At 44.6% G+C, this 144179-nt stretch overlaps 1 protein-coding gene and 1 long non-coding RNA gene across 2 annotated transcripts; one reads left to right on the top strand and one right to left on the bottom strand.

Moving 5' to 3' along the window:
* Nucleotides 1-46041: 46041 nt before the first annotated feature.
* LOC115477951 lies at nucleotides 46042-59220 on the bottom strand. The gene is made up of 3 exons (XR_003943405.1): nucleotides 59139-59220; nucleotides 46760-46763; nucleotides 46042-46054 (listed from the first exon to the last, which is right to left on the bottom strand). It is a non-coding gene; the product is annotated as an uncharacterized LOC115477951 (long non-coding RNA).
* On the top strand, nucleotides 54118-109817 carry LOC115477950 (steroid hormone receptor ERR2-like). The gene is given in 7 exon segments (XM_030215104.1): nucleotides 54118-54235; nucleotides 73026-73142; nucleotides 83177-83261; nucleotides 87510-87535; nucleotides 89667-89828; nucleotides 108307-108576; nucleotides 109573-109817. Coding segments are annotated over 7 exon segments (1023 nt in total).
* The last annotated feature ends 34362 nt before the right edge of the window (nucleotides 109818-144179 follow it).

Raw genomic sequence — 144179 nt, 5'->3', positions numbered from 1 at the left:
TCTTGTTCGAAACAGTACTTTAGAAAAAAAGAGATAGTTGTTTTTCTTTTTCAAAAATGACCTTCTTTCCTTTCAGGTTTTGGACGTTTTGTGCAAAACATCCATAGTTGGACCTTAGACGTCATATCGAAAATGCCCTTCCACTTATCTTTAATCTGTGCTCTCAATTACAAGAATCAACAATCACTGCCAAATATTTTAACTCAGAGACAATAGGAATCTTAATATCATCTAGAAATATTTCAGAAGGTAAGACCTCATTAGAAGACTCATCAGATCTGAAGAGCATTGTGAACCTGGGACCACTTGAGAAGGGACGGCCATTGGTAGCTGTAGAAACCGTATCACATTTACAGATGGCTTGAGACAAGCACTGAGGAAAAGAAGTGATGGGGAAGTCAAGGATCACTACCAGCTCACATTACTGGCTCTTAGGAGCACGAGTGTACCCACAACAGTCTCTGGACCTACAAAATTATTCAGGGTCGTCAAGTCGCAGGAGGAATGTGAACAATTACAGGAGGACCTTGCGAGACTGGGAGAATGGGCGTGCAAGTGGCAGATGAAGTTCAATGTTGACAAGTGCAAAGTGATGCATGTGGGTAAGAGGAACCCGAATTATAGTTACGTCTTGCAAGGTTCCGCGTTAGGAGTTACGGATCAAGAAAGGGATCTGGGTGTCGTCATCGATGATACGCTGAAACCTTCTGCTCAGTGTGCTGCTGCGGCTAGGAAAGCGAATAGAATGTTGGGTGTTATTAGGAAGGGTATGGAGTCCAGGTGTGCGGATGTTATAATGCCGTTGTATCGCTCCATGGTGCGACCGCACCTGGAGTATTGTGTTCAGTACTGGTCTCCGTATCTCAAAAAAGATATAGTAGAATTGGAAAAGGTACAGCGAAGGGCGACGAAAATGATAGTGGGGATGGGACGACTTTCCTATGAAGAGAGGCTGAGAAGGCTAGGGCTTTTCAGCTTGGAGAAGAGACGGCTGAGGGGAGATATGATAGAAGTGTATAAATAATGAGTGGAATGGATCGGGTGGATGTGAAGCGACTGTTCACGCTATCCAAAAATACTAGGACTAGAGGGCATGAGTTGAAGCTACAGTGTGGTAAATTTAAAACGAATCGGAGAAAATTTTTCTTCACCCAACGTGTAATTAGACTCTGGAATTCATTGCTGGAGAACGTGGTACGGGCGGTTAGCTTGACGGAGTTTAAAAAGGGGTTAGATAGATTCCTAAAGGACAAGTCCATAGACCGCTATTAAATGGACTTGGAAAAATTCCGCATTTTTAGGTATAACTTGTCTGGAATGTTTTTACGTTTGGGGAGCGTGCCAGGTGCCCTTGACCTGGATTGGCCACTGTCGGTGACAGGATGCTGGGCTAGATGGACCTTTGGTCTTTCCCAGTATGGCACTACTTATGTACTTATGTACTTATTTACTGCTGTCTCAAGAACCACTGGTATACATGCAATGCACACTGAGACCTCATACCGCTGTCTCTGAGAGCCAGTGAAGTTACAGTGTGGTCTGGTTTTTGTATGAAGGGTACAGTGGCGTAGCCAAGGGTGGGCCCGGGTGGGCCCAGGCTCACCCACTTTGGGCTCAGGCCTGCCCAGTAGCAGCACACTTATGATGTGACTGGCAGGGATTCCCAAACCCCACCAGCCAAAAACTCCCAACAACGGCCCCTCCTGCATACCTTGTAAATAGCAGATCTTCGCCTGCAGCGAGCAGCGACTGATACATGCTGTGAGGCCAACGTGAGCAGTGTGTATTAGTTGCTGCTCGCTGCCAGTGAAAATCTGCTATTTAATAGGTATGCGGGGGGGGGGGGGGGGGGGGGTTTGAGAGACCATATGATATGCAGGTGAGAGAGAGAGACCAAATCACTTGTGGGACAAGATGGAGTTCTTCTGCCCACCCAAAATTGGGTGTCTGGCTACGCCCCTGGTACAGGTGTGGACTGGAAGTGGTCTGGGTTTTGAACGAAGGGTACAAGCATGCTTTGGGGAAAGTTCCTTGAGGGAAGAAAAGCAGCGGGCCATCAATACGCCAGTCTCCTTGCCTGGCTGGCAGTGCTTTGCTGAGCTCTGTGGGAGTTTGACAGTGCTGTGCTACAGCAGGAGAGGGAGAGGATGGATGGTCAGAGGGAATTGGTATCTGTCACACTAAATTCTGTCATTCATCTGTTAAAGCCCCAGAACTGCATTGTGCTTTAGTCTGACTCTGAGTCCTGTGAGAATTTGAAGGGGAAATGAGACGTCACTAGAGATAAGCATCACCTGTAAAAATGGCTTATAATGGACACACAGACCAGTGGAAACTGCTCATTCTCTCTCTGGTTCCCAGTTTAAAGAACATTTCTCAGCCTGATGGTTTGTGTTTGTCTTATGGGGAGAAATTTGAAGGAGCAGATATTACTTTGGTAAATTCCCTCAGTGCCTCAAAGCATATTTGCTTTCACATGTGCAGTTCCAGTCACACTTAAGGTAATATATGTATGCGGATTTCATTTTCAGTCCCCTGTGCGTGCTTTGCATCAGGGGAAGAAAGAGGGAGCAGGCACAAAGGTGATGGGCAGAGTTCGCAACAAGTGTATATATAAAATACACTAATCATGCAATGCATGGGAAAAATCGAGAGCAGCTGTGTCTGTGCCTGCAAGGTAAGTGCAATTTCTGGCCATAGTATTTTATAAAGACACTGTGAGGGAGTCATAGGACATTGCCCTCTTATTCAATTGCACTCCCTCACAGTGCCAGAGCCACCTTAAAACTCATAGTCCCACCCAAGGAGGAAGTGGCATAGGAGGAGTGGAGCCAGAAGAGCATGGTCCAGGAAGCATATAAGCTGAGGCCAAGGGAGGTTTAATAACAGGAAGTGGAATGATGAAGCCAGTGGGTGGAGCTTGCGGCCATATTGGTTTGTCCAAAACAACAGCAAATGCTATTGGAAGCAATAGCAAACTCGTAAATTGTATATTGTTTTGCATTCTCTCTGTTATGAGAGGATCGGGGAGGGGGGATGTAAGGGGAGTTGGGGTTTTTTGAGGGGTCTGTGAAGGGGGAGGGTTATATTCAAAATGTTTTTCACATTGCTCCAGAGCTTGCTTTGTTGTTTGCAATGCTGTTTTGTGGATTTCAGTGCGGCCCTATTTGCCTTTATTTTTGCTTATGATGAGAATAAAGATCTTTCTTGTCACCATAAGCAAATGAACTTCTGCCCACACCACCGCTCCTTTGGGTAGACAGAAAGACAAAGTCATATATGCTCTCAAAAGGACAATTAAAAGATGAAGTTGGAATCTTGCTCCAATCCCCAAGAACGCAACTAACAAGATCAGCGATCTCACAGACCAGTGGTCTCAATACCACTGTTGACCAAAACAATGGAGGGCCTGGGAGCACAATATTCTCAATCCTTCATAAATCCCAATCAGGATTCAGACCACAGCACAGTATCGAAACGGTCATAACAACCCTGATAATGAAGTTAAGGAGCTTGATGAGCTAAGGTCAGAGTATTCTATTGCTACAATTTGATATGTCAAGGGCATATCAAGGGTGGTGGACTTTGGTCCTGGGGAACTGAGGAACTGAGTTCGATTCCCACTTCAGGCACAGGCAGCTCCTTGTGACTCTGGGCAAGTCACTTAACCCTCCATTGCCCCATGTAAGCCGCATTGAGCCTGCCATGAGTGGGAAAGCGCAGGGTACAAATGTAACAAAAATAAAATAGATACTATTGGAGATTCTATATGGAATGTTGCTACTATTGGAGATTCTACATGGAATGTTGCTACTATTGGAGATTCTACATGGAATGTTGCTATTCCACTAGCAACATTCCAAGTAGAAGGCTGCGCAGGCTTCTGTTTCTGTGAGTCTGCGTGCAGGACGTCAGACTCACAGAAGCAGAAGCCTGCGCGGCCACATTGGTGATCTGCAAGGGCCGACTTCTACATGGAATAGCAACATTCCATGTAGAATCTGAAATAGTAGCAACAGTGGAGGAGTGGCCTAGTGGTTAGGGTGGTGGACCTTGGTCCTGAGGAACTGAGTTCAATTCCCACTTCAGGCACAGGCAGCTCCTTGTGACTCTGGGCAAGTCACTTAACCCTCCATTGCCCCATGTAAGCCGCATTGAGCCTGCCATGAGTGGGAAAGCGCGGGGTATAAATGTTACAAAAACAAAAAACATTTGACCTAGTAGCTTGATGACATGGGAATCGTCGGGCCAGTGGCCGCATGGTTTGATGGCTTCTTAAAGACCAGATCCTACACAGTGAAGATGTCCAACCAGTTATCAGCCTCCTGGACCTCTGAGTGTGGGGTACCACAGGGCTTCCCAATATCTCCTAGATTGTTCAATGTAGTGATGGCTCCACTCAGAAAAAAGCTGGAACTGATGGGTTTCAACTCATTCATATACGTAGATGATGTCACGATTTACATACCATTCAAAAGCAGTGTCACAGAAATACTGGACAAAGCTAAAACAGGTCTTGATCTCATGGAAAACTGGGCAGCAACATTCAAATTCAAACTAAAAAGGGACAATAAATTCCTGGTTTTATCAAGTCCACACAACCCCGTATCAGACCAAAACATCACAATCAACAATCAAACATACAAAATCGAAACACAGCTAAAAATACTGGGAATTATCCTTGACAAACATCTATCACTGGACAGTCAAATACCAACAGTAACAAAATGGTTAGATAGAAGCTGAAGGAGTTGGCTGGAAAGCTTAGGACTTTAAATCAAGTGTGGACGTTGTTTAAAAATTCCATCATGGAAGCCCAGACCAGATGTATTCTACATAATAATATAGGTGGAAAGAAGAGCAAATGATAGCCAGTGTGGTTAAAAGGTGAAGTGAAAGAGGCTATTAGAGTCAAAAGAACATCGTTCAAAAAATGGAAAAAGCATCCGAATGAAGAAAATAAGGAGCAACATAAGCAGTGTCGAGCTTGATGCAAAGCACTGATAAAGAATGCTAAAAGAGAAGATGAAGAAAAATTTGCCATGGAGACAAAAACTCATAGTAACACCTTTTCAGGTACATCAGAAGGAGAAAGCCTGTGAGGGAATCTGTGGGACTGTTAGATCATGCAGGAGGAAAAGGGGTACTCAGGGAGGACAAGGCCATAATGGAAAGATTGAATGAATTCTTTGCTTTGGCCTTTACAGAAGGAGAGGTAAGAGATTAACCTGTACTGGAAATGGTTTTCAAGGCTGATGATGCGGAGGAACTGAAAGAAATCTCGGTGAACCTGGAAGATGTATTGAGCCAAATTGATAAGTTAAAGAGTGATAAATCACTTGGACCAGATGGCATACACCTCAGGATACTGAAGGAACTCAAACATGAAATTGCTGATTTGTTGTTAGTGATATTTATTTATTTGTTATATTTTCCCACCTATTTGCAGGCTCAATGTATGTAACAAGAACAACAAACTTATACCACGAGAGGCAAGATAGACTCACTAACATTTTGGCAACAATTCTACAATGATGACTGGACAACACCAACAGACTCACCCCTATTTCTTAGTGAATGGGACAACAGATGTAGAACAGTTCTAGACAACATTGCACCGCTTAAAACCAGAACCTCATGTAGAAATAGCTCTATACCATGGTTTAACAAAGAACTGAAAGAACTAAAAACACAAGTCAGAAGATTAGAACGAACGTGGAACAAGAAAAAAGATGAATCCACATTCAAAGACTGGAAACAATTACAAAGAAAATACAAATATACCATCAGAAAAACTAAAAGAACATTTTACAAAACCAAAATTGGACCAAACTACAAGGACACACATAAACTCTTCTCACTTGTAAATAAACTACTAAACACTACACTGGTCACTTCCAACAATATAGATACCCCATCTGCTACTAATCTTGCAAATTACTTCAAAGAAAGAATTATAAAATTGCGACAAATGATACCTAGTAACACAATTGATTATACAGACCTCCTTGAATGCTTAGACCCAACACCTGGGGAGTACCCAGCAGACCGATCATGGTCCAACTTCGACACACTCTCACCCAACGACATTGCACGAATGCTTGGAAAATATGCCAAATCCCAATGCAAATTGGACATCTGCCCTACCAGCCTCATTAGATCGGCCCCTCAACAACTCACAACAGACCTCACGAAACACTTAAACTACATGCTACAAAATGGCATATTCCCCATGGATAAAGGAAACATTCTACTTACCCCTTTACCTAAAGATTCCAAGAAAAATACAATGGACTTAACCAACTATTGCCCAGTAGCATCTATTCCGCTTATAACCAAACTAATGGAGGGTATAGTGACGAAACAACTCACCGACTACCTAGATAAATACTCAATCCTGCACAAGTCTCAATCAGGATTCCAGTCGAATCACAGCACGGAAACTGTACTGGTGTCTGTAATGAACATATTCAAACAAACAATAGCAATTGGCAATAACATACTCCTCCTACAATTCGACATGTCCAGTGCTTTCGAACACTACTACATATACTAGAATACTTCGGAGTTGGAGGTAAAGTTCTTAGTTGGTTCAAAGGATTCCTGACCACGAGATCATACCAAGTAACAACAAGCACGGATATATCAGACCCATGGACACCCGAATGCGGAGTCCCCCAAGGATCTCCCCTCTCACCAACCCTCTTCAACCTGATGATGATACCCCTAGCTAAATTACTAGCTAACCAAAACCTCAACCCCTACATTTATGCAGATGATGTCACGATCTACATCCCGTTTAAACATGATCTAAATGAAATCACCAACGAGATCAACCAAAGCCTCCAAATCATTCACTCCTGGGCGGACACATTCCAGCTAAAACGTAACGCACAAAAAACACAATGTCTTGTACTCACCTCACAGTACAATACAAGCAACTTCACCACTATAACCACATCAAACTTTTCTCTTCCCATCTCAAACAATTTGAAAATTCTTGGAGTCATCATTGACCGAAACTTCACACTTGAAACCCACGCGAAGAATACTACGAAAAAGATGTTCCAATCCATGTGGAAACTCAAAAGAGTAAAACCCTTCTTCCTGAGATCTATGTTCCAGATACTGGTACAATCTATGGTACTAAGTCACCTGGATTACTGCAATGCACTCTGCGCTGGCTGCAAAGAACAGATCATCAAAAAACTTCAAATAGCCCAGAATACTGCCGCGAGACTCATATTTGGAAAACCAAAATATGAAAGTGCAAAACCCTTAAGAGAGAAACTTCACTGGCTCCCACTTAAGTAACGAACCACATTCAAGATCTGCACAATTGTACACAAAATCATACACGGAGACGCTCGACATACATGTTAAACCTTGTGGACCTGCCCCCCAGAAATGCCAAAAGATCATCCCGAAAATTTCTTAATCTACACTACCCCAGCTGTAAAGGTCTAAAATACAAACTTACACATGCGACCTCCTTCTCTTACATGAGCACACAGATGTGGAATGCATTACCAGCTGACCTGAAGTCAATCGATGAAATATCCAACCTTCGTAAAGCTCTGAAGACGTATCTCTTCAACAAGGTCTACAAAGAAGACCCTTAACTTAAATATACCACCTCACCAACCCAACCCAGTCTAAAAGTCTATTTTCCTAAACATTCTTTCTTATCCTTAATCTCTTTATATCACCAATTGTATCTGATAACCTTGATTGGCAATGCCAAAACAAATCTCTGTACCAGCTCATTGTATCATACTTATCTCTTTGTATTACCAATTGTATCTGATAACTTGGAATGGCAACGCCATAACAAATCTCTGTAAGCCACATTGAGCCTGCAAATAGGTGGGAAAACGTGGGATACAAATGCAATAAATAAATAAATAAATAACTGTATATGTAACCTGTTGTTAAAATTGTCCATATTACCTGAAGATTGGAGGGTGGCCAATGTAACATTGATTTTTAAAAAGGATTTCAGGGATGATCCGGTAAATTACAGACTAGTAAGCCTGACTTCAGTGCTGGGGAAAATAGTGGAAACTATTATAAAGAATAAAATTATAGAACACGTAGACAAACATGGTTTATTGCGACACAGTCACCATGGGTTCAACCAAGGGAAGTTTTGCCTCACCAATTTGCTTCATTTCTTCAAAGGTGTGAATAAACATGTAGATAATGGTGAGCCGGGTGATGTAGTGTATCTAAATTTTCAGAAAGCTTTCGACAAAGTTCCTCATGACAGACTCCTGAGAAAATTAAAAAGTTATGGAATAGGAGGCAATGTCATTGACGTTGTGTGGATTGGGAATTGGTTATTGGACAGAAAACAGAGAGTAGGGAGGAGGGTGAATAGTGGAGTACCGCAGGGAACTGTACTTGGAGCAATGCTATTTAACATATTTATAAATGATCTGGAAAACAGAACAATGAGTGAGGTGATTGAGTTTGCAGTTGACACAAAGACTTTAGGAAATTGGAAGACTGGGAAGCCAAATGGCAGATGAAATTTAATGTGGACAAATGCAAAGTGATGCGTATTGGGAAGAATAATCTGAATCATAGTTACCTGATACTAGGATCCACCTTGGGGGTCAGCATTCAAGAAAAAGATCTAGGTGTCATAGATAATATGCTGAAATCTTCTGCTCAGTGTGTGGTGGCGGCCAAAAAAACAAAACAGGATGCTAGGAATTATTAGTAAAGGGATGCAAAATAAGATGAAGAATACTATAATTGCTCTGCATTTGCTCTATGGTGCGACTTCACCTTGAGTATTGTATTCAATTCTGGTCAGCGTATCTCAAAAAAGATACAGTAGAATTAGAAAAGGTTCCAAAAAGGGGGACCAAAATGATAAAGGAGATGGAACTCCTCCCGTATGAAAAAAAGCTAAAGAGGTTAGGGATCTTCGGCTTGGAAAAGAGACAGCTGAGAGGAGCCATGAGTAGTGTAGAACTGGTAGAAGAGAACTGATTTTTCACTCTTTTAAAAAGTATGAAAATACTTGAAAACAAATAGGAGGAAATATTTTTTCACTGAAAGAATAGTTAAGCTCTGGAGCTGGTGCCAGAGGGTGTGGTAACAGTAGTTAGCATATCTGGTTACCAACTGTCAGGATTTTGATAGTGAGCCCTTGTGCTCCGACTGAGCATGGTGGAATGTGGAGACGCCGCACTCGGTCGGGCAGCTGAACAACCCCGGGCTTCATCTGGGAGTGATCACCGTTCTCCAGGAGTTGAGCTCCCAGGTGCAGGTGGCCACCAGGACTTCTGGATACGATTGGGGTCACACGACCACCGGCCGTGGCAGGCGGAAGCGGAAAGAGCAGTGAGGGATGAAACACTCCACAGGACCAGGGTGACAGCGAACAAGGAATGGACCAGGTCAATCCGAGGGTCTGGGCAGGCAGCAAACAGAGAACAGTCAGGGTCAATCCGAGGATCTTGGCAGGCAGCAAACAGAGAATAGTCAGGTTCAATCCGAGGTTCTAGGCAAGTAGAAAAGTCAGTCACTGGAATGCACGTACGAGAGCACCAACCTCTACCAAGATAGAAGCTGAAGCAAAGATGGTGGCACCAGCCAGCTCTTAAATAGGCCTCCAGAGGATCCCGGTTTCAGCTGAGAGGCAAGAGATCTCATAGGGCACGCCCTAAAGATGCTCAGGATGGCTGCCCTACGAGCTACCTAAGATGGCTGCTCTCAGATGATCCTGCCAAGATGGCCGCCTCTCAGATGATCTTCCAAAGATGGTTGCTGCCCAGATGATCCTTCCAATATGGCCGGTGTCAGAAGAACAAGGTAGGGTTGCAACACCGCCTAAACAGGTGGTAGTAAAGGCTTCCTCGGGGAATGGCTGTGTGGCAAGTGTTTCACTTACCGTTTGCCCATTTCCCCCCACTCAGAATTCCCTTTTTCTGGGTGGTGGTAAAAGGGAGACTGTGTACTAATGTATTGAGCCAAATCGACAAGTTAAAGAGTGATAAACCAGGGCAGGGCCCCTCAGCTAGATTGGTTTACATATGCACAGCTTTAAAAGGCTATTTTTAAGTCATGTAATATTTTTAACTAGTTTAGAAAATGTTTTAATTAGAATAATACAAATTATTTAAACACCTTATATTGGTCATCTTTTATTTAATGTATACAAATTTAACAGTTTTATCTTAAATATATATATAACAGGTTTTAACGAGCAATAATGAGCACTAATTGGCAATAATTAGAACTTATGCGCACTCTGTAATGCACTGTGAATAAATTCTAATATGCGCAGTTAAAAAGGGGTGTGGTTATGGGTGGAGGAAATGGGTGTTTCGTGGGCGTTCAAAAATGTACTCGCACTGTTAGAGAATATGCCCCGTGTGCCGGCATTTATAGCATGTTTCCCTTGGTGTACACGGACGCACATCATTTTAAGTGCTGTGATATCAACTAAGCGTATTCTACATAGCACGTCTAAATATAGGCGTCACTTATAGAACACTCTTAGGTAGAAATTTAAGGACCAGTATCTAGAATCTGGCCTTAATCCAGATTGATCATTGACTCATTAATTCTAATTGTTATTACGTTCCTGTTAAATCTTGATTTCACACTAAGTGCAAAAAGTAGTTTGGACGACGGAGTTTCTGGAAAGTTCAGATGAAATCATTTCCCCTAGGGCTACCTTAATAGTGACTTTGGCATTTGACAAAGATACGATTTGTGTTAAAAGAATATGTTAAGACAAAAGGACCTTTTCTTTTGTGATAATATGGTCCAAGTTTTTCTGGGTGTGTCTCAGGGCCACTCAGGTCCTGATGCACAGAACTCCGGTGCTGTAGGAAGCAGAGCCAGAAAAACACCAGCTCAACATTGAGTTGAAATTACTGACCAATGCACTGTTGGAATGTAATTGTATTTTACATGCATTGCCTGTCACCTATTATTTCTCTGTGATTACTCTGTGACCTCTGATGTGAATTACTTAGAGAGGTCACACAGCTATGTAACTTCCTGTGGGGGTTAGATGCAGCACATGCAGCACATGGAGCACATGGAGCTCATGATCTCTCCTAACCTGAGAGGATCTATGGTGGTGTGAGCATCCATTACCATCTAAGCACATGGAAGGAGCTGATAATACAAATGTATAGTAATATGTATATATAAGCCTGTTTGATTATAATCTAACTGCAAACTGTGAGTAAACAGATGTTTTGTTACTTCAACTTTAAAGTGACTCAGCAGTGAATTATTCAGGGGTGAATGAGAGAGAGATGAAGAAAGAAATTAACATTTCTAAAGCTGAAGCTGTGTGTACTAAAATCTGCTAATTATTTACTACAAATAATCCAACAAAAGGGTTATGGGCCCAGGGCCAGGAATTGAAAAAGAAGAGAAATATTACCAGGCAGAAAAAAAGGCCACATTTTTCTCTTAAGTTTTAAAGGAAAGATTCAGTCTGTCTCTCTCTCCCCCCACACAGCAGACAGAAGGCTAAGAAAATGGCTGAGGGAAGAAATTCACCATTTTTCTATTCTCTCAAGGTGCCTAGATTAACTGAGTTTAATTATCAGCAGTGGGAACTAAGATTCATATGTCTCCTTCGAGCAAAAAGATTAAATATATGCTTAGACAAAGACAGAACAGCTGAAAATATGGCTGAATGGGACAATGCAAACTATTATGTGAAGTGCATGCTTTTGGAAGCTCTCTCAGAGAAACAAGCCATATTAGTGGAGGGAAAAGATACACCAAAGGACATTTTATATAAACTGAGAACTATGTATGCAACTACATATGCAAAGCAGCAACCAATTTGGTTGGCAGAGTTGAATGAAACCAAATTAAGGGATAAAAGTAAATGTAATGATCACATTATGCATCTTATGTCTTCATTTCAAAAGTTAGAACTTTCTGGAATTCCCATGTGTGATGCATTGAAAAGAGCATTTCTTTTTACCTCACTATCAAAGAAGTTTGATGTTTTTAGGTCTGTAAATGAGGCCATTGAAGGGCAATCTTTTGAACAGGCAACATCAAAACTAAGGCAGGAATGCATAATAAATGATTCTGAGGAGATGTGTTCTCAAAGTCAGTCAGAGAGAAATGAAACAAATTTCTTGGCAAAGAACAGAGGAAGGCGGAGCTATGGGAAAACTCCACCCAAGGGCAAGCTGATTTGCTACTCATGTGGAAAGGAGGGACATGTATCTAAATGGTGTAAGGAAACACAAAACACTCCCTCTAGCTCACCTAAGCCAATGGAACTAAAGAATTTTCAAACCAGGAAATGTATGAAGGACAAAGATAAACACAAGGGTTTTCTAATGGCAGAAAAATCTTTGACTATGGTAAATAATAATTCAAATGAAAGTACTTGGATTTTGGATTCGGGGAGCACATGCCATTTAACCAATTGTAAAGATTTCTTTCAGGAAATGTGTCCAGAAGAAGGAATTCTTCAAACTGCAAACGCAGGGACTGCTAAGATCCAAGCAAAAGGGATTGGATTCTTAAAATGCAAAGTGTCTAATGAAGTTAAAGAAATTCCTGTAAGTGATGTCTTGTATATTCCCCAAGCAGTTTGTAATATGCTTAGTGTATCTACATTAGATAAGAAGGGATTTGCGATTCATTTTGAAAACAGTAAGTGCACAATCTCTAAAAATGATGAAGTGTATGCTGAAGCTTTTATGCATAATGATGTTTATAAACTGAGCATTTCAGGTGAAGCCTCACATATGGCGCAAGTAAGGAAGAATGATGGTAAATGTAGTCTGGAAATCTGGCATCGCCGCCTGGGACATCGTGATTCTAAGGTGATCCAGGATCTTTACAGTAAGCAACTAGCCACTGGCATTCAGATAAGTGCAGATGCTGGTAAAATGGAGAAATGCATAGACTGTGTTACTCAAAAAGGTGTGAGACCCTCATTTCCTGCATACACAGGAAATAGGAGTAATAAAGTGCTGGACTTAATACACAGTGACTTATGTGGACCGTTTAATATCCCATCATTGGGAAATAACAGATTTGTGCTAATATTCTTGGATGATTTCTCTAGATATTGTGTGGCCTATTTGCTGAAAGAAAAAAGTCAAGTCACAGACATGCTGAAGAAATACGTAGCCATGGTGAGAAATAAATTTGAAAGAAAACCAAAGGTTCTTCAGACTGACAATGGTGGTGAGTTCACTTCACAAAGCATGCGCACATTTCTAGAACAAGAAGGCATTCAGCATATCACAACAGTAGCTTATACACCAGAGCAAAATTCTGTTGCAGAGAGAAAATTTAGGTCACTTGTGGAAATGACCAGATGTATGCTGTCAGATAGCAATCTCCCTAAAAGACTATGGGGGGAAGCCATTCTCACAGCAGTGTACCTACAAAACAGAATGCCAACTAAAGGCGCTGAGCGCACACCACATGAGACATGGCATGGTAGGAAGCCAAACCTGTCACACATAAGGACATTTGGAAGTACAGCATATGCTAATGTACCAAAGCAAAGAAGGCATAAGCTGGATTCCACAACAGAAAGGGGCATTTTAGTTGGCTATGCTCCAGGACACAAAGGATATAGAATTTTGAATCTGAAAACTGGCATTGTTGGCATAAGACATGTTACATATTTTGATGAAAACAAAAGGGTTGATAAAGGCTGGATTATCCCAGATGAGCCTTATCATCCAGAATATGAAACTAGAACCATAATAGACATGCCAGTGTATATAAATGCCATACCAAGGCAGATGTCTGAAAGCAACTCATCTGTATCTAACGAGGAACAGGCAGAGGAAGCAGACACAGAAAGGATCATTGAAGAAGACAGTACAGTTGGAGAAGGGGAATCAATTGGAGAAGGACTCTCAGATTTAGAGGATGCAGAAAGGTCAGACCAACCTGTTGTCAGACGCTCATCCAGGGAAAACAAAGGTGTTCCACCCCCAAGACTGTCTTACCTAACAAAGTCAGCAGAAGCTCAAGAGCCCTTAACATGGGATGAGATTGAGAAAATGCCAGCAGAAGAAGCTGCTGAATGGCGTAAAGCTGCACAAGAAGAAATTGATGCATTGGATAAAAATAATACTTGGATTCTTACAAAATTACCTCCTGGCAAGAAAGCTATAGGATGCAAATGGGTATTCAAGTTAAAAAGGAATGCACAAGGAAAAGTGGAAAGGTATAAAGCCAGATTAGTGGCAAAGGGATATCTTCAAAAATATGGAGAAGATTTTGATGAAGTGTTTGCACCTGTAGTGAAACACACGACAATTAGAACACTTCTGAGCATTGCAGTCTCAAAAGGCATGCAAGTCAACCACATTGATGTGAAAACAGCGTTTCTTCACGGAGATATAACTGAAGACTTGTACATGGAACAGCCAACAGGTTTCATAAATACAAAACAAAGACAGCTAGTGTGTAAATTAAACAAAGGTCTTTATGGATTAAAGCAAAGTGCAAAATGTTGGAATGAAAAATTGCATGAAATATTGACAAATTTAGGATTTAAGCAAGGTGAAGCAGATAAATGTTTGTACACTAGGTGCACAAATGGACAATATGCATACATTTTAGCTTTTGTTGATGATCTGCTCATTGCAAGCAAAAGTGAGCAAGAGTACAAGGACATTGTAAAGTGTTTAAACCAGAATGTTGAGATAAAAGAACTTGGTAATGTGTCATACTATCTTGGTATAGAAATTGAGAAACAAAATGATGGTTCTTATCTTCTAAGCCAGAAGCAGAAAATAAATGAGCTTATTGAAAGTTTAGGTATGCAAGATGCCCAAGTTGTAAGCACTCCCATGATCACTGATTTTCTGAAGGATGAAACAGTAAGAGAACCTTTACCAGATAACATCCAATATAGATCAGCCATAGGTAAGCTTTTATATCTAGCTACCACATACAGGGCTGATATAGCAAATGCAGTAGGAATTTTGAGCAGAAGGGTCAGCTCACCTACCAAATCAGATTGGACTGCAGTTAAAAGGATGGTAAGGTATTTAAAGGGTACCATTGATTGTAAATTAAAGATTTCAGCCAATAGTAATCCAAAACTAATATGTTACTGTGATTCAGATTGGGCAGGGGATCATTCTGATTATAAATCCACAAGTGGATATGTGTTTATGTATGGAAATGTACACATTTCATGGGCCAGTCATAAACAAAGTATTGTGAGTTTGTCTTCTACAGAAGCTGAATATGTGGCAGCATCGGAAGCGTGCAGAGAACTGATGTGGATTGAAAAACTTATGCTGGATTTCGGAATAGCTGAAAAGAGACCAATCCAGATAATGGAAGATAATCAGAGCTGCATCCGACTGTCACAGAATGACAAGGTTCAGTCACGCACCAAGCACATCGCAACGAAATACCACAACGTGCGAGAGTTGGCGAAAGAAGGGGTCATCAGTCTACACTATTGTCACACCAGTGAGATGACAGCTGACATCATGACCAAACCGTTACCCAGAGAACGTTTTGTGAATCTGCGTATAAAGCTTGGACTTTGTATGAATAAATAATTGCATGACAGTTATGCATGAGAAGGGGTTTGTTGGAATGTAATTGTATTTTACATGCATTGCCTGTCACCTATTATTTCTCTGTGATTACTCTGTGACCTCTGATGTGAATTATTCAGGGGTGAATGAGAGAGAGATGAAGAAAGAAATTAACATTTCTAAAGCTGAAGCTGTGTGTACTAAAATCTGCTAATTATTTACTACAAATAATCCAACATGCACAACGATAACAGCTTTGGTTGGTAAAGGGGTCTGAGCATTCCTGGAGCATGTGTTAGGCACAGCTCTTGTATATTCAGAGATGATCAGACCCCACCTGACCCCCCCCCCCCCACAATTCCCCAGTGGTCCAATGGATCCCCCCAAACCCTAAAACTTAAATGCATTCCCGGTGGTCTAGTGGATCCCCCGACAACCCTAAAACTTAAGGCATTACTGGTGATTCGGTAGACTGCCTGACCCCCCCCCCCCCCCCCAAATATACCCTGGTGGTCCAGTGGGTCCACCAATCTTCTACACTTGCCATGGTGGTCTAGTTACTCCCCCTCCCCCCTCTGAACATCCCCCTCCCTCCATATACCTTGGAGTCAGAGGCAGGAGGAAGGCCTACTCCCTCCTGCCCTGTCAAAATGGCAGTGCCCAGTCTCTGTCAGGTACATCCTCAGATGCACTGGGAGGAGCTATGAACCATGTAAGGCAAAAACTCCTTATATGGTACTTAGCCCCTCCCACTGCATCCGAGGATGCACCAGGCAGAGGTGGGGTGCTGCCATTTTAACAGGGCAGGCCCAGAGGCAGGAGGGAGTAGGCCTTCCTCCTGCCTCCGACTTCAAGGTATGTGGAGGGGGAAGAGTGGGATTCCTAGACCACTAGGGTAAGTGTAGGTTGGTGGGCCCGCTGGACCACCAGTGTATTTTTTTGGGGGGGGAGGGGTCAAGTGGTCCACTGGACCATCAGGGATACCTTTAGATTTGGGGGTTGGGGGTCTACTGGACCTCCAGGAATGCATTTAAGTATTTTTAGGGGGGTTGGCGGTCCACCAGACCACCAGGGTTGCTGTAAGATTTGAGGGGTGAGGGTTCAGGGGCTCCAGAAGAACAACTCTGGCTGGGCAATTTAACAGAATTACTCTGCACTGCTCCCCATACGACAGCTGCAGATTTGCTGTAAAAGTTTGAACTTTGCACGTTAAAGGTAGGTGCTCCTTTCTGAGTATCTCTCGGAATGCTCATTTTAGTATAAATGAGCTCTTTGTAATATATTTGAATAGGGTTCTTGGTAGTTGCTATGGTGAACAGTAAAAGAGACACTGAACCCCTTTTTGCATTAGTTGCTAAATACCGTGCGTGCTAGACCGAATGCAACCAGTATAAATCAATGTCTACCAGCAAGGTAAGCTTTGTGCATTGGGCCAACAATGTCATGAATGATTTCCTTCTCTGATGTCCTTCGGGAGGAACCTTTTTTCTTAGGTTACCCTTCAAGTGTCCTCATTACCTTTCAGGTAGAGAAAGTTCTTCAAGAACAGAATAAAAAGTGGCCTATTTTGATGCTTAGAGGATTGGTGATGGTTTGTTTGTATGTTTGGGATTTTTTTTTGGAAATTGATAATTAATGTTAATGATTGAGGATTGTTTTCTTCTCTTACGTCATTCTTTTCTTGGTTTTCTTTCAGGCTTATTTTCGAAAGAGAAGGGCTCCCATCTTTCGACACAAATCGGGAGATGGGTGTCCTTCTCCCAGGGTCGCCCAAATCGGCATAATCGAAAGCTGATTTTGGGCATCCTCAACTGCTTTCTGTTGCAGGGATGACCAAAGTTCATGGGGGCGTGTCGGAAGCATAGCGAAGGTGGGACTGGGGCGTGCTTAACACATGGGCATCCTCGGCCGATAATGGAAAAAAGAAGGGCGTCCCTCATGAGCACTTGGCTGACTTTACTTGGTCAATTTTTTGTTACAACCAAGCCTCAAAAAGCTGCCCGAACTGACCAGATGACTACTGGAGGGAATCGGGGATGACCTCCCCTTACTCCCCCAGTGGTCACCAACCCCCTCCCTCTCTAAATATTTTTTGCCAGCCTCTATGCCAGCCTCAAATGTCATACCCAGCTCTATGACAGCAGTATACAGGTCCGTGGAGCAGTTTTAGTTGGTGCAGTGCACTTCAGGCAGGCAGACCCAGGCCCATCCCCCCCTACCTGTTACACTTGTGATGATAAATGTGAGCCCTTCAAAACCCACCAGAAACCCACTGTACCCACATGTAGGTGACCCCCTTCACCCCTTAGGGCTATGGTAGTGGTGTACAGTTGTGGGGATTGGGTTTTGGGTGGTGGTTTGGGGGGCTCAGCACCCAAGGTAAGGGAGCTATGCACCTGGGAGCAATTTCTGACATCCACTGCAGTGGCCCCTAAGGTGCCCAGTTGGTGTCCTGGAATGTGAGGGGGATCAGTGCATTACGAATGCTGGTTCTTCCTACGACCAAATGGCTTGGATTTGGTCATTTCTGAGATGGGCGTCCTCGGTTTCCATTATCGCTGAAAATCGGGGATGACCATCTCTAAGGTCGATCTAAATTTTGCGATCTGGGCATCCCCGACTGTATTATCGAAACGAAAGATGGACACCCATCTTGTTTCGATAATACGGGTTCCCCCGCCCCTTCGCCGGGACGTCTTGTGAGGACATCCTCAGGAAAACTTGGGCACCCCTTTCATAAGTACAAAAGTATTGCCATACTGGGAAAGACCAAAGGTCCATCGAGCCCAGCATCCTGTTTCCAACAGTGGCCAATCCAGGTCACAAACATCTGGCAAGATCCCAAAAAAGTACAAAACATTTTATGCTGCTTATCCCAGAAATAAGCAGTGGATTTTTCCCAAGTCAATTTTAATAATGGTCTATGCACTTTTCCTTTAGGAATCCATCCAAACCTTTTTAAAACCCTGTTAAGCTAACCGCCTTTACCACATTCTCTGGCAACAAATTCCACAGTTTAATTACACGTTGATTGAAGAAATATTTTCTCTGATTTCATTTTAAATTTACTACTTTGTAGTTTCATTGGGTGCCTCCTAGTCCTAGTATTTTTGGAGAGAGCAAACAAGCAATTCACGTCTACCCGTTTCACGCCACTCATTTTACTACTACTACTACTACTATTTAGCATTTCTATAGCGCTACAAGGCATACGCAGTGCTGCACAAACATAGAAGAAAGACAGTCCCTGCTCAAAGAGCTTACAATCTAATAGACAAAAAATAAATAAAGTAAGCAAATCAAATCAATTAATGTGAACGGGAAGGAAGAGAGGAGGGTAGGTGGAGGCGAGTGGTTACGAGTCAAAAGCAATGTTAAGAGGTGGGCTTTCAGTCTAGATTTAAAGGTGGCCAAGGATGGGGCAAGACGTAGGGGCTCAGGAAGTTTATTCCAGGCGTAGGGTGCAGCGAGACAGAAGGCGCGAAGTCTAGAGTTGACAGTAGTGGAGAAGGGAACAGATAAGAAGGATTTATCCATGGAGCGGAGTGCACGGGAAGGGGTGTAGGGAAGGACGAGTGTGGAGAGATACTGGGGAGCAGCAGAGTGAATACATTTATAGGTTAGTAGAAGAAGTTTGAACAGGATGCGAAAACGGATAGGGAGCCAGTGAAGGGTCTTGAGGAGAGGGGTAGTATGAGTAAAGCGACCCTGGCGGAAGATGAGACGGGCAGCAGAGTTTTGAACAGACTGGAGAGGGGAGAGGTGACTAAGTGGGAGGCCAGCAAGAAGCAGATTGCAGTAGTCTAAACGAGAGGTGACAAGGGTGTGGATGAGGGTTTTGGTAGAGTGCTCGGAAAGAAAGGGGCGGATTTTACGGATGTTGTAAAGAAAGAAACGACAGGTCTTGGCGGTCTGCTGGATATGAGCAGAGAAGGAGAGAGAAGAGTCAAAGATGACCCCAAGGTTTCGAGCTGAGGAGACAGGGAGAATGAGAGAGCCATCAACAGAAATAGAAAACGGGGGGAGTGGGGAGGTGGGTTTTGGGGGGAAAATGAGAAGCTCGGTTTTGGTCATATTTAATTTCAGGTGGCGTTGAGACATCCAGGCAGCAATGTCAGACAAGCACGCTGAAACTTTGGTTTGGATGCAAGGTGAGATATCAGGGGTAGAAAGGTAGATTTGGGAGTCATCAGCATAGAGATGGTAGGAAAAGCCATGGGATGAGATTAATGAACCAAGGGAAGAAGTGTAGATAGAAAAGAGGAGGGGACCAAGAACAGAACCCTGAGGTACGCCGACAGGCAGAGGGATAGAAGTAGAAGAGGATCCACCAGAGTGAACACTAAAGGTGCGGAGGGAGAGGTAGGAAGAGAACCAGGAAAGGACAGAGCCCTGGAATCCAAGTGAGGACAGGGTATTGAGAAGTATGCTGTGATCGACAGTGTCAAAAGCAGCGGAAAGATCAAGAAGAATGAGGATGGAATATTGACCTCTGGATTTAGCCAGTAATAGGTCATAAGCGCAGTTTCGGTTGAGTGGAGAGGGCGAAAACCAGATTATAATGGGTCAAGAATAGCATGTGAGGACAGAAAATCAAGGCAGCGGCGGTGAACAGCACGCTCAAGTAATTTGGAGAGAAAAGGAAGGAGGGAGATGGGTCGGTAATTAGAGGGACAAGTAGGGTCAAGTGAAGGCTTCTTAAGGAGAGGTGTGACCACAGCATGTTTAAAGGTAGCAGGGACAGTCGCAGTGGAAAGTGAGAGGTTGAGAATAGACCTCTATTATACCTCCAAGCTGAAGAGCCCTAGCTGCGTCAGCCTTTTGTCATAGGGAAGTCATCCCATCCCCTTTATCATTTTTGTCGCCCTTCTCTGCACCTTTTCTAATTCCACTACATCTTTTTTTGAGATGCGGTGACCAGAATTGAACACAATATTTGAGGTACGGTCGCACCATGGAGCGATACAAAGGCATTATAACATTTGGGAACAGTATTGAATAAACTTAAGATTCCCTTTTTTATATATGCGGATGAGGTTACCGTATTTCTTCCCATATCCAATGACTGGATTTCCACTTTTAACAAAATATCAGAATGTGTGGAGTTGATTGAGGATTGGATTTCTGCTCATTGGCTCAAATTGAATCGAGATAAAACAAAATTTTTGTGGATAGGTTCTTTTGAAAAGGCTGAATTTTCTCAGCATTTCACCATCAGAACAGATTTTTTTTTGCTTTAGAATTTCTCTCTAAGAGTTTGGGGGTGGAAGTTGATAGTTCATTGACATTCGCATCTCATGTAAAATCTTTAGTAAAAATGTTTTTTTATATGTTGAAAAAACTGAGAACAATTTGAAAGTCTTTTGAATCAGCCAAGTTTAGGCTGTTCGGTCAGACTCTGATTCTGTCTAGAATAGATTATTGCAATGTCACCCTATGTTGGCTATTCACAAGCATTGGTTAAGAGGATACAGAAGCCTGATTAATATATTCAGTCCATAAATGCGATGCTGATGCTCCTTTGTTTGTGGCTCCCAATGGAGACCAAAGTGCAATTTAAGCTTTGCACCATTATTTTTAAAATTATGAAAGGCGATGCTCCGCTGTACTTATGTGATTGGCTTACTTTCTTTTACAATAGTCCTAGAATTTCTAACCAGATGTTCTTACGTTCTCCGTCAGTGAGGCAAATTAAATTACAAAAAATGTTTGATTCGTCACTTTTATATCAAGTGGTTTCAGTGTGAAATTCACTGTCCTCCTAGATTCATTTACTTACAAATTATATGGTATTTAACAACTTTTCTAAGAAGTATGAGCCTTTAAAGTAATAGATTATGTTGGATACTAAGTTTGTCATTTCCTGGATTGTTGTTATTATCCAGTGTTTTTGAGACTTTGTACTACTATTTATCATTTCTATAGCACTACTAGACGTACACAGCGCTGTGCAGTGGACGTGAAGAGGCAGTCCCTGCTTGACAGAGCTTACAATCTAATTAGGACAAATAAAGGATAAAGAGTAGCAAGATTCCAATCAGAATCCCAAAGAGTACCAAGATTCTGGAATCTCATAGTAGCCAAATTCTTTGCAGAACTCCAAAGAGTAGCAAGATTCTGGAATCCCATAGTAGCCAAATTCCATGCAGAATCCCAAAGAGTAGCAAGATTCCATGCAGAATCCCAAAGATTCTGGAATCCCATAGTAGCCAGATTCCACGCAGAATCCCAAAGAGTAGAAGGGTCTTGAATCCCATAGTAGCCAGATTCCACACAGAATCCCAAAGAGTAGCAAGATTCCATGCAGAATCCCAAAGAGTAGCAAGATTCTGGAATCCCATAGTAGTCAGATTCCACGTAGAATCCCAAAGAGTTGCAAGATTCTGGAATCCCATAGTAGCCAAATTGCACGCAGAATCCCAAAGAGTAGCAGGATTCCATGCAGAATCCCAAAGAGTAGCAAGATTCTGGAATCCCATAGTAGTCAGATTCCATGCAGAATCCCAAAGAGTTGCAAGATTCTGGAATCCCATAGTAGCCAGATTCCATGCAGAATCCCAAAGAGTTGCAAGATTCTGGAGTCCCATAGTAGTCAGATTCCACGCAGAATCCCAAAGAGTAGAAGGGTCTGGAATCTCATAGTAGCCAGATTCCATGCAGAATCCCAAAGAGTAGCAAGATTCTGGAATCCCATAGTAGCCAGATTCCACGCAGAATCCCAAAGAGTAGAAGGGTCTTGAATCCCATAGTAGCCAGATTCCACACAGAATCCCAAAGAGTAGCAAGATTCCACGCAGAATCCCAAAGAGTTGCAAGATTCTGGAATCCCATAGTAGTCAGATTCCACGCAGAATCCCAAAGAGTTGCAAGATTCTGGAATCCCATAGTAGCCAAATTGCACGCAGAATCCCAAAGAGTAGCAAGATTCTGTAATCCCATAGTAGCCAAATTCCATGCAGAATCCCAAAGAGTAGCAAGATTCTGGAATCCCATAGTAGTCAGCTTCCACGCAGAATCCCAAAGAGTTGCAAGATTCTGGAGTCCCATAGTAGTCAGATTCCACGCAGAATCCCAAAGAGTAGCAAGATTCTGGAATCCCATAGTAGTCAGATTCCATGCAGAATCCCAAAGAGTTGCAAGATTCTGGAATCCCATAGTAGCCATATTGCACGCAGAATCCCAAAGAGTAGCAAGATTCTGTAATCCCATAGTAGCCAAATTCCATGCAGAATCCCAAGAGTAGCAAGATTCTGGAATCCCATAGTAGTCAGATTCCATGCAGAATCCCAAAGAGTAGCAAGATTCTGGAATCCCATAGTAGTCAGATTCCATGCAGAATCCCAAAGAGTAGCAAGATTCTGGAATCCCATAGTAGTCAGGATCCACGCAGAATCCCAAAGAGTTGCAAGATTCTGGAATCTCATAGTAGTCAGATTCCACGCAGAATCCCAAAGAGTTGCAAGATTCTGGAATCCCATAGTAGCCAAATTGCACGCAGAATCCCAAAGAGTAGCAAGATTCTGTAATCCCATAGTAGCCAAATTCCATGCAGAATCCCAAAGAGTAGCAAGATTCTGGAGTCCCATAGTAGTCAGATTCCACGCAGAATCCCAAAGAGTAGCAAGATTCTGGAATCCCATAGTAGCCAGATTCCACACAGAATCCCAAAGAGTAGAACGGTCTGGAATCCCATAGTAGCCAGATTCCACACAGAATCCCAAAGAGTAGCAAGATTCCATGCAGAATCCCATAGTAGTCAGATTCCACGCAGAATCCCAAAGTGTTGCAAGATTCTGGAATCCCATAGTAGCCAAATTGCACGCAGAATCCCAAAGAGTAGCAAGATTCTGGAATCCCATAGTAGCCAAATTCCATGCAGAATCCCAAAGAGTTGCAAGATTCTGGAATCCCATAGTAGTCAGATTCCACGCAGAATCCCAAAGAGTAGCAAGATTCTGGAATCCCATAGTAGCCAGATTCCACACAGAATCCCAAAGAGTAGAACGGTCTGGAATCCCATAGTAGCCAGATTCCACACAGAATCCCAAAGAGTAGCAAGATTCCATGCAGAATCCCATAGTAGTCAGATTCCACGTAGAATCCCAAAGAGTTGCAAGATTCTGGAATCCCATAGTAGCCAAATTCCATGCAGAATCCCAAAGAGTAGCAATATTCCGGAATCTCATTGATTACTACTATTAGTACTTATCTTTTCTATAGCGCTACTAGACGTACGCAGCGCTGTACACTGGACATGAAGAGACAGTCCCTGCTCGACAGAGCTTACAATCTAATTAGGACAGACAAACAGGACAAATAAGGGATAAGGAAATTACTAAGGTGGGAACGATAAAACATGGGTACTGAACAAGTGAGTAAGGGTTAGGAGTTAAAAGCAGCATAGAACTGTTCAGGTATACACATATATAACATAACGGCAAAATGAATTCTTTCTAGAGCACAAATCAGCCTAAAATCAGCAGATCTACCCTCCTTCCCTGTGAATTTATTCAGTTATATTATATTATATTATATTGCATAATAACATTTATATCCCGCACATACCATTTCTGGTTCAGTGTGGCTCACAAAATTACAACATGGTATTGTTTAAAAAGTCTTTAAAATCAACTACATTCTTAAATACTTCTTAAGCAAATTTTGCAGAAAATTCCATAGTTCATTTCCGTTCTGATCAAACACGGGCGATCATTCCAATAAGTAGCTGCCTGATAGGCAAATGTAGCAGAAAAATGTTTTTCTAAATTAACCTCTTTGGACTGGGAAAGTGAAAAATTAAAATCTCTCTTGATGCAGGACTAGAATTCCTTTATACAGTCTATGACTTCACTGTGGAGGCCATAAATCCACTCATATTGTATTTGTGAGCCCACAGTGGGCATCTTACTTCCTGGCTGCCATTTTGAAAATAACGTGGCGTATGAGAAAAAGCTTGAGGCTCCTTGAGCGAGGTTCTTGGGGCGATCTCCATGGGCGTTACTGGGGGGCTCCTGTGTTTTTGGCTATTTTTATGATCTTATGATTACATTTACAGATGACACAAAACTATTCAAAGTTGTCAAAAAACATGCGGACTGTGAAAAATTGCAGGAAGACCTTAGGACATTGGAAGACTTGGACGTCCAAATGGCAGATCAAATTTAATGCGGACAAATGCAAAGTGATGCACATTGGGAAGAATAATCCGAATCATAGTTAATTGATGCTAAGTTCCACTTTAGGAAAAAAAGTTCTAGGTGTCATTGTAGATAATACATTTGCTTATTTCCGATCTGAGGAAGAAGGGCAACCTTCGAAAGCTAATCAAGAAATGTATTAAGTTATGTCCAATAAAAAAGGTACCATCTTATTTTCTTTTCCATGTTTTATTTTGTTTGATTTCTATTGATAACCTTAAGAGTGGACTAACACGGCTACCACACCTCTCTACTTTACATAATACACTGAAATCTTCTGCCCAGTGTGAGGCAGCAGCCAAAAAAGCAAACAGGATGCTGGGAATTATTAGGAAAGGGATGGTGAACAAGACCAAGAATTCTATAATGTCTCTCTGATGGTCTATGCTGTGACTTCACCTTGAGTATTGCTTTCAGTTCTGGTTGCCGTTTCCGGACTGAATGGGGATATGATTGAGGTCTACAAAATCCTGAGTGGTGTAGAATGGGTAAAAGTGAATCGATGTTTTACTCTTTCAAAAAGTACAACGTCTAGGGGACATTCAAGGAAGTTGCATGGAAATACTTTTAAAATGAACAGGAGGAAATTCTGTAACTCATTGCCGGAGGCTGTGGTGACAGCAGTTAGTGTATCTGGGTTTTAAAAAGTTTGGGACAAGTTCCTGGAGGAAAAGTCCATAGTCTGTTATTGAGATGGACATGGGGGAAGCCACCACCTGCCCTGGGCTTGGTAGCATGGAGTGTTGCTACTATTTGGATTTCTGCCAGGTATTTGTGACCAGGATTGGTCACTGCTGGAAGCAGGATACTGGGCTAGATGGACTCTTAGTCTGACCCAGTATGGCTACTCTTATGTATTTTAATGGATTTGGGGCGGTGCAGTCTCTGGCAGGACTATTTCCCCTGGCTGATCTGTCATGGGAGTGTCAGCTCTCCTCTCTCTCAGCCCCCACTTGCCCCTTGTGTGTCACTGGGAGTGTCACCTCTCTTGGGGGTGCAGTCCACTGTCCTACTCCCCTCCTGTCCCCTGGAGGTGAAGATCTTCCCTCCCAGCCTCCTCCATAAGGTGGGGTTCACTCACTGGGTGTGTTAGAGATGGGCTTGTCTGTGTGCCAGCCCCCCTCCCCCTCCTCCTCCTCTGACCAATAGCTGGCTGCCCGTCTCTTTCAGCATTTGCCTCTTAAGCTGCCGGTCCAGCCTGACTGCCTAAGTCTGGCTCTGTCTCTGCGAGGGACAGCGTGTGACTGCCTCAGTCTCTGCCTGACGATCCCTGCGGGCACTAAAGCTGGACCGATGGACTTGTCTGGACTCTGCCTGTCGGAGCCTCTCAGCTATCACAGCCAGTAAGTGCAGCTTGTGTGTCAGAGGGGGGAGGGGAGGGGGGTCCCGATCCCTTTGATTGCTCTGCTTTGCAGGTGTCCGTCTCTATTTGCACTTTCGGACGTATTCTGACAGCAGAGGGGTTCCATCCCCGGCTCTGGGGGACAGGACTGGCAGTGGGAGCGAATGTTTGAGGGTGTGAGTGTGTTTGGGGGGGGGGGGGTCCTCGGGGAGTGTATCTGGAATCTGTGTGTGGGGAGGGGGTTAAGAGGCTTTTCAGTTAGACCCACCCGAGCACCTGCTGCTCCTTTGCTTCGTCCAAGTGGAGATTCCTCAGGTTCACAGGGGCAAAACTTTCTTTCTGCCTCTCCTTTGGCAGATGGAAAACAGCCCCACATAGGACAGAAAGAACGGAAGAGAGAGAGAGAGAGGGAAGAGCAGAGCAACACAGGGCAGGGTAGAAATGTGCCCCCCCCCCCCCAGGAAAATAGAGAGAGACATCCATGCATGAACACAGTTCCCTCTGCAGCAGCCCAGGAACAGCCTCTGCACCTATAGAGACAGAAACTCTGCATGTGGATAATCTCCATCTGCCCCAAACCAGTATAACGTCTATAGGTAAATTCCTTCCATATACCCCACTAGTAAAAACTCTGCACGTAAATAATCTCCCTATGCACCAGCCCTGTATAAACTCTGCATCTCTATCCCCTCCATAGGCAGCATCCCAAAGCAAAATCTGTATTTACCCTCCATATACACACTCCACCCCAGTATAAACTCTGTATATATTTACCCTCCATATGCACAGCCCATTATAGTTTCTGCATGTATATATACCCTCCATATGCACAGTCCAGTATAATCTCTGCATACATATTATGCCCTCCATACATACAGCCCAGTATAGATTCTGCATGTAAATACCTTCCATATGCACCACCTTGGTTCAACCTATGCATGTATATATCCTCTCTAAGTACCTGGGTATAAATTGTTCTTATAACTTCTCCAGGTGTAAATATACTCTACAGCGCCCTGGGAATACGATGGAATTGCATGTTTAAATTGTGAAAGTGCAAATCCCCAACATAGCAAGTAACGGATATTATAGGAAAAGTGGGTGTATGCAAATCAGTATACTGTGAATACAAATATATTCATCCTGCTTATCGTATGTCTGGATACCCACAGATATGCTCTGAAGATACTGCAATTTAGTACAGATGTAGAAAAGTGTGGATAAACTGCTACATTGATCATGGACTGTGGAATAACAGGGGGAGAGCAGTGAGAAAGAGAGAGAGGGAGCTGGATTTCGGGTCACATATGCAGCAACTGTCTCGTTTGATAGAGAATCCGCAGGAAATAGGGCTGATAATCTTGGAGAGTTGTAGACGGTTTAGGGGACAGCAGGTGAGTCTCACTGGCAGAAAGAGTGTGAGTGACTTCAGGCTGCAGGAGACAGAATCATCAGTTCATCTCATGCATAAATCCATAGGCTTTTTTTTTTATTATTTATTCATTTAGTCAATATGAACAAGAAACCTCTTGTTTAAGAAAGTGTCACTTAACTAGGAACTGTTACAAGGAAAAAACATAGAAAGGGCAAATAATTCTTTACGCTTTCAAAATTATAAGACACTCAAGTCCATAATTGGAGATCCAAGATTAAGGTAATTAAAGGGAGATAATATATCAACGGAAAATCCATAGACTTTAATTCATACAGAAACTCACGTGTGTGTGTGTGTGTGTGTGTGTGTTCTCTGTATAAGAAAGCCCACTTAGGGAGGGAAAATGACTCCTGTTTGGTTTGTTGTAAGCCAGAATCTGTTGGCTGAACCTGTCTCTGCCACTCCACAGTCAGTGTCTGTGGGTGGACATGGTGACAGCGCTGTCCTGGGATCTCTGATCCCCTCTGGCTCAGAGGGATATTTGAACTCCTCTTGCTGCAAACCAGTGGCGAAGCCAAGGGTGGGCCTTGGTGGGCTCAGGCCCACCCAGTAGCAGCACACCTATGATGTGGCTGGCAGGGATCCCTAAGCCCCACCAGCCCAAAACTCCCATCAACTGTCCCTCCTGCATACCTTCTAAATAGCAAATATTCACCTGCAGCGAGCAGCGACTGATTCATACTGCTTTCACCGGCCCCACAGCCTCCCTCTGACGTAGTCCCGCCTATGCGGAAACAGGAAGTTGCTGTGGGGCCAACATGAGCAGTGTTTATTAGTTGCTGCTGGGTGAAAATCTGCTATTTAAAAGGTATGTGGGGGAGGGGGAATGTTTGAGAGACCATATGGCATGCAGGCAAGAGAGGCAGAGACCAAATCACTTGTGGGACAGGGCGGAGTTCTGCCCATCTCAAAGATTGGGTGTCTGGCTACGCCTCTGCTGCAAACATGCTGACCAGATAGAGGGGGACAGAGGCCATTGGCCGGCAGCAGAAGAGAAGGGCAAGTAGCCTATCCACATTATAATTGAAAGAGAAAAACGCCTAGATTTCGACCCAAATCGGGAGATAGACGTTTATCTCACAAAAACGAATAAATCGGTATAATGGAAAGCCGATTTTGGACGTTTTCAACTGCACTCCATCGCGGAAGCGTACAAAGTCATGTGGTGAATGTGCCTCTCTGTCATTGCAGGTTGTGTTTTCTTTCTGTGCGTCCTTTAGTCCACCTTTCTGCCAGTATGTGCCCACTGCATGTATCTCCTATGTGTATGGGATGTCTGTGTGTCTGTGTGTGTGTGTGTGTGTGCCCACACTGCTGCAGGGTTGCTTCTACCCTTTGATCAGTCTCCTTGTGCAGGGTATGGAAAGGCACTTGCTTCCTTTGTCTTTAATGAAGGGCATTTCGTTTCTTAGTTTCTCTGCAGTTTTTTTCCTGTCAGTTCTCCTGCTTTCTGGTTCTGTGATCAGATGTGTAACTGGTTCCCCTTTCTGTGTGACATTTTGTCTTCTGTTTGTTTCCCCTGACCATGCAGTATCCTAAGTTAGAGCATGGGATGTAGATACTCATAAGAACAAAGTGGGACACAACAAAGGTCCATCAAGCCCAATATTCTGTTTCTAACAGTAGCCAATCACAAGTACCTGGCAAGCTCCCCAAAAAGTACAATACATTTTATTCTTCTTATCCTAGAAATAAGCAGTGGATTTTCCATCTAAATAATGGCTTATGGACTTTTTTTTTTTAGGAAGATAGCCAAACCTTTTTTAAACCCTGCTAAGCTAACCACTTTTACCACATTCTCTGGCAAAAAGTTCCAGAGTTTAATTACGCATTGAGTGTAGAAATATTTTCTCCGATTTGTTTTAAATGTACTACTTAATAGCTTCATTACGTGCCCCCTAGTGCTAGTATTTTTGGAAAGAGTAAACAGACGCTTCACATCTACCCTTTCCACTCCACTCATTTTATAGACCTCTATCATATCTCCCCTCAGCCCTCTCTTTTCCAAGCTGAAGAGCCCTAACCACTTTAGCCTTTCCTCATAAGGAACCCATCCCATCCCCTTTATTATTTTCATCACCTTTCTCTGTGCCTTTTCTAATTCCACTTTATCTTTTTTTGAGATGTGATAACCAGGACAGTATTCGAGGTGTGGTGGTGAGTTTACTTTGTAATGTGTTGTCTCTTCTTGGCTTTTGCTGCTTCCCGCATTTTCTGATTTGGCTTTTCTCTTTTTTCTCCCTGTTCCTCTGTCTGCAGGGGTTCCTGCAATTGCTTAAGGGGTTTTATAACTTTGTTTCTGGGAGATTATTATTATTATTAGCTTTTGTGTAGTGCTACCAGACGCACGCAGCGCTGAACAACTGACACAGAGAGACAGTCCCTGCTCAAAAGAGCTTACAATCTAAAAATACAGACAGACAAGACAATTAAGGGCGAGGGAAGTACTGGGTGAGAAGGAACAAGGGAGGGCAATTGAGTAGTGGCTAGGAGCCAAAAGCAGTGGCAAAAAGGTGGATTTTCAGCATAGATTTGAAAACAGGTAGAGATGGAGCTAGACGTACAGGCTCAGGAAGTTTATTCCAGGCATAAGGCACCGCGAGGGAAAAGGAACGTAGCCTGGAGTTAGCAGTGGAGGAGAAGGAGATGGGGTACTTTCTCCTGGGTTCCCAGTTTTTGCTGTAAGTGCAGGTACTTGCTGTAAAATAGGTGAGCGTGAAAGAGAGGGGCAAGTGTGGTTTGTCAGTACAGGTTTGCCAAGTCGCTCCCCGAGAGACAAGTCCCACAGTTCACAGTGCTCTATATTTCAGAGCTCAGAAACGATCTTAATGGGTTAGAGTAAAAGGAACCACAGCAGCAGGCCCAGAGAAAAATGCCATTTTTCCTCTCATAGGACTTAGCCCACCCTGCCTTTTGAGAGTTGGCAGAGTGAAGGGCAGTGGGCTGCTGGGGGATGGCGATGTACTGCCTAGAGCCCACTCGAGACCCCCCCCCCTTTTATGACCGAGGATTTAATTTAGCTAAACCTGAAGGTCTACCGGCCTTTACTGAGCGGTTGTATCAGTGTTTCCTATCAAATACAGTAGACTTAACTGCCTTATTGGTGTATCATTTGGGTTTTATTCCCTTGTAAAACACTCTGTGTTGAACTTTGCTCTGATCGCTTTGTACCTCCAGGTTAGCAGAGGAACCTGGATCTATGCAAATCCCTTTGAGGAGCTGGTAAAAAAGATGTCCATTTACAGTCAGACTGGATGGACGTTCGGTCTTTGTTATTGTGTAATATGTACCTTGTGTAGAGTATATCAGTGCAAAGCATTTTGGAAGTCGTGGGTTAGGGTATAGAAGGGTTGTGACAGGGACAGGTGGATTTTTTAAATTCACTTTATTTTATATGTTGTTATCCACTGTGAAACAGAATAAAAATGCTGTATCTAACCTTACTGATTAGCAGAAAGACAGAACGAGACTTGGCTGGAATATTTGGCACAGGATTTTCAATGCTTTGTATTAATGTTTATTGATGGAGGGAGCGGGGAATAGATTTTGCAATTGATGGAAACATGTAGAAGTCTATCCCTGCTGCAGTTTCGAAGTTTGGCAATGAGTTTCCTGCTTTTCTGATCTCTTTGGTAGTTTGTTCCCAGGTAAAATCCTGACACTTTTGTCCCTGGGTGACTTGAGACGGAATTTGAAATAATGCAGATGTGAAAGCTGGAATGTCTTATACCTTGTGGATCACTTTCGCGGCTAGATTTCTTTAATGTTGGCACAGACATAGGAGTGGGATTTGGGGAGCGTTTGCTGCCTCTTTGCATGCAGTGGTGGGGGTCTGAGTGAAGGTCCTTCTCTGCACTCCCACAGCCACATCAGAGATTTACTCTTTGTGGGACTTTGTATCCCCCCCCCCCCCAGTCGTGATTTGTGAACCTCGATCCTGCCGTGAGAGCTGAGCTCCCGGACATTCCAGATCCAAGGTCTCTTCTCGCCCTCTGTGGTCTGAAGCCAAGCTATGCAGCTCCCCCAGAAAAAGCTGGGTGGCCGATCAGGTGCACATAGGAACTTATCTGGAGACCAAGGCGAGAAATTCTCTTTCACATGGACAAGCTAAGCTGGTGTATGCAGGAGAGAAGAGGCTTTCATTTTCTGTCATGGTCAGTGTGAAGAAACAGTGTTTTAAACCTGTAAAATGTATTGGATATTTTCCTGCATTAATTATGTACTGAAGTGCATTTCTCCTATTTGGCCAGCAGGTGCTGTTTCTTTGCTGTAAAGCTGTTACAGAGAAATGAATGTTCTTTTGTTTAGTTTTAGCATACAAGCAGGAAACAAGAAGTTTGAAATTTTCTTGTTCTGAGCTCTGATTGGCCCAAGAGCTCATTCTTATTTGAGAGTGCTACCTTTTGCTCCAGTCTTAGCCAGGAAGAAAAGAGAGCAGGATCTCTTTGCTGAGGATCAGTAAACAAGCAGTTATACGTCCTGATCTTCCCAGGTACTTTTTAGAAAGTAAGCAAATGTTTAGTTAGTGTTATAATTGATCCATATTTCCGTTACCGGCTATTGTTTGCTGATTGCACATTTTTGTGCACTGTTCAACTTTTCAGACAATAAACATTTCTTTTAGTTTATTGCCTCTGCTTGTCTGGACTGATAAAGAATCCTGATGGTTTGTGTGTTGGGTCTGTGAGAGCTTTCTGGGAACTGTGGGACCACTGGGAGTGTGGCCTCCAGTAACCTAGAAATCATTGAGGATAATTTGAGAGCGGGAGACTCACCCAGAGGTGGTTGTGACCCAGGCGGACCTGGCAGGTGCAGGCGGACCTGAGCTGTACTGGGGTAGACCCTCTAAGTGGCCGTGGGGCAACCCCAGTCAGGTGGCTAGGCATTTCATGACAGTCAGCTTGCAGGAGAAACGTGGCTTTCACTTTCTGGCATGGTCAGCTTGCAGGAGAGAAACGGCTCATGCTGTCTTTCCAAATCTGCAGCTGACACTGAAGGGCTTAGGTTACACCTTTATTACAAATCAGTGTTACAGGCAAACCCATCTTATTATTTTTTGGATTTTTAAATACATATTATCTTAGTTGTTTTCTGCTTCAGTTGTCTCTGTCTCCACCCGTAGTTTCTTTAATATTGCTTTACAAAAACCTTTCATAGGGAGCTTCTGTTTTCGGTTGTTTCCTGAGAATATAAAGCGCTGCAAAGATGAAGTTGGAGTGGGGGGACATGGGGTAGTAGAGACAAGCCCGAGAGGTAATCTCGAAGGGCCCCCTGTTAACCATGGACTAGGCACTTGCCTTGTCTCAGGACTTGAGCAGCTGGAGAGAAAATTCAAGAAGGTGAAGGGGGTCCCACGGGAGGCGGTGACTGGTGTCCTTGGTGGGACATGATTGGCCACTTCAAGTAATGCGCCTATTTCCGCTGGACCCACGATGACCCCATTGGTCAGACTTTCAAATGGGGGAGAGAGTTTGCCTGCAGGAATATTTGCCTGGCTCAGATCTTTTCTCCTTGAAGGTGGCTTACCCTCCCACCTACACTTACGTTGGCTTGGCTTGGAATTGTTTTTCTGTTGTAACTGTGTGACAATGGGAGTTTTATTAGGGTTGTCACAGTGGGCGGACAGCCGAACTGCGGCGGGTGTGACTCATAGGGGATGAGCCATAACAAAAGCAGGGTTCAAGATTTGATTATCATGGTGGGTCTCAGGACTCGGTTAATGGGCATAGAGGTCCCTCCTTGCTCCAATGCCCTAGCTGTCAAGGTGGGGCTGGGGGAGTGGAGATCATCAGAGACAGAACAGTTAGCGGACTTGCTACTTAGCTGATAAGGCAAGGGGGGGAGGTTGCCTCAATATTTATTTATTTATTTGGATTTTGCTCACACTTTTTTCGGTAGTAGCTCAAGGTGAGTTAGATTCAGGTACATTGGGTATTTCTCTGTCCCTGGAGGGCTCACAATGTAATTTAACTATAGCTCAGCTCACAAAGCTAGGGCTTGGTGTGCTGTTAGATTTGTTTAAGGTTTAATATAAGAATGGCATTAAAGGAGAGGCGTGAGGAAAGGGACAGGGATTGATGGGTAAGGCAGTCCTAGCTCCAATGGTTAACTCCTTCCTACCACCAGAAGTGGGCTTGGAGAGCATCGTTCATGAGAACTTCCCGGAAAGAAAGAGCAAACTGGAAGTCAGTTATTTTGAAAGTAATTTATTTCAAGCAGAGAATGGCCAGGGCAGGTAGATCAAATCCCACCCCCTTCCCCTTTTGAGCTTTGCTGTGCTATGTTTATCTTCTGTAGGGTTAGGCAGTTTCTAGGCTCAGAGATCCAGTGGATCCCTGCAGGACGATTCAGGAAACACAAATTCACCGGTCCCAGCTCAGAAACATTTCTTTATCCTTCAGGTGGCGGAAAATGATTTACACTGGCTTAAAGCAAAAAACAACCAACCAACCAATTTAATAGAAATGTGAATTATTTGTATATTTGAATGGAAAGTACCGTACATGCTTTTAACACAAGAAGCACTTCTATGAACTTAATTAAAGCTGCCACTGATTACATGAGTTCACTCAGCAGTTTTGATTAATTTGCATCTTTAGTTTTCTTCAGTGTTTTCTTTGCAGTCTGTTTTTATTATGTTAATTGACTGCAACTGTTTTAGATTTGGGGGGAGGGGGTTTGTAATGTTCACTGTCATATTTCGGACTTTGTTCAGTCTTTCATAGTAACATAGAGGGGCATAATTGAACGAAAACGTCTATCTCCATGGGCGTTTATCTCCGAGAACGGGTCCGTGAAGGGGCGGACCGAACCGTATTTTGGGAAAAAATAGACGTCCATGTTTTATTCGACAATTTGTGAGCTGGGCGTTTTTGTTTTTCAGCGATAATGGAAAATGAAAGCGCCCAGTTCAAAAACAAATAAATCCAAGGCATTTGTTCGTGGGAGGGGCCAGGAGTCGTAGTGCACTGGTCCCCCTCACATGCCAGGACACCAACCGGGCACCCTAGGGGGCACTTTTACAAAAACAAAAAAAAAGGTAAAAGAGCTCCCAGGTGCATAGCACCCTTCCCTTGTGTGTTGAGCCCCCCAAATCCCCCTCAAAACCCACTGCCCACAAGTCTACACCATTACTATAGCCCTAAGGGGTGAAGGGGGGCACCTACATGTGGGTACAGTGGGTTTGGGGGGGTTGGACGACTAATAAGCATTAAGCAGCACAATTGTAACAGGTAGGGGGGATGGGCCTGGGTCCACCTGCCTGAAGTCCACTGCACCCCCTAACAACTGCTCCAGGGACCTGCATACTGCTGCCAGGGAGGTGGGTATGACATTTGAGGGTGAAAATAAAAAGTTGTGAAACATCATGTTTTGTGGTGGGAGGGGGTTAGTGACCACTGGGGGAGTCAGGGGAGGTCATCCCCGATTCCCTCTGGTGGTAATCTGGTCATTTAGGGCACTTTTTGGGGCCTTATTCGTGAAAAACAGGGTCCAGGAAAAGTGTCCTAAATTCTAGCTAAAAACGCATACTTTTTTCCCATTATCGGTGAAATGCGCCCATCTTTGTTCGGCAGATAACCACGCCCCAGTTCCGCCTTCGCCACACCTCTGACACGCCCCCATCAACTTTGTCCGCATCCGCGACGGAGTGCAGTTGAAAACGTCCAAAAATCGGCTTTCGATTATACCGCTTTATTCGTTTTTGTGAGATAAACGTCCATCTCCCGATTTAGGTCGGAACTTGGGCGTTTTTCTCGTTCGATTATAAGCAGGATAGTAACATAGTAGATGACGGCAGAAAAAGACCTGCACGGTCCATCCAGTCTGCCCAACAAGATAAACTCATATGTGTATACCTTACCTTGATTTGTACCTGCCTTTTTCAGGGCACAGACCGTACAAGTCTGCCCAGCAATATTTCCTGCCTCCCAACCACCAGTCCCGCCTCCCATCACCGGCTCTGGCACAGACCGTATAAGTCTGCCCTCCACTATCCTCGCCTCCCAACCACCAACCCCTCTTTCACCCACCTGCTCCGCCACCCAATTTCGGCTAAGCTTCTGAGGATCCATTCCTACTGCACAGGATTGCTTTATGCATATCCCACGCATGTTTGAATTCCGTTACCGTTTTCATCTCCACCACCTCCCGCGGGAGGGCATTCCAAGCATCCACCACCCTCTCCGTGAAAAAATACTTCCTGATATCTTTCCTGAGTCTGCCCCCCTTCAATCTCATTTCATGTCCTCTCGTTCTACCGCCTTCCCATCTCCGGAAAAGATTTGTTTGCGGATTAAAACCTTTCAAGTATTTGAACGTCTGTATCATATCACCCCTGTTCCTCCTTTCCTCCAGGGTATACATGTTCAGGTCAGCAAGTCTCTGCTCATACGTCTTGTAACGCAATTCCCATACCATTCTCGTAGCTTTTCTTTGCACCGCTTCCATTTTTTTAACATCCTTCGCAAGGTACGGCCTCCAAAACTGAACACAATACTCCAGGTGGGGCCTTGTACAGGGGCATCAACACTTCCTTTCTTCTGCTGATCACACCTCTCTCTATACAGCCTAGCAACCTTCTCGCTACAGCCACCACCTTGTCACACTGTTTCATCGCCTTCAGATCCTCGGATATTATCAACCCAAGATCCTGAAGAAGAGATTTCTGAAGAAAACTCAACAAAGGTATTTTCACAGTAAAGCAGGTACTGATGTTTTCCTTATGTTCCACTTCACACAGTTTGCTTTACCAAAATTTGGATCGGACTTAAAAAAAAAAAAACAGCCACAGAAACACAGGTTGGACACAAAATGTTTTAGGATGCCACCTCACTTCCCCCCGAACTATCTGCGTGGTCCAGGATAGGCAATGCCTTAAAAGGTGGAGGACAAAAGTTTTTTTTTACTTATTCGACAACTTTTTAATTTATTTGAAAGCTTCCCATATGTATATATAAATATCATGAAATAATCTGCCTTGGGAAGCCTGGTGTTATAAAGACTGGAAATAAAATTAAACTCTCCTTTCATTGGGGCACGTGGAGGGGCATAATTTAACGAAAACGTCTATATCCATGGGTGTTTATCTCCGAGAACGGGTCCGTGAAGGGGCGGACCGAACTGTATTTTCGAAAAAAATAGACGTCCATGTTTTATTCGACAATTTGTGAGCTGGGCATTTTTGTTTTTCAGCGATAACGGAAAATGAAAGCGCCCAGCTCAAAAACGAATAACTCCAAGACATTTATTCGTGGGAGGGGCCAGGATTCGTAGTGCACTGGTCCCCCTCACATGCCAGGACACCAACCGGGCACCCTAGGGGGCACTTCTACAAAAACAAAAAAAAAGGTAAAAGAGCTCCCAGGTGCATAGCACCCTTCCCTTGTGTGTTGAGCCCCCCAAATCCCCCTCAAAACCCACTGCCCACAAGTCTACACCATTACTATAGCCCTAAGGGGTGAAGGGGGGCACCTACATGTGGGTACAGTGGGTTTGGGGGGGGGCGGTTTGGAGGGCTCCCATTTACCAGCACAAGTGTAACAGGTGGGTGGGGGGGATGGGCCTGGGTCCACCTGCCTGAAGTCCACTGCACCCCCTAATAACTGCTCCAGTGACCTGCATACTGCTGCCAGGGAGGTGGGTATGACATTTGAGGGTGAAAAAAAAAAGTTGTGAAACGGCATATTTTGTGGTGGGAGGGGGTTTGTGACCACTGGGGGAGTCAGGGGAGGTCATCCCCGATTCCCTCCAGTGGTCATTTGGTCATTTAGGGCACTTTTTGGGGCCTTATTCGTGGAAAAACAGGGTCCAGGAAAAGTGCCCTAAATTCTCGCTACAAACGCATATTTTTTTTCCATTATCGGTGAAAGGCGCCCATCTCTGATCGGCCAATAACCACGCCCCAGTTCCGGCTTCACCACGCCTTTGACACGCCCCCATCAACTTTGTCCGCATCCATGACGGAGTGCACTTGAAAACGTCCAAATTCGGCTTTCGATTATACCGCTTTATTCGTTTTTGTGAGATAAACGTCTATCTCCCGATTTGAGTCACAATATAGGCGTTTTTCTATTACGATTATAAGCAGGATAGAGTCACATCTTTACCTCATCTCTTTTGTACAAATGGATTATTCTGTTTTGAGCATGTTTAAGGGACAAGTGATTTCATAAATCAAAATAATAAAAATAAATATTTTCTTTCAGGCAGATCTCTCATTTGATTAAACATAACTAAATGGACTATAAGCCCCCGATGCAGTCCAGTTCTTATATTTTGTCCTTGTGATGACTTATACTGTGCCAAAACTGGAAATACAGTGATACAGAATAATAGAATTTAATAACATCCAAACGACACACTAGCCATTAAGCCTGTAAAAATGGGCGAGATTTCTACCCTCCTCGCCGCCGCTCCCTCCCCCCTCCGTGCCGGGCCCCCTGCACTGACCTGACAGCGCCTCTCACCTCCGTGTGAAAGCGCTGCAGGCAGCAGCAGATCGCTCTGCTGCTGCCTGCAGTGCTTCCACACGGAGGTGAGAGGCGCTGTCAGGTCAGTACAGGGGGCCCGATGCGGAGGAGGGTGGGAGCGGCGGCGGGGATGGGGGGGGAGGGTGGAGGTTGGTACGCGCGATGTTTGTTTCCAGGAGGCAGCGTCCGACAGTGACTCCGACTCCGTTTCCCTCTCTGTTCCGCCCTCTGACATCATCACGTCTTGACGCGAGGGCGGGACAGAGAGGGAAATCTCTACTGCGCATTTGCAGGTGAGTCGGTCACTTGCCGTTTATATGTTTGATTACTACTCTACCTATGAAAAGTTATTCTGGACCACCAGGGTATTTTTGGTCAATATAGGGGGGGGGGGGGGGGGAGGGGGGAAAGCTTGCAGTCCCACTGGACCACCAGTGTTTTTGTGTTTTGGGGGTGAGGGAGAAAATCCCAGATCAGTGAAACGTCTTCTGCTGTTTGACAGGTCTGGGCTTTCGACAGCCCGGACCTGTCAAACAAGTGCAGGATGATTTTGCCCTCAGCGCACGCTCAGTCACAATCCTCCCGCACTTCACCCCTATGATCAGAACTAATACCCTGCCTAAATTTGCATGCCATTAGTTCTGATCATGGGGCTATAGCCCTGTGCTGTCCCAGTGCTATTTTTAGAGTGGAACAGGGCAGGGCTTGTGAGTGAAAGGGAGGGAAATCTCCAAGATCAGAACGGCTCCTCTAGAAACTGATTGTAAACCCCACACTAGCTCAGTTCCACTGGGTTCAGACGACTTCTCCGACCCTCACAATCCCATGACCTGGAGCCACATAGCTAAATACGAGCTCTCTCTCCAGCCTTCGTTCCTCCACTCAGCTCTCCTCCACATGCACCAGCTGAGCTTGGGAGTGGGTTAATGGTCTGGAACAGAGATTCGGGAAGTTAAGTGGGTCTTCTCTATAAGGTATCATCAGCCCGGGGAGCAAGTGTCCTCACCCCCGCTTAAAAAAAAACCCAACACACAGCACTCCAAGGATTTTCTTAAGTGATGCAAACTCAACGTTACTGAACTTTCTGCAACCGGCAGGCAAATTGATTTCTTTATAACGCCATCCACACAGTAGAACTCCTCCTGTTCATTCAAGACTGTGCATTACAGTCTCACCCCTTTTAAAAAACTTGAACTTCTTTGCAACTTTCAGGATTTACACATTTACAAACACCACCTGTCCTTTACTCACCCCAGAGGCTGGTAATAATCTCAGGCAGCTCCTGCTACTCCATGATCACAATACCCCAGCCCTTCCTCCATTGCCACTCATAGCCCACTCTTCCCCCACTCTTTTTGACCTATTTTCTCTCACCTTATAAGAACGTAAGAACATAAGAGTAGCCATATTGGGTCAGACCAGTGGTCCATCTAGCCCAGTTTCCTGTTTTCCAAACAGTGGCCAAGCCAGGTCACAAGTACTTGGCAGAAACCCAAATCGTGGCAACATTCCATGTAGAACCCTGAAGAATAGCAAGATTCTGAAATCCTAAGAGTGACAAGATTCCATGTAGAACCCCAAAGAATAGCAAGATTCTGGAATCCTAAAGAGGGACAAGATTCCATGCAAAATCTCAGAGTAACAACATTCCATGTAAATCCCCAAAGAACAGCAAGATTCTGGAATCCTAAAGAGTAACGAGATTGCATAATCCTGAAGAGTGAAGATTCCATGCAGAATCTCAGAGTAGCAACACTCCCTACTACAATTCCCAGGGCAAGCAGTTGCTTCCCATGTCTGTCTCAACAGCAGACTATGGACTTTTCCTCCAGGAATTTGTCCAAACCTTTTTTAAACCCAGATACACTAATCGCTGTTACCACATCCTCCGGCAAAGAGTTCCAGAGCTTAACTGTTTGCTGAGTGAAAAAATATTTCCTCCTATTTGTTTTAAAAGTATTTCCATGTAACTTTCTCGAGTGTCCCCCAGTCTTTGTACTTTTGGAATGAGTAAAAAATCGATTTACTTCTACTCGTTGTACACCACTCAGGATAATTAGCAGCATAATTAACAGCACGTTTCCAACTTTCCCGCTGCATTTCAGCTCACAGAAAACAGAGCCAGGCAGTACAGACGTTTGGACTCGTCTTTGGGGGGAAGGGGGGGCATTTTTTTTTTTTAAGCATGTGCAAATGTATAAAATCACTGCTCTATCTGGATGTGGAGGGGGTTGCTCTTATTTCACATCTGCAGAGCCTTTTGTAAACAGTATGTTCCATCTTAAGTAGAGAGGTGTGGTAGCCGTGTTAGTCCACTCTTAAAGGTTATCAATAGAAATCAAACAAAATAAAACATGGAAAAGAAAATAAGATGATACCTTTTTTATTGGACATAACTTAATACATTTCTTGATTAGCTTTTGAAGGTTGCCCTTCTTCCTCAGAAGCTAATCAAGAAATGTATTAAGTTATGTCCAATAAAAAAGGTATCATCTTATTTTCTTTTCCATGTTTTATTTTGTTTGATTTCTATTGATAACCGTAAACAGTATGGAAATTCCACACGCTCTGACATGGACCATGTGAATTCCCCACTCCACAGTGTATCTAAATCTGCCTTCGCAACAGAAACCACAGGAGTGGATAGAACACCGATATCCCACGGAGGATCACACGACAAGACAAGGAGTGGGAACAGAGTCAGGCTCTTCAAAAAACACCAGAGATGCTGGATGCAGATAGTAAACTTTAAGAAAGGATGATTCAACAAAGTACAGTGTTTCAGCACACAGGATGGAGGAGTAGCCTAGTGGTTAGTGCAGCGGACTCTGATCCTGGGGAACTGAGTCCGATTCCCACTGCAGCTCCTTGTGACTCTGGGCAAGTCACTTAACCCTCCATTGCCCCTGGTACAAAATAAGTACCTGAATATATGTAAACCACTTTGAATGTAGTTGCAAAAACCTCAGAAAGGCAGTATATCAAGTCCCATTTCCCTTTCCCTTATGACATCACAATATCAGGCAATCAAGCCATTGTGACATCACTGATGAGGTTGGGCTCTTATTGGTGGAATGAGTGGAGGAGTAGCCTAGTGGTTAGTGCAGCGGACTTTGATCGTGGGGAACTGGGTTTGATTCCCACTGCAGCTTCTTGTGACTCTGGGCAAGTTACTTAACCCTCCATTGCCCCTGGTACAAAATAAGTACCTGAATATATGTAAACCGCTTTGAATGTAGTTGTAAAAACCTCAGGTATATCAAGTCCCATTTCTCTTCATCAGGAGTCTTGTTATCTATGTCAAGAAATCTGAATGCTCAATTTGTGAACTCCATAGCAGCGTACAGAATCGTCAGCATTCATCACAACCCCAAAAGCTCTTTTTAAAGACCACTACTTTTTAGAGTTCACAAATTGAGGATTCAGATTTTTTGACATAGATAACAAGACTCCTGATGGAGGCTCCCTGTGTGCCAACCAAACAGTCATGACAAGGGTGACAAAAGAAGGAGCAGCAGCCGATGTCCAAACGAATGTCTTTATTATATCATCCAAGACTCGACACGAATTGTGTTTCGGTCCACAAAGGCCTTCCTCAGGAGGATTGGTGTCGAGTCTTGGATGATACAATAAAGACGTTCATTCGGACATCGTCTGCTGCTCTTTCTTTTGTCACCCTTGTCGTGACTGTTTGGTTTGTGTATCTACAAGGGCTACTGTTCTTCTGTTTTCCTGCCATACTCCATATGCCGAAACATGGTACCTTGTTGAATCATCCTTTATTAAAGTTTACAACCTACATCCATCGTCTGTGGTCTTTTTCGAAGAGCCTGACTCTGTTTCCACTCCTTGTCTTTTCGCCTACATCTGCCTTCACATACACCAAGAATCAAAGGAGGCAGAGAGCTGTGGGGTAGCACCCGTAATTCATCACCAGGTCAGGTTGGACAGACGTAAATATCATTAGCTCGGTGCGGGTAAAAGTCCACACACCCCTTTACTCCCAGGGAGCCTGGTCACTTTTCAAACACTTCATCTACGGCACTGAATAGCCATTGACATGCATAAACAGCTTTTCATAATTGGCCTCAAAGTGGAACTGGAAAAGGTTTATTTATTATTTACTAATTACATTTGAGGACACGCTTCACCCATCGCTTGAAGTGAATTACAGGAAAATAAAACCAGAGAAAGGCAGCCAGAATTGCTTATGAGGAAACGTGAAAGGGGTTGTGCTCTTCAGCTTGGACGGCTGAGCAGAGACACGATAGAGCTGTATAAGATCCTGAGTGGACTGAAAGTTAAGAACAAAGCAGTTCTTTAACTTTTCAGCTCATTTCACGGAGTGTTCCTACATCAAGACGTACCAAGCCAAATCACTCTGTATTTGTAAGCACCGGAGACTTCAAACGCACCTCCGGTACGATGTAAGCCACATTGAGTCTGCAAATAGGTGGGAAAATGTGAGATACAAATGCAACAAATAAATTGACAAGTTAAAGAGTAGTAAATCACCTGGACTGGATGGTATACACCCCAGGGTACTGAACACATAGACAAACAAAAAACAGGTGACATGATATTCAAAGGGATTTAAGTGGCCCAAAAGGACTCCTGGCAGTGGCGTACCAAGGGTGGGGCTGTGGGGGTGGTTTGCCCTGGATGCACACTGCAAGGGGATACAGGGAGCAGCCACACAGCTGTCGGCTCTGCTGGTTTCCTGCTCCCTCTGTTACTTCCTGATCTGGGGCAGGGAACCGGCGGAGCCAACAGCCACGCAAGTGCTCCCTGCACCCCCAGGAGGTAAAAGTGATGCGCTTGGGGTTGATGTGGTGGGGTGTGTGGTCCATCCAGCCCAGGATCCTGCTTCCAACAGTAGCCAAATTCAGTTAGTAGGAACATTTCATGCTACCAATCCCAGGGCAAGCATAAGAGTCAGTCTTATCTTTATGCAGTTCCCCATAGTCGGTTAAATTCTGACTAACTGGCTCTGTAAACCCGGAAATTCAGTGTCAGATCTTAGACATGGCCCTAGCATTGAATTTCCGGGCATAACTGGCAGCAGTCGGGGAAACGCTGAGCCCTGCTGCTGGATATCAGGTCCTCTTTATAGCGCATTGGGACACTGATCAAGTGTTAGCACATGTCATTAGAGTGTTCTGTGAATGTTGCCAGTGACTGTAATACTAATTCTAATTTTTCTATGCAGATAAAAGACACATATGGGGTTTTGATACAGATATTTACAGGGAAAGTTATCAAGCTGCATTGTTTATTTATTTAGCACATTTATACCCCACCTTTTCCCACAGATTTGCAGGCTCAAAGTGGCTTACAATGTACTGACAAGGCTATCGTCAGATCAGTGGTTAAAAAGTTACAATTAAATTAGAGAGGATAGAAGGAACAGGGTAAGAAGGAAAAAGAGAAAGGGTGAAAGAGTCTTAAGTCACATTATTTGCCCCTTGATATGACTTACAGGGTTTTTAGCTTGTGAGCCCACTGGAGACAGAGAAATTACCCGCATATAATAAATTCAAAACTCTTTGATTGAATCACAGAAAGGCGGTTTATCAAATCCCATTAATGCAGTTCTCTCTCTCAGCTGTGGTCCCGCCCTTGCGGAAACAGGAAGTGAGGACGGGACCGCAGCTGGGAGAGAGAGAGGGGCCGAGCCTGCACGCGTTTTGCCGCTGCTGCTGGCCACTGTGGCCCTGACTTGGTGAGTGAAGATGACTTTTAAAAATCGGAGGGAAGGGAGGGACGATGACTCCCTCATGCATGTGACGTGCCCTTCCCTCTTAATGTTCCGCCCTCGATGTCATCACGTTTTGACGCGAGGGTGGAACAGAGAGAGATGGTGACAGCCAGCATGAACCCTACAAACCCTGATACAAATCAAGGTAAGGTATACACAAAAAGTAGCACATATGACTTTATCTTGTTGGGCAGACTAGCTGGATCATGCAGGTCTTTTTCTGCCGTCATCTACTATGTTACTATCCAGCTTATAATTGAAAAAGAAAAACGCCTATATTGCGACCCAAATCGGGAGATAGACGTTTATCTCACAAAAACGAATAAAGCGGTATAATCGAAAGCCGAATTTGGACGTTTTCAACTGCACTCCGTCGCGGATGCGGACAAAGTTTATGGGGGCGTGTTGAAGGTGTGGTGAAGGCGGAACTGGGGCGTGGTTATCGGGCGATCAGAGATGGGCGTCTTTCGCCGATAATGGAAGAAAAATATGCGTTTTTAGCGAGAATTTAGGGCACTTTTCCTGGACCCTGTTTTTCCACGAATAAGGCCCCAAAAAGTGCCCTAAATGACCAGATGACCACTGGAGGGAATCGGGGATGACCTCCCCTGACTCCCCCAGTGGTCACAAACCCCCTCCCACCACAAAATATGCCGTTTCACAACTTTTTATTTTCACCCTCAAATGTCATACCCACCTCCCTGGCAGCAGTATGCAGGTCACTGGAGCAGTTATTAGGGGGTGCAGTGGACTTCAGGCAGGTGGACCCAGGCCCATCCCCCCTCCACCTGTTACACTTGTGCTGGTAAATGGGAGCCCTCCAAACCGCCCCCCCAAACCCACTGTACCCACATGTAGGTGCCCCCCTTCACCCCTTAGGGCTATAGTAATGGTGTAGACTTGTGGGCGGTGGGTTTTGAGGGGGATTTGGGGGGCTCAACACCCAAGGGAAGGGTGCTATGCACCTGGGAGCTCTTTTACCTTTTTTTTTGTTTTTGTAAAAGTGCCCCCTAGGGTGCCCGGCTGGTGTCCTGGCATGTGAGGGGGACCAGTGCACTACGACTCCTGGCCCCTCCCACGAACAAATGCCTTGGATTTATTCGTTTTTGAGCTGGGCGCTTTCATTTTCCATTATCACTGAAAAACAAAAACGCCCAGCTCACAAATTGTCGAATAAAACATGGACGTCTATTTTTTTCGAAAATACGGTTCGGTCCGCCCCTTCACGGACCCGTTCTTGGAGATAAACGCCCATGGAGATAGACGTTTTTGTTCAATTATGCCCCTCCATGTAACATAGTGATGGCAGATAAAGACCTGAACGGTCCATCCAGTCTGCCCAACAGTCACATTCAATCTCAATTCAAGATTAAATCAACAAAGAACGTGATATTATATATTGATCTGGGACATAGACCATAGAAGTCCGCCCGGCTCTGTCTTTATCTTCCAACTACTGGAGTTTCCGTCGAAGCTCTCTCCAGCCCATCCTAAGCTGGACTTGGGCCATACAAACCAGCCCAGCTCCGGCCTTACTTGATAAAGCCGCCACCTAAGCATCACTTGACATGCAAACACATATGCAACCCTTTAAGTTTTGTTTTTTTTACACCGTTCATTGTCTAATTAGAGATCCTCTTTGTTCATCCCACATCATTTTGAATTCCACCACAATGTTTTTCTCCAGGACCACCCTCAGGAGCTCATTCCAGGCATCCACCAACCTCTCCGTGAAAAAGAATTTCCTGACATTACTCCTGAGTCTACCACCCCACAACCTGAATTCATGTCCTCTAGTTATACCACTTTCCCTTCTCTGGAAGAGATTTCTTTCTATATTAGATACCTTTCAAGTATTTAAATGTCTGTATCATACTGAGGTGATATTTAAGTCATTGCAAGTTACATAGTAATGAGATGCAAAACATGCAAATGCATAGAAAGCAGCTCATTACTATGTAAAAATGTTGCGCTCTGCACCAGGTGTACTCTGCACGTTACGTTATGGACATAAAATGACAGCAAAATCTGGGTTTATTTTGCAACCCAGGATCATCAGGCTGCTAAGCCATGGCCCAGTGTTCCTGGCTGTCACTTCCTGCTGCTCTGCAGGGAGGTTTTTATGACCAATGATTGATTCGATGTAAGGTATGCTGTATTTTGTGTTTTCCACTGAGGTCTTTTCCTCCCAAGTTCAATTGTGGTGTCACTGCTGGTGAAGTCACAGATTTTTCGGATTTGGATTTCTAATGTTTATAGAATATTGGATTCAGTAAATGATGATGCTCAAAATTTGGTGCCAGGAAGAAATTGGAAATAAGCCCTTTATAGAAATGCAATTAGCGCCAATTCCTGCCCTAACCTAAGATGCCAGACTTACACCTGCTGAAACCGAGACCATATTCTAGAAACTACACATGCAAATGTTTGGAACGCCCCTGACACGCCTGTGGCCACTCCCCCTTTTGAGTTACACACTATTACACTTAGATGCAAAGCCTTAAAGAATAACATGCAGCCAGAAGGGTGCGCAATTATTTAATACATGCCAATTAATGTCAGTAATTGGTTGTTAACACACCATGATTGACAGTTAAATTTCTGCATGTTAAATCTGGGCGCCATATACAGAATCTGGGGGAAACTGCGTAATTACCAATACACCACTTAAGCACTGTTCAGTCACTGCGTATATACCAAGAAACAACAAGGCAGACAATCCGCAAAATCCAATGTGGAACTAATCTTCTTATTCCAGGTTGCAGCCTGGGTTTGTTATACAGTGACGCCAACTCTCCGTAGCTGCCTAACCCTTCCTGCTTGCAACAGGGTCTTTCACTGGCAACATTAAAAAAAAAAAGAACAGAAAGGCTACGTAGGTTTGTTTTAACTCCTTTTTCTCCTGAAATGACTAGCATATCACACTGTCCAGCTATGCTGAGCTCCTGACGCAGCCCCTTTGGGCGAAACACGGTCTGTGTTGGGCGTATTATTGGGTTTTTACCCTAGAATAAAGATTGATTTGTACTGATCTGCTCCGTTTGTGTCCACTGTGTGTCCACCTTCAGGTGGGTTTACAGAGCACGGGCAGGGCACATGATTATATGCATAACATACTGCCAGGGACTAAGAGACCAGCTCTATAGCTGGCAAAACTAAGCACATCAATGTGTACATATCCTGTTAAGCTGGTATTGCCCAAATGTAGGTCATGACCCCAGTGGGGTTGCAAAACCCCATTGGAGTCGCAACCTTGGTGGGCTGCGAATAGAAACATCATTGATCCATGCCTCTGGGGGGTCACATGTTTTCTGTGGTCATGATAATGGGGTCACGGCCTGTTATAAAGGAAATTAGGGGCCTCTTTGCCTTTATGGAATCTGCACCAGTCAGGCACAGTTTTATAGAATTGTTCCCATGAAGCAGCTGGTGATGCTCTGGCATCTGGATTTTAATTGAGGGTCTCGGAAATTATTTTATAAGTTGCAAGGAATCCGTAACAATGTGGCTAACTTAATTGTCAGCAGTAATGGCTTCAATTGTGATAGAAGTGCAGTGGCAGCCAGTCCACCTCAGGATTCGATTTGTTATTGATCTTCGATATAGGGGGATGAGCCCTTTTTAATTTGAATGGCTAGATTGATGATTACGATCCGATAAGGAATGATGACCTTGAATCCTTTTGGATTCCTGGAAGTGTTTTCAGAGGCAGGACTCTGATGATTCTGAATACATTACGTAAACGGTTGAAATTTCATAGGAAACTTAAACAGTTATTTTAAGAACAACCTTTGGCATGTAAGGTAGGACTTTGCACTACTTCAGAAATGATCGATCTGATTTGTTAGTAACTAAGGGATCTGTTAATTTATAGTTGACAATATGGGTTGTGTTTATTTAATCAATTGATTTATTTTTATTATTATTATTATTATTATAAATTATTTTGGATCCCTAATTTGTTGTGTATGTTTTCATCTGAGTGAAGATATTCGATGGCTCATTTCTGTATTGAAGTCTATTATTGTTATAACTAGTGTTAAAATAGTTTGGGTTATTTCTGGAGAAGACTATTAACAATTATAAGTCAGGAAGACTTGGGAATTCTCACATTTTATTTCTAGAATAAGTAACATGCACTGGATCTTCATAATATTTTATTTATTTATTAACCGCCTTTATGAAGACATTCACCCGAGGCGGTGTACAGCTGGTACAGTTTAACATAAAACTTATAATTTTGTTAACAGCAAAACAATAGTAAAATAACCAAGAATAAACATAAATACAATAAATGAGGTAAACTTGAAAACAGTAAATTGAAACCTAATAATAGAACTACCGTGAAACAATATAAAAAATATAGACATTTAACTGCACTGGAATTCAAATACCAGAGATATAATACAATGTTAGCATAATACTAATGATACACCTAATAAGCAGCATTAGAACATTCAACTAACACAGATATGATACTAAAGAATTTCTACAATACAATACAGCTTACCATATAGCTGAGGGACCAAGATGTGTGGTACAGAGTCAGTTGGGATAATTTGATGGTTAGTTAAATTCAAGGCAAGTTAAGCAAGAGATAAGAAATTGATCCAAGTTACAGTGTGTGTAGCAAGCTAGTCCATGTGCAGAATGAGTGTACAGTCACCCTATTAAAGGTTTGGGAGAAGAGCTAGGCTTTCACCTGCTTGCTGAAGTAGAGGTTGTCTCAAGTTATACGTAGCCCCTCTGGGAGTAAATTCTAGAGCATGGGTCTACTCCTGAGAAGGCTCGCTGGCGGGTATCACATCGTTTGATGAGGAGACAGTGATCTCCTTGAGAGGACCTTAGAGGTCTTAAAGTTGGAATGTGGAAGTACCAGATACTTCCAAGCGACCCAGATTAATCGGTGTGGGAGACCCGATGCTGGGCTTGTGGAGCATGGTTTGCTCAGCATGGCACTTCCTCTCGTCTAATATTCCACTAAATACATTTCCAAGCCTGAATTGTGTTGATGGAATGGACAGATCTGCGGTAAACCTACAGACTATCTCTCAGCCTTGTGCACTTAGAACAGCCCCTGTACTATTTCTTCACAGCCCTGGGATCTGTCACTTCACATCCCTTGAATCTCCTTTCATCATAGGATTAGGGACCCTCACGTCCCAATCCTGGAGACCTTTCACAAATGAAACCAAGCAAGCTTAGCAGTAATTAGATGTCAACACCAGTAATTGAGAAGCAAAGCCAGTGCTGGGCAGACTTCTACGGTCTGTGCCCTTATCCTGGCTGGGCAGATTTGGATGGGCTGGAGTAGGGTCTTCAATGACAACTTCAATGATTGGACGACAAGGCAAGTGAAGGGCAGACTTGTACGGTCTGTGTCCTGAAAGTGGCGGGAGCAAATCAGTATAAAGTATGAGTTTATCCTGTTGGACAGACTGGATGGACTGTGCAGGTCTTTATCTGCCGTCATTTACTATGTTACTTTTAAAACAAATAGGAGGAAATATTTTTTCACTCAAAGAATAGTTAAGCTCTAGAACGTCATGCCAGAGGATGTTGTAAAAGCAGTTAGCGTATCTGGGTTTAAAAAACATTTGAACTGAACCAAACAATTGATGGGTTCATACTATTATGGTGGATCTATCCTCATTTTTGTGATTAAAAAAGGTTTGGATATGTTCTTGGAGGAAAAGTTCATAGTTTGTTATTGCGATGGACATGGGGAAGCCACTGCTTGCTCCGGGATTGGTAGCATGGAATGTTGCTACTATTTGGGTTTCTCCAGATACTTGTGACCTGGATTGGCCACTGTTGGAATCAGGATACTGGCCTAGATGGACCATTGGTCTGACCCAGTATGGCTACTCTTATGTTCTTAAGTCATAGTGACACAGAATCAAAATTTAAAAGGTCACTTCTACAGCGGGAGCTCTCATAAAGTATAACAACAATTGCTCAGCGCTGATCAAAATTTTTAAACAACCTAATATAAAGGTGATGAATTACCACTGAGGTCGGGTTAAACTGTTTCATATGAGCTTCTTCTAATCATGGCTCACCCGCATCTTCATAGGTCAGAATTTAACTAAATTTTAAATACTTTACAAACTTTTATATCTTTCATTATATTCATTACTTTCTAAAAAGGTACCTGCACTTATCTTAATAAAAGCAGTTCTAACACGTCAAGTAGAATCCTTGGCCAACATGGACCACGTTTCGCTAACGCTGCTTCATAAGCTGGTCCTTCATTGCTGCAACAAAATAAAACTTGTGAGAATCAAATATTCCTCCACATACTTTCCATCACAAGCTATCAACCTCTTATCTGTAAACTCAGTATGAGTGGTACCTGTATGGACGATGTGTTCTCCTCTTCTAAATGCATCCAATATGGCACCCCAAACTACACCCATGCCTGTATCCTATCACATGACTCGACGGACCAATCAGCTGTATCTTCAAATTAAAGAGGACCAATCCAACTCGTTGTTTAGTCCCCCTGGGGATAACGTATTTAGCACAAAAGTCCAACGTTGTTCTTTGTAACTAAGATGTGCTTTCAAATCACCGCCCTCCAAACCCATATCCACCGTATATATCACCCGCCAATGTAAGTCCTTTGCCGCATGCTGTTCAATGTAGTGGGTGACCAGTGGGGCTGACATAACGCCATTCTGAATTCTAGATTTGTGCTGTTTAGTCTAACTTTAATAACTCGAGTCAAACGACCCACATATATTAAATTACATGGGCATCTGATTGTATAAATTGCGTTCTTAGTATCGCATGACGTATTAGCTCAAGCTATTATCAAACGTCTATTCTGACCTGCCTCCCACTGACTACCTTCAACGGTGGAAGAAGACCATTGACAATGACCACAACCTTTGTGTTCCAAAAGTGGCTCATTCTGTTGTCTATAATCTATAATATTGATATCGAGAAGGCAGTATGATTCAAACCACATTGTACAGGAAACCCATGTCCCACAATACGTTTGTTTACATTTTTTCAGTTTTCATACCTATAATCTAAAAATAAGTCTACCAGTGAGTCAATTTTTGCGCGTTCAGCATATTTGTTTGGAACAAGGGGAGTTTGAGAGACAGGTGTATGCATTATAGTATAGATTTTTAGATCGTGGTTATCCCCATAAGGTGATCTGAAAGGCGTATTTGAGGGCTATGTTTGCCCAGAGAGATCTCTTGCTACAATATACTAGTCATATATAACAGCAGTGATCCCATATACCATTACTATTGGGAGATAGTAACATACGTGAATGTTTTCTTGAATGCCCAGTCATAGCTTACCAATGGGCAAGACAGTGAGAGGAATGTTAACTTAGAAGCGGTTGGATTATAGACAACAGAATGAGCCACTTTTGGAACACAAAGGCTGTGGTCATTGTCAATGGTCTACTTCCACCGTTGAAGGTAGTCAGTGGGAGGCAGGTCAGAATAGACATTTGACAATAGCTTGAGCTAATACGTCATGCGATACTAAGAACGCAATTTATACAATCAGATGCCCATGTAATTTAATATATGTGGGTCATTTGACTCGAGTTATTAAAGTTAGATTAACAGCACAAATCTAGAATTCAGAATGGCGTTATGTCAGCTCCAACTGGTCACCCACTGCATTGAACAGCATGCAGAGGAGAACTTACGTTGGCGGGTGATACATACGGTGGATATGGGTGCGGAGGGTGGTGTTTGGAAGCACATCTTAATTACAAAGAACAACGTTGGACTTTTGTGCTAAATACGTTATCCCCAGGGGGACTAAACAACGAGTTGGATTGGTCCTCTTTAATTTGAAGATACAGCTGATTGGTCTGTCAAGTCATGTGATAGGATACAGGCATGGGTGTAGTTTGGGGTGCCATATTGAATGCATTTAGAAGAGGAGAACACATCGTCCATACAGGTACCGCTCTTACTGAGTTTACAGATAAGAGGTCGATAGCTTGTGATGGAAAGTATGTGGAGGAATGTTTGATTCTCACAAGTTTTATTTTGTTGCAGCAATGAAGGACCAGCTTATGAAGCAGCGTTAGCGAAACGTGGTCCATGTCGGCCGAGGGTTCTGCTTGCGGTGTTGGAACTGCTTTTATTAAGATAAGTGCAGGTACCTTGTTAAAAGGTTGTGAACATATTGGAAGACATAAAAGTTTGTAAAGTATGAAGATGGGGTGATCCATGAGTAGAAGAAGCTCATATGATACAAGTTACCACTGAGGTCGGGTTAAGCTATCACCTGTATAATTGATTGCTTAAAAATTTGATTAGTGATGATCATTTCTTATTATAGTGACACGAAAGGCAGATACATTGTGCAGTTGCAGGATGAATAGATGGTTTTGCAGGAAACCCTGAAGGAGAGAGTTGCAGTAGTTTAAGGGGGATGTAATGAGTGGATGAGAATTTTGGTAGCATATTCAGAGAGGAACAGAGTCATTTAAAAAGGAAGAACTGACACACTTTAGCAGTGTATATTTTGGATGTATGTAGAGAAGCAGACAGGTATCAAGGATGATCCTGAGGTTATGGGGCAAAGGAACTGTAAGGAGGAGAGAAACAGAGAAGAGGGGAAGTGGATTTTGGAGGAAAGATAAGGAGCTGTGTCTCGGCCATGATGGGACATCAGGTGTTACAGGTTTTCTCTCTCTTTGTCCCTGTCAATATATTAGGACTGTCCTTTCTCTACCTGTGAGTGTGCTTGTACTTACCCTCTTTGTGAATGCTTTATGTCTATCTTCCTTTTCCTCTCCCAGTCAGTGTTTCATAGGATTCCCCTCTCCTAGTCTCTTTGTATGTGCTCCAGGGCTCTTCCCTGGTCCCCCCACCCCCTCTCCCCTCTAGTAGGTATTGGAGGTTAAAGTGCAAAATGACCCATCTAGTCTGCCCAGTAAGGAGCTTTGGATTCTAACTAAATTTGGGTTTCTGCCAGGTCCTTGTGACCTGGATTGGCCACTGTTGGAAACAGGAAGCTGGGATTGATGGACCTTCGGTCTGTCCCAATATAGCTTTTCTTATGTTTTTACTGCCACTCTACACAGGTTAAATGAGGGCAGAGGAAGGGGAGGGGATGGGATTTGATACCCTGTCTTTCCTTGGTTACAATCAAAGCGGTTTGTATATTATATACAGGTACTTAGGAGGGTTAAGGGAGTGGTTTAGTGAGGGCAGAGGAAGGGGTGTCTTAGAGGGAAGGATGGGAAATGATTGCTTGGGGTCTCCCACTTCCCTGTGCCACTCTGAGAATCCCTCTGTGCTCAGAGTTTGCATTAATGAGCAGTAAATGGAATTCAGAATATGCTTTTGATTGTGTGACCAGCTGTTTATGCATCAGATTAATAGGCCTGTGATAATTAGTGTGAACTGTCCAAGGACATATAGAGAAAAGACAGACACTGAACGCAAGAACATGATAGATACCCTGTCCTTTCTGGAACAGAGAGATCTCTGCTTTGCTGCCCCCCCCCCCCCCACATTCAATACCCAGGACACAGATCTCTCTGATTCCCCCCCCCCCCCCCCCCACACAGACACACAGACACACACATGCACAGATTCAATACTCAGGACACAGATCTCTTTGCTTCCCCCCCACTAAGATTCAATACCCAGGACACAGATCTCTTTGGGCCCCCCCCCCCACTAAGATTCAATACCCAGGACACAGATCTCTTTGTTCCCCCCCTAAGATTCAATACCCAGAACACAGATCTCTTTGCTCCCCCCCCCCCCCCCACTAAGATTCAATACCCAGGACACAGATCTCTTTGCTCCCCCCCCCACTAAGATTCAATACCCAGGACACAGATCTCTTTGCTCCCCCCCACTAAGATTCAATACCCAGGACACAGACCTCTTTGCTCCCCCCCTAAGATTCAATACCCAGGACACAGATCTCTCTGCTGTCCACAAAGTCTCATGAGGATTGGCATGGCTGGAATTCTGAGGTAGGAGGTGCTGGTTTGGGTTGTGAAGCATGAAGTTGTAAGTGAGTAATTATAAAATCTACAAGCTATGTATCTTTTCCGTCATGTTGATGTAATGAAGCCTCATCTGGTCTCTTCTTCCCCTCTCTAGGCTATTAAGCAGAGTGTCTACAGATGACCGGCGCTTGTCCTCCCGCTGTGGATCCTTCATCAAGACAGAGCCATCGAGTCCTTCCTCAGTTATCGAGACAGCCAGCCACCACAGCCCCAGTGGTTCCTCAGATGCCAGTGGGGGCTATGGACTTGCCCTAGGAGGCTTGGATTCACCTCCCATGTTCACAAGTATGGGGCTTGGTGTGGGCTCCTGTCACAAGCGCTATGGGGACTGTGGTAGCGCTATCATGGAAGATTCCCCAACAAAGTGTGACTATATGCTAAATGCCATTCCTAAGCGACTCTGCTTGGTATGTGGGGATATTGCGTCCGGATACCACTACGGTGTTGCCTCCTGTGAGGCTTGCAAAGCATTCTTCAAGAGAACCATCCAAGGTAGAGTCCAGCGTGAGTGTTACCATTTCTCAGATTCCTGGGGTCAGCAAACCCTCCACAACCTGGTGTTCTATCAGATTTGCCATTTTCCTGGGGGTGGGAATCACATCCGATACCTGGGTATAGTGTGAGATCTACCATTTGTCTGGTGTAGAGCTTTTCTGGTAGCAAATGTAGTGCGAGGTGACATATGTCGAGGGTGGGTCCCTCTCGTTTATTTAGGTTTCTTTGTTCTACTGTTGCTACTACTCATTTCTATAGCGCTATTAGACGTATGCACCACATTACATGCAGGTACTCTTTCTGTTCCTAGAGGGCTCACAATCTAAGTTTTTGTACCTGGGGCAATGGAGAGTTAAGTGACTTGCCCAGAGTCACAAGGAGCTGCAGTGGGAATTGAAACCAATTCACCAGGATCAGAGTCTGCTGCACTAACCACTAGGCTACTCCTCCACTAGCAACAATCCATGTAGAAGCCTGCCCTTGCAGATCAGCAATGCGGCCGCGCAGGCTTCTGTTTCTGTGAGTCTGACGTCCTGCACGTACGTGCAGGACGTCAGACTCACAGAAACAGAAGCCTGCGCAGCCGCGTTGCTGATCTGCAAGGGCAGGCTTCTACATGAAATGTTGCTAGTGCAATAGCATCATTCCATGTAGAATCTACAAATAGTTTCAACATTCCATCTAGAATCTCCAATAGTAGCAACATTCCATGTAGAACCTTAAATAGTAGCAACAGAATCTCAAATAGTAGCAACATTCCATGTAGAATCTAAAAAATAGTTTCAACATTCCATGTAGAATCTCCAATAGGGAAAGGGAACTGGGACTTGATATACCACCTTTCTGAGGTTTTTGCAACTACATTCAAAGCAGTTTACATATATTCAGGTACTTATTTTCTACCAGGGGCAATGGAGGGTTAAGTGACTTGCCCAGAGTCACAAGGAGCTGCAGTGGGAATTGAACCCAGTTCACCAGGATTAAAGCCCGCTGCATTGACCATTAGGCCAGTCCTTCAAATTCATATCAGAGTGGTTTACAATGTAGTGTAAGACTTCTATTTCTCTGGGTGGGGGCCCCATCAGATACCTGGTATAGTGTGAGACTTAGAATTTCTCTTGGTTGGTACCCCCCTGATATAGTATGAAATTTGACACAAAAAGTAGAGGTAGAGTAATGGGCATAATGGAAGAAATGTACTGTGAAAAGATACTTATTGTATCTGATCTACCGCTCTATATGATTAGGTCAGAGTGGTGAACAATAAAATATAAATAAAAGGAAAGGAACTCCAATTCAAAAGGAAAAGAACACAAAGAAGTAAGCACAGTCATGCATAATTAAAGCCACAGTAGCTGGTCTTGCATCTAGCTCGGTAGCTACTACTACTACTACTAACTAACATTTCTAAAGCGCTACTAGGGTTACGCAGCGCTGTACAATTTAAACACAGAAGGACAGTCCCTGCTCAAAGAGCGAACAATCTAAAAGACAAGAGAACAATCTAAAGACAAGTGTACAATCTAGAGGACGAGTGAACAGTTAGTCTGATAGGGTGGATAGATTTGGGGCATTCTATATATCTTGAGCGGTTAGGCGCCGAAGGCAGCATTGGTGAGTTTTAAGCAGAGATTTGAAGATGGGTAGGGAGGGGGCTTGGCGTAGGGGTTGAGGAAGATTGTTCCAGGCATAGGGTGAGGCAAGGCAGAATGAGCGGAGCCTGGAGTTGGCAGTGGTGGAGAAGGATACTGAGAGAAGGGCTTTGTCCTGTGAGCGGAGGTTACGGGCGGGAACATAGGGGGAGATGAGACCCAGAAGCTTGCTGGAAAAAAAAATAGGTCTTTAATACGCTCTTAAATTTATGAAAAGATGCCTCAGCACCCAGGGGTGGGGTAAACTATTCCAAAGCGTCAGGGCTAAAAAATAAAAGGCAGATTGTCTTGTAGTTTCATAGTGGGCTTGTTTAGGACCTGGTACTACAAGGCGGTGCGAGTCGAGAGATCCTAGAGGCCGTATAAGGAATTGCGTGTACTTAAATAGTAAGCCTTGTGTATTTATTTATTGCATTTGTATCTCGCATTTTCCCACCTGTTGGTAGGTTCAATGTGGCTTACATGGAACAATGGGGACAGTTACAAGGTATCAAGTGGGGTTAACAGTTTGATAGAGACAGCGAGAGTCTGTAGAGGTTTCTTGCGGAAGTATTGAACCAGGTTAAGCCCTCAGGAGATTCAGTGTGGTTTACATGTTCGTTGTTGAGAGTTACAAAGAGAGTCGAATAAGGTAAGGTCACAACATACTTGAATAGGGTGTATCAAACATAAAATCTCGAACTGAATTCGGAATGGTATGGGGAACCAATGTAGACGAATAAACAGGAGGGTAATATGGCCAAATTTTTTAGATTCACAAAGGATTACATTTAGTGGATGTATTATGTAAATTCTCTGGGGGCATGAAAGTAGTTGCCCAGCAATGCCAGCATAGGCTGCATTGCAGTAATCGAGTCGTGATATCAAAAGGCCATGTATAAGTGTCGGGAGGTTTGTAGGATCAAGATAACTGCTAAGGTAACCTAATTAACGGAGAACAGCTAACCCAGTTTTGACAATGGCTGAAATTGCTGTTGCAAAGACAAGGATTCCACCAGGAGAATTCTAAAGTAGTGAAAGTACAGGACAGGACTAATTGAAATATTAAACAAAACTGGGGTCAAGGAGGGCTTCAGTAGATGACCAGTAATCCAACTTGTGACAATGTTTTGAGGATTAAGCACCAGTTTATGTTGTGAAAGCCAACTAGCCAGAGCGCCTAGAACGATTGCAGTGGGCAGAGGTCAGTATTGACTGGGGAAGCAGGATAAATGAGTAGAATGTCATCAGCATAACGGTAATAATTAACATTGAAGACTGAAGAAGGGTGGCTAAGGAGCTTAAGAAAATATTGAGAAGTAACGGCAATAATATAGATCCTTGAGGTACGTCTGATTTAAGAGAGGAACATGAGGAGAATTTAGTAGCATAAGTTGCAGCAAGATTGTGTTTATGCAAAAAAAGAACTGAACCAACTAAGCACAGATCCAGCATCCTGATTTCAGTCAGGTCACAGGTGTTGAATGATCAATGAGTTCAAAGGTCACTGAAAGATCTAATGAAACAATTAGTGTGATGTTACCTCAATACAGGGTAGCGTGGAGTTCACCAATAAGAGAAGTGATGACTAATTCAGTGCTGTGAAATTGCCAGAACCCCGCTTGGCAGGGGTAAAATGTAAGAGAGAGTTCAACTTGGGAGAAATGATTTTCACCACTAATTTAGAGAGGTAACATAAGTTGGAGACTAGTTGATAGATGGTTGGGTAGGATCAAGAGAAGGTTTCTTTAAAATGGAAACATGGAACAGTTCTTCCTGTGATGGAGGAACGGCACCTTAGAAAAGACCGATGTTCACTATTGAGAGAATGACAGGAAGTAGTCTTTGGTGAGAGACATGCAAACAGGAAGAAGGGAGAAGAAAAAGAGGTCATGGGTATAGAAGCAAGAATAATGGTAAGAGAATCTGGAATTGGTCGGGAGAAAGCTGACCAGACAGAGGAAGGTGAAGAAGTTGCTGGCAAAGTCACAGGAGAAACCTTGTAATATAGATGAAATGGCTGTGGGAGAGTGTAGAGTAAGTCCCCTGGCGTAGGAGAGAGATTTTATGCAATTCTGGACACCGCATCTCAAAAAAGATATAGTGGAATTAGAAAAGGTACAGAGAAGGGTGTCGAAAATGATAAAGGGGATGGGACGACTTCTCTATGAGGAAAGGCTCTTCAGCTTGGGGAGATATGACAGAGGTCTATAAATATTGAGTGGAATGAAACGGGAATCACTTGTTTACTGTTTCCAAAAATATTAGGACTAGGGGGGCACGCAATGAAGCTACAAAGTAGTAAATTTAAAATGAATCAGAGAAAATATTTCTTCACTCAACATGTAATTAAACTCTGGAATTGGGTTGCCAGAGGATGTAGTAAAAGCGGTTAGTTTAGCAGGGTTTAAAAAAGGTTTGGATGTTTTCCTAAAGGAAAAATCCATAGACCATTATTAAAATGGACTTGGGGGAAACTCCACTGCATAAAATGTATTTTACTGTTTTGGGATCTTGCCAGGTACTTGTGACCTGGATTGGCCACTGTTGGAAACAGGATGCTGGGCTTGATGGACCTTTGGTCTGTCCCAGTATGCAATACTTATGTACTTATGAGTCTGTTCTCAATCAGCTCTTTCTCCATACAAGAGTCACAGTAGCTTGAAAAGATCATACAACAGAATACAGCACAGGCTGTTTCAATTCAGAGGAGATGTGCCGCAGACTAACTCTCTAGATCCGATGGAGAGAGAAGAGTGGGGCAACTTGCCCATCAAGCGTAGAGAACAAGGCAAACTGATAGAGAAAGTCCCATAAGACTCAGGGATCTGGGACATGTGCTCTGAAAGAGCCTATTACAGGGAACTACAGGATTATGTGGCTTTGTAATCTTATCCTATCACCTGCCTCCATGAAAATGGGGGGGGGGGGGGGGAGGGGGGGGCAGAACAACATCGCTTCAAGTTCCAGCACTTCCTGCACTGATTTCTTTTGGTTAGTGTATTGGAACCGCCCTTAAATTGTGAACTTGTCAAGGTTATTATTTTTTTTATTCCTTTCCTTGCTTTATTGTACAATTTTCAAGGTTCAGATTTCTTTGGTTAACTTCTTTCTGTAAGCAAAGATCTTTATTATGAAGTTGACCCCACACTGCCAAACAGAATTAAGCCCCTAGACTTGCGATGCAAAGGATTCCTTGGAGGAAAAAAAAGAATGCATAGATTTAACATTGCAACAAGGGCTGATTTGGTTTTAAATTGTGATGACACAATGGACTTTTTATACCCAAGAGCACATGTGCAGTGGTCGTAATTTCACTTTGGGAAGCATCATGCCGCTGCTCAAGCAAAGACCAAGGACACGGTTGTGTAGCTTGTGCTTCTACACATCTTCAGAAAATCTTGTGACCTCTGTCTTAGGCATTTTGCTGAAACCCAGTCAAGTTGGGTCAACTTGATCTTTGGTGATATCCTTTGGTTGTCCCTTCTTTTCAGCCAACTTTGCTCTTCTGATGTTGGGTATGTGTGTAGAGGTTACTTTCCTGTTTTTCTGTTCATTTCTTTCTAGAACAAGCTGGTTTGCTTGTGATCTATCCTGTGAGAAACATAAATTTTTTAAAGATGTGTTCAAGAAAATGAGACGAACAGAAGAAAGATGTCTTTAGTAGAAGTTATAGAGAGCATTCTGCATGATAAAAAAAAAGGCTGAGGCACAACCACCGAGACCAAGGAACCCCCGCCTCACATCCCAGCAGGAAAGAGGCAGCGAGTGTGGGGCCAGATATTCCCACATCCTTTTAACCTGCCACAGCCATGGGGGCAATAAAGAAGGTTGGATACACCGCTCTTTGTTCGATAGCCACCCACTCTTTCTCCCCGGATTTATTCCATTCACGTAGCGCTCTTAACTGAGCTGCCAAATAATAGTTCTTAATGCGGGATACCCCCATACCTCCCTGGTTTGTACTTTGATATTTACAGGCCATTTTACTCGGGGGAGGGGAAGGTTCTTTTTCCAAATATAGATAAAAACCCTTACATGCAAGAGTCCTAAAGAAGTGAGCCAGTATGGCTATAGGACCTTATTAAGCCCAGCCATCTCTCTAGCTCATGAGAAATCTCTTTCCCTACCCAAATCCCCCCATAGATGCATTTAAGAGCTCAGTTTTACTCATACTAATCTTAAATCCTGAAAAGGGCCATAGAGTTCCAATTCCCAAAAAAGGGAAGACAAAGATTTCTCTGGATTTGCTATTGTATATCATCAGCAAACATTAACATTTTATATGAACCTTCTCCTACATCCAGACCTCTAACTTGAGTATTAGCTCTAATCCAAGCCACCAAAGACTCCATTACTAGACCCTGCCATGTCCCCGTTTTACTCAAAAGGACTGATGTAACTCCCATGAATCTTTATGCATGAGAGTGGATCCTTATATAATAAATGTACCCACTTCAGCCATTTCTCTGCTGATCGTGCCCTCTTTAAGACAGGAAACATAGAGCAATTGAATTCAGTTCAGTGCCTTCTTCGCATCAACTGCTATTAAAACCATAGGCTCCCCTATGCACCGGGCTTCCCAGATCAAGTTAAGAATCTTACCTACCGCCCTATGATACAGCATGATTAGTCTAGGTGGATTAAGTGTAGCATTTAATGCATTAGTCTATTGGCTAAAATTTTACTTAGTAATTTCACTTTCTCATTTATCAATGAAATGGGGCAATACAACCTACATTGTTCAAGGTCTTTCCCCTCCTACAATACCTGTATTGAAAGAGGAGAAAGTACCTGCATGTAATATGTAAACCACTTTGGTTATATCACAGAAAGGCGGTATATCAAGAATTTAATAAACACAAAAACATATCAAATGCTACCCCTGCCAATCTCCAAGATCTGGGCAGTATATCCTCGTGTTCTAGGGCATTGTAGACCTCAGTTAACCATCCTACAAGCTTATTCTGGAAGAGCTTGTAAAATGTATTAGAAAACTCATCTAACCCAGGGACTTTGAGGCCTCCAACAGCCTCTGTCAGTTCTATTTGGAAGATTGGGGGTTTGAACCTTTCATTTTCTAATCTGGGGAGCTGAAGATCCTCAAAATAGTGTTCTATCTGCCCTACTTGAGGGATCATGTCCTGGAGTGTATAGCTTGGCATAATATTCCCAGAACCGTTCTCTGAGATCTGCTGCCTTCAGAAGGGTTTTCCCAGTGTCATCCTTAACTCATAAAATATTGCATCCCTTCAAAATTTTCCAGTTTCAAGCCATCCAATAACTAGCTTTATTTCCTTGTTCAAAAAAAGCATTCTTTTAAACAAGTCGTCTGAAAATCTCTCTTCTAGTTCTTCCTCTTTAAGCTCTTGACGCTTTTTCTCCGTTGTAATATTGCCCTTGACCCAGTACCCTTCTCATGTAATATTATCTTTTTTCTTTTCCCTCTCTTTTTTTCCTTTAAGAAGCTAACAGTCTTAAGCTTCCCTTGAAGCATTGCTTTTAAGCTTTACTACTGGGGAGAGTTTACCTTTGTCATTCAATGCAAAAAATTCATCTATTTCCAATTTAATCTGCTCCTGTAGCTCCTTGATCATCCGATATTTATTCCTTCATTTGGCGCAAACCAGCACATTCAGTTTCTCTGACTTGTCTGCTTTGAATACCATTTCTGGAACCAGTATCTCTCTCAAATCTTCCTTGGTGAAGCAAAGAATTCATTTAATCTCTCCACTATGGCTTGGTCTTCCCTGATCGCCCCTTTTACTCATCGGTCATCTAGCGGTCCAACCAATTCTTTTGCTGGCTTCTTGTTTCTAATATACCTAAAAAAGTTTTTACTATGTGTTTTTGCCTCCAACGCAATCTTTTATTCGAAGTCCCTCTTAGCCTTCCTTATCAGCGCTTTGCATTTAACTTGCCATTCCTTATGCTGTTTCTTATTATTTTCAGTCAGATCCTTCTTCCATTTTCTGCAGGATTTTCTTTTAGCTCTAAGCTGACTGCCTTCTTAGAGGTCAGGCAGGATATAATCAGTTTTTGAGCCACACTACTGGTGACAGTTGCAACTGAAAGGGAGAAGTTGTTGATATTGAAATTGTACTTTAAAGTTATGGATATGTTTTCCATACAAAGTTTTCCAGATGTGACTCATGTCACTCAAGAGCATAGGAAATTGTTTTTAGTATTAAAACCCAAAGTAGTAGTTGTCTTTGGGATTCTGGAATCTTGCTTCTCTTTGGGATTCTATACGGAATCTTGCTACTCTTTGTCCTTATCCCTTATTTGTCCTGTTTGTCTGTCCTGGTTAGATTGTAAGCTCTGTACGTCTAGTAGCGCTTTAGAAATGATAAGTAGTAGTAGACCCCCCTCCTTCCTCCAGCCTACCTCAACTATTCCTAGGTCGTCTAGGGGTACTAGGCCAGGAGTGATCCTCAATCACTCCTGCTCTTGCTGGTTCAGTGTTCGAAATGGTACCTTTTGGTACTACTATCAGGGATGAAACTGCCCTTATATGAACCCAGCACTGGCAGGAAAAGGAGCAATTGAGGATTGCTCCTGCATGATATTTCTAGACCACTAGGGAATGGTTGAGGTAGGTCTGTAGAGGCCTATGGTGGCAGGTTTGGGTTATGAGTCTTAGAATGGGGGTGTAACATATCTTTGGGAGAGGGACCCTCAAATCATGTACCAGGATCTTCGAGCCACTTGTTAGTGGCCCAGTGTTCTGTGGGAGCAGAATAATGTAGCTCGTGAGACTGATTGCAAACTTCGTTATTTCTTTACCACGAGAGTCATTAACCTGTGATATTAGTAACTTCCCTCTTGAATATTCATCTGATGGATTTGCATGCAGTGGATGTGGTGCCTTCAAATCTGTCTGATGCATATTTATCACAGATATCCTGAAAACCTGATTGGCTGGGTTTTCTAGGGCAGATTTGGAAATTACAGCCCTGGTGTATAACTGTATCAGCAGACCCTAGTAGCCCTTTCCTCTAAAATCTTATCCAGTATACTCTGGATTAATTTAGTGTTAGGGATTTAACTGTTTCAGGGGCAAAATGTTCCTGAATTTCACCAGTAAGGTTTTCCGATCTGACGAAGAAGGGCAACCTTCGAAAGCTAATCAAGAAATGTATTAAGTTATGTCCAATAAAAAAGGTATCATCTTATTTTCTTTTCCATGTTTTGTTTGATTTCTATTGATAACCAGTAAGGTTAAATCCCCTTCCTGTAGAGATGGCGTAAAATATTTAGACACTCTCAGGTCAGATAAACAGTCTCAACTACTTGCTTTATTATAACTCACAGCAACAACAGGAAGTGACGGATTCTACCCAGATGCCCCGTCTACTTCCTAGAGGAACCATAGAGACCTACTTAACAGCCAGTTTTCTATATATCGAGCTGGTTCAGTCAAAATGTGTCCTGGAGGGTATGGTGATCTGCAGTAGTTTCATGGCTGACTGTGGCCCAGGTATTGGAGAGGGCAGCACTTCCGGTTGTCTTGGACTTTTGAATGGAGTATTCTTTTGTAGGGTGTCTGGGTTGTGTCATACCTCTTTGGTGGTAATCGAAGGTACCCCTACCCTGGCAGCACAATCCAGATTTTTCACTGTAATAGGGAACTCATAACTCAGTCAAATATGTCTGGACATTCTTCTTCTCTCTGATCCATTCTCTGTTTTGACCACAATCAAGCGATGTGGGAGTTGTTTGGTATACTCTGCCTTGTTGTTATTCATTTTGACCCAGATGATCTGACCCTTTTTTGGGACCAGTCTTTCCTCAGCCCTCCTATTGCAGTAGTAGGCATCTAGGCAATGACGAATTGTCTGGGCAGAAGGATTCTCCAGCAGAGCATTCATAGTAGATGGAAGAGTCTGGGTTTGTTGTTCAAACATGATTTGAGCTGGAGATTCTCCTAGTGCCTTGGATGGGGTATTTCTTCAATCCAGTAGACACAAGACATGGACCAACTTGGGTCTCGGAGGCTTTCTGTAAATTTGCTTTGTCATTCGGACAGCATTTTCTGCCTTCCCATTTGATTGAAAGTATCAGGGGGCGGACGTTGTTTGTCGAAACTCATAGAGTGATGCAAATTCTGCAAACTCCCTGGAGATGAATGGAAAATTGTCACTAAACAGCTCTTCAGGGATAATATGTCATGCAAAATGCTTTTTTAGGCAATATGGAATGTCTTTGTATTTCTTCCTATCCAGGCAATCAAGTTCAAAGTAATTGCTCAAGTAATCCACTACTAGGAGATACTCAACTTCCTTGAATTGAAATATATTGACTCTCACCTTTTGCCATGGCTTAGTAAGTGCAAGGTGAGGGCATAGGGGTTCTTGGGCAGTGGCCAACTGGATCTTAGCACATATATAGCACCTCTGGACACACTTCTCAAAGTCATGATTCGTAGGTGGCCAGAAAAGAACCTCTCTAGCACATTGAATGCATGCACTGATGCCAATATTACTTGTGTGAATTCTTTCAAGCATCTTTTGCCTGGTTCCGGCCAGAACATACGATCATTATAAATCAGGCCCAGTTTGATGTCAGTTCATCACAGAAATTGCGAAAATGTCTAATTTCTGGTGGCAACATCTTATCATTAGTGGGCCATCCTGTCCAGATCTGCTGTTTCACAGCCTGGTAGATCTCATCACTTTCTCCAACTCGCTGAATAGTATCTATCATTTCAGGTGCCACAACCAGTGCTATCTCCAGGTGAGATGCCTCGTCAACCAGTAAGGCCAACTCTTCTGTAAAAATCTCTGACTTTGATCTGTGTTGGGCTGTCAGTGGAAAAACCCAGTTTAGTATGTCAGAAGTGACCACTTTCTTTCTCAGTATGTACTGTAGTTCAAAGGTATATGTCTGAGGGCCAAGTATCAATGTCTGTAGTCATTTAAACGTAGCGTCCAGGCATTTCTTGAAGATGGAGACCAGTGGCTTGTGATTGGTTTGAACAATCATTTGTCTAGCATTGACCTCAGTATGAAAACACTCCAGTGCATAAACTATGGCTAGAAACTCTTTCTCAGTTTGGACATAGTTTTGCTCCACCTTTGTCATTGCTCAGGATGCGTAAGCAAGAGGTTTTCCATTTTTTAAAAGGCAGGTCTCTGTAGACCATGCTGGCTAGCATCACACTGCACCACAAGATCAGTTCTGGTGTCATAGAATCCCAACACTGGGACCTCCCTCAATAAGCGTTTTCGCCCATCTAGTGCTCTGCCACGCCTCATAGGTTGGTAAATGAACTAGTTTTCCTGCTTGAGCAGTTTTCTAATTGGTGAACATATTTCAGGAAATCCAGGTAAAAATGATGCTAGATAGGTCATCACCCCATGTAAATCTATGGGCCCAGGCATATAGTCTATCGCTTTGACTTTCATGGAATCTGGCAGCTGTCCCATAAATTCCACACACATACAATTGAGCTACAACTTCTGTTGGTTTATACATATACAGTTTTGTCTGCATCTGACTGAGATGGATTTGAGGTACAGAGAAGGGCGATGAAAATGATAAAGAGGATGAGACGATTTCCCTATGAGGAAAGGCTAAAGCAGCTAGGGCTCTTCAGCTTGGAGAAAAGACGGCTGAGGGGAGATATGACAGAGGTCTGTAAAATAATGAGTGGAGTGGAATGGGTAGACCTGAATCGCTTGTTTACTCTTTCCAAAAATACTAGGACTAAGGGGCATGCAATTAAGCTACAAAGTAGTAAATTTAAAATGAATCAGAGAAAATATTTCCTCATCCAACATGTAATTATCAACATATATCAAAGGCTTTCCTGAAATCAAAGTAGACCACATCCAGCACTTGCTCTCGATCCAGTCAAAGTCAATCAGATTCATTTGACATGATTTGCCTTTGGCATAACCATGTTGCCTTGGATTGTAGATATTTGAGTATCCTTTCTTCAACAGCATCTCCATTACCTTTCCCACCACTGAGGTCAGGCTCACTGGTCTGTAGTTTCCCACCTCTTCTCTGTTACCACCTTTGTGAAGAGGGACCATATCAGCCTTTCTCCAATCCTCTGGTACTTCTCCAGTTTTGAAGGATCTGCCAGAACCTCTCTAAGCTCTCTCAGTGTTCTGAAATGTATCTCATTTGGTCCCATGGCTTTGTCCATGTTAAGTTCTGCAGGTTGTTCATAAACACTTGTTTCCATTAACAGTGCGGTATCTATGTCATTCCCATATGTATCTTTGTCAAACATCCACAGACCTTCACCAGAAATTTCTTCAGTGAATACCAACAGAAATAATCATTGAGTAATGTGGTTTGTCCCTCATCACTATCTACAAATTGACCATTATTATCTTTGAGTCTAGTCATTTCATCTGTGGGTAATAACATCTTCACGGATAATTGATAAACTGAGAGTGTGTGCATAAAGCCAGGCAGAGTTTTGATGGGGGAGCATGGAAGGGGAGGAATGGCTTTTGCAAGAAATATGGATCTCCTCCTGCCACTGCATAAGTATGGTGGTCAGTTTGAGATAAACACCAACAGAAGATTAAATGTCAAGCAAAGGATAGTAGAGCAAAGAAAGCTCTCTCAAATGGTGTCCACAATGAAGTCTTTATTCAAATAAGTAAAATGGGAGACCCGACATGAGTTGTGTTTTGGCCCTACCAGGCCTGTATCAGGGGTCTAGGAATTTGTGAAACAATATATATTCCTAGAACAGTCGTATTACAGCCAAATCTCCGCACACGGATCTCTCAAAGCACACTCTGTCAAATGCTGTCCACTGTCAGGTCTCCCATTTTACTCATTTGAATAAAGACTTCACTGTGGACACCATCTGCGAGAGGTTTTTTGCTCTACTGTCTTTTGCTTGGTCAGTTTGAGATACCCATCTTCCAAATGTTAGTAAAAGTACAAAGAAGAGCCTCTCGGCTGATAAAGGAGACAATGATTTTCACTGGCTGAATGTCCAAAATGAGGTTATCTGAGAAACAAAACATTTAAGAAGTAACCTAATAATACCATACAAATACATCAAAGCAGCTTGGGGGATCTCACATGTTACTCTGCTCTCCACAGGAGACTTTGCTTTCTGATATTAAGTTGGTAGAAACTCAGAGAAGGGCTTTATCCTAACTGAGGCCCAGTCTCTGGAATTCAGCTGTGCCAGAGGTCAGAAAACCTAATGGGAAGATCAGAATATGTATAGACCCAAAACCACTCAACAGGGCTCTCTGTTGAAATCATTACACCATGCCAACCATGGAGGCTATTCTCCTGGATTTACACAACGTTAAGGTTATTTCCTGCTTTCACATTAAGAGTTGGTTCTGGCATGTGGTCCTAGATGATCAGAGTAGATCAGCAAATACAACAACTTCCCTTTGTAATATCCGTGGCACCAGAAACATTTCAGAGGTCCCTTCACGATGCACTGTCTGGCCTGAGAGAGGGTGAGCCTGTATTGTGGATGACCTGCTGATCTATGGCTGTAGAGATAACATTGAGCAGTCTCAAGCAGACCATGATAAGTACATAAGTAAATAAGTATTGCCATACTGGGACAGACCGAAGTTCCATCAAGCCCAGCATCCTGTTTCCAACAGTGGCCAATCCAGGTCACAAGTACCTGGCAAGATCCCAAAACATTACAATACATTCTATGCTGCTTATCCTAGAAATAAGCAGTGGATTTTCCTCAAGTCCATTTTAATAATGGCTTATGGACTTTTCTCTTAGGAAGCTAACCAAACCTTTTTTAAACTCCGCTAAGCTAACTGCTTTTAGTACATTCTTTGGCAACGAATTCCAGAGTTTAATTATATGTTGAGTGAAGGAATATTTTCTCTGATTCGTTTTAAATTTACTACTTTGTAGCTTCATTGCATGCCCCCTAGTCCTAGTATTTTTGGAAGGAATAAACAAACAATTCACATCTACCCATTCAACTCCACTCATTATTTTATAGACCTCTATCATATCTCCCTTCAGCCGTCTTTTCTCCAAGCTGAAGAGCCCTAGCCGCTTTAGCCTTTCCTCATAGGGAACTCGTCCCATCCCCTTTATCATTTTCGTCGCCCTTCTTTGTATCTTTTCTAATTTCACTATATCATTTTTGAGATGCGGTGACCATCAGACACTTGTTTGATGAGCCATATTGGTTTCCTTTTCCTCTTGCTTTTAGTTACTTTCCTAACAAAGATTTCCTGACATTTTTATAGCCTCTTTCAGCCCGGACCAGTGCTGGTGCTAAATGCTACATATCTGTGTTTTGTGGTTATAGTTGGTAAAGTTACATTTTCTTTGAGTCTAAGCAATTGCTGGATTTTGTTAGCAGTTAGGGAAGGGGTTGGGATTCTGATAAACCCCTCCGCAGTTTGAGATGTTGCAGCTACAATGACTTTACATCTTACTCTGCTGCCTTAGATTCAAGTTTTCTTTGGACGGGATTAATGTCTGACTGTTGTGACCCCTCTTACTTTATTGAAATGTATTTTCTTTTTCTGTTTGTATATATCTGATTTCTTATTGTAAATAAATGCATAAATAACAATTGTAAAAAAACAAAAAAATGAATGCAAAGAAATGCGGACTGATGAGCTTGGGGTGTAGAAATCCAAAGGAGTTGTAAATGAGAGGGACCTTGGAGTGAAAGTGTCTGAGGATCTCAAGGTGACTAGAACAGCTAGCAGAAGACAGGAAGTGTTGATACTCTTGTACAAGTCGTATCTGAGGATTTCAAGGTGACTAGAACAGTTAGCAGAAGACAGGAAGTGTTGATACTCTTTTGTACAAGTCATTGGTGAAGCCCCACTTGGTGTGTTGTGATCGGTTTTGGAGACCGTATTTTGCTAAGGGACATAAGAAGATTGGAAGTGGTTCAGAGGAAGGTGACAAGAATGGTTAGGGGCTTGCATCAATAGACGTATGAGGAGCACCTGAACATACCCTAGAGGAGAGGAGGGATGGGGTAAAATAATACAGATATTTAAATATTTGAAAGGTATTAATATGCAAACGTAGCCCAGTTCAGTTCTCTCTGACGGACCTGAGCCACAAAAACCAAAACCATTTTCTTTTTCCTTTTCCACTCACATCTCCACACAGTTTATTTATTTATTTGTTTGTTACATTTGTATCCCACATTTTCCCACCTATTTGCAGGCTCACTGTGGCTTACATAATACCGTAAAGGCGATCGCCAAGTCCGGTATGGAAACAAATACAATTTGATGTTAGGTCGGGTAGGTTGGTATATTCAGGTACATAGGGATCGAGGGTAGGAAGGAATATATAGTGTCCAGTACAGTCTAAGGTGTTGCTGTGTTGCAGAGTTGATGCATCTAATTTATGTCAGAGGGGAATGCTTTTCTGAATAAGTAGGTCTTTAATGATCTCCTGAAGTTTAGGTGGTCGTAGATTGTTTTCACAGACTTTGGCAGTGCATTCCACAATTGTGTGCCTATGTAGGAGAAGTTGGATGCATAGGTTAATTTGTATCTGAGTCCTTTGCAGCTTGGGTAGTGGAGATTCAAGTAGCTGTGTGATGCTCTGGTTCTACTACTACTACTACTATTTAGCATTTATAGCGCTACAAAGTGTACACAACGCTGCACAAACATAGAAGAAAGACAGTCCCTGCTTAAAGAGCTTACAATCTAATAAACAAAAATAATAAAGTAAGCAAATCAATTAATGTGTACAGGAAAGAGGAGAGGAGGGTAGGTAGAAGTGAGAGGTACAAGTGATTACAAGTCAAAAGCAACGTTGAAGAGGTTCTATTTCTGGTTGGGAGATCAATCAGGTCGACTATATATCCTGGGACTTCACTGTAGATAATCTTGTGGACCAAGGTGCAGATTTTGAAGGTGATACGTTCCTTGATTGGGAGCCAATTCAGTTTTTCTCGGAGGGGTTTGGCACTTTCGAAATGTATTTTACTGAATATCAGACTGGCTGCTGTGTTTTGGGCTGCCTGGAGTTGTTCTTTACATCCCGCATATATTCCATTACAGTAATCTGCGTGGCTCATTACCATTGATTGTATTAGGTTGCGGAATATTTCCCTCGGGAAGAAAGATTTTATACGTTTAAGTTTCCGCATTGAATGAAACATTTTCTTTATAGTGGAGTTTACTTGGCTCTCAAGTGTAAGATTGCGATCAATTGTAACGCCTAGTATTTTCAGGCTATCTGAGATATGGAGGGTGTGATCTGGGGTGTTTAAGGTTGTGGGTTTATAATTATTGTGTTGGGATGAGAGGATGAGGCAGTGTGATTTTTCAGTTTAGTATCTCTCACTCGAGCTTGAGTGCAGGCCAGGGCCGGATAAAGATCCAGAAGGCCATAGGATGTTAAGTTGGGTTTTATCTGGAGTATCCTTTAACAGTCCAGGAGTAAAGCTCTTCACTCTCTCTCTCAAAGAATAGTCACCATGCCAGGGAGTGACCTTTTCTGCTAAACTTTACTGCACTCTGCAGCAGGCAGTGATTCCAAACTTAGGGTTACCATATTTGCAGAGACAAAAAACAGAAGACACAAAAATAAAATGCCACCCTGCCCCCAGCTGCGCCCTCACCATGCCATGCACCTTCTTGACCCCCCCCCCCTCCAAAAAAAGTCAGATTCTATAAGCAGAGAAAATACTGGTAAAAGTACTCTGCAAAATACAAAATCAGAAAAAAATGTACATTTCCAAAAATGCAAACATCCATGAGCAGCATTTCCCCCTTCCCTTCCTCCTCATGTACATCCCCCTCACCAATCTTTTTCCAGCACCCACACACCATCCACCTTTTTTACACCCCCTTCTTGCACCCACATGACTCCATCCATCCATCCACCTCCCCTCCCACTCTGAGTCAGGTTGCCCTCCCCAAACGTATCTTAATGTGCCCTGGTGGTCTGGTGGTCTCTTCTGGGCAGGAAAGAACCCCACTCTTTCCTGCACGCTGCCACTAACCTGCTCACTGCAGCCACTTCTTCAAAATGGCTACTGAGACTTCAAACAATGGCTTCACAAGATTTCCACAGAAGGCCTACCTACCCACCCAGAAATCCAGACAAACGGACAGGCTGGAAAAAAACACCCAGATCCCAGACACTCCCCTGAAAAGGATATGTCTAGGGAAACCCGGACGTATAGTAATCCTATCCAAACTCAACAATTCCTTATGTACAGTCCACATTTGGTTTAAGAGGTGTTCTGTCCATACAAGACTATTGTGTACAGTCTTATCCACTAATTAAATGTTTTTTATAGCAATCCCAAAAATATGTACATGTGTACAACTCTTCCAGTCCATCACCCATCCCTTTGGGATGTATAATCCAAGGCTGGGCTGGTAGTGTTGGTTGTCACCAGCAAACTCATCCAGGATCAGACCTCCATGTCTGTCCTGTCCTCCAGAGTTGCACTTCACTGAGCTGCACCCTCTGGCCTTAAACAGGCTCCTCCCTGTTCCTGCTTGTGAGCCGGGCTCCCCTTTATTTTTTTTTATTACATTTGTACCCCGCGCTTTCCCACTCATGGCAGGCTCAATGCGGCTTACATGGGGCAATGGAGGGTTAAGTGACTTGCCCAGAGTCACAAGGAGCTGCCTGTGCCTGAAGTGGGAATCGAACTCAGTTCCTCAGTTCCCCAGGACCAAAGTCCACCACCCTAACCACTAGGCCACTCCTACTCCTACCTAGAGCACTCTTCTCCAACAGTTACTGCTTTTGGTTGACAATAAATCACCCCTGATTCAGCCTTAGGTTATCTGACCTTTCCAGGATACCCTTCTCCTCCTGGGGTCCTGGCGGGGGTGGGGTGGGGGGTGTTGAAGGCAACCAAAGACCATGTGCTTAAACAGGAACTTTTATTACCTTCAAACTCCACCTCTACTGTCGATCTCTAATTTCCCTCTGCAGCTTATCCCGGGAACCCACCTTCTTAGGCTGGATCCTTTACCTCCCACAGCCTCAGATGACTTTCCACAACTCCAGAACGCTCTCCTCAGAGACTCTGGAACATTCTCTCCGATGACTCCAGCAATCCCCAACACAAACAAATCTTTTTCAGAGACGAGGGAACAGTAGAACATGAATTAAGGTTTCAGGTTCATCTTCAGAATTAACATTAGTTTGGCAACACGGAGAGGGTCAAAGTACACACCACACAAGTGAAAAAACCAGAACAAAGAGCCTTCAAAATAGGGATTCGTCTTTAATTCATGGACCCAACAAGGGCCATGTTTCGGCCCATAGCACCTGCATCAGGGGGATCATCTAAGGAAATACATTTTTCCGTTTTTAGTGATAACACCAACTAGCTCAGTGGATCTCAGAACAATAAAACTGAAACACTTGGAGATTTTTATGGGCTTGGAAGGTTTCCTTCCATTTGCTTTTCTCGCATTAATGTTGAACATGTATATATAGTGTAAAGTTTAAATAAGAGTGAAGCATGTTGACAGATAAACACAAAGGATCCCTTCACAGTTTAAACTGGGCATAGAGCGCTGTAACCCGCACGGAGCAGCGGGTACAACTCTGGCCGCCTTGCTGGGCAGATGGACGGGTCATACTGATCTTTACTGGCCGTCATTTATTATGTTACTATGTATTAACAAAATACTGCGGCTACTTCTTGTGCTCCACCCTCTCCCAGTTTAGGAAAGTGCACGAACGTTTTGCAGAAATTAACGCACAGTAAGTGCAAACCCTGAGCGTTAAGTACTGGAGGTGGATGCGATGCATTTATCACCTTCCACAGACTGCTAGACCACTACTCCCTCAGTGTCCTTGTGACTAGCTACAACAGTGAGGGCACGCAGGAAAATACTGCGCACTGACTGCAAGGCGCAATCCACACCATTCCTCTCCTCAATTAATGTGCTGTCCTGCCAGTGGTTATGTGTTCATTTACATGCTAATTGCTTCATGCACTTCAGTAAAAAGCCCTTTAATCTCATCTCTCATTTTCCTGCCCTTTGTCAAGGGAGCTGATTATTCCTCAGTCTATATAACCAAATCTCAGATTAAAGTGGAACCAGAACATTCCCCCCCCCCCCTTTTCCCACCTTGGTACTGAAGGACAGGGGAAGATGGCGCTGTGGTACTGGATTCTGCCTTTTGCTCTTAACCTGTGTCCTGTCTGTGCTCTTTACCCACTACAGGGAACATTGAGTACAGCTGTCCTGCCACCAATGAGTGTGAGATCACAAAACGCAGACGCAAGTCCTGCCAGGCCTGTCGCTTCACAAAATGTCTGAAAGTTGGCATGCTAAAAGAAGGTGAGAATATTCAGTGAAATCACAGCACCCTCCTGCCACCGTGTCAGCATGCAGACCCTCACAAGAAACAGTCCCTGCCAGGGACATCACAAAACATCCAGTCAAGTATATCACAGCTCCTGAAACAGATCCAGCCCAACCAGGGACTTCACATCCCCCAAAACACCCCCCTGAGTCAGTCATAAAATATTCACTAGAATGAGCTCAACCAGGGACCTCACTCCCCCCCTTCCCCAAACACTCCCCAGTCCTGAAACATTTCCCAGAACCGACCCAACCAGGGACTTCACATCCCCCAAAACACCCCCCTGAGTCAGTCATAAAATATTCACTAGAATGAGCTCAACCAGGGACCTCACTCCCCCCCTTCCCCAAACACTCCCCAGTCCTGAAACATTTCCCAGAACCGACCCAACCAGGGACTTCACATCCCCCAAAACACCCCCCAGAGTTAATCATAAAATATTCACTAGAATCAGCTCAACCAGGGACCTCACTCCCCCCTTCCCCAAACACTCCCCAATCCTGAAACATTTCCCAGAACCAACCCAACCAGGGACCTCACATCCCCCCCCCCCCAAAAAAAAAACACTTCTCAGAGTCAGCCCCAGCCAGGGACTTCAAATCCTCCCAAACACTTCCCAGAACTGGACCCAGCCAGGGACACCATAGCCTCTGGGTCATTCACCAGAATCAGCCCAGCTAGGAACACCAGTTCCCTCAAGACACTCCTCAGAGCCCACCCCAGAAACAGAACCCACAACAACCTCTGAGACACTTACCTGGGTCAGTCTCAGTCATGGACAACAAACCCCCAGAATACTCACCAGACCTAGCCCAGCCCCCAAAACACTCATCAGAACCAACCCCTGCCAGTGTCACCAAACTTCCCATGACACTCCTCTAGAGTCAGCCTAGCAAGAGATGATACAACCATGGTCAGTCTCAGTCATGGACACCATAACCCCAAACTGGGGAACAACATTGACCCTCAGACATTCACCAGAGCTAACTCCAACTGAGCAGATGGCTCTTCCTCATCCTATACCGAATTGTTTTATCTTTCAAGTAGAATCCAATGACTATTAAACAAGTTGGTGTGGGTCACCGGGAAAATCCATCTCCTACGTTCTTCCTGGTACTGGGGAAGCAAAGAATCGGTTAAGAAATTGGTTGAAAAAATGGATGTGAGGACAGCACACATGTAGGGTTGAGTGAGACGGCTAGATAGATGAAGGAGGCTGGGATTGAGTTTTCCAGATCACATCAAGCACAGGCTTTAGTCCTCTTCACAGTGGATCTCCTAGGACCTGGTGGAGGATGGGATGCAGGGGTAGATTCAAGGGATATAGTTTTAAAGTATTTATTTATACAGATTTCTAACCCGCTTATCATTGAATTTGTGAGTAATAAACAAAAATCAGACATTGGCGCTGATTAAAAAAAACACCACCACAAAATCATAAATTAAATTTTTGAAAAGTATAAAAACAAAAACAGCAGAATATAAAAATGTAAAACACAATCTTAGGAAAAAAGGAAGTAAGGGTAAGGGGGGTTGTGGATTTGATATACCACCTTTCTGTGGTACACATCAAAGCGATTAACATACACATTATATGCAGGTACTTTCTCTGTCCCTAGTGGACTCAAAATCTAAGTTTTGTATTTCTGCAGATCTTTAGGGGGGGGGGGGAGGAATATTCAGCTGGTGTCAGTCAGTGTTTTTGTTTTATTTTTTTTAACACTGGCTGTCACCAGCTGATTTGTGACTGATTAGTCATTGATGCCAACCATCTGGTACCAGCATTGAAATCTGGGCAGTCGATAGCCTGCTAGGAATAACCTGAATACCACCATATTCAATGGCGGTCCCAAAATAGCTTTTATACTGTCCTAATTTAACTGTTTAGTTATCTGGCTACTGCTGCTGAGTATCAGTGGTGCCTGGGCAACTCCTGGTTCCCGCCATGACTCCACTCCCAAACCATCCCAGCACTAACCAGATAGAGCCGTGGTGGTCTTCCTGGATGTTTAATGGCAGTATCTGTTATTTGATGCTGAAAATCCGGGGATCTCTTGGTCAGTGGGAGATGGAGAAGGCTCCTAGCCGGTTATCTCTCCCTGAATATTTGCCTCTGAGTAACCAGGTTCCAACTGTAAGCAGAATGGAAAACTTGGAATTGTAGACTGGCCTATTAAAGACCTTAAAAAACTAGAAAATTCCTCCATGCCCTCAAGGTCATATATAAGAATCAGTGTCTGTCCATGAGCCAGAGGAAGAATGGAACTCATTAAAATAGATTACGGGGCTCATTTTTGAAAGAGAAAAATGTTTAAAAAGCAGCATTTGCACATTTTGCTTGCTATTTTCAAAACCTGTTTTGCAGACATTTGTCTATGCAGTTCATCTGCAGTGCGACCAAATCATGAGGAGGTCTTAGGGGTGTGTTGGAGCTGGGATTAGGGCGTTCCTAACATCTGGACATTTTTCTTCCATAATGGAACAAAACCAAAATGTCCAGGGCTACAATTTTAATGTTGTGGTTTAGGCCTTTTTTTTTTTAATCTTGACTAAGTCAGAAAATGATGCCCTAAATGACCAATGCAAGGATTAAGGCGTGACCCCTCTTACTCCCCCAGTGGTCACTGACCCCCTCTCAGTAGATACCAGCCTCTATGACAGCTTCAGATGTCATGACCAGTCCTGTTAGAGCAGCAAGCAGGTCCCTGGAGTTGAATAGTCGTCAGTGCAGTGCACTGTAGCATAGCCGCTGAGAGGGGGTGCAGGGGGGACAAAATTCCTTGGGCTTCCAAGGGGGGCCTGGCGCCGCAGTCCCACCCGCCCTTCGTCGACCGTTTGCCCCCTGCATTGAAATCGCAGTCTCACCTCCGTGAAAGCAGTGATGCAGGCAGCAGAACACCTCCCTTCGGCCCTCCTTCCCTCCCTGTGTCCCGCCCTCATCTGACGTAACTTCCACGAGGGCGGGATACAAGGAAGGAAGGAGGGCCGAAGGGAGGTGTTCTGCTGTCTGCAGCGCTGCTTTCATGGAGGTGAGACTGTGATTTCAATGCAGGGGGCCCGGCTCGGTGGCGGATGGAGAGGGGGAGGGGGAGTGGTGGCAGCAGCGACCTTGGGGGGGGGTGAAGGGGGAGTGGTGGTGGTGACCTCAGGGGGGGTGGAGGGGGAGCAGTGGCTGCGGCGATCTTGGGGTGGAGGGGGGACCTCGGGGGGGGGGGGGGGAGGGGGGAGCGGCGGCGGCGACCTTGGGGAGTAGAGGGGGAGCAGTGGTGGCGGCGATCTTGGGGGGCAGGGCAGCAAGGGCAGGAGGGGCGGGGCCCCGGGCCCGCCCAGTCTCTTGGCGGCCCTGCACTGTAGAGAAGGGAAAACAGGACCCATAATCCACTCCAACTGTTACACTTATAGCAAAAAGAATGAGCCCTGCAAAACCCACCAAGAACCTACTGTACTCACATATAGGTGACACCTGCAGCCATAAGGGTTATTCTGGTGGTGTATAGTTGGTTATAGTAGATTTTGGTGGTTTTTGGAAGGCTCACTATACAATATAAGTGGATAACGGTGAGGTGTGTACCTGGGAGCTTTTAGGTGAAATTCACTGCAGTACCCCTTAAGGATGTCCCATTGCTCTGCAGGGATGTCTGTCTGGCTAGTCTACTATGATACTGGCCCCCATATACATCCCAATGGCTTGATTTATGCACTTGGTTGGGTTTTTTTTTTTATGAAAATGGACCAAAAAGATAAATGCACACAGCACAAAAACATCTAGCAAGTGGCCATTTTCGTTTTGCTGTTTTGAAAAGCACTATATTCACCACTTGGATTCTGGCCATTTTGAGGAAAGGATCCAAAGTCAGACTTAGACGTCATACCGAAAATGGCCCTCTAAACCTCTCAAATTACTATCATAGGCCTTCAGGCTTTACTTAAGAATGTCAGAGCCAAATGCACAAAAGAAGTAGAAATTTACAGGTAGAAGGAATGAGAAACCACCAATACCAAAAGGGAAAAGAAGCAACAGAATTCACGAAAGAGGAACTAGATCAGAAAATAAGGAAAAACAAGTGGCAAGTTTTACTCCCGGAGCCATTCGTGGATCAACATGAGACACATGAACAGTTAAGAAAAGGCCAATTGAAACTTAAGGATGAGAGATTGATAGTTACAGCCAGTGGCGGCTCAACCATTAGACCACCTGAGGCAGAGGCCTTAGGCGGCACTCATTTGAAGCGGCATCTACCCCCACACCCGCCATGCTCTGGCATCGCCTCTCCCCGCCCTTCCTTCCCCAAATTTACCTTCTTTTCTTCCTTTCCAAAAGTCAGGGTGGCAGTGGTTTCCATACGCTGATCTACCGCCGGCCCCTTCTCTCTTAAAGACCCAGGGCTGGTCCAACCCACCTCTTAAAACTAAACTGTTGCTTAGGGCAGCAACTTCTGGGGCAGGAGGAGGGCAGTAAAGAGCAGCTACAGTGAAAGCAAAACAATAGTCCTGGCATCCAGACAAATGCAGAAGAACATCAACCAGAGTGGGAACAACCAAATGGCCCATTTACCGAGGAAAGTGGATTTTGCAAATTGTCCTCATTAGGTAAATAAAGTTTAACATTTAAATGTATGACGTCCAATTATGTATTTTGATTGGATTGTTCTAGGACACATGTTGGTAAGGCAATTATGACTATCAAAAGGGAGGTGCATAGGGACCTTCAAGTTAATTGATGGGGGGCACAAGACTGAAGATTTGTTTGGGGCAGCTAATACCCTGCTATAGAGGCAGGCATGGGAAGCAACTGCTTTCCCTGGGATTTGTAGTATGGAATGCTGCTACTATGTGGGGTTCTGCCTGGAATCTTGTTACTGTTTAGGATTCCGGAATGTTGCTACGATTAGAGATTCTGCATGGAATCTTGTCACTCTTTAGGATTCCAGAATCTTGCTGTTCTTTGGGGTTCTACATGGAATGTTGCTACTCTTTGAGATTCTGCATGGAATTTTGTCACTCTTTGGGATTCCGGAATCTTGCTATTCTTTGGGGTTCTACATGGAATGTTGCCACAATTTGGGTTTCTGCCAGGTACTTGTGACCTGGCTTGGCCACTGTTTGGAAAACAGGATACCGGGCTAGATGGACCATTGGTGTGACCCAGTATGGCTACTCTTGTTCTTATGTACAGCCCGCATCTCTGACATAGTTCCTGTTTCCTCAGAGGTGTGGTAGGTCACAGTAGAGTGAAGGGGCTGGGACGACGGCAGGACAGCATATGGGAACCGCTGCCACCCCGACTTTTAGAAATTCAGAAAAGAAGGGAAATTCGGGGAAGGAAGGAAGGGGGGAGATGTCAGAGTGGGGGAGGGGGAGGAAGGATCCGAGCCAAGCCGGGGATGGGGACAGGAGACCACCCCCTGCCTCAGGTGGTTACAGTCCAGGACAACGGGTTACGGACAAGATGGTTTGCTGCAAGCATTGAAAAAAAACTGGTGCAATACACATCTGTGGATTCTGTAAGAAATATCTGGAAACAGTCACTGATCTTGCTGCTGGCTGTGAAGTTTTGGCAGTACAAAGGTACCGTATCTCATCTGTTGGAAACTTTGTAAACATGACAACATCATTGTACTGGAAGAACACTGGGATCATGACCCAAAAAGAATTATAGTGAATGTTTATTAAAATTTGCTTAATCGCTTTTTTGACAGCATAAATCAAAGCTGTCAAAAATTAAGAAGAAAAGAATGCCATTGAAGAGGTTATGATCATAATAAGAAGTTAGATTTGAGGAAACCAGACAATGGTAAAATAGAAGAACCACCAGAACGACATTGATTGTAGAGGTGTCGGTTCCAAGCAGTTGCTTGGTGAATTGCGTGGAGAGAGAGAAGACCCTCAAGCACCAAGAAATGCAGTCCGAGACCAAGAATATGTGGCAGGAAGATTCAGAAATATGTCCCATCATTTTGGGAGCCACAGGCTTGATTAAACTGAATTTTCAAGCACACCTGGATAGGTTCCCTATTCATGTTACATCTCGTGAACTCCAGAAGTACTACAGCGAGTACTTTGAAAGACCGAGATCATACTTCACATACCCTAACTTAGGAGAGAGGGTCGTTACCGTCAGGGTATGCACAAAACTAACGCATTTGGAGACATTGCCCCCAAAAGAAAACAATTCCAAAGAAAAGATCCTGCAATGGACGAAGTACAATCCCTAGTTCTAGCTCTTAATGATGGTATCTGTAATGGTTCTGTCTATACTGTACTCAGATACAGACACCCTGTTGACCAGGGACAGACTCAGACCTGGACTGTAGGTGCAGCTCAACCAGTACAGGTTCAAGGTTCTGTTTATTTGATTAACTGCTTAAGGCAAAATCATCAATAAGATCACATAGAGGGGCATAATCAAACGGGGATGACCATCTCTAAGGGCGTTCCGGCAAAGGGGCGGGGAAACCCGTATTATCGAAACAAGATTGACGTCCATCTTTTGTTTTGATAATACGGTCGGGGACGCCCAAATCTCAATATTTAGGTCGACCTTAGAGATGGTCTTCCCCGGTTTTCGGCCATAATGGAAACTGAGGACACCCATCTCAAAAACGACCAAATCCAAGCCCTTTGGTTGTGGGAGGAGCCAGCATTCGTAGTGCACTGGTCATCCTCACATGCGAGGACACCAACCGGGCACCCTAGGGGGCACTGCAGTGGACTTCACAAATTGCTCCCAGGTGCATAGCTCCCTTACTTTGGGTGCTGAGCCCCCCAACCCCCCCCCCCCCGCCTAAAACCCACTCCCCACAACTGTGCACCACTACCATAGCCCTTAGGGATGATGGGGGGCACCTACATGTGGGTACAGTGGGTTTCGGGTGGGTTTTGGAGGGCTCACATTTACCACCACAAGTGTAACAGGTGGGGGGGGGGGATGGGCCTGGGTCTGCCTGCCTGAAGTGCACTGCACCCACTAAAAACTGCTCCAGGGACCTGCATACTGCTGTGATGGAGCTGGGTATGACATTTGAGGCTGGCAGAGAGGCTGGAAAAAAATGTTTTTTTTTTTTTTAGGGTGGAAGGGGGTTGGTGACCACTGGGGGAGTAAGGGGAGGTCATCCCCAATTCCCTCCGGTGGTCATCTGGTCAGTTCGGGCACCTTTTCGAGGCTTGGCCGTGAAGAAAAAGGGACCAAGTACAGTCGACCAAATGCTCATGAGGGACGCCCTTCCTTTTTCCATTATCGGCCAAGGACGCCCATCTCTTAACTACGCCCCCGTCCCGCCTTCGGTACACTGCCGACACGCCCCTGTGAACTTTGGTCGTCCCCACAACAGAAAGCAGTTGAGGACGCAAAAAAATCGGCTTTCGATTATGCTGATTTGGGCGACCTCAGGAGAAGGACGCCCATCTCCCGATTTGTGTCAGAAGATGGGCGTCCTTCTCTTTTGAAAATAAGCTAGATAGGGGCCCTTTTACTAAGCCACTTAAGCGTCTACGTACGCCCAACACATGGTAGAATGGAGTTACCACCCGTCTACCGCATGGATCTTGTGGTAATTTCATTTTTGGCGCACGTCCGATATGCATGTTTGAAAAATATTTGTTTATTTTCGGGCACACATAACGGACGCACGCAGGTCATTACTGCCTTGATTCTTTACCCCTAGGTCAATGGTTGGCGGTAAGGTCTCAGAGCCAAAATGGACGCGCAGCAATTTTGATTTTGCCGGACGTCCATTTTCGGCAAAAAAGAGGCCTTTTTTACAGGCGCATGCCCAAAACCCGCGCCTGCACTACCGCAAGCCTTTTTCAGCACACCTTAGTAAAAGGACGCCATAGAAAAAAATTGTGATAGAAAAGCAATCGGAGTCTGAACTTCAGTCTGTTGATAACCGACAGCTCTCCAGCAGCCCTAGTCGGAAGGGCAGTTTCATACATTAAATGCTTTTCAGAGAAATTTTAAACAGTGAGGGGGAAGGTTCTGATCTTAATGGCAGAGGGACTGCGTTCCACAAAGCGGGCCAAATAATATTAAACACAGAGTTCCAAAATGGAGTCAATGAAACACGTTGGAAAGAGGAAAGAGCTAATAGATGCTGTTGACCCGAACACAGAGCTCTCACAGGGGTGTATGGTAACAGGTATAAAGAGAAAAAGTGAGGAGAGCCTGTGTGAAAAACTTTGTAAACCAACAATAAAATTTTGTACAAAATACGAGACTTTACTGGCAACCAAAAGGGGGTCACATGATCGTACTTCTTAGATTGAAATATCAATTTAACTACAACATTCTGTAGTAACAGTAGCCAACTGATCATAAAGAGCACGTTACGGTAGTCCAGGTGTGAATAATGATACAAAGGGCTTTCTGATGGAATAGATGCTGGACAGATCTTATCAGGCGCAATTTGAAAAAGACAATTGCTGACAACAGACCAAAGATGATCTCTAAAAGAACGTTTGCAATTGCATCCCATGCCTGGAGTGTCGTATCACCTAAGCTAACAGACTGCAGTATTGAAGGTGGTTGACCCCTATGAAAAAGTTGACATTTTGTTTTCTGGCTATCATAGTCCGTAACCCACAAGGCCCAGTAAGAAACAGAAGAGAATAGGGAGCCAGGAAAGAAACCAAACCCTCTCTCCGTCTCCTTAGAAGTTCATCACAGAATAGAGAAGTAAGCAGAGGGCCTGAGGGGGAAGGAGATGCATCTGGAGGAACCGTTGTAAGCAGAAGAAGTCCTGTAGAAGGGCAGCTCACACTTGCTCCACTGTGTAAAGTTCTAGACTTCCCTGCCCTCATTTTTGCTCACCACTGGCGATAGGCAGTGCCTTTCCTAAGTCTTTTCCAGCAGCTGCAGTTTATCTCAAAAAAAGTAAGGTCACAGTCTCAGAATAGCTAAAAAAAGAAGGTCATGAAGGGGGCACAAGGGCAATACAGATGTGACTGGAAACAGTAACGCTAGTCTGGAGTGAAGGCAGTAGACATTGGAAGCAGAAACACCAAGAACAGCAAAAGCCAAGATCGAAAAGCCAAGAGCAAAGTTGTGCTCCATGGCATCAGAGGCTGGGCAGCCTGCCAAAGATGGCCAACCACCTGACCTTTTATGGTTTATTAACAGTATGGACCACCGTTCTTGCAATGCAGAACAAGAAATGGAAAGGAGAAGAGGGAAAGGAATGCCTTGTTCAAAGTTAAAGGAGAGAAGGATTCAGGAATGTGTGTATCCAACCATCCATGTCTATTGTAAACCACTATCCCCTCCCCCCCCAGTTCTATACATGGCGCTATGAGTTGTGTTGCCCAAATTTACGTGCCCAGTTTAGTTGTATAATGAGCCAATTAGTGCTGATAATTGGGTTCTAAATCAAGTATTGGTGCTAATTGGCATTAATTAAAATGTACGTGTGTATTTTTACACACCTGGACTTGCACATAAAATTTATGCATGAGTCCAAAAAGGGGGCATGACCATGGGAGGGTCATGGACAGATCAGGGGCGGTCCTTGAATTTACATGCAATGTTATAGAATAAAGGGGATCTGCGTTTAATTTAGGCGTGGGGATTTACACTAAAGTTTCGTTGATGTGAATGGTCTAACCTAAATGTAGTCGCTATTGTATAGATGGAGCCTAATTTTAAGAGATGTTTATAGAATAGCGGTACGTGTTATTTTTTTTGCCACCATTTATAGAATTTAGTGCAAAATGTTCTCTGGGCCAATACACACTCGGAAAAGGCTCTCTAGGTCATGGCTCACAGGGAAACAATCTCTCTGCCTGCACCCCAGTCCATAGAATCATAACAGGAAGGTATCCAGCCCCCTTTTCATCACGAATCACTTTCTGCTCCTTCACCTGTTCTGTGCCCCAGGTCTACAGGGAATGTTCCAGCAAAAGATAGTAAGTGGGGCACGATCTAAAGAAAGGCCAGAGGAGGTGAGGGTTTTGCTTCGGGATGGGTGAGATGGTGTTGTCCGTCCTCAGTACTTGTATTTCTCTTCCTCTGCAGGGGTGCGTCTGGATCGGGTTCGTGGTGGACGTCAGAAGTACAAGAGAAGGTTGGATTCCGAGAACAGCACATACTTGAGCTTACAGCTCCCACCTCCCTCCAAAAAGCCTTGTGAGTCCCAGCTCTGTCTTCATGGCTCTCCCACACTTTGAGATATCAGCCCACAGTTCCACTGCACCTGTCTATGGCTCCCATCTTTTCCCTCCCCCATCAAGCTCACAGAAGCCCAGAAGCAATGTAAGATCCATCTAATCTGCCCATTGTAACCTTCCTGTTACAATGTCTTGCAAGCCAGCTCAGTTCCTCACACCTAAGGTCACTTTGATATCTTGGATTTTTAAAAAATTCTATTGCTTATTTTGTATCCATCCCCCTAGTTGGTAGGCTGTTCTGTGTTTCCACCACCTTCTCTAGGAGACCGTTCTCATCTTCCACTACACCTTCAGTAAAGAAATATTTTCTAATGTTACTCCTGAGTCTATCACCATTGACCTCTTGGTCTAGAAATTCCTTGTTCATATTCTGAAGATATTTAAATATCTCTGTCACGCTCCCTGCCCTCCCCTTCTTTCCTCAAAGTATCTATTATACTTTCTTCTCTGAGTATCTCAAATTTAATGGCATTATGCTGACTCTTCCCAAATGGCTCCACCGCTGTTACTCTTTGCATCAGATCAAGCATCCCAATTAGAATTAGATATACAGTACCTCCTCCTCTCCTCCCCCCACCCCACGTTTGTCAGCTCTAGATCATTTACTCCATGAAGCAGCTATTTCTGGCACCTAGAAACTTAACCCTTTTGAGATGCCCTGATGAGATATTCACCTGGGCCCTCTGAGAGGAACAGTGCTGGAAAAACACTGGCTCACTAACGAGTTGGAATTACCGACCAATGCTCAACACTAACAGCATACAAATGATATGCCTGCTGTTAGTGTTGTGCATCAGTCACTAAAGGGGTCTGGGTGTTCCTGGTACATGCCCACAAGAGCTGTGCCACAGATCTTGTGCATATGGCCAGTACCTACACCCCTCCCAACCCCCCCCCCCAATCCCAAAGAATCCCCGGTGGACCCCTTCCCAACATGTAAAAATATCCCCGGTGGTCTGGCGGACCCCTTTCAACCCCCCTTCCCCCCCAAAAAAATTGGTCCAGTAGGCCCACAAACCCTACGTGGCGGGCTGGCCGGGCCAGACCCCCCCCCCCCCTAGTCACTGCTTGGCCCTGGTGGTGTAGTGGAATTCCCCTCAGACCCCCCCCCAGAACCCTACATATACCTTCACATTGATGGCAGGAGGACTGCCTTCTCCCCCTCTTCCTCTGTGCTTGCCCACTTCAAAATGGCAGTACCCAGCCCCTAATTGGTGCATCCTGGGATGCACTGGGAGGAGCCTAAGCACCATGCATCCTAGGATGCACCAGGCAGGAGCTGGGTGCTGCCATTTTGAAGTGGGCCGGCTCAGAGGCAGGAGGGAGGAGGCAGTCCTCCTGCCTCCAACATCAAGGTGTATGTAGGGGACAGGGGTGGAGGGGCTTAGTGGTGACTAGGTGGGTCTAGCCCATCTGGTTGGGTTGGTGGGCCTGCTGGACCACCATGGAAAATTCTTTGGGGAGGGTCGGGATTTGTGGAAGAGGGAGGTCAGGAAAGGGTCCACTGGACCACCAGGGAATTTAGCAAGGTTGTGAGGGTCCGGAAGGGGTCCACTGGACCACCGGGGATACCTTAAAGATTTGGGGACGGGGGTTGGGAGGTCCAGTCTGCTTGCACTGTATAGTGCAAACACACTGCTCCCCATAATGACAGCTCCAGACCTACTGTAAATTTGAGACATTAAAGGTAGATGCTCCTTTCTGAACGGTGCACGGAAACGTCTGTGCATTGTTTGGAATGCTCATTTTAATACTAATGAGCTTTTTGTAATACATTTGCATAGAGTTATCGGTAGCTGCTATGGCGAACAGTAAAAGGGATGCAGAATCCCTTTGTACATTAGATGCTAATTAATGTTTGCTTTAGACCATCTACAACTAGTCTAAAGCAAACATTGCAAGCACGGTAAGCTTTTTGCATCAGGGCCTCAGTCAATACTGGACTAATTGAAATTTCCCATGTTTGGTAGGCTGCCTAATTTCTGTTAGCATTTCACAATCTGTTTCATCATCTTGGTCAGGTACAGTGTAGTAAACCCCCACTGCTATACTCCTCCCTGTCAAATATTGGCATACAGTAACGCAATTCCTGGCAGATTTCTATGTGTGGTGAGAAACCCAGCTTCAAGGGGAGTGTTCATGGGGAGAGAGGGTCAACCCAGCCCGGGAGTGGAACAGGGAAGACCTGTTCAATGCCAGAGACAGCTGCCCAGGGAAGTGACTCTCTGGAGACGAGGACAGATAGGAAGCTCTGGTTTGGAGTTTGTTCAGCAGCTGAGGGAAAGCTCAGCTGGGGCAGCTTTGGATTATTTTCACCCTACGGGATAGTTATTGGACTGGTGGAGTTGTAAATATGTACATACCATAGAAATTACAAATGGACTATTGAATTTACACCGAAGTCTTATCTGGTTGGGTACAAATTGACTTGATGGATACCTAAAGAACTGTTAGTCTCCAGAATGTACCTGAAGTCTGGATGAACTGCTTGTTGCAGAGTTTAAGTAAAGTTTGTATTTGGTTTATAAAACCTGGACTGGAGTGTTTCCTTGCATCAGAGTGAAGTTTATTTATTCCCAGATTAACACAGAGAGCAAAGTAAAGTAAATCCTGGTTTACCACCCTACGGCTTACCGGATTTTATCTGGCCCTGGCCTGTGCCCAGCTCAAGAGAAAGTAAAATTGATAGTTTGTGGCCCAGGTCAAGCGTGCCCAACCCTGAGAGGTAGTCGGTGCCCAAGGATGTTGGTGTGGGAGTGAGACCTGGGTTACGACACCTTCAGCAATTTTAAGCAAAAAAGATTTAATGGAAGACTCCAAACCTTTAATGGCTTCCCATAGAGACTCCAGGGTCACAACGGCTGAGTTCGCTGACCGTTTCAATGGAACAATAGTGCTTCCAAGCTCAGCCCCTGTTCTTCCTGCAGACATCAGTCATGGGGTTCAGCTTGCTGCTGGAGCTCCTTCAGCGCCCTGAGCCATTTCTGGGGTTTCCTCCCTTGCTAGCATAGCCACAGTACTTACAGCAGCAACAACAGATCGCAGTGGAGCCATCTTCAATTCTGGGCTTAACGATACTCCTTCCTCACTTCGCCCCAATGATATGAAATTGTTTCTCAAAATTATCCACATATAAATTTGCCACTGAGGGGGCCATAGTCACCCCCACGGCTGTTCCTTTTATCTGCTGATAAAAATTTACATTACATTACATTTATTCTTATAGTTTGCAACTCAAGGCCACGGGGGGGGGGGGGGGGGGGGGGGGGGGGGGAGGGGCAGGGGGGGAAAATTCCCCGGGCCCGGCCTTGGCAAGCTTCTTCCTGCCTGCCTGCTGGGTCTGTCCTCTTCTGCTCCTGCATGCCGCCAAGGACCCGGATGATTGCATTAGCTCCCAGCACGGACAGAAGCAGGAGAGGACAGACCATGGGAGCAGACAGGCAGACAGAGTTTTGCCAGTGCTGAGTCCCTGCTTGGAGGCAGAGACAGAAAGGTAAGGGGACGGGTGGGAAAGAGTGGCGGCATGAGTGTGGGGGAGGGGGGCAGCATGTGGCGGTTCAGTTCTGTCCCAGGCCTGGTTGTGTCTCTTGGCGGCCTTGCCGCAACTACCAGTAAGTTTCATGCGGATTACAAGTTTAAGAAATCCAATAGATATCATGGAGAATTACAATAACATATAAATAGTACCTAAAGTCATAGTCATACAAAAAAAATTCTTAAACAGAAAAGTTTTAAGAAGTTTTCTGAATAATTGATAACCAGTCAAAGTCCTTATTTGGACTGGTAACAAATTCCATGTACGAGCAGCCAGAAAAGCAAAAGTAGAAGACAATAACTGTTTAAACGAACATTCTTAACACTAGAATATAGAGTGTAAAAGCCTCAGAACCCCAGCGTCACTTTATTGTTAGTGATTAGGATTTCACAGGTAATCACTTCAATGGCATAAAAAATCCCTTATTTTCTTACCCCAATTACTCTATCTTATCTACCCATGAGGTCCATTTACAAAGCCATGGTAAAAGTAGCCTGCGTTAGTGTAGGTGCATCTTTTCAGTGTGCACTGGGCCAGTTTTTACTGCAACTGGGAAAAAAGCCATTTTTTAAGGGGCTGGGAAATGGGAGTGCGCAAAGATTAAAACTAGCGCAGGCCTATTTATGGCTTGAGCCTTTTCCACCAGCCATTGACTTAGTGGTAAGGGCTCACGTGATTTTAGCTAGTATTTTAACTCTTGAGTGGCAATTATTTTTAGGATCTCCCTTAATATATTTTAGAAGTTAAAATGTTTTTGAGAGTGACCTTTGAACCCCGTTGGAGCTGTTTAAATCAGCAGCCCTGAGAGAACTGTTAGAGCTGCTGCCAGAGTGATCTGCTCGACAATGCTGTGCTGCTGCCCAGTGGTGTAGGAAGGGGGGGCGGGAGGGGCGGTCCGCCCCGGGTGCACGCGCTCGGGGGGTGCCGGCCCCGCTGGTTCCCTGCTCCCTCTGCCCCGGAACAGGTTACTTCCTGTTCCGGGGCACAGAGAGCAGGGATCCAGCGGGGCCGACGCAGCTCCGAGTGACGTGCACTCGGGGCGGATCGGCCCTCCCGCAGGTAAGAATGCGGTCCGGGGGGGGGGGGGGCGCCGCAGGGGGGGTGCACCGTGCTGCAACCGGGGGGGGGGGTGCGCAGTGGCAACCTGCCCCGGATGCCATTAGCCCTCGCTACGGCACTGCTGCTGCCATTCTTTGGAGAGAGCGGCTCAGATAAGTACATAAGTAATGCCACACTGGGAAAAGACCAAGGGTCCATCGAGCCCAGCATCCTGTCCACGACAGCGGCCAATCCAGGCCAAGGGTACCTGGCAAGCTTCCCAAACGTACAAACATTCTATACATGCTATTGCTGGAATTGTGGATTTTTCCCAAGTTCATTTAGTAGCGGTTTATGGACTTGTCCTTTAGGAAACCGTCCAACCCCTTTTTAAACTCTGCCAAGCTAACCGCCTTCACCACGTTCTCCGGCAACGAATTCCAGAGTTTAATTACGCGTTGGGTGAAGAAACATTTTCTCCGATTTGTTTTAAATTTACTACACTGTAGTTTCATCGCATGCCCCCTAGTCCTAGTATTTTTGGAAAGCGTGAACAGATGCTTCACATCCACCTGTTCCACTCCACTCATTATTTTATATACCTCTATCATGTCTCCCCTCGACCGGGTTTACTTGTTACCCGTCTGTATCCTGTGGTCTCAGTTAAAGCTCTATTTTTGATGCTTTATTCATTACAAAGCCGTTTAGACTCTATGTGCGTACAGCGCTTGCCAGAATGAGACTACCGCCAGGCTACTGCACTCCCCTAGTGGTAATTTCAGATTTGGCATGCGCCCATAATGCCTGGATGATTTATTTATTTATTTCCTCCCACCCACGGCCTTTCTGGTGGTAATCGGCGCATGCCGACTGGTCACTACGCGTGAGCCCTTACCGCTAGATCAATGGGTGGCGTTAAGGGCTCAGGCCAGTTTTAGGTGCGCGCTGGTTTCAGTTTTACTGCAGACTCTTTTCCTGTCCCGTAAAAAAAAAGCCTTTTTTTGCAGACGCGGTAAAAACTGGCCCGGCAGGCGCCAAAACACACACCTATGTTACAATTTTTGTTTATTTATTTATTATTTGAATATAACAATTGAATTCCATGTCCATGTTTTGGTGTATTTTTAAGTTATTTTGGTTTTATGATTCAGTCTCTATTTGTATGATTTATACTAACATGTTTTTATCTTTATTTTATTATTAGTTGTTTTGAGCTTCTGACACATTTGGGTGAAACACACTTGTGTTAGGCTTTTCTGTTTGCATTTTATCTACTATAGTGAATAAACACTAGGATAAAGATTTCCTGCCTGATCTGCTGTTTTCTTCCACCACTTTGGTTCTTGCGGATCATCTGCCCTCTTAGTTTCTTTGGATTTTTATCCCGCCTAACCATAAGAACATATGAGTAGCCATACTGGGTCAGACCAATGGTCCAGCTAGCCCAGTATCCTGTTTTCCAAACAGTGGCCAAGCCAGGTCACAAGTACCTGTCAGAAACCCAAATTGTGGCACATCCAAGCTTCCCAATGTATTAATTATTTAATATACCACCCATCGAGAGCTTCTGAGCAGTTTACAATCAGTACATATTCTTTCAAGAATGTAAAGCGGTGAGAAGGAACAGAGGAAAGGGTTAGAGAAGAGAGGAAGCTGAATGCTGAGAGTCCGAGGGCTACATAAACATATAAACTCAACTCACTAATACCTGCATTTCAGAGCTCAGCTTTCCAGCATCTATAAAACTCTTCCTTCCACTTTGCAGTAACCAAGATCGTCTCCCACCTGCTGGTGGCCGAGCCGGAAAAGATTTACGCCATGGCTGACCCAAGCATGCCGGAGAGCGACATCAAAGCACTGACGACCCTGTGTGACCTGGCAGACCGTGAGCTGGTGGTGATCATAGGATGGGCAAAACACATCCCAGGTAAGGGAGAAGAACTCAGAGCCCTCATAGCTTCCTGGCCATCAAACTCCCCTCTCCCCCAAACACCTTCCTTTCTCTTTTGATCTCTTTACTCTTCAACAATCCCTCCCCTCCCCTCCATCTCTCTCTTTCTCGTTGCTCTCCCCTCTCCTGATTAGTTTACTGCAGGCTCTAGACTTCACTAGCTGCCTCCTGAGTCAGCTCCATGGTTAAGTTCGCTGCATATTTTCCTCTGTCCTGAACTTCAGAGTGGTCGGACCCCACCCAGCATGTGCAGCCTTCAGAGCAGGGAAATCCAGACAGCTCAGTTCTTTGAAGGCATTAGGGGAGGTGTTTGTGGTGAAGGTACAGATCTGAAATATATAGTGGAATATGTCCCCCCTGCGCACCACCCTCAGAAGCCCATCTTCAGAGGGTGGTGTGCAATCCCAATTACAGGAATGCAGGAAGCTTGTAACCCAGAAGCTGCAGAGAAGAGGTAATGCAGGGGGCTATGAGAACATGTGAGTCTTGCAGGCACAGGTCAGAGAGATGGGACTGAACAGGTCCTGGAGGAGCAACAGAAAGAAAGAAGAAAATGTCATACAAAAGAAATGAAGGCAGATAAAAACCGAATGGCTTACCTAGGCTGACTATCTACTTTCCCTTTCAGATCCTATGTAATTGTCACATACAGTCTTCAGACGCAGGCTTTGTCTCCACCACTTCCACCAGGAAGACCATTCCACGAATTCACAACCCTTTCCATGAAGAACTATATTTATTTAAATGGATTTATTATCCACCCATTCAAACGTCTTGGCGGAGTACAATAAAAATATACCAACACATACCCCCATAACCCAACTGATAACCCAATCAAATTCCTAAGTCTTCAAGAAAACTCCTTACAGAACAACAAAGTCTTCAACTGTTTTTTAAACACAGAAAGTGAAGGTGCTTGTGCTGGGCAAGGGGAAGAGCATTCCACAGACTAGGGCCCACAACAAGGAACACACGCGAATGAATTTCCTGAAGATGAACCTGGTGAAATGAAGGAACAATCAATAGACCCTGTCTCTGGGATCTCAAAGCATGTCCAGGACAATATGCCTGCAAACTGTGTGCCAAGGCCAGGGGAGCATCATCGTGCCTTAAAACCGATATACTCATATCACCCCTCTCCTCAGGTCACTCCACTGGCTTCCAATCAGATACCGCATTCAATTCAAGCTTCTCCTTCTTACCTACAAAGGCACTCAGTCTGCTGCCCCTCACTACCTTTCTACCCTCATCTCCCCTTACGTTCCCGCCCATAACCTCTGTTCACAGGACAAATCCCTCCTCTCTGTACCCTTCTCCATCACCGCCAACTCCAGGCTCCGTTCATTCTGCCTCGCCTCACCCTATGCTTGGAACAACCTTCCTGAGCCCTTACGCCAAGCCCCCTCCCTGCCCATCTTCAAGTCTTTGCTTAAAGCCCACCTCTTCAGTGCTGCGTTCGGCACCTAACTCTTACCATTCAGTAAATCCAGACTGCCCCAATTTGACTGCCCCTATCGGACTGACCGTTCACTTGTCTCTTAGATTGTAAGCTCTTTGAGCAGGGACCGTCCCTCTATGTTAAATTGTACAGTGCTGCATAACCCTAGTAGTGCTTTAGAAATGTTAAGTAGTAGTAGTAGTAGTAGTAAAAGCCAACATAAGGATCTTAAATTCAATGTGCCACACAATGGGCAAAAAATGCAAACCCTGCGACTGAGGTGTAATGTGCTCTACCTTACTAACACCTGTAAGCAACCAGGCTGCAGAGTTCTGTGCAACCTGTAATACCTACAAAGTTGTACATGGAAGACCTGAAAAAGGGCGTTACAGTAATCAAAATGTGGCACCACATAACTCTGAAGCATGGTCCGGAAATTCTCACAAGAAAGAGAATACCAGCCGCAACTTTAAAAACACAGCCTTAATCACCGCAGCTACCTACTATCGAAAGTCAAAGTACATCCAAAATCACCATCAAAATATGAATAGAGGGCAGAACAGGAACAAAAACAGAACCAAACTGAAACCCAGCATAAGGGCACTGCTCACCAGTGTTTTGCTCACATTTAAAGCCAAACCATTAGCTCCCATCCAAGCCTGTACTGTCTTAAAATAAGTCTCCACCAATTTTACGCCATCTTCCACAATAGGAGGAATGGAAAAATAAAATTGCAAATCATCGGCATAAAACCGATAACTGACCAGGAACCTTGTGGGATACCCGAAGTTACCTCCAATCAACAAGATATAGGAGCCCGCTGAACTGCCTGAAAAGTGCGACCTTCCAAGAAAGACCGAAACCAACCAAAGACCTAACTGAAATACTGATCAAAGATGATGAAGCAACAACCCATGATTAACTGTATCAAACGCAGCCACAACAGCAAAACATAGTAACATAGTAGATGACGGCAGAAAAAGATCTGCACGGTCCATCCAGTCTGCCCAACAAGATAACTCATATTTGCTGCTTTTTGTGTATACCCTACTTTGATTTGTACCTGTGCTCTTCAGGGCACAGACCGTATAAGTCTGCCCAGCACTATCCCCGCCTCCCAACCACCCGCCCCTCCTCCCAACCACCGGCTCCGGCACAGACCGCACAAGTCTGCCCAGCACCATCCCCACCTCCCAACCACCAGCCCCGCCTCCCAACCCCGGCTCCGGCACAGACCGTACAAGTCTGTCCAGCACTATCCCCGCCTCCCAACCACCAGTCCCGCTGCCCACCACCGGCTCTGGCACAGACCGTACAAGTCTGTCCAGCACTATCCCCGCCTCCCAACCACCAGCCCCGCCTCCCGATCCTGACTAAGCTCCTGAGGATCCATTCCTTCGGCACAGGATTCCTTTATGCTTATCCCACGCATGTTTGAATTCCATTACCGTTTTCATTTCCACCACCTCCCGCGGGAGGGCATTCCAAGCATTCACTACTCTCTCCGTGAAAAAATACTTCCTGACATTTTTCTTGAGTCTGCCCCCCTTCAATCTCATTTCATGTCCTCTCGTTCTACCACCTTCCCAATAAGTAACTCTTACCCTGTCCAAAACTGCATTGAATCTCATCCAATATTGTCAACAAGAGTATTATGTTTAGATCAAAAACCAAACTAAGGGTGCAAAAGAGAAAACTGCTCAACAAAATCATTCAACTGAAACAACACCAACTTTGCCAACACTTTAGCAACAAACCTCGTTAGAAATTGGTTGAAATGTTTCAACCTTATCCATGCTCAAGGAAGGTTTCTTCAGAAAGGGGTGAACAGTTGCCCTGTTCAATAGTGCAAGCACCATGCCTTGCTCAACATACCATTATCAAGACAAGCTATAGATATATCCAAGTTTAAGACCTCAACACCCCCATGGAAGACAGGTTCAACGGACTATTGGCAGAACTTAAAGCCTGAATGACATGTGCCACACATATCCTAAGGATACTCTTAAGTCTGCCCCTTTTCACTTTCATCTTATGCCCCCTCATTCCAGAGCTTCCTTTCAATTACATAGTAACACGGTCCATCCAGTCTGCCCAACAAGGTGGACAGAGCTGTACCTGCCACTCTGTGCAGGCCACTGCCACCCATGCTTAATCACTGGTTGGCAGGTCTCCATCATGCCAACCAGATAGGCAGCCAAACACGATGGAGTCTTGGTTATAATTATATATCATCCCCTTACCCAAAATAGTTCCTGACAGTATTCAACTTACCAGTCAAGATGCCTTCCTCTTCCTCTCCCCCTGAACTCATAGCACCCTCACTCAGAGCACATGACAATAAAGTGATCTACAACACTGGAGTTGCCAAAGCTTCACCTGTCTATTGCCATTTGCAGGACACAGACCGTAGAAGTCTGTCCAGCATCAGCTTTGGTTCCCCCAATGCTGGAGGTGGCGAAGCGTCATCAGTCTTTTGGCATTTGCTGCTCACAGACTGTAGAAGTCTGTCTGGCATCGATCTTAGTTCCTCCATGCTGGATTTGGCAAATCATCTTCAGTCTTTTGCCATTTGCAAGACACATATTGTAGAAGTCTGTCCGGCTTCAGCCTTAGTTCCCACCACTCTGGTCCAACATAACACCTCAACAGCCCTGTTGTATTTCCATCTTTTTTCTATTTAGGCATCCCATGTCTCTATCCCACACATTTTTGAATTTGCTCATATTTTTTGACTCTACCACCTGTCCTGGAAGGGTGTTCTAGGTGTCCACTATCCTCTCTGTGAAAAAGTATTTCTTGATGTTAGTCCTGTCTACCTTCCTGCAACCTTGATTTATGTCCTCTAGATCTACCACCCCCTACGTCTCTGGAAGAGGTTTGTTTGTCTATTAATACCTTTCAAGTACTTAAATATCTGTATCATATTACCTCTCTCTCTCCTTATCTCTAGTATATACATATTCAAATCCTCTAGTCTCTTCTCAAATGTCATATGGAACAAACCCTGTATGATTTTTGTCACCTTCCTCTGAACCTCCTCAAGTCTTTTTATGTCCTTGAAGAGACATGGCCTCCAAAACTGGACACAATACTCCAAGTAGGGCCTCACCAATGACTTGTACAGGGACATCAACACATTCTTCCTTCTGCTGCATTCTTCGGGCAACAGCCGCCACCTTCTCACATTGTTTTGCCGCCTTGAGATCCTCAGACACATGTGTATTGTAGGGTGAGATAAATAATACCTAGGGCAACAAGTACCCACAGATTACTTATACCAAGATTCCCTGATGCATAAGTCTGCCTAACAGACTCACTAGCTCTGTCTAGGGTGAGATACAGGAATCTTGCTTCTGGCACCTCTCCAGGTGTTTTGGTGTGTAGAGTGAAAAAGAAAGACACAGCTGATAGATATATATATTAGCTTTATTATGGATAAGAAAATAGAAATACTCTGCGCTAGCTTATGCAATAAAAATATCCCTTACTGATATGAGCACTACCAAAATATATTGTTTATTTACACTCTGATTATCCTGAGACTAGGTACGGTAATGATTAGAACAGTACAAATGATAACCTAATAATCCTTATGAAACTTATCACACCTTATGCAAAATACACATTAGCTGCTTTCTCTGACCAAGAGCTGACATAAACCAGTCGTACTTAGATAAAACCACTGCCTAACCCCAGACCAGGAAATATATCACTGTGATCTTACCACGCTGTCGTGATGACGGCTTCAGATAAGACCGGAGCAGAATCTCCCCAGACGCTATTTTAGCTGTCTGTGTCTTTTGTAGTGCAGGTCTTTATTAGCCCACTTAGGTTCCCGTCACTCCTTTGGTTATCAGAGCCAATATCTCTGCCACAGGTATTTGCACCAGGATGCAGGTCACGATGTTGGTATCATACAAAGTCTCTGGCTCCCCCCGAGCCTTGCTGGATCTCTCAGGTCCTCTTACCAGTTGCCCCTCTTCCAAGGGTCTCCGACTCACTTCTGTTCCCGCTTTCCCCGTCCCTCTCGGTCAGGTGACGGTAGAAACCAATCAGGATCTTGTCCAGTTCAGTACATGGCAAGAAGAGTTCTTTGTTTTGTGACCTTGGAGAATGGTAACTTCTGGAGCCATGTCTGCCTCCCTACTCCGTTCTCAGGGTGATAGAAGGGGGTGTTTAGAACACAGACTGTCCTTGGCTTTAGCAAGCCTGTCAGTGATTTTCCACAAGTTGAAGCTGGATCTTGCTGACACAGAGATGTTGCAGCAGCCATCTTATTATACCAAGATGTCATAGGCTTGTATAGGCCCAGACCAGCATAGGCTAGATCACAGGGAAATACCCCTACAGATTCCCCCCCTTGGAGATGGAATTTACTACAAAGGAGTAAAAGCCTTCTCCAACCTAACTAATAATACAGCTAGACGGGTTGACATCAAGACTCATGGTCAGGACCAAAAATTAAGAACTGTAAATGTCAGTAACTCAAAACTAACACTCTGGTAATGATAACTGGAAGCAAATAATTCAAATACTTTATGAAATCATAGCAATGTTCAAAAGTATAGCAAAACTAAATAGCAAATCACTGATACTAGAACAAACATAGGGTGTTAGCAGTTATGTCCTACCACATGAAAACATAATCAAAAATCAATTATCATACTATTATAAAATGCATGGCAAAGCATAAGCAAATCAGTCCTTAATATGATAGTAGACTAAAACTGTTGCATCGTGGAGAATTACTCATGGGTGACCTCCACAAAGTCTAACAAAGTCAATGATATGAGAGTCTTTAGACTGTAAAACGACATAATGTCCAAACCATAGTCAATAGGGTGGACCGTGATGAATAATGAGGTGTGAATGGACAACTTCTCACATCAAGAAGACATCAAACAGGAACAAAATGGTCCACGTAATGGTGATGATGAAGAAAGTCTTCAAACATAAGCATTGGACACAGTTCAAAAAGAAAGTCAATGAAATGTCCCAAAAACAAACAAACACACATCCAAAACTTCACTGTCAGGAACACTGGATCGGTTGAAATAAAAATAAAACCAAACAAATTCCCCCCCCCAACAAGAAGAATGATTCTTGGCCAAAGAAAAACTCCAACAGTCATGACTAAACAATGGAAATCATGAGGAACAAGGGGAAGGGATGTTGAAAACCACCAATGGATTAGGAAGCAGGGCGTCAGGAACATCTTGAAGAACGACATCAAGAACGGAAACAGGATCAATCTGTTAGGCAACTGCACCGGATCTTCAAGGTTTTGTTTTTTTCTTTGTAGCTGAAAAACAAAAGAAGACGAAGCTATTCTGCTTCATGGTTAGTTTGTGTCATTTCAACAATGCATGTATCTGGAACCAAGTGACTGGGATGACATGGTCTCAACTGATTGATGTGGACCCACTTAAGGTTATCTTCACCTTGAGAATTTTTTCTGAGGCGAATTTGGTAAGCCACAGGTGAAGCTTTTTCCACTATAGGGAAAGGACCATGCCAACTGGGCAGAAATTTCTTCTCTTTAACCTTATTTCTGGCAAAATTGAAATAGAATACCTTGTTGCCAATTTGGTACTCTTTGGAGGTAGTCCCTTGATCATAGTAGGCTTTTCTACCTCTAGCGCTACTTTCCAAGTTCTTCTGGGCAAAGGCAAAGGCACTTTGCAAATGTTGATGCAAATGGGTGACATACTCATGAGAGGAAGTAGCACTGGACAAGTTCACATCATTAGTCCTGTAAAGCAAATGAATTGGTAACATCATTTCCCTACCTGTCATCATCTCAAAAGGTGACACTCCTGTAGACCGATGGGGTGTGGCACGTATGGCCATGAGGACCAATGGTAACTTCATGTTCCAATCCTTACCTGAGGATGACACGTACTTCTTCAGAATGGTGATGATGGTCCGATTAGCTCTTTCCACTTGGTCTTTCACCATAGCGTCAAACTCTGAGAAAGGCTGGTTGGTTGGAATTTCCACCTGCTCTTCAATGTCCTCCTGCAGAGATGAAGTTTCAACCGCATTCACCACTCTAGACTTCTGGGGTAAAGACATCTTTCTGGACAAAATCAAGTAGTCGTCTTCCATCTGCACTTGCGAACCCGTTGCATCATATGGCCAAACAAACTCCAGCGAGATGAGGCCTCTGGGAGAGGTGAACAGACATTCAGGTGTCTCCCCCCCCTGGCAGGTGTTCCAAGAGGAAGGCAGCCTGCCAACAATGGGCAAACTTACCTCGACATCAGGAAAAGAGTCTCCCACTAGAAATCCAAAAGGGTCTCCTGCAGACACTTCCACTTCATCAAACTGTGGATTGGTGACTAACAGGTGAAAAGTCTTACCAATTACCTCTAACCATGGCAGAACACCGGTGGACAGCCCTAGGTCACGAAAATGAGCATGAGGGTTGAAGAACACCACTTTGTCCAACAGACGCTGTCCCTGGGCAAGACGGAGCTTGATGGAAAAGTCCCTCACTCTAGCTGGAATGGTCACATTTGTATCACAGACTACTTCACAGACCTGGGGTATGGTCTGTCCAGACTTCAAGCTAACAGGCGTTACTTCAGATTCCACTGGGCTGCCATCAAGTCTACTCCACAAGACCAGGTTCACCAGATCCACATAAACTCCCAGTCGCACAAGGCAATCGGAGCCCAGATATAAGGGCTGTGGTAGGCCTCTCACAACAGAGAAGTGGTGGGTGAACGACTTCTGTCCCACAGTCAAAGGAAGGCTACACAGTCCCACGAGCGTCTTGGCACCTTGTCCAGGTACCTGCACAGAAGTGGGCGAACACTTACTGAAGTGAAGTTGCACAGACTTGCGAAGACAATAAAACAGAGTGTCACTGATGAAGGAAACGTCACTAGGCAACAGCAACGTGGACTGGAGTGTTTGGATGTCAGCTATCTGGACAGGAATGGTGTAAGCATCATCCTTCTGTTGAATGTCCATCAACTTGCGAGGATGCGGTGAGTCTGGACTGGAAGTGGAAACAGAGGCCTCGTGGGCTATCTCGGCAGCAGCATCTGGGGAGTCACCGGTATGAGTCGAGTCAGTCAAAACAATTTCCAAATTGTCATCCTGGAGAACAATGTCAGCTATCCGGTCCGTTTGGACGCGGATAACTTCACCACGCTGTTCATCCCCCCCTGGTGCACCACACAACTGGAGCTCCCAGGTGTGAGGGTCTTCTGACTTCCGGAAATTCATTAGAATTGGGGAATCCCTAAGCCCCACGGAGCTGGAACCACTGACTCTGCTCATATGCTTTACTTTCCCATATGGGAGGGGACTTGCGACTTGGGCCCAGATGACTTCATGGCGATAATCCAGATCAGTCTGCAATCTCTTCAGAAGATCGTTCCCAATTAAGAATTCTTCACCAGCACCAGTAGTAATGATAGCAGGGTGTTTGACAAACAACTCGCCGAACTGCAAGGAAAGCCAAACCCGTCCCACAGTACCGATGCTTTGATTGCCATAGGCCACCAGTGACAAGTCACACGGGGTGACACGCAGCGCCTCTCCACCTCCCCCCAGAAAAGCCTCAAGTTTCTGAAACATGCCCTGGGTGATCAACGTCACCTCTGAGGCGGTATCCAGTAGACCCTGACAGGAAAATTTCTGTTGAATCAACAGAGCTAAGGTATATCTGTACCCTTTAGGAATAAGTTTACCAAGAAAATACCTGTTTTCCTCATTCGAGTCCTGTAAGAGAGGCCCTTTCGGGTTAGAGGGCTGGGCATCAGCATCGGTCATGGAGGACTCCTCACTGTTGGACGACAAAGCATTCACATGAACTGTGGACATGATGGTTGGTGAAGGAGGGTCCGAGTATAGTCATGCCAGGTCTTCCTCACAAGAAACCGGATCTTCCAGTAATTCAACGGACTTGACACTCGGCCTAGGCCCTGTAATTGGCCCGGAAGATTTCTCTTTGGGCTTCTGAAAGTTGCCTCCTTTGTTCGGTGACGAGGATGGGTGGGGTGCGGCTGCAGGATTTGTTCGTTGAAGTTGCGCCATCAGTTGCTCAATCTGTGCTTGTTGGGTCCGGATCTTTTCCGCTGCCCACTGTCTCTTGTTAAAACGCTTCCTTTTCGGGTCCTGTTGTTGGCCCTCCGGCGCAGTCGGAGGCGTGGTGCCCTTTTGCTGGTAAGATTGGGTATTGCCAACCCGGGCGGGTGTAGAAGGACTTGACATCTTGTTTTCCAGAGAAAGCGTGGATGTAACAGCACAAACACTAGGTGGAGCCACTTTGCTGCGATTCTTAGGAACTACTTGGGTGGTCGCCGCATCAGGCTGCTCGCGACACATATCAAAAAGCTCCTCCGCCCGCTTTAGCAGAAGGGAAAAAGGTTCACTTTTCTTTCCTGCTAGAGACATTTTCACTCGATTGGGCAGACCTTTCACAAAAAGATTCCTAAATTCCCCAAACTCAAGCTCTTTGGCCTCTGGGTCCGCCCCCCCATCGAAAAATGTGCGCCTCAGGCGATAGGACCATTCATGTGGACTCTCATTCGGCCCGCAGCGCATATTATATGCTGCCCTTTTGGCCTCGGTGGGGTCCGCAAACAGTCCATACCGCTTTTTCAACGCTTGTTCCACGGTGGAGAAATCATTACTCTCAGCCAAAATTGCCTTTAAATACGTTTGGCACTCAGTCGCAAACGTCCACTGTAGCAAAGCTCTTTTATCTGAGTCGGCCTGAACCTGTAAGAAATTGAAAAGGTCATGCACGCTATCCAGATGTGCGTAGATTGTCACCTCAGAAGACTCTTTAAAAAGTGTAATCATCGCCCGAAGTGTTTTCATTACTTGTGAATACTGGTCCCTAGATAAAGGAATGACTTTGTGTGTCTGAGTGGAGTTCCGCTGCTCTCCAGTAGGGGACGTAAACAGTGGTGCTGTGGTGCTGCTGATGTCATCAAGAGGTGCCGTGAGCTGCGCCCTTCCTGGGCGGAGCATAGGCCCAATTGTACCGGTGCCCTCCTCAGGTGTCACAATAAGCTGTGACCTTCCTGGGTGGGGCCTAGGTGCAACTGTCCTGTTAACATCATCAATTTGCACAGTGTTCTGTGGCCTCACTGGGCGGAGCCTAGGCTCCTGCATGCTGTCTAAGGTCTCAGGAACTAGGCTACTGTACCGGGGTGGGGCTGTCAACTGACAAGGGTTAGGCTCTAGCTCTACTTCATTTCTCGGGGACCATTCAGACAGTTTGAACTGTTCTAGCATAGGACTGGGCGACCTAGAGTCAGCCCTATTCTGTGATTCCATGGGTGTAGCAGTAGCCTCTTCCATAGAGTCATATACCTCCTGCTGGACCGTATCTAGTTCTGTCCTATACTGGGTTAATGCCTTTACACACATCTCTCTGTCCTGCCGAGCCTGTGACAACTGTAGTGAAAGCATATTATTCTTCTCCCATAACTCCACCCGTCCTTCTTCTGCCTTGTGCCAAGCCTGCCGGGCAGAGCTGACACTCCCTTTTTCCTGTTTCAACTCCCTACTCAAGGCCATAATCCTATCCTCATATGTTTCTCTCACTTGCTCTTGCCGGGAGTGAAAGTGATCAGCTTCTTTCTTTTGCAAACTTAAAGTCTGCATCATCTCCTCCAATTGATAAGATTTAGAAGCAAGGGAATCGTTTTTCTGCCTCATATCCTTCTCCAAGGACTGGGCGGTCAGTTCCCAATGCTCTTTATCTTTCTCTAGGGCTGCACACTTTTCTTTCAACACTGCACAAGCGGAACATGGAACATTTCCCTGTGGACCTGCAGCACCCTCCCCTCCTCCAGCCGTTGCCTGAGAAGTGATGCTCTCTAACCTCAATTGTAAATCCAATCGTTCTGTTTTCAGAGCATTAACTTCATCACGCAGTTGTTGGAGTTCAGTTTGGAGGTCAAAGGTACTACAAGCTGCACTTTCGTTCTTAGCTAGTAGGGTACAGCCGAGCTCCACTAGTGCTGCCACAGTCAATCTATTTTTAACCTTCAACACTGCATGTAATATAAAATCATATGCCTTGTGACTTTCAGGCGAGTTTTTCCTAAACAATTTCAACAGAGAGTTTATAGAATACTCCGGTACTGCCTTATTAGACTGTCTTGCACTAATTAAAACTTCAAAAACAGTGACTTCTAGCGCGGAGAGCATATTGCTAGGTGACGTCATACTGAAGAACTGAAAGCTGCTAGCAAGTAACACAACTAGTACTGAAAAAAAAAACCTTATCTCACTGCTAGGTCGTAAAGCTGGCAGAAGCAGCAGATTTACGACTACCAGTGTCTATAGCACGCTTCACAGACACTTTCCAGTGCACACACAGAGAGAGAAATTTAAAGTTCAGAACTATACAGCTAGGATTTCTTTCTTTCTACAGAAAAAAAACAAACGGATTCTTTCCTCAGCTCTTTGAGATCCCGCCACGAGCTCCCATTTGTAGGGTGAGATAAATAATACCTAGGGCAACAAGTACCCACAGATTACTTATACCAAGATTCCCTGATGCATAAGTCTGCCTAACAGACTCACTAGCTCTGTCTAGGGTGAGATACAGGAATCTTGCTTCTGGCACCTCTCCAGGTGTTTTGGTGTGTAGAGTGAAAAAGAAAGACACAGCTGATAGATATATATATTAGCTTTATTATGGATAAGAAAATAGAAATACTCTGCGCTAGCTTATGCAATAAAAATATCCCTTACTGATATGAGCACTACCAAAATATATTGTTTATTTACACTCTGATTATCCTGAGACTAGGTACGGTAATGATTAGAACAGTACAAATGATAACCTAATAATCCTTATGAAACTTATCACACCTTATGCAAAATACACATTAGCTGCTTTCTCTGACCAAGAGCTGACATAAACCAGTCGTACTTAGATAAAACCACTGCCTAACCCCAGACCAGGAAATATATCACTGTGATCTTACCACGCTGTCGTGATGACGGCTTCAGATAAGACCGGAGCAGAATCTCCCCAGACGCTATTTTAGCTGTCTGTGTCTTTTGTAGTGCAGGTCTTTATTAGCCCACTTAGGTTCCCGTCACTCCTTTGGTTATCAGAGCCAATATCTCTGCCACAGGTATTTGCACCAGGATGCAGGTCACGATGTTGGTATCATACAAAGTCTCTGGCTCCCCCCGAGCCTTGCTGGATCTCTCAGGTCCTCTTACCAGTTGCCCCTCTTCCAAGGGTCTCCGACTCACTTCTGTTCCCGCTTTCCCCGTCCCTCTCGGTCAGGTGACGGTAGAAACCAATCAGGATCTTGTCCAGTTCAGTACATGGCAAGAAGAGTTCTTTGTTTTGTGACCTTGGAGAATGGTAACTTCTGGAGCCATGTCTGCCTCCCTACTCCGTTCTCAGGGTGATAGAAGGGGGTGTTTAGAACACAGACTGTCCTTGGCTTTAGCAAGCCTGTCAGTGATTTTCCACAAGTTGAAGCTGGATCTTGCTGACACAGAGATGTTGCAGCAGCCATCTTATTATACCAAGATGTCATAGGCTTGTATAGGCCCAGACCAGCATAGGCTAGATCACAGGGAAATACCCCTACAGTATCATATTTCCCCTCTCCCACCTTTCTTCCACAGTATACATATGGAGATCTTTAAGTCAGTCCTCAAACACTATGACAAAAGACCACTGACCATTTTAGTAGCTGCCCTCTGGTCTGACTCCATCCTGTTTATATCTTTTCATGTTTATTAAAATTTGATATACCATCCTTACTGAACAGGCAGGTCAGGGCAGTTTACAATAAAATAGAACAATAAAAAAATTGCCTTGGGTGAATCTCTTCATAAAGGCGGTTAATAAATCCCAATAAATAAATAAAGAAAAGGTAAAGTACAGAATGGAACTCCAATATGCAATAGGAAAGCCATAATCATAACAAGAACAAACATACTCCATTAAAAATCAATCATAGGTATATCATCCAAACTCTCGCTCTCTCATGCTGGTGTCCAAAAGGTTGCGTGAAATAAAAGGTTTTGACTTGAGTAAGGACTTAAATGTCTTAAAGGAGGGTTTAGATCTTTTGAAAGGAGGTAAATCATTCCACAGTTTCGGGCCAAGGAAATAGAATGTGGATTCTAAATAAGCCATTTTAGGAGAAGGGAGAACCAAACGGTGAGAGTCAAGGGATCTGAGTGATCTGGATGGTGTATATGAATGGTAAATGAAAAGAGGCAAGAAGGGAGACCCGTACGATAAGCTCTACGAACTAAGCAGAGGTTCTTGAAAAGGACTCTGTAGGTAACTCTCTGGTTCCCTTTTCCCTACAACCAATGAAGGCATAAGAATAGCCGGGTAACACAATCAAAACATGTGATGGGGCAAAGGAAATGGGCTGCAGAGTTTTGTAGTGTCTGTAGTCTCTTCAGTTCAACACTTTAAAGATACAGTCTCCAGAATTGTACGCAGTAATGTACATGAGGTCTCACCAGAGGCTTCTACAGTGGCATCATTACCTCCTTCTTCCTGCTGGCCATTCCTCTCTCTATGCAACCAAGCATCCTTCTAGCTTTTGCCATCACTTTTTCTACCCAAATCTTGCTCTTCTTTCACCCCTAAACTGTACTGCTTCCTCAAGTGTTTGCAACCCAAATGCATGACTCTGAATATTTTTTAGCATTAAATCTTAGCTGTGAAATTCTGGACCATTCTTCATGCTTTTCTAAGTCCTGCCTCATGTTTATCCACACCAACAGGGGTGTCCACCCTATTGCAGCTTTTGGTATCATCCGCAAGAGGCAAACCTTACCAGACAGCCCTTCAGTGATATCGCTTACAGAAATGTTAAAAAGAACCAGCCCAAGAACCAAACTTTGCGGCACACCACTGGTAATATCCCTTTCCTCAGAGTGAGCTTCAGTTATCACAACTCTGTCATCTTCCAGTCAACCAGTTCCTAACCCAGTCAGTCACTTTAGGGATCATACCGAGGGCACTCAGTGAATTTATATGTCGTCTACATGGAACTGTGTGTCAAAGGCTTTGCTAAAATCTAAGTACACCACATCTAGTGTTCTCCCTTAAGCCAACTCTTTGATCATCCAGTCAAAGAAATTAATCAGATTTGTCTGACAAGACCTGTCTCTAGTGAAATCATACTGCCTGATGAACTGCAATCCATTGGATTCCAGAAACCTCACTATTCTCTGTTTTAGCAGGTTTTCTATTAATTTACTTACTACAGAGGTTGGACCATGGGTGTAGTTTGACTGTTTCATTTGGGGGGGGGGCAAAGGATGCGGCGGGGCATATTAGCATATCATTTGCATAGGTATATATGCAAATGAATATGCTAATATGGAGGAAGGAAGGGAGAAAGAGCTGGCTTTTTTGGGGAATAACCATAATGAATATGTATGAGGGTAGCTGGTCAAAATAGCCCTGAGAAAAAATCTCCAAACAGAAAAAGCTCCCGACGTAATAGCCCCTGACATAGCAGCCAAACGGCCGGCCCACAATATAACCCTTGACAAGATAGCCCCCTGACAAAAGGGCTCAATCAGGCTGCCCAGAATATGGCATTGCATTTTTTCCTAATAATCTTACCTTGCCAAACAGGATAAGGTTGGTAAGACTATGAAAATGATGATAATATTGGGTTTTATTTTTTAAATTAGCATGGTGATGGAAGAATAGTTTCTGTAAATATGTGATTCCATTTGTTTATTTTTGTACCTTGGGTATATTTTCTTCCTTTCTATTCGACTTATATAATACTCATGTTCCATTTATATTACCAATTGTACATGTATTCTGAAATGACACAAGTCATGTCGGAAAAATTGTAAGCCACATTGAGCCTGCAAATAGGTGGGAAAATGTGGGATACAAATGTAACGAATAAATAAATAGCAGAACAGATCATGAATACCAGTTTGTAGCTATAGAATTGTGTTTATTTATATATGCTTTTATGCAATTGAATGCTGGTAGGCGTCTTTATCAGTGAAGATTTCAGTTGTAATTATATTTTTTGTGATGTGTTATTTTTTATTAGGGGGCTGTTTCGTTAAGGGGCTATTTTGTAAAGGGTTGTTTTGTTAGGGTGTGAAATGTCAAGGGTTATTTTGTTACAAGGCTGTTTTGTCAGGGCTATTATGACTGGGTGCCATGTATGAGATATCAAGCCAGCTCTTTCTTCCTTTCTTCCTTCCTTCCTTCCTTCCTACTTACCCAGCACTCCTTCTTCCTCTCCAGTAGTATTTCCCCACCCCCTTTCCCATACCATACCAGTGTTGACCTTAGAAATGCATAAGCTCTATATGTAGATCCTTCAAGAGGTAGTGTGTCATGATTTAGGCTCTAAAACCCTTTCTGATGTTTTGGTGCCACCTCAGTAAGACCAACACACAATCTCTCCACTGAAAAACACTATACACAAACTTGTGAAAAACCCACTCATAACCTTACCAAACCATAACAGCACTAATTCCAAGGACAGGACGAGCTACAACCTTATGTGTGGAAAGGCAGCACTGTAATTACACCGGGCTCTAAAACACCAGTACACAGCTGCAAATACTACACACTAACAGAATACTGCACCTTGATCACACATGAAAAACACATGACACAACAGATATGAAGGCAAAATACTGAACTGGAAAGTTACCTCAAGAAGTCAGACTCAGCAGGCAGCAATACCAGAAAAATTGAAACTTACATGCAAAATACCACAGATGCACATTTCCAAAAGCTGACATATCCCAATTAATAAATTCTGAATAAAATACTTTTTTCTACCTTTGTTGTCTGATCATTTAGTTTTTCTATTCGCTTTGGTCCCAAGTGTCTTCTGTTTTATGCAGTGTCTTCTTTCCATTTGATATTTTTTCACTCACTATGTCTACCATCCTTGCAAAAGCAAACAGAGGCCATGCACCTCCTACAGGAAAAGCCTCTTACAGTGGTCGAGTAGCCCCCAGCATACGTGATCTGGAGGATCTGATGGATTCTGAGGAGATTTCTGCATCCACTGGCTCCTCTCTTTCAGAATAATTGGAAACTAGACGCCTGCTTGGGGCGGTGGGTCTTTTTCCCCATTTGCACCACTAGAATCATTTTGTGTTCGATGGTAGTAGTAGTAGTAAAGGAGATTTGGGATCCCTGAGAGCAGGGACACCTGATTCTGCAGAGTACTGAAGTTCTGCATGCCAAAGTGCAATGCAAACAATAATTGTCACGAAAACTGTCCAAACAAGCAAACAGTTAGCTGTCCCTACACTTAGTGTCAACAGCCTGTGCAGTCAAAATAAAAACCTGCTGAACCAGTGAATCTTAGTGGAGGTGGAATCATGAGAGCCAGAGAATCTGGCAGACCAAGTCTCTCCTCATCCCTTATACTCCAACTAGAGCTCTCCCCTCCCTCAATGCTAATCACCTGTGATTTCCCTCTCTGAAAGAAGCCCGCTATGAATCTAATCGAGCTCGTGCCTTTTTTCTGGCTTGCTCCATCACTCTGGAATCCCCTACCTTCCATTATCTGCTTAGAGCGTTCCTCTCCCAGGTTTAAGGTACTTCTGAAAACGCATCTCTTTGAAAAGGCCTCCTCTGTTGAGCTGGAACCAGACGGCTTTCTGGGAATCCACTAGCTCAGCAGTCTCTTCTTCCTAACTGTGCCTCTACTTTCTTGTTCTCTTTCTTTTACTCTTAAATTTGGCATTCTTTTATGCTTTCTTATTATTTTATTGAATCTTTACACTGCCTTGTGTTTTAATAAATCAAATAAGATTCAAAGTCTTTACCTATTTCTGCAAGATAAGGGAAAGGGGAATGTGGGGTGAAGGGATGGGAATCAAGCATGGGGGGAAGTAAGCACAAAGAGTGGCAGAGAGTGGAAGAAGCAGATGGACATAGCGTGCAGGGGCAAAGAAGATTAGGAAGTGATAGAGATGGTATTTTTGTGGAGATGGGAACTGTTGTATTGGGGCCACTGAGTCCTTATTGTTTCTGTGTTGGTGGGAGCTATTTTATTGGGGTTGCTGAGTCTCTGTTGTTTTTGTTGGAGTGGGAAATATGCTGTTGAGATCGTTGAGCCTCTTGTGTTATTTTTGTTGGAATGGGAGGTATGGTGTTGGAATTATTGAGTTCCTCTGGTTTTAGATGGGTTGAGATTGTTGGGTTTCTTTTTATTGAGTGTCAGGTGTTATTTTGGGGGTTGTCGATCCCCTCTTATTTTTGTTGGAGTGGAAAGTACGGTGTTGCGATTGTTGAGTTGGAATTTGTTGGAGTGGGAGATATGGTGTTGGGATTGTTGAGCCCCAGATGTTATTTTGGGGGTTGTCGATCCCCTCTTATTTTTGTTGGAGTGGAAATTACGGTGTTGCGATTGTTGAGTTGGGATTTGTTGGAGTGGGAGATATGGTGTTGGGATTGTTGAGCCCCAGATGTTATTTTGGGGGTTGTCGATCCCCTCTTATTTTTGTTGGAGTGGAAAGTACGGTGTTGCGATTGTTGAGTTGGGATTTGTTGGAGTGGGAGATATGGTGTTGGGATTGTTGAGCCCCAGATGTTATTTTGGGGGTTGTCGATCCCCTCTTATTTTTGTTGGAGTGGAAAGTACGGTGTTGCGATTGTTGAGTTGGGATTTGTTGGAGTGGGAGATATGGTGTTGGGATTGTTGAGCCCCAGATGTTATTTTGGGGGTTGTTGAGCCCCTCTTATTTTTGTTGGAGTGGAAAGTATGGTGTTGGGATCACCGAGACCCTCTTGTTTTTGTTACAGTGACAGGTGATATTTCGGGGGTTGTTGAGTCCCTTTTATTGTTTTTGTTGGCATTGGAGGTATACTGTTGGGATCACCACACACCACTGCCTGGGGCTCTCCACTGTGAAAATAGACCATTTATCCCAACTCTGTTTTCTATCTTTTAACCAGTTCACCCACACAGACTCCTGCTCTAACGTACATTCACAGCAGACTGTCTCATGGTCACCTTGTCTCTTTTTGACCTTTCCCCTCAGGTTTTTCCCATCTGTCGCTGGGGGACCAGATGAGTCTGCTGCAGAGCTCCTGGATGGAGATTCTTATCCTGGGCATCGCGTACCGCTCTCTGCCCTATGAGGATGAGCTGGTGTATGCAGAGGATTATGTGATGGATGAGGAGCACTCTCGCCTCACAGGTCTGCTGGAGCTCTATCTTGCCATCCTACAGCTTGTGCGCAGATACAAGAAACTCAGAGTGGACAAGGAAGAGTTTGTCACACTCAAGGCCCTTGTTCTCACCAACTCAGGTAATTCATCTTCTGACTTCTGTAAGAAAACTGGGTTGGGGAGTCTTAAGCCTAGTGGTGGAGCTTTACTGTGTCAGTCTGTCAAATGACAGCTCCTGTTTAGTGGTGAGTCTCTGGTGATAGCGTTGAGTCTCAGTATGAGACAGAGACCCCCAATATTCAAAGCTATTTAACTGGCCAAACAGAGCTGCTGACCAGTTAATTAGCATATCGGCACCTATCTGCTAATAATCAAGGAGAGATAACCGGTTATCTCCACTGAATATTGCTGGTTATTTTTTTTTTTTAATTTGTACCCCGCACTTTCCCACTCATGGCAGGCTCAATGTGGCTTAGGTTAGTGCCTAGCGCATAACCGGCTATATCACGCAACTTCTCCAGTTAGGCGTCAATATTCAGTGCCTAACCGGATAGGTTTAGCAGCCAATAGGACCGCATAAATAGCCGTGCCGTCTTTAACCGCTAAAAGGTTAACCAGTTAACTTTTTAGCAGTTACTGGATATTCAATGCTGGTCAACAGAAACAGCCCGGCATTGATTTTCTGGGTTTAACACCAGTGGCAGACAGCTAAAGCTCCGCAGGTTGATTATCGGGGTGGGGGGGGGGGGGGGGGGAATTCCACCCCCACACTGCAGAAGTCCAAAACCTGCCTAAAAGTCCTTTTAGGGCTCTAGGTATATTAGCTTTGGTAGTAGCAGATGCCCTGGAAGGAGTTCACCCCCTGTGATGGAGCATCTGGCATTTTCCTGTCGGCATGCTCGGACAGACAGTCAAGTGATCAAAATTCCATTCTTTCCTCGTAGCCTTTATGAGAGACCCATTTGTTGAGGGACCAGGCAGGGTCTTTTTCCATATGGTGCTTTGAGAGACATTTCGGGACAGGTATTAACAAGGGCAGGGGAAGGAGTCAGGGCATCAAGCTCCCTGAAAAGCTTCAGACTTGAACAGGATTTTGCAGGACACAGTACTGAACAGTCCCTCAACTCTCTCCACAGATTCCATGAACATAGAGGATGCCGAGGCTGTGCAGAAGCTGCAGGACCTGCTCCATGAGGCCCTACAGGACTACGAACTGAGCCAGCACCAGGACGAGCCACGACGGGCCGGCAAGCTGCTGCTGAGTTTGCCTCTGCTGCGCCACACAGCCTCCAAAGCTGTGCAGCACTTCTGCAGTATCAAAGTGCAAGGAAAAGTGCCCATGCATAAACTCTTCCTGGAGATGCTGGAAGCTAAGGTGTGATCCCAAGAGAAGAACTTCCACCCCTCCCTCCCCCCCAGGGCTGAGAGGGGTTATCCAACATTCAGCCTACATAGAACAGAGGGAGCTTTGTAATTACAGCTGCTTCACTTTTGTTTGCTGAGGAGGCGAGAGCTGGGGGGACCAAATAAAAGGAGGGAAGGGGAGCCCTGTGTGAAACCCGGCCTCCAGCTATCCTGCATCAGACAGAGAGCTGCAGGAACATATCTTTCCTGGCTTCCCGCCAGCACTGCCAGCTGCAGGGGTGCCCCTCACCCTTCCTCCTCTCAGAAGAGGGCTTTGTGTTTTGCTGAACCACTGACGGGGGAACCAGTGACTGGGATGTTGTGCTAGGGAAGAAGTGCAATGGGACAATCCGAAGAGACCTCTTGCTGTCTTACAATCAGTACTGCAGATTCATTAATGTGTGAAAATACTTTAATATATGTGTACTCTGAGCAAAATGTTAGATGAACTCTTCCCCTACCCCTCGCACCTCAGAAAAACAGAGTAAGTCCCAGGTATGAACTTAGCAGTAAAAAAAATCTAATAGATACAGGCTCTGTTTCTGGCCCACCCCAGCACCTCTTCAGCTCCATAGGGTCATCAGCTCACTCGGAGTCACTTGATCAGGCTGTTCTCTTGCCCATTGCTTTTGAGAAGTAGAAATACAGGCCTGTCCCAAGGCATAATGAGGACTGGATCTGCCTGTTGGGCTGACCTGGGGTGAGGTGGTAACTCCAGAAAGCCTGTAGAGCTGAAATCCAGTGGCTCCGAACCTCAAGGCCTACTCCAGACTGACAAGCTCACAGTGGTTTCTTGTCCTGGCAGTGTTTCCATTGCAGTATCTCCGGTCACTCCATGACATGCTCTGAAAAACACAAACACTCATCCAGAAAGCAAGCTTTGGCCCTACAAAGAAGACATGACTTACACACTGTGATAGGAGACGGGAATACAGCTGTCATTAAGAGTCATTTTTACACCGCAGGTGAATCTCTCCTGTACAGCTCATTCGGGAAATGGCTCTTACCCTACATAGGCTCAGCAGGACCTTTCTGGTCATTCACCTGGAAACGTTTCCAACTTGTTCCCCACCCCACTGACCCCAACTTAGTATCTTTCTTTTAGAAAGTAGCCCCTTCCTTCATTAGGCACTATCTGACCAAAAAATGAAATCACTACCCACTTCTTCTGCCTGTGAAGGAGGCCTGTCTAGCTTGACCCACAGCAGTGACGATCCCAGGTCGGCTGCCACCCGGGCCGCATCGCCGATGCGCACCCCCCCACCCCCACCCGGGTGCAGCACAACACCCCCCCCCCCCGACGCATCAACCCCTCCCCCCGGGTGCATTTTTAGCTGCTGGGAGCAGCCGTGCGGCTCTTGGCTCCGCTGGCACCCTCTGCCCCGGAACAGGAAGTAACCTGTTCCGGGGCAGAGGGAGCAGGGAACCAGCAGAGCCGACAGGCGCGTGGCTGCTCTCTGCACCCCACCCCCCCAGCAGCGTGCACCCGGGGTGGACCGCCCCCACCGCCCCGCCCTTGGTATGCCGCTGACCCACAGTGCCACTTCCGTACCCTGTAGGTCTTGCAATTGTGTGGCTTTAATATAATCTTTAACATACAATGCCTCCCCCCTCCCTTTCTTCCTTCCCTGTCTTTCCTACAGCCCAGTATAACTATAGCCCAGTCATGGTTCTCTGTCACGGCAACTAAATCCGAATCGGCCTCTTCCATTACAGATTCTAGATCCAAAACCTTCCTTCTCATTCCACAGACATTACTGCTTTTTCCAGATGATGTCCCTATTTCCCAGTTCTCCAGAGGTATTTAGGGGTCCTTTAACTGAGTTGTGGTAAAACGTGGCCTTAGCTGCACCCTAAGGCTGTTTTTACCACAGCCAGAAAATGGCCGATTTTGCCTTTTCCCAAATAATGGTTATGTACTAACGTCCCCATTAGGGTGAGGCCATTAACAAAAATGAGCATGTGAGGCCTTACTGTCACCCATCGTGTGCTAATCCCATGCTAATCAGTTATCGTGTGGTAATGCGGCTGCCAGGGGCGTAGCCAGACCGGCGGGAGTGGGGTCCAGAGCCCAAGGTGAGGGGGCACATTTTAGTCCCCCCTCCAGAGCTGCTGACCCCCCCGCCATTGCCAACCAAAATTCCAGGAATAACATGTATAGAATGTTTGTACGTTTGGGAAGCTCACCAGGTGCCCTTGGCCTGGATTGGCCGCTGTCGTGGACAGGATGCTGGGCTCGATGGACCCTCTTTTCCCAGTGTGGCATTACTTATGTACTTATGTAACCCCACTGCCGCCGCCACCACCACCACCAACAACTTTGCCCCCCCCCCCCCCCCGCCGACAACCCTCTCAACCCCCCCTCCCCCTGCCAACCCTCCCCCGCCGCTGCCGTCGCCTTTGCTGGCGGGGGACCCCAACCCCTGCCAGCTGAGGTCCTCTTCTTCCGGCGCAAGGCTTCGTTCTGTTTCTGTGAGTCTGACATCCTGCACATACGTCAGACTCACAGAAACAGAACAAAGCCTTGTGCCGGAAGAAGAGGACCTCGGCTGGTGGGGGTTGGGGTCCCTCACCAGCAAAGGTAGGTGACGGCGATGGCGGCGGCAGGGGAGGGTTGGCAGTGGGAGGGGGGGTCGAGAGGGTTGTCACCAGGGGGGTCCAGGGCCAAATCTACGGGGGCCCAGGCCCCCGTGGCCCCACGTACCTACGCCGCTGGCTGCTGCACTGATTCACACTGTCCTGCCCACTCTCTGCCCCTCTGAGAATAATTGTGGATTTCATTTTAGCGTGTGCTTTACCTCAGTGTGTCCCGCGTAAGCTCTTTTAAGTGGCAGTAACCACGCACTACCACGTACCACAGCTTAGTAAAAGGACCCCTTGATGTTTTATTTACCCGAAGACCAGTAGCGTAGCCAGAGTTCAATTTTTAGATGGGCCTGGAGGTGGACTGGATGGGCACGGGCCTCGCATTTCCTCTCCACCCACTACCCTCCTTCCCCCCCCCCCCAAACTGTTTCAAACCCAGGGCATTTGGCAGTGTTCTTCTTCCAGATGCCGACAGCCCCCTGCACATGGTCAGTTCTGGTCATTTTTACTGCCCTGAAGCGCCGTTCTCCCTCCAGCACTGGTGATTCCCATAGTCAGTCTTCTGCCAGCGTGCATCGTTGGGGCCTCTCCTCAGGCGTGCGTCCCACCTTTGCGGAAAACAGGAAATTGCAGAGTAGGCAGGACGTGCCTGAGAAGAGGCCCCGACAACGCACGCTGGCAGAAGTTTGGCTATGGGAATCGCTGGTGCTGGAGGAAGAACGGTGCTTCAAGGCAGTAAAAGTGAGCAGACCAAGCGGACGGGGAGAGCGGGCAGAAGAGGCAGGAAAAGATTGGAGCCTCGCTTGGGAGAGCTGCACCACTGGTTGGCTTGGGGCTAGTTAGCGTGGGTGGGCCTGGAGCAAAAGTGGCTGGGCCTGGGCCCATCCAGGCCCACCTGTGGCTACGCCCCTGCCGAAGACTTTGAATTACCTGGGATCTTTGTTCACCCATCTCCAATGATTCCAATTCAAAGCCCTCTTCAGTAGGTTATCCAGTCTGCTGTTGAAGACGCTCCATCCTGTCTTTGATACCCGGACACCATTTCTTACGATACCTGTCCATCATTTGAATTAACTTCATCTCCCAGGTTGCCAGTACCATCACCTGTGCTTGCTCTGTCTTGCAAATGCCTGGACTGTGTATTTGACTTTATACTGAGATATATTCTAGGTCTATTTCTATAAATCCTTGAGTAATGGTCATTAATTTAAATAGCTGTGGTGACCACATCTAGGATTTCCTGCATTTCTGCCCGAACATCTATGTAAAATTCCTCACTGTTCCTATAAGATCTCAACGTATAGGAAACAATGTTCACCATTGTATCTCACCTAGATTATTCGGGAAGTTTCAACAGAATCTGACAGCACAGGAGACAATGTCCTCCACTGTATCTAATACAGATCTTTGGCTGTTCTGGACATGTCGTTTTTCATTCTGTTTATTATTTAATTTTTTATTTATTAATTTGGATTTTGCTCTCTCACCTGTTTCAGCAGTAGGTCAACATGAGTTGCATTCAGGCACACTGGGTATTTCTCTCTTGCTGGAGGTCTAACAATCTAACAACCTAAAGCAATGGAGGATTAAGTGACTTGCCCAAGATCACGAGGAGCAGCCCTTGGATTTGAACCAGGCATCCTTGGAAGTCAGACCTGGTGCTTTAACCCCTAGACTACTCCTCCTGCAAAATCAGTTAACACTGAACCAAGTTGCAGGTAATCAGTAATATTTGACTTGAAATGTCAAGTTTCTACCCACTGTGAGGATTCCAGCTCCTCTGTAATAGGGAAGTTCGATGTTTATCCTTCAGAATGAGCTTCTTCTGTTCTTTTCTCACCACTCCACTATGAAGATGGGGGGGGGGGGGTCCCTGCTCTCTGTTTACAGCTAGGATGGAAATATCTGACTGATGCACCTTCCACTATGTGTAAGAAATACAAACGAAGATGCAAGGTCTAGATTCTGAAAGTCCAACTGAGTTTTGAGTAGAGCTATGAACCTCAACCAGTCAGGAGAACGTGCTGCTGTTACTAGCTGATATTTCTGTCAGTCAGAAGGGAAGGGTGTGTCTTCTTCCCTTTCAGATATGCAGTGCCTTGCAAAAGTCTTCACACTCGTGTATTTTTCACATTCAACTGTCTAAAGAATACAGGGACCCTCTTACTAAGCCCCCTAGGTGCCTATCCTGCTTATTTTCGAAGGAGATCGCCGGCCATCTTCCGACACAAATCGGGAGATGGCCGGCCATTTCCTGAACTGGCCAAATCGGTATAATGGAAAGCCGATTTTGGCCGGTGCCAACTGCTTTCCATTGCGGAGCTGGCCAAACTTCAAGGGGGCGTTTCGATAGGGTAGCGAAGGCGGGACGGGGGCGTGGTTATGAGATGGCCAGCTTCGCCTAATAATGGAAAAAAGAAAGCCGGCCATGATGAGCATTTCACCTGCTTCACTTGGTCCATTTATTTTTAGGACCAAGTCTCAAAAAAGTGCCCCAATTGACCAGATGACCACCGGATGGAATCGGGAATCACCTCCCCTTACTCCCCCAGTGGTCACCAACCCCCTCCCACACCAAAAAAAACACTTTTTTGCCAGCCTCTTTGCCAGCCTCAAATGTCATACCCAGCTCCCCGACAGCAGTATGCAGATCCCTGGAGCAGTATTTAGTGGGTGCAGTGCACTTCAGGCAGGTGGACCCAGGCCCATCCCCCCCACCTGTTACACTTGTGGTGGTAAATGTTGAGCCCTCCAAAAAACCCCAAAACCCACTGTACCCACAAGTAGGTGCCCCCCTTCATCCCTATGGGCTATGGTAGTGGTGTAGAGTTGTGGGGAGTGGGTTTGGGGGTGATTTGGGGGGCTCAGCACCCAAGGTAAGGGAGGTATGCACCTGGGAGCTATTTTTGAAGTCCACTGCAGTGACCCCTAGGGTGCCCGGTTGGTGTCCTGGCATGTCAGGGGGGCCAGTGCACTACAAATGCTGGCTCCTCCCATGACCAAATGCCTTGCATTTGGCCGGGTTTGAGATCGCCGGCATTAGTTTCCATTATCGTCGGAAACCAATGCCGGCCATCTCAAAAGCTGGCCCAAATGCTGACATTTGGCCGGCTCAAACTATATTATCGAAACAAAAGATAGCCGGCTATCTTTTTCGATAATACGGTTTGGCCGCCGCTTTAAGGCGCAGGCCATTTAGATGGCCGGCGCTGTTCCATTATGCCCCTCCATGCGTGCCCAACATGTGTCAATTTTGAGTTACCACCCGGCTACCTCGTGGCCTTTGCAGTAATTTCATTTTTGACGTGTGTCCACTACGTGCACCAGAAAATATTTTTAATTTCTGGCGCGCGGCCGGTAATTGGCGGTAATCATCATTCTATGCGCGTAGACCATTATCGTCCTGTTACTGCATGAAACCTTACCCACTAGGTCAATGGCTGGTGGTAAGGTCTAAGATCCAAAATGGACACGTAGCAGTTTTCATTTTGTCACACGTCCATTTTCGGCAAAAAGTTTTTAAAGGCATTTTTTTGTAGGTACGCTGAAAAATAATTCTACGCGAGCCCACAACACGTGTCTACTCTACCGCAGGCCATTTTTCAGCTCACCTTTGTAAAAGAGTCCCTCAGACCCCAATATTCCGAACATGCTGAGCTCCTAAAGTTTGGTCCCAAGTGATGCTCATTAATTCATTCCCTATTTTTCAGCCAAATGTAGGACCATAAGTTTTCAACTGAAACTTCACCTTAATTTAGGAGCTGAAAAGTTATGCTCAGAGGTTTAGTCCTAATATATCAGCCAAATACTGAAAGTCAGTGCTAAACTTCTAATTCCTTTTCCCTGCCCTAAATCCTCCCCTGTTGCCACCCCCTTCTTAGGCTCCTAAAGTTAAGAGTTTAGTGAAATTTTGAATACAACTTTACGCACAGCCCTAGTAAATTAAATTTTCAAAGAGGCCAATTTATGAGCAGAACTCTCAGAGTCCCTTTTACTAAAGCTCAGTGCATGTTAACGGAATTAGCACTCACTAAATGCTAAGAAACTCGTAGGTATAATATGGGCTTCTTAGCATTTAGCATGAACTAATTCCATTAACACACACTAAGCTTTAGTAAAAGGGCCCCAGAGCAGTAGTGATCCTAGGTCGGCTGCCACCTGGGGCGGATCGCCACTGCGCACCCCCCCCCCCGGGTGCAGCCGTGCCCGTCCCCTCAGGGTGCAGCACGACACCCCCTCCCCGGTGCATCAAGCCCCCCCCCCCCCGGCGCAATAACACCCCCCTCCCCGGTGCATCAGGCCCCCCCCCCCCCCGGGTGCATTCTTGGCTGCTAGAGGTTGCAGAGAGCAGCTGCACACCTGTCGGCTCCACTGGCTCCCTGTGCCCCGGAACAGGAAGTAACCTGTTCTGGGGCAGAGGGAGCAGGGAACCAGCGGAGCCGACAGGCGCGCGGCTGCTCTCTGCACCCTCCAGCAGCGTGCACCCGGCGTGAACCGCCCCCACTGCCCTGCCCTTGCTATGCCACTGCCCCAGAGTTACAAGCATACATTTTTTGCGTAAAGGGAAAGTTATCACCATTAAGATGGGTTATTTCACCACAGGTTGTGCCATTTTATGCAATCAGATTGTGGTAAAATAACCCGTCTTAACAGTAGCCCACATTGATAAATTCCCCCCTAAATTTTAAAAATGACTGTCACTCATGCAGGTGCACTTGCGAGTCATTATTAAACCATCATAGCTAAAAAGGTGTTTAACCACTGCACAGGCAGAACGCGGAGTGTTCAGTCTGATAAAAAGTTCCTTTAAATCAGACCAGGCTGCAGTACTTCTGAAGGCTTCTGGCTGGGTCCTGCAGGTAGTGATCAGGGGAATCTCTGTCTGAAGCTCTTCACTTCCTTATAGCAAAGGATTCTTTATCGTTATCATTGTCATTATTATCTGTATTAAAAGTAGTGCTGTCTAATTTATCATCGTCAGACTGTCCAGTTAACACAGAGAAGGCTTTCTCAAAGTTGGAATTGTTGACTGTTGTTTTAACAAGTTTTCATCTGATGGCAAACTCCATATGAATGTCTTTGAGGACTGATGTAAGAATGTCAAATGTGTGTGAACCCTTCAATCTTCTTAAGACCATCCAAGGACTCTTATCAATCCAGTGGACAGTCATCCCAACGTACAACGCAATCTGTTGTGGTAGAAAACCTACGTCTGTTCACCAAGAATTGCAACCAGCTTCACCGGCAACAACTCATCACTATTCTGTTTGGAGACCAGTAACCAGTTCAACAAACATATTCTTATAGGCCGTAAAATGAGATGATCCATTTTGTTTGCGTGACCAGGTTTGCAATAGCAAAATCCTGTTCCGGTTTTTGCTGCTTCACTTAATTTACTAAGGAATCATCATTTACATCTTGCTTCCACGTTTACTTTTTACTTATAACTGCATCAGATGTAACTGAATAAAAACACACTGTGCTGGGACACTGGGTCAATACTAAGTCAAAGGGAAAAGTGTCCCCGAATATTATGCTGGGACACTGGATCAGTGCTGGCTCGGAGGGGAAAGTCCACACAAAGAAGAAGAACGAAAGCCCCTCAAGTAGCAAAACCAAATCGAACACAATGAGGATGACCAAAGGTGTAGCGAAGGGCGACTAAAATGATAGCGGTCATGGGACGACTTCCCTATGAAGAAAGATTAAGGAGGGTAGGGCTTTTCAGCTTGGAGAAGAGACGGCTGAGGGGAGACATGATAGAGGTATATAAAATAATGAGTGGAGTGGAACAGGTGGATGTGAAGCGTCTGTTCACGCTTTCCAAAAATACTAGGACTAGGGGGCATGCGATGAAACTACAGGGTAGTAAATTTAAAACATATCGGAGAAAATGTTTCTTCACCCAACGCGTAATTAAACTCTGGAATTCGTTGTTGGAGAACGTGGTGAAGGCGGTTAAAAAGGGGTTAGACGGTTTCCTAAAGGACAAGTCCATAAACCGCTACTAAATGGACTTGGGAAAAATCCACAATTCCGGGAATAACGTATAGAATGTTTGTACATTTGGGAAGCTTGCCAGGTGCCCTTGGCCTGGATTGGCCGCTGTCGTGGACAGGATGCTGGGCTCAATGGACCCTTGGTCTTTTCCCAGTGTGGCATTACTTATGTACTTATGACCAAACAAATGAAGATAAGCCACATCAATCTCAGAGCATTGAGCACAGAAAGACTTGACACAGGCTGTGTTTTGGCATTGTTGCCTACATCAGGAGTCCAGTCCACAAGTTCTGAGATGATATAAATGAACTGAATGATAAAAGTATACAATCTTTTAAATCAACGGGCTTAACAAGGTGTCAAAGTGAAAGCATTTTCATGAGAACCTTCTCATGTAGCTCGATGGCTTACACTAGAGCTTTGGAAGGTTCTCATGAGAACGCTTTTATTTTGATACCTTGGTACACCCGTTGTTTTCGAAATCAATGGGCATATCATTGATTGGCGTATTCTTTTTATCGTTCACTTCATTTATATCATCCTGATGCTCTGAGACTGATGTGGCTTATCTCAATAAAGGACAATTGTGCCAGATTTCCTTCCACCATTTGTTTGGTCATCCCCACAATGTCTGATTCAGAGGGGAGAGGGTCTCGCAACTATGCTGGGTCCATTCTGGCTCAGAGGAGTGAGTCTCCCCTAACACTGCGCTGAGACTCTAGGACAGTACTGACTCAGAGGGAAGTAGATAAATGCATGAGCTTTGTCATATTGGGCAGACCAGAATCCTGTTTCCAACAATGGCCAATCCAGGTCAAAAATACCTGGCAAGATCCTACAGTCACAATACAAAGAACCAATCAACAAACATGTACTGAACTCAGCATTAGTATTTAAGTACATAAGTGTTGCCATACTGGGACATACCGAAGGTCCATCAAGCCCAGTATCCTGTTTCCAACAGTGGCCAATCCAGGTCACAAATACCTGGCAAGATCCCAAAACAGTACAATACATTTTATGCTGCTTATCCTAGAAATAAGCAGTGGATTTTCCCAAGCCATTTTAATAATAGCTTATGGACTTTTAGGAAGCTATCCAAACCTTTTTTAAACCCCGCTAACTCCTTTTACTACATTCTCTGGCATAACATTTCAGAGTTTAATTACACGTTGAGTGAAGAAATATTTCCTCTGATTTGTTTTAAATTTACTACTTTGTAGCTTCATTATGTACCCCCTAGTCCTAGTATTTTTGGAAAGAGTAAACAATCGATTCACGTCTACCTATTCCATTCCACTCATTATTTTATAGACCTCTCTCATATCTCCCCTCAGTCGTCTTTTCTCCAAGCTGAAGAGCCCAAGCCCAACATCCCACCCCTGCAGGGTTGCCAATGAGGGTGGTCCCACTTTTCTCTCCTACTGACTCATTAACGAAGAAAATCCTACCCTTCTCCCCTTCATCTGACACTCTGCTTTCTGCTGAATCATTGGCAAAAGATACCTCTTACCTCTCATGCCCCCAAATCAGAAAAACAGAGAAAAATGAAGGCAGAAAAACACAATTGGGCTCATTTTCGAGAGAGAAGGATGCCCATCTTTCGACATAAATTGGAAGATGGACGTCCTTCTCCCAGAAACGTGTAAATTGGTATAATCGAAAGCCGATTTTGGACGTCCCCAACTGCACTCCGTTGCAGGGACGGCCAAAGTTCAAGGGGGCGTGTCGGAGGCATAGCGAAGGCGGGACTTGGGCGTGCCTAACACTTGGATGTCCTTGACCCATAATCGAAAAAAACAAAGATGTCCCTGATGAGCACTTGGACGTTTTCACCTGGACCTGTTTTTCTTACGAGTAAGGCACAAAAAGGTACTTGAAATGACCAGATGACCACCGGAGAGAATCGGGGATGACCTCCTGTTACTCCCCCAGTGGTCACTAACCCCTTCCTACCCTCAAAAAACATCTTTCAAAATATGTCGTGCCAGCCTCAGATGTCATACTCAGGTCCATGACAGCAGTATGCAGGTCCCTGGAGCAGTTTTAGTGGGTGAGTGCACTTCAGACAGGCAGACCCAGCCCCATCCCTCCACCTGGTACGTTTGTGGAGGAAACAGTGAGCCCTCCAAAACCCACCACAAGCCCACTGTACCCACATCTAGGTGCCACCCTTCACCCATAAGGGCTATGGTAGTGGTGTACAGTTGGGGATAGTGGGTTTTCGGGGGGGGGGGGGGGGCTCAGCACACAAGGTAAGGGAGCTATGTTCCTGGGAGCATTTTATGAAGTCCACTGCAGTGCCCCCCAAGGGTGCCCGGTTGGTGACCTGGCATGTCAGGGGGACCAGTGCACTACAAATGCTGGCTCCTCCCAGGACCAAAGGGCTTGCATTTGGTAATTTCTGACATGGACATCTTTGGTTTCGAAAACCGCTGAAAACTAGAAACGTCCAAATCTAGGGATGGTGAAATATAAGGATTTGGACGTCTCTGATGGTATTTTCAAAACAAAAGATAGACGTCCATCTTGTTTCGAAAATAAGGGTTTCCCCGCCCCTGGATTGGGACGTTTTGCAAGGACGTCCAAATCAAAACTTGGACATCCCTTTCGAAAATGCCCCTCCACATGGCCTATCCAGTCTGCCCACCCATATCTAATCTAATACGGACGTTTCTATTCTGCTTTACCGAAATAGGCTCTGGTCAGATCACAATGAAAACAAAAATGGGACAGATCCCATTGAGTTCCATTAACTTCCATATAACACAAACACTCCTTGCTCCATACTCAAGGGTCCTTCAAATGTTGGGCAAACAAGCCTTAATCACCCTCCTAAATACAGAATAACAAGTGATATGTCGGATATATTTTGCTAATTTATTCCATAGCTCCTGATCTCTTCCAACTAAAGATCTCTCGCCTCTCCCCGTCCTATATACAACCTCCCTTCGAATCTATCCATTTATACGTCCCATCCCTTCCTATATTTCAACAACCCCCATTCCATCTATCCATTTATACCCCTGACCCCATATACCTGTAACAACACACCCCATCCTCTCTATCCCTTTACCCCTCCCTTCTCTATAACTACCCCCCTACACACACTCCAAACACCTATCCCTTTACCCCTTCCCCTCCCTGTACCTGTTATAGTTCCCCCAACCCACTATTCCTTTACAGGCCCCAGTCTCTCTCCCTATATCTGTAACAAAAAAAATCCCGTTACTCCCTATCTGCGTAAAAGTCAATACCTGCTGGGTTGTATATCTCTAAGAATAAACCCTCAGTTTTACCCTATACCTGTAGCACTATACCTCTACTGTCCCCTTAATACTAATCTAATCCATTCTAATGTAATATGGACATTTCTATTCCGCTTTACCTAAACAGGCTGTATGTGGATCAGAATCAAAATAAAAATGAGACAGAACCCATTGAGTTCCATTAACTTCCATATAACAAAAATACTCCTTGCTCCATACTCAAGGGTCCTTCAAATGTTACGCAAACAAATAAGCCTTAATCACACTCCTAAATACAGAATAACAAGTGATATGTCGGATACCTTTTGGTACATAAGTACATAAGTACCGCCATACTGGGAAAAGACCAAGGGTCCATCAAGCCCAGCATCCTGTCTCTGATAGCGGCCAATCCAGGCTTCAAGAACCCGGCAACCCCCCCCCAAAAAAATTTTTTTTTAAATAATGTTCAATGGACTTTTCCCTCAGGAATTTGTCCAAACCCCCTTTAAATTCCGTAAGGCCAGCTGCTGTCACTCAGGGGCGTAGCCAGACACCCAATTTTGGGTGGGCCTGGGCCTAAGATGGGTGGGCAGAAGAACTCTGCCTTGGCCAACAAGTGATTTGGTCTCTCCCTCGCTCGCCTGCATGCCATATGGTCTCTCAAATATCCCCCTCCCCTGCATACCTTTTAAATAGCAGATTTTCACCGGCAGCGAGCAGCAGCTAATACACACTGCTCATGTTGGCCCCACAACCTTCCCTCTTATGCAACCTCCTGTTTCCGCATAGGTGGGAAGACATCAGAGGGAAGGCTGTGGGGCCGGTGCAAGCAGTATGTATCAGTCGCTGCTCACTGCAGGCTAAGATCTGCTACTTAAAAGGTATGCAGGAGGACAGTTGTTGGGAGTTTTCGGCTAGTGGGGCTTGGGGATTCCTGCCAGCCACATCATAGGTATGTTGCTACTGGGTGGGCCTGAGCCCAAAGTGGATGGGCCTGGGCCCACCCAGGCCCACCCTTGGCTACGCCACTGCTGTCACCACATTCTCCGGCAACGAGTTCCAGAGTCTAACTACACGCTGAGTAAAGAAAAAATTTCTCCTATTTGGTTCTGGATCTCTTCCTACTAAAGATCTAGGCCTAGTAACAGCCTTTCGGGACACCAAAACGGGGGTAAATTCAACCTGAGTTCCCGAGTGGAACAAAGTGTTCTAGTTGCTGAGTAAAGAGAGACCATATGTTGGAGATAGTCGAGAGCTAATCCATACAAAATTATGAAAACAAACATCAATAACTTAAAAGTGAATTGTCGCCTGAACTGGCAGCCAGTGTAAGTTAATCGAAAGTGAGGTGAAATGGCCAATAGGATCTGCTCCCCAAAATAAGTTTAGCCATGGCATTTTACACACGTTCTGAACGTGACTTTGTGAGTCAGGTAGGCCCAGCAGAACAATGTTACAATAGTCTAACTTGGATATAACAAAAGAGAGGGAACGAAGTACAAACTAAAGTCCAAACAAAAAAAACACAGCACCAGGGGCCTTTAAAAATGGAACACAGTTCTTTAATGAATGAGCCTTGACAAAAAGGACCCGACACGGGCCGTGTTTCGGAGACTAGCACCTGTGTCAGGGGTCACAGTGATGACGTGAAAAACTCGGGGAAAAACTCAAATACATTCCTCTACAATATATTATTCCTTACCCCACGTCTCATATAGTAAAAGCTACACAGCACCAAGGCACTTTCACTTTCTGTTTGTAGCTTATAAAGGCTAACCGACAACTGGATTTGAAAATGTGGGGTACAAATGCAGAAAATAAATAAAGAAAAAAGTTTTTTGAAGTCTAGAACCTTCACTTCTGAATTAACCCTCTCCATACCTATCTTAATATTAAGCCACACCATCTGGTGATCATTGGATTACTATAACATCAGAAACACTCCCATTAGTAAGCATTAAGTCCAGTATGGCCTCAACCCACGTGGCTTCCACTATGAAGAGAATCCAGGATCTCTCTGCTTCTAAAAGACCCCACACTAGGGATTCCCCAATCAGCATCTGTCATATTAAAATCACCTAATAGTAGTACTTCCCCTTTCACGGGTATATTTTGAATGTTTTCAATTAAATCTCTATTTTTTCTGTCTGTGAAGGTGGCCCTTATATCGCACCAATGTAAATACACTTGCCATTCCCTGTTTCCAGACTGACCCACAGTGCCTCTTCCTTACCCTGTGGGACCTGCAATTCTATTGATGTAATATTATCCTTAATATTTATTTATTTAAAATATTTATAACCCGCACGATCCCAATGTGCTCAGCTGCTTACATCAGAACAGTCATAGTAAACATTTTCCTCTTACATAAGTACAAAAGTATTGCCATACTGGGAAAGACCAGAGGTCCATCAAGCCCAGCATCCTGTTTCCAACAGTGGCCGATCCAGAGGTCCATCAAGCCCAGCATCCTGTTTCCAACAGTGGCCAATCCAGATCACAAATACCTGGCAAGATCCCAAAAAAGTACAAAACATTTTATACTGCTTATCCCAGAAATAGTAGATTTCCCCCAAGTCCATTTAATGTTGGTCTATGGACTTTTCCTTTAGGAAGCCGTCCAAACCTTTTTTTAAACTCCGCTAAGCTAACCGCCTTTACCACATTCTCTGGCAACGAATAATTTTCTCCAATTCGTTTTAAATTTACTACATTGTAGTTTCATCGCCTGCTCCCCTTTCTTTCTATTCTATCTTTCCTGAACAGATTATAGCTCAGTATAACAGTATTCCATTATTGTTCCTCCATGAACCACATCTCTGTGATCGCCATTAAATCCAAGTCAGCCTCTTCCATCAGATTCTTAAGATCTAGAACCTTATTTCCCATGTTAAAGGCTTTCCAAATGGATTAGATTTAGTTAATGCCTTTTTCAGAAGTTCAAGGTGGGTGACATGCACGTACAGGAGGTATTTTTCGGTTCCTGGAGGGCTTATAATTTAGATTTGTACCCGAGGCAGTGGAGGTTAAGTGACTTGCACAAGACCACAAAGAGCAACAATGGGAACTGAACTGGGCTTTCCCTGGTTTTCAGTCTGCTGCTCTAGGCTGTTCCCCTGTTCCCCCAATCCTCTCCCCTGCTGAGTTACTAATTAGTAAAATCCCTACACCTGCTGAGTCACTAAAAAGTGAAATCCCCACCCCCATTCCCTTACTGAGTCACTAATGAGTAAAATTTCACCACTCCTTCCCCTGCTGAAACACTAATGAATAAAAATCTCTACCCCTTTCCCCTGTTGAGTCAATAATGAATAAAAATCCCTACCCCTTTCCCCTGTTGAGTCACTAAAAAGTGAAATCCCCACCCACTTTCCCCTGCTGAGTCACTAATGAGTAAAATCCCCACACCCCTCCCCCTGCTAAGACACTAATGAGATCCCTCATCTCTCCCATTGCCAAGTCAATGCAAGATATACATTTCTCAACTGCTGAGTCACTAGTGAGAGAGAGGACACCCCTCTCCCACTCCTCATCTGACCTATCAGAGGACGAATAAAAGTCACACAAGAGGTGACATAAAGTTGAAAATGTGTGTGTGCTTACACTTCTGTGTGTGTGTGTTGGAATAATTTGGACCTTGGTTATTGGGCGTGATGGTTAGAACCCTTCTTAATCTGTGGGTGTCCCTTTACACAGTACGCTGAAATGATATAATGTTATCAGTGTATTTTAATGTGCATCTTTCCTTTTAAGAGATTAAGAAATGGTCTTTGTACTGGAGGAGTCCTCTTGGATCTCCCAGCAGTTGTATCCTGAGGTTCATCTATGTCTCGGTGCACCTTACATGAATTTGTTTTGAACGTAAACTGTCCAACTCTCTCCCCTCTGGTCACCATTAACATATAGTGATTGATGTTACCTAAATGACTCAACATTTTGCATTTAAGACAATCTGTGCAGGAAAACTGGAAGCAACTTGCAATTACACAGACAAAGCAACACATGAAAAGGGCACATATAAAACAGGATAGACTGGTACCACAAATCTACTAATTTAGGTAATTAAATATAGGCTTTACAACAAGTTCGAAGGAAAGAGACTAGGGGGTCAGCTTCTTTGATGATCTCAGGGTAGATAGTCAGTCCTTGATTTCGTCAAGGAATTTTACCTCCCTAGCATGCCCTGATGTTACGTTTACCCAGTCAATATCGGTGTAATTGAAATCACCCATTGTTATTGTGTTGCCCAGTTTGTTTGCTTCCCTAATTTCTGATAACATTTGTACATCCACCTGTTCATCCTGGCTAGGTGGACAGTAGTACACTGCTATCACTATCTATTTCCCCTTTACACATGTAGTCAGAAATTAAGAAATGAACGTATACATCAACTCTACAAGAAAAAAAGAATAATACAAACCCAAAGGGATGTAATCATGAGGAACATGGAGGAATAACATCCACACCTTGTGAACCAACTTAAAGAGGACCTACATAACATCCAAGGAGAAAAACAATACATTGCTATCCGCAAAAAGGAAATAAAGCTATATTCTCTTCTTCAAAATCAAAGAGAGAGAAACTGCTTATCCTTGAATAGCTACAGCTCTGCAGAACCAATATCCCCAGACACCTTGGAGACACTTGGATACACATCTGAGGCATATGAAAATCAGAGCCCAAACAAACCAGGGAATACTGATCACACCTTTACAGATGCAAACCAAATAGGGTAATAAACCTCTCGAACCATCAATTATCACAGCATGAGGTCTCTGTGCTCTCCAAAGGGCTCTCATTCTGCCCATCCAGGAAACTAGATGAAATCCAACTATACTCAGACCTAGAAGAATCCCTTTACACATAGAATTTCTATCCGTAGGGATTCCAAGAAGTGTTTTGTTTCCTGCAGAATTCTCAATCTATTTGATTCAAGGCCCTCCTTAACATACAATGCTACCCCTCCACCAATTCGATCCACCCTATCACTACGACATAATTTGTACCCTGGTATGACAGTGTCCCACTGGTTATCCTCCTTCCACCAGGTCTCAGAGATGCCTATTATATCTAATTTTTCATTTAGTGCAATATATTCTAACTCTCCCATCTTATTTCTTAGGCTTCTGGCATTTGAATATAGACATTTCAAACTATGTTTGTTGTTCGTATTTACATCTAGCTCAGTAGTTAATATGCAATTGTTTGCCTGATTTTTATTTAAGGACACCTGATCTACTATGGTCTTGTTTGTAACCTCGCTATTGGGATATCCTATCTTCCCTGCTTTGGTGATATCTTTGAAAGATACCTTGTTCTGAACCATGCATTTTTAAACAACGGTCGGCCTTTCCCCAGTTTAAAAGCTTCTCTATCTCCTTTTTAAATGCCGATGCCAGAAGCCTGGTCCCACCCTGGTTAAGATGGAGCCCATCCTTCTGGAATAGGCTCCCTATTCCCCAGAATGTTGCCCAGTTCCTTACAAATTTTAACCCTCCTCCCTGCACCATTGCCTCATCCATGCATTGAGACTCTGGAGCTCTGCCTGTCTCTTGAGCCCTGCACATGGAATGGGGAGCACTTTGGAAAATGCTACCCTAGAGGCTCTGGATTTGAGTTTTCTACCTAAGAGCCTAAATTTGGCTTCCAGAGCCTCTCTTCCACATTTTCCTATGTCATTCGTACCCACATAAACCAAGACAGCCGGCTCCTCTCCAGCACTATCTAAAATTCTATCTAGGTGACGTGTGAGGTTCACCACCTTCACACCAGGTAAGCAAGTGACCAGGCAATCCACCAGCCACCCAGCTATCTACATGCCTAATAATTGAATCACCAACTACAACAGCCATCCTAACCCTTCCCTCCTAGGCAGTAGCTCCTGGAGAAACATACTCGATGTGAGAGGATATTACATCCCCTGGTCCTAGTGTTACAAGAAATTATTTATATTGGGGGAAAGAGCTCTAGAGCACTCGCTACTGTTTGTAGTTTAAGAGCAGGCGCTGTATTTATAAGTTTTAGGATATCAATTTCTCCACCAATCACCAAAGGAGATAATTGCAATAAATTAAATAAATTAAGTATATATAAAAGATACCATGTACTCAGAACACAAAGAGACCGTATTTTTAGCTTCAAAAAGGTTGATTTAATATACAATTGCACACGAGAGGTAGGTTTTTAAAAGGATCTTAGAACAGAGAATTTGTGCATAAAATAGAACAAAGTAGCAGGTAGGTTAACTTACAAGTCCTAGTTACAAGCATGCTGTGGTCCAGCTGATTGATGAGCACATGGTTAGGACAGGAACAGGGCTTCTGCAGTGAGTGGATCATCTGAGTTGCTTGCAGCTGAAGAGAATCTGAATCTTGGGGAAATGCTTTTGCTTTTATATCTTGCAAGCTGCAGGAGGATATGATCACAGAGTCCCAGCACCTGCTTCCTGGTTTGCACTGGATAACTTGCAAGGCATTATGGTTATTGTAGTCTGTTCACATGATCTGCAGATGTCCTGGTGTCCATTTGTCTGATAGTTTATGGGAGGGGCAGGTATACCTCTGATGACAGGCAAATGTTCTGTTTATGCTTTTCCTCTGAGTTCTTTGTTTTCAATGGGGTATTCAGGTGCCCACCTTAGTCAAGCTTTTGTTAGGTGGGAGGGCAGAGGAAGCTATATATCTCTCTTTTGTCTTTGTTAAGTGTTTGTAATTGACTAGCCCTGCTACCAGAAATTCCCAAGGAAAAGGGGAAGGAAGATATTGAAATGCAGTTTCAATACATCTTTTAAAAGCTGCATTTTTATATTGGTAAAATCAATAACTCTGATAATTCTGACAATTGGCTTATACCATAACATTCCCTCTCTTGGTTCCGAGATACAATAAATTTTTAATATATTGGAATGAGGAACCATAAAATAAACTATAAAAGCTAAAATTAAAAACTCTAACTCTAACCTAGTACAGTAGCATTATTTCAAAAAGAACAGTAGCAAAGATACTGAACTGTTTACATGGGCATGTGTATTGGGAGAGGTGACTCTTTTAATAGTGGACATTGAACAGACTGGATGGACCGCGCAGGTATTCTCCTGCGGTCATCTACTATGAATCTTGGAATATGTCCTTAGTTGGAATATGACTGTTATAAGCAAAACACTCATCATTATTACCTTTGTTTGCTGTTACTCATGACTTACATTTAGGCTGCTAGGGTTAAGTTTTCTGTGGTCAGTTTCATTAGACTTCTAGTCAGTCAGGTGGCAGAGCATGGCTTTGCTCTGGTTTAAAATAGGCTTGCAAGTACACTTTATATGACTTCAGCCACACAAACGTCACCTTGCTCTATTTCCCGACACCACCTCTTTTGTCACCTGCTCAGGTGTAGGATGATGCCACAGGATATCTTACCCAGTATGCTAGCCAAATCAATAGCATGAGAGTGCGCAATTGACCAATTTATACCACCGCAATGGGATGGACCAATCTATTCAGTCACTATTCTCAGCGTGTGACATTCCAAGGAAAAATACTCTGTGAATGTTTCCCTATATTCTCTATCTCAGAGGCTAACTGATGTATTAATAGCAATAACATCTAAGGGAATAGGAAGTAGTTCAGGAGTGTGTAGGGATAAATCATTGGGAACATACTGCAGCATTGGTCTGTAATTACTAAAATCACTTACTATGAACAGTACATCATTAGCAATAATAGAAGGACAGATAGTTCTAATACAGAAACAAGAATGGTAATATGGAACTGCTATACTACTGTTATCATTAGAAATAAGAAAGGCATATTTTATTTTATTTATTTTTGTTACATTTGTACCCCGTGCTTTCCCACTCATGGCAGGCTCAATGTGGCAGGCAATGGAGGGTTAAGTGACTTGCCCAGAGTCACAAGGAGCTGCCTGTGCCGGGACTCAAACTCAGTTCCTCAGTTCCCCAGGACCAAAGTCCACCACTCTAACCACTAGGCCATTCCTCCAACCTATGTATGCAATTATCATAATAATACACAAAAGGAAAATAATTATTCCTATCAATCCTATGCAGTAATATTTACTTAATCATTGACCAAATAAACAAAAACAGAGTCATGGTATAGTACCATGAAATACTTTTCAGAGAGAAACTCTTTACGTGTAATGAGTGTGGTAAAGGTTACAATTTTTATCTGCTTTAGCAGTGTTTAATGTAGCAAATTAATAGACAATAACCATGTGTTTAATGTTGTAAAGAATTTAGAAAAGATATGCTAATTGTGCTTTGCACACAGCCCATATTTCATTCCAGGGAGAGACATTGTGTGCGTACTGGCTGTAATCAGGGCTGTGCCAACACGGTAAGCGAGGTAAGCATGGCAGGGGGGCGCCGCCGCACCATGCTCACCTCGCTCGCCCTCCCGCTCCCATTGTTCAACTACTGCCCGCCCTCTTCTCCCCCCCCCAACATCCCTTTTCTTTTTTTTTCTTTTTACATTTACCTCCGTGGCGGGCCAGCAGCGCAGCGTCAGTGAAGGAGGCGGCGTTCCCAACGTCTCTAGCCTTCCCTTCGCTGTGTTCCGCCTTCTTCTGACGTCAAGGAAATGACGTCAGAAGAAGGCGGAACACAGCGAAGTCTCAATCTCTCCTGCCTTTCTCTCTATTTTAGTGTCTTCAGGGCCAGCCCAACCACTACACTGGACTAGACATTGGGGGGGGGGGGGACTAGACATTGGGGGGGGGGACTAGACATTGGGGGGGGGGGGACTAGACATTGGGGGGGGGGGGGGACTACAATCAAAAAACCATCAGACCCAACCTTTACCAGCAGGGAGGGTAGATGGTTTTTCAAAGAGCCCATTTAACCTGATTATTCTGGGAAGGATAGAGTTGGGGGTGATTATAATTGTTGGTGGTGACCCAGAGATCTAAAGGTTAATTGTGGAGGTTGTAGTGGGGAGGTCCTGCGTGTCTCCACCTTCCTGACCTTTACACTTCCTTCCCTTCCTGGTCTTCCCTGCCTCCTGGACCCTGCTCTTCCTCTATCCTTGGTCTTTCACCTTCCCATCATTGGGTTCCCCTCCCCCCCACCTCCATACCCTAATCTCTATGCTTCTCAGGCATGTGTAAAGTGATTCACTTTTCAATCAGATTTCTTGTCACTACATGTCAAATATATTCCCCATTTCCTTTTATTCAGCCACTGACAGTTTCTAATTGCCAGACTCAAAAATCAATTAAAAAGCTATGAAGAGAAGTGTTAAGCAATCACTTTGAGAAGAAAAGCATCAGAACTCTGCTCCCCTCTACACATCAGAAATTGGTGCAGTGTGGCCATGCTTCTTCAGTCTTCACCCCCAACCTCATTATCCTTCACTTTCTCCCCCCCCCCCCCCCCCACCTCCCATTATTCCAATACACTCTTTTTCTGGTATTAAAATAAGCCCTCCTTCCCCCGGATAGCTTTATACATGCAATAGTGCCTCACCGAGAGGGGGAGATCTCCCTCACTAGTGACTCTGAGGGGGAACAGAAAGGTGTAATCTCCTCCACTTGTGACTCTGAGGGGGGGAGAGAAAGGAGTGATATCTTCCACTAGTGACTCTGAGGGGGGACAGAAAGGTGTGTTCTCCTCCACTAGTGACTCTGAGGGGGAGAGGAGGATGTAATCTCCTCCACTAGTGACTCTGAGGGGGAACAGAAAGGTGTAATCTCCTCCACTTGTGACTCTGAGGGGGGGAGAGAAAGGAGTGATATCTTCCACTAGTGACTCTGAGGGGGGACAGAAAGGTGTGTTCTCCTCCACTAGTGACTCTGAGGGGGAGAGGAGGATGTAATCTCCTCCACTAGTGACTCTGAGGGGGGAGAGAAGGTGTGTTCTCCTCCACTAGTGACTCTGAGGGGGAACAGAAAGGTGTAATCTCCTCCACTTGTGACTTTGAGGGGGGGGGGAGAGAAAGGAGTGATATCTTCCACTAGTGACTCTGAGGGGGGACAGAAAGGTGTGTTCTCCTCCACTAGTGACTCTGAGGGGGAGAGGAGGATGTAATCTCCTCCACTAGTGACTCTGAGGGGGAACAGAAAGGTGTGATCTCCTCCACTTGTGACTCTGAGGGGGGAGAGAAGGTGTGTTCTCCTCCACTAGTGACTCTGAGGGGGAACAGAAAGGTGTAATCTCCTCCACTTGTGACTCTGAGGGGGAACAGAAAGGTGTAATCTCCTCCACTTGTGACTCTGAGGGGGGAGAGAAAGGAGTGATATCTTCCACTAGTGACTCTGAGGGGGGACAGAAAGGTGTGTTCTCCTCCACTAGTGACTCTGAGGGGGAGAGGAGGATGTAATCTCCTCCACTAGTGACTCTGAGGGGGAACAGAAAGGTGTAATCTCCTCCACTTGTGACTCTGAGGGGGAGAGGAGGATGTAATCTCCTCCACTAGTGATTTTGAGGGGGGACAGAAGGTGTGTTCTCCTCCACTAGTGACTCTGAGGGGGAACAGAAAGGTGTAATCTCCTCCACTTGTGACTCTGAGGGGGGAGAGAAAGGAGTGATATCTTCCACTAGTGACTCTGAGGGGGGACAGAAAGGTGTGTTCTCCTCCACTAGTGACTCTGAGGGGGAGAGGAGGATGTAATCTCCTCCACTAGTGACTCTGAGGGGGGGAGAGAAGGTGTGTTCTCCTCCACTAGTGACTCTGAGGGGGAACAGAAAGGTGTAATCTCCTCCACTTGTGACTCTGAGGGGGGAGAGAAAGGAGTGATATCTTCCACTAGTGACTCTGAGGGGGGAGAGAAAGGTGTAATCTCCTCCACTTGTGACTCTGAGGGGGGGAGAGAAAGGAGTGATATCTTCCACTAGTGACTCTGAGAGAGAACAGAAAGGTGTGTTCTCCTCCACTAGTGACTCTGAGGGGGAGAGGAGGATGTAATCTCCTCCACTAGTGACTCTGAGGGGGGAGAGAAGGTGTGTTCTCCTCCACTAGTGACTCTGAGGGGGAACAGAAAGGTGTGATCTCCTCCACTTGTGACTCTGAGGGGGGAAGAAGAGGATGTAATCTCCTCCACTAGTGACTCTGAGGGGGGAGAGAAAGGTGTAATCTCCTCCACTTGTGACTCTGAGGGGGGGAGAGAAAGGAGTGATATCTTCCACTAGTGACTCTGAGGGAGAACAGAAAGGTGTGTTCTCCTCCACTAGTGACTCTGAGGGGGAACAGAAAGGTGTGATCTCCTCCACTTGTGACTCTGAGGGGGAGAGGAGGATGTAATCTCCTCCACTAGTGACTCTGAGGGGGGAGAGAAGGTGTGTTCTCCTCCACTAGTGACTCTGAGGGGGAACAGAAAGGTGTAATCTCCTCCACTTGTGACTCTGAGGGGGGGAGAGAAAGGAGTGATATGTTCCACTAGTGACTCTGAGGGGGGACAGAAAGGTGTGTTCTCCTCCACTAGTGACTCTGAGGGGGAGAGGAGGATGTAATCTCCTCCACTAGTGACTCTGAGGGGGGGAGAGAAGGTGTGTTCTCCTCCACTAGTGACTCTGAGGGGGAACAGAAAGGTGTAATCTCCTCCACTTGTGACTGAGGGGGGAGAGAAAGGAGTGATATCTTCCACTAGTGACTCTGAGGGGGGAGAGAAAGGTGTAATCTCCTCCACTTGTGACTCTGAGGGGGGGAGAGAAAGGAGTGATATCTTCCACTAGTGACTCTGAGGGAGAACAGAAAGGTGTGTTCTCCTCCACTAGTGACTCTGAGGGGGAGAGGAGGATGTAATCTCCTCCACTAGTGACTCTGAGGGGGGAGAGAAGGTGTGTTCTCCTCCACTAGTGACTCTGAGGGGGAACAGAAAGGTGTGATCTCCTCCACTTGTGACTCTGAGGGGGGAAGAAGAGGATGTAATCTCCTCCACTAGTGACTCTGAGGGGGGAGAGAAAGGTGTAATCTCCTCCACTTGTGACTCTGAGGGGGGGAGAGAAAGGAGTGATATCTTTTACTAGTGACTCTGAGGGAGAACAGAAAGGTGTGTTCTCCTCCACTAGTGACTCTGAGGGGGGAGAGAAAGGTGTAATCTCCTCCACTTGTGACTCTGAGGGGGGGAGAGAAAGGAGTGATATCTTCCACTAGTGACTCTGAGAGAGAACAGAAAGGTGTGTTCTCCTCCACTAGTGACTCTGAGGGGGAGAGGAGGATGTAATCTCCTCCACTAGTGACTCTGAGGGGGGAGAGAAGGTGTGTTCTCCTCCACTAGTGACTCTGAGGGGGAACAGAAAGGTGTGATCTCCTCCACTTGTGACTCTGAGGGGGGAAGAAGAGGATGTAATCTCCTCCACTAGTGACTCTGAGGGGGGAGAGAAAGGTGTAATCTCCTCCACTTGTGACTCTGAGGGGGGGGAGAGAAAGGAGTGATATCTTCCACTAGTGACTCTGAGGGAGAACAGAAAGGTGTGTTCTCCTCCACTAGTGACTCTGAGGGGGGAGAGAAGGTGTGTTCTCCTCCACTAGTGACTCTGAGGGGGAACAGAAAGGTGTGATCTCCTCCACTTGTGACTCTGAGGGGGGAAGAAGAGGATGTAATCTCCTCCACTAGTGACTCTGAGGGGGGAGAGAAAGGTGTAATCTCCTCCACTTGTGACTCTGAGGGGGGGAGAGAAAGGAGTGATATCTTTTACTAGTGACTCTGAGGGGGAACAGAAAGGTGTGATCTCCTCCACTTGTGACTCTGAGGGGGGGGAGAGAAAGGAGTGATATCTTCCACTAGTGACTATGAGGAGGAACAGAAAGGTGTGTTCTCCTCCACTAGTGACTCTGAGGGGGAACAGAAAGGTGTAATCTCCTCCACTTGTGACTCTGAGGGGGGGGGGGAGAGAGAAAGGAGTGATATCTTCCACTAGTTACTCTGAGGGGGAACAGAAAGGTGTGTTCTCCTCCACTAGTGACTCTGAGGGGGAGAGAAGGATGTAATCTCCTCCACTAGTGACTCTGAGGGGGGAGAGAAGGTGTGTTCTTCTCCACTAGTGACTCTGAGGGGGAACAGAAAGGTGTGATCTCCTCCACTTGTGACTCTGAGGGGGAGAGGAGGATGTAATCTCCTCCACTAGTGACTCTGAGGGGGGAGAGAAGGTGTGTTTTCCTCCACTAGTGACTGAGGGGGACAGAAAGGTGTGATCTCCTCCACTAGTGACTCTGAGGGGGAGAGGAGGATGTAATCTCCTCCACTAGTGACTCTGAGGGGGGAGAGAAGGTGTGTTCTCCTCCACTAGTGACTCTGAGGGGGAACAGAAAGGTGTAATCTCCTCCACTTGTGACTCTGAGGGGGGGAGAGAAAGGAGTGATATGTTCCACTAGTGACTCTGAGGGGGGACAGAAAGGTGTGTTCTCCTCCACTAGTGTCTCTGAGGGGGAACAGAAAGATGTGATCTCCTCCACTAGTGACTGAGGGGGGAGAGAAGGGTGTGATCTCCTCCACTAGTGACTCTGAGGGGGCAGAGAAAGGCGTGATCTCCTCGACTAGTCACTCTGAGGAGGGAGAGAAGGGTCCAATCTCCCCAACTAGTGTCTCTGGGGGGGGCGAGGAGGGTGTGATCTCTTCCACTAGTGACCCTGAGAGGGGAGAGGAGGAGGTGAAGTCTCTCACTAGAGATTATGAGAGGGGGAGGGAAGGATTTTATTTATTTATTTTTCAAATTTATATCCCGTTCCATCCACAGTCCTGGGCGAATTACTAGTCCCTTACTAGTGACCCTAAAAGGCCATGAGGTGATCTCCTTCACAAGTAACATAGAAACAAACAAAAATGAAGGCAGATAAAGACCAGACGGCCTATCCAATCTGCCCATCCAGGCCACCTACTCTTCCTTCCTCTCCTTTTTGAGATCCTATGGATTAGTCCAAAGCTTTCCTGAATTCAAATAAAGTGTCTCCATCACCTCCACAGGGAAACTGTTCCACGAATTCACCCTTTCCATGAAGAAGTATTTCCTCAGGTTAATCCTTGTTTTGTTTTTTTGACCAAAATACCTTTATTGAAAGTTACTTTCAAAAACAAGTTAACAAAATAGAACTAAGAAAATATTACCGAGAACAGCAGAACATGAGACATACACCAAACCGAGAGAAAAATGCAAGTGTTTATAAGGTTGCAAAACTGATTCCAGCACAAATGGACATTTAGTAGATGCTGGTTTTTCCAATTCAGTAAAGTCCTTTCCTGCACAATTGTGATAAGTATTTGTGGAACAACTTTAGTTGCTGAGGAGAAAGATGTTCATGAAAAACAGAGGATTTCAATATGATTATTTTGTGTGTTTTAGTCTAATCTGCTTTGGGTTAAAGCGGAATATAAATGAAAGAAATTAAATGTCAGTTTCAGATTTATAGTGATTGGAAAAAGTTTTATTACAGACTGAACATCTCGCCAAAAAGTATACACACAATTCACATTCAAATATCATATGCACCAAAGTGCCCTGAGATTTTTTTGTACAAAAGAGAAAAACATCCCAAAAGTGGCATAAATCCGCATTCGGACGTTTTTCTCACAAAAACATCCAAATTGGTATTTTCAAAACCAATGTTTAGATGTTTTTTCTATGAAACTCATCAGAAGTGCAATCTAATAACAAGGGGGCATGACAGGGGCATGTTAAGGGCATTCCTAACACTTGGACATTTTTCTGCCATATTGGAACAAAATGGGCCATAAGTTGGACGTTTTGGTCTAGACCTGTATTAATAACAAATAAGCCACAAAAAAGTGTCCTAAATGACCAGATGACCACTGCAGGAATAAAGGAATGACACTCCCTTACTCCTTCAGTGGTCACTGACCCCCCTCCCACTCCACAAAAATATAAATGAAACGGTAACTAGCAGCCTGTACGACAGCGTCAGATGTCATTTCCAGTCCTATTAAAGCAGATCCCTGGAATAGGCTAGTGGTCAGTGCAGTGCACTGTAGAGAAGGGGACCCAGGTCCATAATCCACTCTAATTATTACACTTGTGGTGGAAAGTGTGATCCCTCCAAAACCCACCAAAAACCTGCTGTACCCACATAGAGGTGACATGTTAAATCTTGAATTTATAATGGGGAAGGGAAATGGGACTTGATATACTGCCTTTCTGAGGTTTTTGCAACTACATTCAAAGCAGTTTACACATATTCAGATGCTTATTTTGTCCCGGGGCAATGGAGGGTTAAGTGACTTACCCAGAGTCACAAGGAGCTGCAGTGGGAATTGAACTCAGTTCCCCAGAATCAGAGTCCACTGCACTAACCACTAGGCTACTCCTCCACTAGTAACATTCCATGTAGAAGCCTGCCCTTGCAGATCACCAATGCAGCCGCGCAGGCTTCTGTTTCTGTGAGTCTGACGTCCAGGACGTCAGACTCACAGAAACAGAAGCCTGTGCGGCCGCGTTGTGAGTCTGCAATGGCAGGCTTCTACATGGAATGTTGCTAATGGAATGGCAACATTCCATGTAGAATCTCAAATAGTAGCAACAGAATCTCAATAGTAGCAACATTCCATCTAGAATCTCAAATAGTAGCAAAATTCCATCTAGAATCTCCAATGGTAGCAACAGAATCTCAATAGTAGCAACATTCCATCTAGAATCTCAAATAGTAGCAACATTCCATCTAGAATCTCCAATGGTAGCAGCAGAATCTCAATAGTAGCAACATTCCATCTAGAATCTCAAATAGTAGCAACATTCCATGTAGAATCTACAAATAGTTTCAACATTTCCTGTAGAATCTCAAATAGGGAAAGGGAACTGGGACTTGATATACCACCTTTCTGAGGTTTTTGCAACTACATTCAAAGCGGTTTACATATATTCAGGTACTTATTTTGTACCAGGGGCAATGGAGGGTTAAGTGACTTGCCCAGAGTCACAAGGAGCTGCAGTGGGAATTGAACTCAGTTCCCCAGAATCAGAGTCCACTGCACTAACCACTAGGCTACTCCTCCACTAGTAACAGTCCATGTAGAAGCCTGCCCTTGCAGATCACCAATGCGGCCGCTCAGGCTTCTGTTTCTGTGAGTATGACGTCCAGGACGTCAGACTCACAGAAACAGAAGCCTGTGCGGCCGCGTTGTGAGTCTGCAATGGCAGGCTTCTACATGGAATGTTGCTAATGGAATGGCAACATTCCATGTAGAATCTCAAATAGTAGCAACAAAATCTCAATAGTAGCAACATTCCATCTAGAATCTCAAATAGTAGCAACATTCCATGTAGAATCTACAAATAGTTTCAACATTTCCTGTAGAATCTCAAATTGGGAAAGGGAAATGGGACTTGATATACCGCCTTTCTGAGGTTTTTGCAACTACATTCAAAGTGGTATACATAAACTCAGGTACTTATTTTGTACCAGGGGCAATGGAGGGTTAAGTGACTTGCCCAGAGTCACAAGGAGCTGGGAATTGAACCCAGTTCCCCAGGATCAAAGTCCACTGCACTAACCACTAGGCTACTCCTCCACTGGAGCTGATACTGTGATGTCATAATGCCTCATTCCACCAATGCCTGAGCCAACCTCATCAGTGATGTCACAATGGCTTGATTGCCCGATACTTGGCTCACTTCTGATATTGTGATGTCATAATGGAAAGGGAAATGGGACTTGATATACTGCCTTTCTGTGGTTTTTGCAACCTACATTCAAAGTGGTTTACATATATTCAGGTACTTATTTTGTACCAGGGTCAATGGAGGGTTAAGTGACTTGCCCAGAGTCACAAGGAGCTGCAGTGGGAATTGAACTCAGTTCCCCAGGATCAAAGTCCACTGCACTAACCACTAGGCTACTAACGAACATGACTGTTGGGCAGACTGGATGGACCATCACTTACTATGTTACCTGCAGACAAAAGGGCTATTGTAGTGCTGTACAGTTGGGAACAGTAGGTTTTTCTTGGGTTTTGAAGGGCTTCTCCATACAATGTAAGGGGGTAACAGTGAGATGGGTACCTGGAATCTTTTATGTGAAGTTCACTGCAGTGCCCTCTAGGGTGCCCCACTGCTCTGTTGGAATGTCTGTGTGGCCAGTCTACTAGGAAAGCTGGCTCATAAGTACATAAGTGTTGCCATACTGGGACGGACCGAAGGTCCATCAAGCCCAGCATCCTGTTTCCAACAGTGACCAATCCAAGTCACAAATACCTGGCAAGATCTCAAAAACGTACAAAACAGTTTATGCTGCTTGGCTCCTCCTGTGTCCCAATGGCTTGATTTTAATTGGCCAAAAAGATAAACACACAGAGCACAAAAACATCTAGCAAGTGGCCATTTTCAAAGAAAAAAAGAGAGATGTTTTTCTAGTTTGAAAATGGTCATTTTCGCTACTTGATTTTGGATGTTTTCAGCAAAATGTCCAAAGTCAGATTTAGACGTCATATCGAAAATGCCCTTCCATATGTTATTGGGTAATAGTCCAGTTAGTGACATTTGTTGAGATGACGGAATTACACTGATTAGATTACGTTCCCAGAAGAAAGAAGTCAAGCTATTTCGGTCCAAAAGAGAGATCGTTAGTCATGTGATCAAGTCTAGTGAAAAGCAGATTCCCAAATTTTATGGAGGCCTAGCTTTTCACTCTACTGTGATCTCCCTCACTAGTGATTCTGAGGGGGCAGATGAAGGTGTGATGCACTAGTTCCTTGAGAAAGAAGTGATTGTGTGAAATGTATCACTGTGGGAAGATGATGTGTCATATCAGAGACCACCTGCTCACTTTCTATGAAGTGCTTTACCTGAAGTAAGGAAAATTGTTGCTGAAGAAATGGACACAAGGCAGAAGAAGAGAGTTATTTTTATTTGGAAATTTGTTTATTATTTTGCATGTGATTACAATAAAACATTTATCAACATCTTCTCTCTCTCCAATGTAAATCTATTCTATAAGCTATACACAGGTCTGGCTAAGGATAATTACCCCTTCCCAGTCTCAGTACAATATTCTGTGTAGTCACAAACTTTAAATTTAAACTCTTGAAAACTTACCCCCCCCTTCCACCCTCTCTACCCCCATCTCTATCCCCCCTCCCCTCCTCCCATCTCCCGCCCTCGTTCCTTTTAAATAAAGATTATTCTGCTTGATTTAAGCATTGACCATTTCTCACATATTTAAAATACGTCCTCTACCCCCTGGGGGTATTGATTGGTAAAATGGGGTCCATAGTCTATAAAAGTCTTTGTCTGTGAATCTCCGTTCTCCTCTATAATCTGCTAATCTCTTTTCGAATTTCATGTAGTCCATTAACAACTCACGCCACTTCTGTAGAGTCGGTTCTTTGTTTGTAATCCACTCTGTGAGAATAAGTTTTTTCGCTGCCAGTACAGCTCTACAAGTAAATCCCTTGAAGCCTGCTGTAGTTGGTTGAACTATCCTTGGTCTTCCAAACAGCAACAGCGGCCCTTTCTTCCATGTGGCGCCCCAAATACTGGATGTCATTTGTATTACTCTGGTCCAAAATCTTTGTATTTTCGAGCAAGTCCAGAACATGTGTCCTAGTGTCGCGCCCTGCGTCCCGCACTTTGGGCATGCTCCATCTGGAGAGATGCCCATATGGAAGGCTCTTCTTGGTGGAATGTAAGTTCTTAATGCAAATTTGTATTCCATTTCACAGTATTGGACCATCTTTGATGATTTTTGCGTCGAATAAATGTATTCCTGTAGTATCTGAGGCGTTAAGGTCATTTGCAGTTCCTCCGTCCACGCCTGGGCCAGAGCTACATAATCTATTTCCTCTGTCATGTCTCTTACATGTCTGTGATGCATTGTCAATGACACTCTGCCCTGTGCCTTAAATGAAAAGGCTGAGGAAATCTCCTCCTGCACATCTTCCGTGAGGCATTCCCAGGGCAAGCTGCTTATATAATGTCTCAATTGCCAGTAGTGGAATCTATCTCTTTCATCAAATTTAAACTGGGCCTGTAGCTCCACGAAAGGCCTGGTTCTCCCCTCTGCTGTCAAGACCTGATGCAAGTATACCAGTCCTCTCTGCTGCCATTGGTTAAATCTACGGTGTAGAGTTCCTGGCAGGAATTGTGGGTTATTGCAAATTGCTTGAAAAGGCGTAATTCGTCCAGAAAATTGATGGTGACGGCAAACCCACTTCCAGACCGCCCTTGCCGTGGGCATTATATGCGATTGTTGTAGGACTTTAGGAGCTTGACCGCCTCCCACATGCAACAGGCTACTGAAATGTATTCCCTGTGTTAATGTTGTTTCCAGATTTGTTGCTGAAAAATCTGAGGTTGATCTGTACCAATCAGAAATATGTCGCATGCCACTTGCTATTGTAAGATACCTGATGCTGAGCAATCCCAATCCTCCATATTCTCTAGGTATTTGCAACGTCCGTACTGGGAGGCGTGCTTTCCTTCCCTTCCACAAAAAGCGCTGTATATACTGGTGCAAGCGTTTTTCATCTTCTTTCTTAAGAAAAAGTGGAAGGGTTTGAAATTTATAGAGCCACTTTGGCACTATCATCATGTTATAAATAGCAATTCGTCCCATAAGGGACAGCGGATATTTCTCCCACAACTGGAGTTTTATGCGAGTGGTCTCAAGCAAGGGCTCGACATTTTCTTGGTATAATTTCGATAGGTCTTGCGGTATGTTGGTTCCAAGGTATTTAATTTTCCCTTCCACTCTGGCTATGGGGCAACTTTCCTTCTCCTGCTGGGCTCCACTCGGATATACATCCATTATTTGAGACTTTTTTTCATTTAGCTTGAAACCAGAGACTTGTCCAAATTCCTTTGTTAGGCTCAGCAGTTGGTCCAATGAGCTCATCGGGCAGGCTGATATTATCATCAGGTCATCTGCAAACGCTAGGGCCTTTATAGTATCCCCCCCAACTTTCACCCCGGGGATTCCCTCTGCTCTCTTTATAAGCCTCAGTAGGGGTTCTAATGATAGGATAAATAATGTAGGGGATAGGGGGCATCCCTGTCTGGTGCCTCTGGATATTCCAAATGATTCTGCTTTAACTCCATTTACTATCACCGAAGCAGACGGATTTGCATACAGGGATTCTATAGCTCTGTAATACCAGCCCCCAAATCCCATATGCCTCAGTACCTGGAACAAATATGTCCACCCCACCTGATCAAATGCTTTATCAGCATCGAGTGCAATTATGGATGTAGGGGTTTTTGTCAGCTGACCGGTCGCCATAGCTAAAAGTAGTCTGCGCACGTTTTTGGCTGCCTGTCTGGTCTTAACAAATCCCACCTGCTCCTCACTCACTAACCGGGGCAAAATTCCGGCCAAGCGATTTGCTAGTATCCTGGCCAGTATTTTTAGGTCAACATTGAGTAATGAGATGGGCCTATATGAGTCGGCCTGGCCCTCTGGCCTCCCAGGTTTTAAGATCAGGGAGATCAGGGCTGTGTTTGCATGATGTGGGAACTGTCCCTCCCCTACTACTTGTTCGTAGTAGTCACTAATAACAGGGTAAAATGAGAGTGGTAGCATTTTATAAAATTCCCCGGTATACCCGTCCGGGCCCGGCGCGGATCCGAGTGGTAGTGACTTCACCACCTCCTGTATCTCCCTAGCCTCTAGTGGTTCTTCTAGGACTTCTCGCTCACTGTCTGTTAATTTCGGGAGCTCTGCCTGTTCTAAAATTTTTTGTATTTCTCCTTCCTCTGGGTCTTCAGGCGAACTATACAGTCTAGAAAAAAATTTTGTCAATATCTCGGCTATTCTTTCGCTCTTATTCTGCAGGAGACCCGTCTCATCTTGTAGGGCTATTATCGGTTTGCGTGGTCCCCACGCCGACACTAAATTTGCTAACATCGTCCCTGGTCTGTTTCCAAACCTGCGAAATTTAAATTTCTGGTATGCTAGGTATCTCTTGCTTCGATCGTGAAGTAAGGCATTTAGCGTCACTTGCATTGCTCGAAGCTGGTCTTTATGTTCTTGAGTTTGCTGCTTAATATATCTGGCTTTTGCTTTTTTTAAGGATTGTTCCAGTCTCATTATTGCTATTGTTTGTTTTTTATTATGAGCGTGTACAAAGGCTATTATCTCACCTCTGAGTACGGCTTTAGCTGCACTCCAGAACAGACCAGGCTGATCCATGTGTTCCCTATTATTCTGAATATAGTCCTCCCATTTCTTTTTGATATGTTCTTGGAATTCACTATTCTGGGACAAATAGTTTGGGAATCTCCAACTCCTGCCCTGCTGATAAAACCCTGGTACTTCCACGTCTATCCATATTATGGAGTGATCCGATATCTCCTCTGGGCCTATCTCAGCGGCCCGCACCCACGGAAACGCGGTCTGGGCTATTAATATGTAATCTATTCTGGAAAGTGTGCCATGTGCTCTGGAAAGGTGAGTAAAGTCTCTCTCCCCAGGATGTAAACTACGCCAAGTGTCTACCAAATTGAGTGAGCGCTTAAAGGAATTAAGTACATGCGCTCTTGGTCCTCCTCTCGAAGCAACTCTTGGGTTTGAACAGTCTGCATTTGGATCTGCCACTAGGTTGAGATCTCCCATTACCAGGAGCTGCTCAGGTTTGTATGGGAGGCACATCTGAACAAGATTAGGATAAAATTGTGCTTCATAAATATTTGGTCCATATATTCCCAGAATTAGGAAATTTCTCTGTTGTACCCATACCCTTACCAAAACATATCGCCCTTTTGGATCTGCTTTCACTAATTCAGATTTTGTACCTATCCCTTTTCTTATCAGCACTGCCACTCCGCCTTTCCGATCCCCAGAGGATGCTGAGTGTACCTCCCCCACCCACTGTCTTTTTAGTTTGTTATGCTCCTCTGGCGTAAGTCTTGTCTCTTGGAGACATCCGATATCTACTTTCTGTCTCTTTAGATTGACTAAGATTTTTGCCCTTTTTATCGGGGTCGTTATACCTCCCACATTCCAGGAGGCAAATCTGATGGTTTTAATGTGCATTTGTCTGTGTGACTCTATATGACAAATAGTATTTATATGTCTGCCTCAGGTGCCCAGCCTCACCCGAGACACTGTGAGTTGTTCTATCTACCCAGGTCTTTCTTGTTATGTTATGGGACTTCTTGGAGATGTGTTGTGTCATGGTCAACGCTTGTTTGCTTCCCCCCTTCCTACCCTTCTGCCCCACCCTTTCCCTCCCGCCCTCCCTTAACTCCTTACCCATCCCCGTACAAACCCTTCTGTTCCCCCCACCTAACATGTGAGAGAAATAGTGAGATCAATGATGTGGGGCTTCCCCCTCCCCCGCCATTTACTTTATCTATGGGCCCCTTTCCAATACCTCCTTAGATGGCTCTGGGCCTCTGCTTTGCATGTCGCTCAAGTCCAGAATCTGTTCTCTTTAGTCCTTTATTTATTTATCTCTGCTTTGCTGTGACTGAAGTGTCTCTGCCGCCCATTCTTGAGCTTCTTTGGGGGTCATGAACACTTGCCATTTGCCCTGGTGATTGACTCGTAGCGTAGCGGGGTATATTAGCATGAATTTTTTGTTCGCTTCCACCAATGTTGTGCAAATCT

Source organism: Microcaecilia unicolor, chromosome 9 (assembly GCF_901765095.1).
Source record: "Microcaecilia unicolor chromosome 9, aMicUni1.1, whole genome shotgun sequence".
NCBI classification, from domain to species: domain Eukaryota; kingdom Metazoa; phylum Chordata; class Amphibia; order Gymnophiona; family Siphonopidae; genus Microcaecilia; species Microcaecilia unicolor.
The sequence above is the reverse complement of the archived record's forward strand: the minus strand, read 5'-3'. Positions and strand labels throughout refer to the sequence as shown.